Here is a 144,179-nt window from a genome sequence, read left to right on the forward strand (position 1 = left end):
CTAGGAAGGGTTTGGAGGGGCCCACATATGGAATCTCCATCGAGGAGAGGCCAGCAGGTCGCCCAAGTCGATCGGATGGCTCCGGCCACCGTCGAGAGATGGGTCATCTTTAAGTGACACCCGACCCTAGCAATGGCAAAGGGTCGGGCCTCACTCAGGGTTTGGCAAGAGTGTCTATTTGGTAGACATTCTCTATGCCTGATCCCTTTCTGACACAAAAACCTAAAGGCAAGGTGTAAGGAAACAAACGCTAAGTAAAATTGGTTGAACTACAAGAAATCTGTGCCCTAGCGGCTATGACATTTTTGCTCACCAACGTGATTAGAGTTTTTATCCCCACACCCTAAGCTTTAGCCTCCACCTTCCTAGGAAGGGTTTAGAGGGGCCCACATGTGGAATCTCCATTAAGGAGTGGCCAGCAGGTCGCCCACGTCGATCGGACGGCTCAGGCCGCTGTCGAGAGACGGGTAGAGAGCAGCAGGATGTCCACATGGGTTAAGCCAACTCCATCATGAACGATGGACCCAGACTTCACCTGAACATATCCGGTAAGAGCTCTCCAAACCTATCACTTGAGCCATCGAGGTAACTTTATCAACCGCCACTTTACTTTTCCAGTGCATGAGCATTCATTCATCCATTCTCATGCATGTATTCATACATTCATCCATACATTCATCTCATACATCCAAGAATTGCATATGCAATTGTTGCATCACAATGCTTCCCGTCGCATCATGAAGCGATAGTTGTCTCATTCGATATGAGCGGTGATCGACCGAGGTTCGAAGGCCAGCCCACGAAGGGCTTGAGGCTACCTCGCATCAAATAGAGTCAGGGGAGAAAACGCAGATGAGCCCTAGTGGTCGTTGCCTGACCCCACTCAGAAGTGGATAGGGACATCTTGACCTTCTCGTTCGATCCTAACCTCGAGCCAAGCCCATAGAATCCCCATCGAGCGGAGGCCAATGGGCCACCAAAGTCAGTCTCCAAAACAACTCGAGCATCTACCAAGAGGTGGGTTAAGGAGCAGTGGAATGTCACATGAGGGCTATGCCGACCTCATCATGAATGATGGACCCGGATTCCACTCGGATATGCCTATTAGCGAGCTCGCTGAGCATGACACTCGAGCCATCGAGGCAAGTGTCGTTAGCTCAATCCCTCTGGTTGTGGCTACCGCAGATGGGGTGACACATAAAACTTGGCCGACCCCTACCGAGCCTAATGGGGCTTGAGGGCTCAAGCCACCTAACCCTAACTTAGAAATCCAACTGACTGGGGTTCGAAGGTTGGCCCACGAAGGGCTCGAGGCCACCTCACGTCGAATAGAGCCAGGGGAGAAAATGTAGATGAACCCTAGTGGACTTTGCCCAACCCGCTTAGAAGCAGATAGGGTCATCTCAACCTTCTCGTTCGATCCTAACCTCGAGCCGATTCCACAGAATCTCCATCAAGGGGAGGCCAGCGGGCCACCTGAGTCGCTCTCTAGAACAACTTGGGCATCTACCGAGAGGCGGGTTAAGGAGCAGTGGAATGCCACATGAGGGCTATGCCGACCCCATCATGAATGATGGACCTAGATTCCACTCGGACATGCCCATTAGCGAGCTCACCGAGCGTGTCACTCGAGCCATTGAGGCAAGTGACATTAGCTCAATCCCTCCAGTTGTGGAAACCACGGAGGAGATGACGATCACAATGATGAGCCAGCCCTTGATCGTACCCCCACTATGTGCGGGGGCTCAAGGAAAGTTGGACTCACAAGGAGACCGACTGCGTAGTCGTAGAATGATGGCTCAGATCCTAGGGAGGGGGTATGTGCAAAAACTAAGCATAACGTTTCTAAAACAAGAGATGCTTTCTCCTACTAGTTTTGCTATCCTCTCCTCGATCTCTAGTGACACCCGACCCTAGCAATGGCAGGGGCTTAGGCCTCACTCAGGGGCTGATAAGGGTATATATATACCCTTTCTAAGACAATCGCCATGCCCGAGCCCTTCCTCATGTTAAAAACCTAGTGGCAAGGTTCGCAGAAATGAACGACTGAGTAAGGCTGGTCAAACTACAAAAAACCTTTGCCCTAGTGGCTACGGCCTTCTTGCTCACCAGCGTGATCAGAATTTCCCACCTACACCTTGAACACTACGGTCTTAACAAATAGAAGGGTCAGAATGCATTAGCCCCTTTTCACACATAAAAGGGAGAAAAACAAATTTGTTCACACCAAAATAAAAGAACAGACTTGTTTGAACAAAACACAAGGGTCAGAACTTGTCCGATTATTACAAAAATGATCGCCCAATCTATTTAGCTAACTAGCCCCTTCGGGGGAGAACTATGCCTTCTATCCTATCCACCCGGTCCTATGAAAGGGGAGCCACCATCGTTTCCATCTCCTCTAGCTCATGGACTTCATAGCTGAGCTTGTAGCCATGGCTCATTGCCTTCAGATCGATGCTATCCCCATAATGAGAATGAGCAATCATGAAGGGCTGATTGACCCCAGCACGAAGGGCATTCCTCTTGAGCTGGTGCACCCGAGCCATGATCTCGACGGCATGAGCCGCGAGTGAGCTAGTCCCCTCTAACCGCAACACCTTGAGGTAGTCGTAAACCACTCTAAGGGTGGCGCTCAGGATACCAAGCTCGTCACTCTTCTCCTAAAGATTTCACCTCACCTCGGTGAGATCCATGGCTAGCCTAGCAGAAATGCTCTTGGCCTCCAGCTTCTGGGTCATCGCGCTTTTGAGCTTAGCCTGGAGGGAGCGGACCTTCTGCTGTGCATCATCGCGCTCTTGGTAGGCCTGGTCATGCTCTTAGAAAGCCTAGTCATGCTCCTCGTGAGCCATGCCATGTTCAGAGCGGAGCCTCTCTATGGTTTGGATCAGTTCATCCTGCTCCTTGCGTAGTTGAGCGACCGTCGCAGCATCTAGGCTCGCCCTCTTCTCTAGGGCTACGAGCTTCTCCTCAGCCCCTAGCTTCAAATCCCTTTCCTTCTCAACCTCACCTAGAAGGTCAAGGATCCGCTAGCAGGTCTTGGTGTCCTTCTGGAGCAACTCATCTTGTTCCTTCCTGACCCTAGTGGCTTCTTTGCCATCCTTCCACTACCTCACCAATAGGGCCTCGAATGCTTTCTCGGCCTCGTCAGCATCCCTACGGGCCATGGCCACCCATGACTAAAGATTAGCCGCCTCCTCAGCAAGGGGGGTCAGCTCAGCCACCCTCCACTAGGCAGCAACAAGCTAAGCTATCACATCCCCATGTAGTCACGCCTCCTCGATGAGGCAGTCCTAGGCTTCCTTCTGTTGACGAAGGAACCAAGATTTCCCCCGACTGCGAGCTATGAGGGATTGTAGGAAGACGATGGTCAGGATACAAAAACTAGAAAAAGGAAGATAAGGGCAAGAAGCAGGATCAAGCAATACCAGGCTGAAGGGAACAATGATGTCATGCAATGCACCCACGGCATGGTCCAAGGCCTCGAGCACGGACGTGATCCCTACATTGAGGCTCTCCCGCTCCATGCTCTCTGCAGCAACATCTAGGGTAAAAAGCACCGATGCCAGATCTCACAGATCTGCCCACTGGAGTAGGGGCTCGCCCCGCACCGGTGAGCCACTGCCCACTGATGTCAGGGCCAGGGATGACTTCCCACTGGCTCCAAGCGCTGTTGACCCCTCTTGTCGTGATGTCCCCACCGGGACACTCCCTCCAGCGATGGAATGGGTTAGCGGTGCGGACGTCAGCCTCTCTCCCAGCACCATGACTCCTGGGGACCCCTCGGTGGCATCCCCCTCCATCTGGCCCATGCCAGGCACCGTCACTTGGGCCACCGATGGCATGGGTCACACTGGTTCCTCAGGCACCACTGCGGTTGTGCCCGGCTATGACCCATCTGTCACGGCCACCGCCACCTCCACCTGTTTCTATGGGGCCATGACCAGCTGCATCACACCCACCATGGTTAGTGCCATGAGTGCGGTCAGCAGTCTAGTCCACCTCACCATCAATAGTGGTATCGCGGTCATCACCGGCTGCTGTGCGACCTTTGAAGGTGCCCCTTGAACGCCCATGTTCGCCCGTCCCGCTGAGGGCACAGGCACCACCGGCCAGCAATGCGGTCACACTGGCACCGCTCCCACCCAAAACAGGCGTGACACCAGCCAATGGCTGCTGCCTCGATTGGAGGGTGATGCCCTTCTTTGGCGCCAGCGCCAAAGGATCCCGCTGCTTACCGATGCTGCAAGAGACGAAAAACATAAGTCACCATGAAATCCGACTAAAATAGGAAAAATAGAGGAAGTGATAACTCACCTCACTGCTAGGGGTGGTAGATGTGTTTGGGGGGCGAACCCTGTGACCCTCGCTCCACCTCGTCGGAACGAGGCTATTTCGAGCCCGCCCCCTGCTCCAAGGCAGAGGGGCTCGCTCCCCTAGGCTCTTAGGGCATGGCAGCGGAGCCACCCGCCTCCGCTGGCACCTTGGGCATGATGGTAGAGCCACCCACCTCTTATGACTCCTAGGGTAGGCTGACGATATGGCCCCCCTTCGTCGGCTCCCTAGACATACCCTCCCCTCCGTGGAATGGGAAGGGTCCCAACGCCTGCAAGGACGAACTGATACCAGTTAGCGCATTCTCGTTCTCCAGGTTGTTCCACTTGATATCATCGGATACCTTGGTGTCATCACCATCGTCATCATCATCATCGCTTTCGGTGTCCTCCCCTCGTTCCCATGCCTGCAGCTTTCGCTACTTCTTCCTCTTCTTGTACTCCTTTGCCTTCCTCAGCTGCTCTCCCTCGACGTGATTCATGACCCTCATGGCTGAATCCCTTGGCAATAGTACCGAGTGATCAGTGAGGATGAGGTCCCTTGGCTGGTCCCACCCCTCTCAAAGTTAATATCAAGGGGTCAGGAAATCAATTGAAGAGAAGGCAAGAGAAAGGGAAACTTACAAAGACGACGTAACCAGGCTCTGGCCGCATCGGAGGATGCCCTAGCACCGGGTAAATGAAATCAAAGGTGGCACCCGTGTTGTCCCGCAAAGGCTCCATCGCCTCCTCGATGCGTTGTGCAATCTTGGAGTTGGGGAGCATCCCCTTGGCGAGCGCCATTTCATCGAACGACACCTTAGGCGCCATCGCATATAGCGGGAGTGCGCGCATCATCAATGGCGCCACCCTCCTTGCGTGGAAAGCCCCGATGACGCCCGACCCCTTCAGGATGTTCTCCTTCAAGATGTGGATGGTGGCGATGTGGTCTCGGATCTTCTTCTTGTCCTTCTTCGGGACACCCCACTTCCTCCACTACTCTTGGGCCTCTTCGATCAGGCACCCGGTGAACTCCGGCAGGGGGGCGGCAGCGTCATTCTTGAGGTAGAACCACTGTGAGTGCCACCCCTTGTTGGATGTCAAGAGCCGCATTGACAAGTACTCACCGACCTATTGTTCCAAAGTTGGATGCCGGCGCACCCCATTGGTATGTGCAGCTCCTGCCTGCCGCTTTTCTCCCTCTTCTTCTGGAGGTTGATGGCAAAGAAATGCCTCCACAAGTTGAAGTGGGGGCTGATCCCTAGGAATCCCTCGCACAGCGTGACGAACGCCACCATGTGCTGGATCCCGTTGGGATTGAGATGCTGTAGCTCAATCTTGTAGTAGTGCAGCAGCCCCTGAAGAAATTTGTGGGCGGAGGTCGTGAGCCCACGCTCGTGGAAGTGGGCGAACGACACCACATAGCCGTCGGGCGGTGATGGCCAATCCTTGTCACCAGGTAGTAACCACTCCTCGGCCGAGGTCCACGCATGGAGAAGACCGCGACGAACGAGGCCCTCTTTGCTGAAAGGTCCTAATATGGCTAGAGGGGGTGAATAGCCTATTTAAAAATCTACAAACCAACTAGAGCAATTTGATTAGTATGACAATAGCAAAAAGCAAACTTGCTCTAGCTCTACAAGGGTTGCAAGCCACCTATCCCACAATTCTAGTTACTATGATCACTAGTCACACAATTTACTAAGTCACTACTCACTAAGAGCTCTCACACTTGCTACAATAAAAAGCTCCATGAGATGAACTTAAGATACAATGCAAGCTCTCAATTCTAGCTACACTAAAGAGCTTACTACAACTAGTTTGCGGGTATGTAAATGAGTAAGTAAGGTGATTATACCGTCACGTAGAGGAGTGAACCAATCACAAGATGAATAATAACTCAATCACTGGGAGAATACCAAGGGGCAAGAGACAACCAATTTTCTCACAAGGTTCACGTGCTTGCCAACACGCTACATCCCCGTTGTGTCGACCAACACTAGGTGGTTCAGCAGCTAAGAGGTGTTTCACGAACCTCGTCCACACAATTGGACACCGCAAGAACCTACCCACAAGTGAGGTAACTCAATGACACGAGTAATCCACTAGGGTTACCTTTCGACGCTCCACCGGGGAAGGCACAAGTCCCCTCATAATCACCAGAGATGGCCACAAACAATCACCAACTCATGTCAATCCTCCTCTGCTGCACCAAACCGTCTAGGTGGTGGCAACCACCAAGAGCAACAAGTGAATTCCACAGCAAAACACGTCCGGACACGCTGCTTCGAAGTGACCGGATATAGGACCCCAACGTCTGGTCGTTTCTAGTAAGGTTCCAGTCGCGACCGGACGCGTCCGGTCACCATCGATCGGACTCACCCAGCGTCCGGTCAATCACTGTCTCTTCTGTGCGCCGCCACATCAGCAGGACCAGACGTTGAATAGTGTTTCACCTGCGTCCGGTCAAGAGACCAAGGGCGGCCTTCACTGCGCGCCACAGACCGAACGTAGGGCCCCAGCGTTCGGTCACTGCGTGACCAGCGTCCGGTGCACTCTGTGAAACCCTATCTTTCCTGTACAGGGCGCCGGTAAAGTTTCGAACCCTTGCTCCCAAGTGCTAAACACAATGTGTATCACCTTTGTGCATATGTGTTAGCATATTTTCACAAATATTTTTAAGAGTGTTAGCACTCCACTAGATCCTAAATGCATATGCAATGAGTTAGAGCATCTAGTGGCACTTTGATAACTGCATTTCGATACGAATTTCATTCCTCTTAATAGTACGGCTATCGATCCTAAATGTGATCACACTCTCTAAGTGTCTCGATCACAAAACCAAAAAGGTCCTATCAATTTCACATTTGCCTTGAGCTTTTTGATTTTCTCTTTCTCAAAAGATCATGCCTGATGAAATTTTCTTATAAGCACGAAACATGCATGGGGTTTATTATGTACTACAAAAAAAGTTTTGTCCATGGATAAAATAAAGGCACAGACGCCGCGCCGTAAGAGCAACATTACACTCTCCTGGGAAAAAATTAAACTTCTAAAGTTGACCATTGAATCTCAATTAGGCATCTATTGATGTTACAGTTTTACTACTTAGGAAATCACATGATCAGGATAATGTCATTTCCTATATATTTTCCTTCCAACAGTGGTCTTCTGTTATTCAGTTGATCAATATATCTAGAGCACGTGTCTCTGCTAGTCTCATTCAGTTAAGCATCAATAATTAAAAATCATTTGTTGGCCCCCTTGCAACCGCACAAGATGTTTGTTTTCATGCATGTGTTGATGTAACAATATCTTGAAGTTGACAACACACTTCTTGAATCTGTGGCTTCCGAAGTTCGGGCCAGCATTATATTTGCTAAAGACTGAAGATTGTAGCTATCACCCTTTCCACATAGATCCTAGCTAGTGCATCACTTTTGCATACTGTTATATATTTCTGCTCGTGTTGACTTTTTTTTGTCTTTATTTAAGTGTATATGACCATTTGTAAATTATCCATGCACAGAAAATGGAGGTTCAGGATCACATTGACCACACTAACAAACACATATAGGCCTTGTTTAGTTGGGTGAAAGTTGTGAATTTGGCTACTGTAACACTTTCGTTTTTATTTGGCAATTAGTATTCAATCATGGACTAATTAGGCTCAAAACGTTCGTCTCGCGATTTTCAACCAAACTGTGCAATTAGTTTTTTTTCGTCTACATCTAATGCTCTATGCACGTATCGCAAGATTCGATGTGATGGTTACTGTAGCACTTTTTGGGAAAACTTTTTGGAACTAAACAAGGCCATATATAGCCTGAGAGTCTTTTTAGGGCATTGTCTATAGCTTTGTATAGGGATTAGGGAACAAGTCCTCCAGGGCTCTGGCCTTTTGGTGGTGGCAGATTAGGGAGTACTGCAGGCCTTACAATCAAGTAGTGCTATCTGATCGGTAAGCACAACACATATAATTTATTTGTGATGTTTACCTAGAAAAGGACTATCTGATGTTTACCTAGAAAAGGACTATCTCATCGCAGGAACCGTGATCGGTGGCGGAGCCAGGAATTATCCTTAGGGGGGCCGGCCGTCAGGAATTATACTTAGGGGGGTGGCCAAAAGAGCCAACATGTAAAAACTAAGTGTAACTCAACTCGTTAGGTTCCTTGTGATGACTGTCGGAATTAATTCACTGACTTGAACGGGTGCTCGCAATTTCTTATATGTATTCTAGGATCTAAGACGCTATTTTTTCAGTGGTAAGTGACATGCCCGTTAACAGCAAGACATATAGGATGACTTTGTAAATCTTGAGTACCGACTCGGTCTTTTTCATTTCGATAATTTTATTATCTAGTTGTGTTTTGTATGATTATATTATCTAGAAGATATTAATAAGTATATATGATAAGAATTTTATATAATCTCTCTTAATATAAATAAAAAATATTAAATCATACTACTAATTTTTGTTGTTGTGAAAATATTGGTGGGGGGGGGGGGGGGGCATGGCCCCTGCCAGCCCCCCCTGGCTCCGCCACTGACCGTGATCATTGAATAAGATGGATGTCGAGATCAGAAGGTGAACTGTGATGCTCTACCCTAGCTAGCAAAGAGGGATGTGGCTACGCGTACCTAATGTGGAGCATTGGAGTTGCATGAATGCTCAATTAGTCAGGTTGATTCATTCGAGTGGTAAGAAACTAACCCAGATACAGTTGCTTCGTTCTCATCTTCTGAATTTTATGTAATTAAGTCTGAAGCCCGTACAGCAAAGTGATGCATGATGTACGAAGTAGGTCAGATTAGCAAGAGCGTACGGCCTACGACGGATGTGGTCAGGAATTCAGGATCACCCATGGAAGAAAGCCCATCGTTCAATTCAACAGCAAAATAAGCTCATGATCCCAGTCAGGGGCTGAGCAACCTAAAGACCTTGATATGCGCCATCAAACTTAAACTACATATACATGCATCAAGGCCTTCAGGGGGGCGAGAAATCTAGCAATGGACCACTTGGTTACATATATATACAAGTGATGTGACGCCAGACCAAAGTATACAGTAATCTGACAAAAACATTGAGGCTCTAGCATACTAGTGGATTAGTGGTACATGGGTTTGCTAGCTAGCTTTAGCCCACTGCAGTTTAAACTGTGATCTTTCTCCAATGAAATTGGCCAGTGGAGATCGATGGGGTATGCTGTCTAGCTCTCATGGTTAGATCGATCGAGTGCTATATATATGTTGCTTCATGCGGCGGCCAAGGTCCAGGACAAGTAGCTCTGTCCAACGAGCACACAGCCGCCCACGCACTAATCTCATCTGCCCTACTACTAGCTAACCGGCAAGGACGACGGCGCACGTGCGTCCGTCCGTCCCAAAAATGGGCGAGCCAGCGCCCTGGCTGCGCATCACAAACAAGGCATGCACGCAGTAGCAGCACTGTCCTGCACATGTGTCGCGCGCGCTCTGCCGTTTGGCGTGGCGTGGCGTCCAGCATGCATGGTGGCCGGCCGCCCGCCGGCCGGCTCCACGCATGGCCTCTCCCGGTGCCGTATCGGCAGGCCGCCGACAAAAGCGGCAGCAGCAGGCCGGGCGCGCGCGGGGACCGGCGGGGACGTGCGTGCGCAGGGGCTGGCCGGCCGGCCGGCCCGCCGGGGCCTACAATGAATGACTGAATGATGCATCGCTCGGTGGAGTGGAGCTGTGGAGAGAACAGTGAGCCCAACAGCGGCCTCGGCCTCGCTCGGCGGCCCGGAGCCCCGGACCCCTACCGCCGGCCGGCCAGGCCACTGCGTCGTTGTCTGCGTGCATGCATGCCAAGTGACGACTACAGGCTCCATCCATCCATCTATCACTGCATGAGTCACGCACGCACGCACGCACGCAGTCTCAGCTTTGGAGCAGGGAGAGGCCGGCCGGGCAGCGGCGCAGCGCCAGCGCGTAAGTGAAACGCATGCATGCGATGCATTACTCATGCCTTGCACTTGCACACACCCACAGATCGGTCGGTCTCTCGCTATGCGCCTGTACTGCAGTTACAAGGTGTGCCTGCAGGATGCATGCGTGCGTGGTGCATGGAAGAAGGTACGGTAGGCGGTAGCCACTGGCCAGGCGCAGGCCGACCGTAGGGCTTTCCTTCCGTCGTCCGTCGTCCGTCGTCCTTGGACTGTGACGCAGTAGTCGCATGCAGACAGCAGACGTCGTCGTCGACGTCGCGTCTTGTCGTCCCGAGTGACCGCCATCGCACGGAACTGACTGGCACGTACGGGGCTAGCGGCCGAGCGTGAGATGGAGCTCTTGGGATCGGCCGGACAGGCTAGAGATCGCAGAGCATGCTAGCTTGTGCCTTGTGGCCGGCGCCTGGATGCCTGAAGCCCTGAACCCTGCAGCCTGCAGGCTACGTAGCTAGTAGCTCTGACCATCGGATCGTGCATGATATGTAACTTCAGTTCAGAAGATGGGTGCATATTTGTCTGGACGCACGCACGTACGACGGCCGGCCTGGACGCCTGGTCAGGACTACCTAGCTAGCGATAGAGCTATAGCCTATAGGCTCATAGCCTCCTCCGATCCTCTACGGCTCTTCTACTTCTACTGTTGCGTGCAGGTAGAGTGGACCAAGAGACGGTCTTGATCATCCATTGGTGCAGCGTCCAGCGTTTCACGTCGCTTTCCATCAGAGCAGACCAAGGAACGAAGCGCACCGCCGCGCCGCTGCTGGGTTTTGTCGCTACCTGCTCTGGGCCGGCGCGAGCGTGGAAACAGTGGTGGCCACGCCATATCATGCATCGTGGCAGTGATCGATACAGGTGGCCGGCCGAGAGCCAGCCTGCCGGATCGGATACACAGGCGCGGCGGCGGTCGTCGTCGCACACAAGCATGCGCGCGGTTGCCCGCTCGCCATGCTTCAGCCTGCAGGTTTCAACCATTGGCCCGCCGGCGGCCAGCGCACCCGCACCCCACGTCGTCGTCCGATCGATCGACGACCCAGCGCGTGGGCGATCGATCCAGATCACGGTCGATCTCGGTTAGGTCGTCGGGCGCCGCGCACGCGTGTATTAGTTTATATGAGGGGCCGGCGGGCCGGCGGGGCGACGATCGCGGATTCGCGGGCTGCTGTGCTGACGGAAGCCGAAGCCGCGTGCGAGGATTACGGGGCGAGGACGGTGTGGGCCGTCATGCATGGCCTCTCTCTCATGGGACATGGGCAGGTGATCGATCGACCTGATGAACCCCAGCCGCCGGCGCGACGACGTGACGTGACGTACGTCTCCACCGCCCGCGCGGCCCTCGTCAGGTTACTGGTTGACGCGGCGCGCTCACCCACCAGTCCACCACCACGAATGTAAACGCGGACGCAGCCACGCCTACGAGAGCGTGCGAGGCCCGGGAACACCGGGCGGGCTTGGATCGCAGCCCTGGCGTGTCATCCGGGGCGGGGGTGGGGCTTGGCTTGGCGTGCCGCGGGACGTGCCGACAACGCCCGGGGGCGCGGTGGACGGGTGGTGAGCCAGCTCAGCCTCAGGGTCGTGGTCGTGTCTCTTGGGTGGGCGCTGGAGCCGATCCGCGTGCGCCCAACGGGGGCGGCGGTCGCGGTTCGCGACCGAATCTTTGACGCGATCAGGCCAGGTGTTGCGGACTTGCGGGTCGCGCCGCGCGGCAACACCTGTAGTCGCCCGCCTGCCGGCGCCGAGAGTGCGAGAGCACTCCCTGGAGGTCCTTGATTGACACACGAAAGCAAATACTACTCCGTAAGAGTTTGTTCAGACTAACACACCTTGGGATTGCCAGCTTACAGAGTATTTTTTTTATTAATTAGCACCAAATACAACAGCAGCCTAATAAACGCAGGCCTAGCTAGCTAACTACCTAAAACCCGATCGAGGAGTTCGACCACGACAGACAGAGAGCTAGCTCCAAACACTAGCACCAACCGGAGAAAGACAAGGAAAACGGATTCCTTGAACGACCAACAGGGCAACATACATGAACCCATCAAGCCTTCAACGGCTTCCTGCTCGATCTCTTGCTTTTTCTTCCATAAGTCCTCTATAATCCACTCCTACATGTTTGGCATGATAACCATCACCGTGTTGACGATCAGCAGCTAGCACATTATGCAAGCAGCCGGGAGGGAATTTTTTCTTTTGAAACTTTCGGCGGGGGTTTGTTCCCACCTGAATTTATTTCTGTATGAGAATTTTGGCCAAGATGGCCTACATGTTTGTTACAATGGGGAGAGCAATAGCCAATAGAGTTACAGGGTTAAGAGTCTGAATGTTTTGAGTTGGAGTCTCGAACAACAACTTGCCATTCATCGGCAATGGGTTTTTCCATTCTGGGAGGTTGTCTCGTTGCGAAAGATCGTGTAGTATTCCGTCTTCTTCCAAATTTGCCAACAACAAAGGGCAATGAGCATGCTGTGCTGTTTTGCTAGCATGTTGTTTTATCTTCAGAGTGTTGTGTATGTCCTGTGCTCAAGTTCCTGGTTGCGCCAAAGCGACTTGAATAGCTTCCCAGAATTCTCGATGGCCTTGGGGCAGTTGAAGAAGATGTGTTCAGGTGTTTCTTCTGGCGCACTGCAGGACCGGCAACCAGGGTTCTCTACCACGTGCTTCTTGAAGCTTTGTTTGGATGCACGTGTATCCGCCTCAATCCACGTGTGTTGGAAGGAAATGAAATAAAATTTAGTTCAATTCCACTCCAATCCACTTCAACACATGCGGATTGAGATGAACACATGTGCATCCAAACAAGGCCTGAAGAGATTAGCCCTGCATTGGATTTTTCCATTAGTAAGTAGCCGCATAAACAGTTGCACCCTCGGTGGAGCAGCGTTTTTCCAAACAAATTCTGCTGCTGGGTCTGAAGCGCTCTCGCCTTCAGAAGCTGCTTGTAGATTGCTGATGAATCCAGTTTGCCTGGCCCACAGCTGAAAGGAGACGGCTGTCGTCTATCATCGTCATCAGTAAGCACCGTCTGAAAGGGAACTTTGAACCATGTACGCTTCTGTGGAGATGTTCTAGCCTAGGAAACTTTTCTTTTTCAATCAGCATTTTGGTTTCTACTAGTGGTCGTCCAAACAACCCCACCGAACATGAACAATTTGAAATTATATATACTCTTTGCAACCCAAAGGAATCCAGCATTATATTCAAGCAGTTGATGCAAGTTTACTGCAATTTTGTCCCAGACCAACGCTTCCCTTAAAATAAAATCACTCTGTCAAGTGCATGTTGACTCCGGCAGGGGTCAGCCGCTCACGCGTGCAGCGAACGCGTCCTGTGGCGTGCCACTCGTCCTCCTCTCCATCACTGCTGGGCCTGGGCCACGGTGAAGCTGCCGCTGCAACTGCAACAAGGTAGCAGGGACCCGCGTCCACTCCAGCTGCAAGCCCATGTGAGAGCTGATGCAGCAGCCCACGTTTCGCTGCTACCTTTTTGTGGGTTCGAGCGGCAGCCCATATAATGCGGCAACCAAACCAATAGAGCACGTTTTGCTGGAATATGCTCGTGTACGCTGGCCACCAGAGAGACACCAGGACACAAATGCTTGCAAATTCACTCACGTAGTCACTTTGTACTAAAAACTTGCACTATCTCACTTACTTTAGCAAAATCCTAAAAAGACCAGGAAAAAATCTATGTACGAATCCACTGACACAAAAGTATTTTTGCAATGTACACCCCTGCAACAATTGGCATTTCTCATTAAGATAAATTCAGAACAGCATCCAACGACAATACATTGGTTAAATCAGTGATTCAACACACGGCTTAAACAAACTGCATATGTTTCCGAAATATGTACATCCCAAATGTTCATCCCAAATGTTCCGATGAGTGGCATCTCAACTAAATTTAAACACCTATGTTCTCAACTAAGTACTAATGAATTGATGTTCACGTCTGCTTAAGACTATTTTCGGTTCTGTTCCAGGACATTAAAATGTTCTGTTTACTTAATGGAACACTGATCTATTAAGCTTAGTATATTTGTTTTGGATATCTTAATTCCATAAAACATTTCCTTAACGAAAATTCATCACATCTCGCTACTCACTAAGTGTAGGATCTCTGGTTAACCTAGGGGGTGAATAGGCCATGTTCAAATCAAACTCGAACAAACGTCAAATACAACATGCGACACTACCGCACCGCGGCACTGCTGTACACACCAGTAGCACTACCGCACCTGCAGACAACTTCGAACCACAGTTCAAAATCTATCAATGAAAATTTAGATCGGGTAAATTACTGAGCTTTCTGAAGCAATGTAGAACCTAGATCAACGGCCGAAGATAGTCGAAGAAGCTTATACACGTAGATCGAAATTAAACCCTAGAAATCACCACACAAACATATATTGCAAGTAATAGAGCAAGAACACAAGTGACATAAGATTTATCCCGTGGTTTAACTCGCCACTAAGGCTTGTCTACCTCCACGTTGTTAAGGCTTGCCACTAAGGCTTGGGCTTTGCAACCCTACCTCGTTCTCAAGTCAAGGAAGCAAATCTTTGAGATGAGGGGTTTCTTACTAGATGCTTGGGTGATTACAAACTTCCTGGAGCAGCCACACATGAGTTGGAAGCTTCCGGGCGACGTCTAGCCGGCTAGGAGCAAGCTCCAAGAGTAACAAATGCAATCCACCGGCTACGACGTGATCAAGTGCTCTAGGAATTAGAAATAAGTTCGAACCACTCTCTAATCACTTCTGAAAGCTTAATCTCACATGGATTTGAGAGAAAATCAAGAGAGAAAGCTTAGGGGAGCTTGGGGTTCTCCAATGGAGGTGAGAGAGAGAGAGAGAGCTGGCGGCGCACTGGTCTGTTTGAATGAGAGCTAAGGCGAGAGAGCCATTGGGAGGAAGGGGATGAAGTATATATACCTCTATCCCAACAGTCACAGATAAGTTGCGGCAGTGTCGTGGCTTACCTGCGGCATTGCCTCTGCCACACGCGGTAGTGCCGTGCCTACCAGGCAGCACAGGATAAAACAGTGGAGAACTTGCTGCTTGCCTGAATGTATGAGGATTTATTTGATGGAAATGTGAGCACTTGGTTTCACATTTAAGCTTGTGCATTGCATCTCCTTTGTAGTATGGCTTTTCCTATACTCAAATTTAAAACATAAAAAGAATTAGATGCCTTTGAGTTCATCGTTGTGATCAATTGTAATTTGGGGCACCACCATTTCATACAACATCCTCTTTTGTGTATTACCTGCTTGTCAAACTCGACAAATCTCATTAGTTCTCTAATTGTGTGGTCATTATCACCAAAACCCATAATTAGGGCTTGATTGCACTTACACTAAGTTAATTTTGGCGAAGGGCTTCGCAATTGATTCCTGCGTATCGACAATGCTTTCACGAATGTTTCGGCAAGGGGTTTCACCACCAACTTTGGCATCATCGACTATGCCTTCGCCAATGTTTTGGCAAGGAGCTTTGCCACCTAATTCAGTGTCATTGATGCCTTCATCAAAATTTTAGCGAGGGGCTTCACCACAAACTTCAGTGTTATCACTATGCCTTCACCAACATTTTGGCAAGGGGCTTCTCCACCTACTTCGGCATCATTGACGCCTTCATCAAAATTTCAACCATGGGCTTCAACACTGACTTTGGTGTCATTGACTATGGGCCTGTTTGACAGAGATTCACCAGCTCCAGATTCACCATTTTCAGCTCCACTCCACCAAAAATTTCCCAAACACTCCAGATCCACCAAAATGGTGGATCTAGAGGCCAGATTCACCAAATTGGTGGAGCTCCTCAGGGGGTGCTCCACTAACTCAAGTTTGGTGGAGTTGGGGAAAATTACCCACCAATGCCATTGGTTACACAAATAACCCTTTGTTGTGTTTCCTTTCTTTCCTTTCTTCTTCGCGTGGCCACACCTGGTGCTAGCACCACTGGAGCCGTGCCCCATCCCCACAGGGGCTCACGCCGAACTAGAGCCCCAATCGTGCCCTCATCGACCGGGTGTCCTCATCAACTGCGCTTGCCGGCACCACGCGCGCCCTCGCTATTGTCCTCGGCCGACCGCGCTCGCCGGCCTCATGCCCGCACCACTAGAGCCCCAACCGTGCCCCACCGGAGCCCCAACCGGCAACCGTGCCCTCACCCTCACCCTCCGCCATCCCCGCGCCTCAGCCGTGGTCACGCCCCTTCACCCCACACCGCTGGAGCACCGTCCACCCCGCACCGTCGATCCGCATCGCCTAGTTCATCGCCCAGCTCCGATGAGGCCACAGGGTCGCCGACCTCGTGCCTATCCGCCATGGCCGCGCCCGACGAGGCCGCCCGCGCCCACCCACCTTGCGCCTGCCCATCGTGCGATGTGCTATGCTAGATAGGAGGATAAAGAAGAGCTAATGCGTGGTCCCAGGTTGGTAGTGAGACAGAGAGAACACCAGAGTCCAAGGATAAGCAATCTACCCGAAGACACAAGACTTGCCTGGCGCCCATGAGCGAACGCTTGAAGGCGTGTCATGATCGCCATCTACATTGCCTACATCAACTACATCAATTGCTTCGGTGAAGGTTTAGTTACAAAGAGAAGCCATCAAGGACTCAAGGCTAGGCAAAGGAGCAAACTACCAAAGGCAAAGTCGAGCAAAGTTTAGCTAAAGACAAAAGCATTTGTAGATGATCTCTATATAGAAAAGTGTCATGTGCGTGTGCTCTTTTCTCCATCCCCTTTTTCCCACCAGGTTTTTGGGATGGAGTTTTTAGAGTGAGGCACACATGTACGGGTTGTGAAGGATGATCCTCGCAACTAGGTATGAGCTGTAATTGGGTCACACTTTGTTGTATTCAGCTATTGGATCTTGTACTTCTGATCAAAACTAAATAGATAAGGGGCTACTATTGGGGGGTGTACCATATGTTAGTGACCCCATTAGTATGTTTAGGGTCAAATTACATAGCCTATGGGCTTGTGAGATAATGTTTAGGGCGTAATTGTCACCCCTAGAGATTCTTTTGTAAATACAAGCCCTATCTGGTGAAATAATGAAAATATCCCCTCCCACCTCCCCTATAAAATGGGGAGAGTTGGAAGGTGGAGGGGGAGTTGGGCCTTTGGCACTCTCTCACTTGCTCTCTACCCTCACCTCTCTATGTCCGGTCATAGATAAACAATAGTTATGCATCTTCATCAACATAATGTTGTGAAATATAAAGAAAACAATATAAATTTATTGTCTTTGTGATACTTTTAAACAATTGAAGATACATTTTTTGACTAACCCTTTCCTAAGATAAACCCTAGACATGTTAGGATGAAGTTTAAGGGTTGTGTTCCGCTCTTCTATAGCATATGCATGGTAATGAAAAGATGAAATCAGTAATAATTATTGACAAACTTTAGAAATTTTGAGATACTCACAAAAACATCACGAGTCTCATCAACACAACCTAAGATTTCCCAAGAGGGTCCGGACATCTACGCCATGTTGTTTTGTTATATCGGTCGAATCTAGTCAGAATTGTTGATTGATTAATTTCATGCAGCGGTCTAGATTAATGTGTGGTGTGCAGTGTGCTTATGTAAATTGTTGATTTCCACATGTCCTGATGTACGTAAGTCCTCAAGTTGCATAAATATGCACGGCAACCATCGGGCGAATGGGAAACACATACCAATGAACAAGTTGAATCTTGCTAACGCCAAAGCGGTCGATGTGGAGCTCTATTGCGGCAGGACCAGCGTCGATGGCGTCTTGGTATAGATCCACGGCCAGCTTGAAATCCCCACAAGCAGCCCACAAGCTGAAATCCCCTGCTAGCTCCTGCTTATGCCACGGCACCACAACGGATTGAAAACTAGAGAGCGAACTGGCGGAGGCAGTGAGGGAGGGAAAATTTTTGGGTCGAAAATTAGATTAGGTGGCCCGAGCCGAGCCAAGCCGATTCAATCCGAGCCTAAGTTGGGACTCGAGCTATCTTCTCCATATATATATATGGAATTCCTGAGCCAAGGTTCAGGGCTTCAGGCGCACATCAGGTCATGTGGCCAGTAGTAGTAGGTTAGTAGCAGCTATGCTGCCCAAGCTCTGAATACTACTATTTTTTGAGTGTGAAGCCCTCTTTTGCCTGCAAGATGCAGCTAGTTTTTAATAGTTGATGGCTACTTCTATTAAAATTGAGCTAATTTAGGGCTTGTTTACATACACATGTTAGTTATTAGTTGGGGCAAAAAAATTAGTCTAAATTAGCTATTGTTGGCTAGCTAGTTTTTGGATACACTAAAGCTAATTTTTAGCTAGCTAACAGCAGAGAGTGCACATTGCATACAACTACAAAGAGAAGTAGCGCTGGTCCACCGTCACTTTGTCGGAGTGCTACCGGTCCGCCATCTCTATCTTGGATCTAGAGCTTCGATTTTGGAACGAGAACCAAGAGGAGAAAGCGACAAAACGCCAAATGGACGGGAGTCACGCTTCAGGCGGACTGGAGTCACACAAGAAGCGATAGAGAATTGGATGAAATTAGTCCACTAGGCCTTGTTGGGCCAATGGGAATGGAAGTTATTTTGGGCTCAATTCATGAATACTGTATTATTTTACCTTTATTTTTTTTTTCTAATGCATATGCATGTATACACTATATGTATAATTTTCTTTGACCAAAATAACAAGTATTCAGAAACTGTAAACAGTTTCTTCTGCGTGGTGTGCCCCACCTTGCTATAGGACAAGGGTGACAGGTATCAAGAAGGGTAAAGACCATTGATATATAGTTTTTGTTAGTTATGATGGTTTCCTAATTGATTCTGGATTAATTATTGATACTCCTTGGATTAGTATTATTGGGGTGTTGCATAGGATCCCTATTGTTTCTACAACCATAGCAGTGATCACCTTCATAAGAGAAAAAATGCATTTGTCAAATAACTGCTAAATCATCAACCAAGCACAAGATGTTCATAACAATCAAGTAGATGAAGGTAAAGAAAAATGTACATGCAATCAATACATAGGCCTGTGCATAATAAAGCGGCTTTTGATAATAGTGTACAGCATGAACACTAAAATGTAACCATGGGAAAAACAACTCGCTGTTTGGGAATTCTGGATAGTTTGTACATTTAGCAGATTTTTTTTTACATCTAACAGAAGAGTTAGCACCAAATCAGCAACCATGCACGGATAGAGGAAAATTGTATGAACAAAGTACCTGAACTGTTGAACATAATATAAATTGATCTCATTTTGATTAATAACTAGACATCACATCCTACATTTAGCAAAGAAAACTACAAATGCTGTTGCAACATACATTCCATGGGTGTAATGACTTGAGATGCAAAAGTGTGTGACCATGTAATATTGTATGAGCATAAACACAACAGCAAAGGCCATGCGTAACATATGACTTCCATATAGGATATAGATAAATTAATATTCCTCCATATTTGATGTAAAACTGTAATTGCACCATTAACCACTATGTTAAGCATGCAGAACATAATGTATAAACAGAAGTACGAATACCATCATCTTCAGTTTTAATAATGCAGCAACAGTTGATCTGAAAGGCCTTTTCTCCTAGAAGATGTGACACTTCAGCAAAGAATAGTTTGTTGCCAGTGCTATCATCAGCCTGTTGCTTCGTTGTGAAATTGAAATGATAATACCACCAAGGATTCTCATCAATCCAGTGCATCTTCACAAGATCTTTAAGTTCATGTGCAAGATCCTGAAACAAGAAGATCAGTAAACCATTGTATTAGTGTGTGTGTGCCAAGGGCGTGCAGAGGGAGGGAGGGAAGGAGGGATCAGACCCCAATAAGATCGTTGTCACCATTGTACTGGTCCAGTAAAGCTTGAACCAAATATTGTTTTTCATCATAAGTAGTCTTACTACTTTGCAAATTGGGATCTCTCTTCGGTGGGCCATTAAGAAAGTAAGAGTAATTCCTATCCCCATGAGAAAATTCATATTGCTCCTTGCACCTAATTCAGATCAGAGAACTGCACATAATTAGTACATGAAGGGTAATATATATCCATCACATGAAACCCATGAATAGTAACAAGGCATGACATACAAGAAAGCCTGTGCCTATCTAGTCCTTTGGGTGCATTATAACCAATAATGGCTGCTTGCAGTTTAGAAAGGAACGAGCTAGAACAAAGTGAAAAGAAACTTTACCTTGCTCCATGCCGCAGTTCATCAATAAAGTAGATGATAGCAAAGTCAGCTTCGTGTATGCTGGGAAATGGTCCACCTACGTCAGGGTAAGTCCAGAAAGATCCCATTCGGTCCATCCTAATGTGAAATGCCTGATAGCAATTCCTAGGACGTCGGATCAAAATTTTAGAGCCAATAGATGAAGCAGGTTGCTGACAGCCATTAGTGGCATTATGGAGCACTGTCCGTGGACTAGCAGTGGTCGACTCTTCCGATGAACTGTCAACAAGCTCGTCGATAAGCTCGTCGATAGCCCTATTTAAAAATGAAACATATCGGTCTCTCTGCAGAACCGGACACAGGCTGCCCACAACTGGACTGTAGAGTGCTAGGTGAGCCGTCCATAGTGTTATGTGACACTGTCTTTAGAACGGCAGTGATCGTCTCTGATGAACTGAAGAAAATCTCATCGAGAACCTTATCTAAACTAGTAGTGTGCCCGTGCTAACGCTACGGTAACATTTCAGTGATGCACATTAAAACAACCAAATAACGATATTTCTTTCAATAGTTACCACAATACAGGAGATAATACCATTATAACCAGTAGTAGTGCCCTCATCCATATGAATGATGACAGACTTCTCATTGGCACGTATCGTGTGTTTAAAACCATTCTCTATTGAAATCATTTGATGAACTATATATGATGAATATGAATGATGGTATAATGTTCCAGCTCCTCTGTTGTCCCTGCCGTTTTCTTCCCTGCCTCCCCCATTCCCCTCCAATTCCTGAGACGCCAGCGAAACGAGCTCCTCCATCTCCGTCGATCTACCGGCGGTGGGCAACGAGCTCCTCCATCTCTGTCGATCTTCCAGCGGCAGGCGTCGATCCGGTGGTAGCTCCTCCTCCATATCTATCTGAGCTCCGCCCAGCTCCAACAGTGCACATGACGGCTTTCTTTCTTCTATAGATGGATACTCAATAAACTAAACCTGAAAGAATGAACATCATACCAATAGTGCTTCCACGTAGTTCCATTCCCCAAACAATAGTCCCTGCACATAAATTTGCAAATGTTCAGTAATCATGTAACTAAACATCCCCGCAAATGTTTAGTACGATTCAGGTGAATTTTCCAATTCTATGTTTCTTCTACGAGAAATGGCGTACCCAGTGCAGCGAGCTCCCGCTCTGTGCGGGGTCTGGGGAAGAGTGTCAGTGGCAAGCCTTACCCTCGCCTGTGCAATGCGAGGAGACCGCGACTCGAACCCGGGACCTTCCGGTCACAGGCGGTAAGACTCTACCGCTTGCCCCAGGCCCGCCCTTCTTCTACAAGGATAAGCTAAAATATACCAAATTGAATTGTTACCCTAAAAGTATTTAGAGCCACCGGCTAAGAATTTTTTTCCCAAAATCATTGAAAAGAACATTGTCCAACTAATAGATAAGAGGAAATTACAATGGCTCAAAATAAGCTTATTACCAAATAAATGTCTGCTCCTTCTAGGGAAAAAGCCAACTGTGTCCTTGCTTTCCTAGATCAACTGCAAAAAACAAAAACACATACACACTTGATTTAGACTAACTGTTATACTCCCTGAACAGACCACTGCAAATACAGTGTCTATCAGCGGCAAATTTGTTCACATCCCACAGAATTGAACATGATAATGACAGGTACTGTTTGTTCCCGGCAAAAGACTCTGAATCATGAATCAGACAATTCTATCATATAGTGTATTAAACAAAAATAGATGGAATTCAATAGTGGATTAAACATAAATAGATGGAATTCAGCAATTAGGTAGGGACACCGTTAAAAAATCCCATTAACTTTGCCACCTGCAGTGCTCAAACATTCCAGATGAATGCTCACCTTTGTTCTACAGGTACTCAACCAACCAAGGCTGATAAATGAACACCTTAATTTCTCGGCATGCACTCTCCTGGATGTTCTTGCCTCCCTAGCCAGAACCTTCTAATTCATCGCCTGATCACAGTTCGGTGTGGCGTAACATAGTATTTATACTTATACTGCCCCGCCTAGCCCAATGTCTAAGAACATAAGTAAAACATATGCAAATTCGATCACTGCCAAGTCATCCAGAAAAGCCAAAAGGGAACAAGAAACATTACTTGATCAGATCTCTCCCAGGTTTCTAGAGAATTGCCCATGAATGTACTCCTTGGTGTTGGCAAGCTGCATGCAGTAGAAAAAAAAAGGCAGCAACGAATTTTGTATGTCTTTCAGTACCCAATAGATGATTAGCTATTCATTTAAAGTACCCAATAGATGCAAATTGACAGCTTCTCTAATTGTGTTGAAAACTCCTTGATCCTCCATTCTTGTTTCTAACCAGCCCCACTATAGCCTATTTTAGTAAAAGTTAATTAACAGAATAAATCAGGAGATACTTATGTGTGCAGTAGATTATTCAACACTAATTTACTGCTAGCACAGTGTATTATGTTCTTTTAAAATATTAGACACAAAAGTCAAATTATTGAAACAGCAACTGCTAAAAAAGCAGTCCATGGCTATAAATTCCATGTCCAACTCATAACGTCTTATGAACTGATGCAATTGGTCACCTCACCAAAAGTAGGTTCATACTCATGAGTCATGACTGATAAAAAAAAACAATGAAAGAAAATGAATCAATATATAGTGAAGGGGAAATTCAGCAGTAGATTTTTGGCAAACACAATTGAAAGAGATAACAATATCCATCCAGCAACCAAATTACCCCGTCAGGGCCCCATAAAAATAATTCTCACTTGCTCCCGGTAGCAAAAATTGGTGAGCACCATGGCCTGCTACATATCCCAAATTCTCAGCCACAACAAAGAAAAAAAATATCACAGGTGCTGCAATTTTCTCAATCATGAATTAGCAGCATATACCTCTGCGACAAGCCAACCCTCACCTCCGTTGCCGCAGCAACAGCGGCTCGTCACCGCCCATCCCCACAGGAGCAGCTCGGGTTAGCACCGTGACGGCTGCAACGGCGGTGGCCCCGCCCGGCTTCGCGCCCCGCCGCATCCTCGCATCGCCCGGCAGCGGCCCCGCGCGGCCTTGCCCGTCAGCGACGGTGGCACGGCGCGCGGGAGGAGAAGGGTCGGAGATGGATCTGTAAGAGAGAGGAGGGCGACGGGAAAAAGAGAGGAACCTCCGCGCTGTGCTCGCTCGGGTGAGGTCGCCGGTAGCACTCCTGTCCTTCGTGGCGGAGGCTGTGCTCGCTCGGGTGAGGTCGTCGGCAGCGCTCCTGTCCGTCGTGGCAGAGGCGGAGGATGTCGCGCGCCGGCGTAGGCCGTAGGGCCTGACAACGATTTGTTTTTTCATTTTTCTCTGTTTTCCGGTGCTAGCAGGGTTCGCGAGGCACGGCGGCATGGGATTCGATCACTAGCCGCTGAGGGAGCTCGGAGGGCTGAGCTCGTGCGGCGTGCGAGGAGGGCGCGGGGTGAGAAGCCTAGTATCCCATATCTAATCGTGGTCATCAGAATTGGTTTAGGTGTTTTATTAGTTCTTGATTTTAATGCAGATAAATTACTATGTGCATTTTTCTGGATATATAATAGTTGGAGGCTCTCAGCGGGGGACTTTTTCCTGGGGGGACCTAGTACAATTTTGATTGATCCATTATAGTAGAGATATGAAACATCTCGGTCTTGTAGTGCAGGTATTGTAACACCCCCAAGTGTTAAGCTTGCATAGTTGCACTTGCATTGCATGAGCATAAGCATCATCCATTCATTTGCACTTATGAGCATGAAATGATACATTTTCTATTTGTGATCACTTTCATAAAATGCTTAAATTTCCTTATGAATGCTTAGTGATCATGCTTGTTAATGCAAGTGGTTGTTGTTTGGTCACCAAAACAACTTATACACACTTAGGATGAAAAATGGAACCATGTTTGTATTCATGACTTGGTCCGAATTTGCTTCTAAGTGTCGGTATGACTTGAATGACCTTTATCATGTCGATTGTTTGACCTATCTTGACTAACTACTTAGAGAGCTTGCATGGCAGTGGAACCTAAATAAAAGTTGTAGTTTAGCTCCTGTAGAACAAACTTTGTTTAAAGGTCAAGAGCTGAATCAGTGCCTAAGTGAAAGGTCCTAATATGGCTAGAGGGGGGATGAATAGCCTATTTAAAAAATCTACAAATCAACTAGAGCAATTTGATTAGTATGACAAATAGCGTAATGCAAACTTGCTCTAGCTCTACAAGGGTTGCAAGCCACCTATCCAACAATTCTAGTTGCAATAATTACTTAGGCACACAAACTTGCTATGTAATTACTCACTAAGGGCTCTCAAACTTGCTACTCTAAAGAACTCAACTAGATGAATGTAAATAATAAAGCAAACTTTCAATTCTAATTACACTAAAGAGATTGTATCAACTAGTTTGCAAGAATGTAAATAAGTGAGTAGGGTGATTATACCGACGTGTAGGGGATGAACCAATCACAAGATGAATATATAGCCAATCACCGGGAGAATGCCAAAGACAAGAGACAATCGATTTTCTCCTGAGGTTCACGTGCTTGCCAACACGCTACGTCCTGTTGTGTCGACCAACACTTGGTGGTTCAGCGGCTAAGAGGTGTTTCACAAACCTCGTCCACACGATTGGACACCGCAAGAACCGACCCACAAGTAAGGTAACTCAATGACACAAGCAATTTACTAGAGTTACCTTTCGGCGCTCCGCCGGAGAAGGTACAACTCCCCTCACAATCACCGGAGATGGCCACGAACAATCACCAACTCGTGCCGATCCTCCACCGCTGCACCGAGCCGTCTAGGTGGTGGCAACCACCAAGAGTAACAAGCGAAATCCACAGCGCAACACAAATACCAAGTGCCTCTAGATGCAATCACTCAAGCAATGCACTTGGATTCTCTCCCAATCTCACAAAGGTGATGAATCAATGATGGAGATGAGTGAGAGGACTTTGGCTAAGCTCACAAGGTTGCTATGTCAATGAAAATGTGCAAGAGAGGTGAGCTTGAGCCAGCCATGGGGCTTAAATAGAAGCCCCCACGAAATAGAGCCGTTGTACCCCTTCACTGGGCACACTGCGGGCTGACCGGACGCTCCGGTCAGACTTGACCGGACGCTGGCCCTCAGCTTCCAGTCGCCCGATGGATGCCATGCGTCACTAGCTTCAAACGTTGTTTATCAGATTTCAACGGCTACGAAGCTGATCGGACGCTCCAGCAAAACTGACCGGACGTTGAAGCCCCAGCGTCCGGTCGTTGACAGTAAGCTCCCCGAGGCGTATTTTTTCGACCGGACGTGTCCGGTCCACCTTGACCGGACACAGACCAGCGTCCGGTGCAATACCCTAGGAACTATGCAGACCCGTTAGTTTGACCAGATGCAGCCTATCAGCGTCCGGTCGTAGAGTGACCCAGCGTCCGGTCAATAGACCAACGCACACACCCTCTGCTGTCACTGACCGGACGCATCGGTCCAGCCGAGGCCAGCGTTCGGTCACTTGCAGTGACCTCCAACTTTTCTGTCTAGGGCGCCGGTGGCACCGTCGGACTGTCCGCACTCTACGGGCGAACACTCCGCCGGTGGAGTTTCTTACCCTTGCACCTAAACTTCACCACCCTTGATCAAATATGCTAACCACCAAGTGTATCATCTTGTGCACATGTGTTAGCGTATTTTCACAAATATTTTCAAGGGTGTTAGGACTCCATAAGATCCTAAATGCATATGCAATGAGTTAGAGCATCTAGTGGCACTTTGATAACCGCATTCCGATATGAGTTTCACCCCTATTAATAGTATGGCTATCAATCCTAAATGTGATCACACTCGCTAAGTGTCTTGATCACCAAAACAAAATGGCTCCTACATTTTATATCTTTTCCTTGAGCCTTTTGTTTTTCTCTTTCTTCTTTTCCAAGTTTAAGCATTTGACCATCACCATTGTCATAATCTTCGCCATTGCTTCATCACTTGGAGTAGTGCTACCTATCTCATAATCATCTTGATAAACTAGGTTAGCACTTAGGGTTTCATCAATTTACCAAAACCAAACTAGAGCTTTCAATCTCTCCCTTTTTGGTAATTGATGACAACCCTTATACAAAGATATGAATTAAAGTTCATTTGAATCCATGTTGCTTGCCCAAGCATATTTACCATGTGTAAAGGATATGGGCAAGTTTCATGAACTCCTTATGATAACAATTGCTCCTCCTACATATGTGCTAAGAGTTTGGATTGAAGCTTTACACATATGATTAGATAGGAAATATAGGAGTCAATTTCTACCAAATGATGCTAAGGTATAAGAGATGGATCTTTGAAGCGTGATACCAATCGGAGTGCACCAATATACCATCCTTAGCACCATTAGTAACTAGACATATACAAGAACTATAATACCCCGTGAGATCAACATTACATGCAAGGGTCTAGTTTCCATAGAATGAACATAAGTCTAGTTACTTTAGCCCATGCATGCTAGTTTTTCATTTTAACATTCAAACCTACAACTAGCATACACCACACAAGCATGGATATTAAAATTTAAAAATTTATGTCATTCAAGCAAACATATGTAATGCATATTCAAATACACCATACAGGTTTATGAGCTTGCTCCCCCTATTTATATGCTCAAAATCTTAATTAATCCCCTTCTTTTGTCATATATTATCTATATTATCTCTCCCCCTTTGTTTCACTATCTTTGTACACTATTTCTCCCCCTTTGTCATTAATGACCACAAAGGCTTAAAGTATAGATAGGGTAGGATTAATAGTGTCAACAATTTGCACAAAAGGTGGCCTCAAATTATAGATATGTTGGGGTGAGACCATGTGAGATGAGGATCATTTTCCAATTTGGTTCAATCTAGATTACTTGCAAAAGATATTTAACTCGGTTTGATCCAAGGACAAGCTTCTTCACACCTCCAAATAAGGGTTATCTTGTACCATGTTGAGTTAAACACTTATAGCTCATTTTCTAAATCAAACACTAGGTTTACAAGCCCACAAACATGTCATATGCTACCACTAGATCATTTTAAACATATAAGCAATAGTGATACAAGCATCAAATTCATTTGATTTTTATGAATGAGCCTATTCAAGTGTAAAATGTGTCTAGATGCACTAATCATGTCCTTAGCAAGGATGTATGACATGCCAATCAACTTTTACCTTGGATTGCTCGAAGGAGAGGTATGTCATATAAGTTGAAGGGGTGCATCAACACATATTGGAGAAGTCAAGTATGTTCAATTCATTCCTTAGCTTGCAAAACCTCTTCTCATCAAGTGGCTTGGTGAATATGTCGGCAAGTTGATCTTCGGTGCCCACACTCTCTATGCAAATGTCCCCTTTTTGTTGGTGATCTCTTATGAAGTGATGACGGACATCTATATGCTTTGTTCTTGAGTGTTGAACCGGGTTGTTGGTGAGCTTTACGGCACTTTCATTGTCACATAGCAATGGCACTTGCTTGAACTTGATTCCAAAGTCACTCAAGGTAGCCTTCATCCAAAGTAATTGAGCACAATAACTACCGGTCAAAATGTACTCTGCTTCGGCGGTTGAAAGTGCTACACTATTTTGCTTCTTTGATGACCAAGATACAAGTGATCTTCCCAATAGTTGACATGTGCCCGATGTGCTCTTTCTCTCAACTTTGCATCCCGCATAATCGGAATCCGAATATCCAATCAACTTAAATCTTGCTCCTTTGGGATACCATAATCCAACATGTTGTGTATGCTTCAAGTACCTCAATATTCTCTTAGTTACCTTCAAATGACTTTCTCTTGGTGAGGCTTGAAATCTAGCACACATGCATACACTAAACATCATATCCGGCCTTGATGCGGTCACATAGAGTAGGCTTCCAATCATGCAACTGGGGCATATGTTTCTCCAAAGTCAAGACCTTCAACTTGAGTGCAACCTTGAGCCACTAATCTTGCTTTGTTCCTTATTACTATCCCATCTTGATCTTGCTTGTTCCGAAAGACCCACTTAGTTCCAATCACATTATGATCCTTAGGCCTCTCAACTAAATCCCATACTTGGTTTCTTGTGAAGTTGTTTAGCTCTTCATGCATAGCATTGATCCAATCAATATCCCTCAAAGCTTCATCTATCTTCTTAGGTTCAATGGATGACACAAATGAGAAATATTCACAAAATGAAGCCAATCTTGATCTTGTTTGCACACCTCTTGAAATATCACCAATGATAGTGTCTAATGGATGATCTCTTGCAACATTGGTAGGTTGAAGCACTTGCACTTGATTGCTTGCATTAGATTGATCACTTGGTTGAGATGATGAACTAGCCATTTGTTGATCTTGCCTATTGCCATTACTAGTGCTTGCTTGGATTTGATCATGAGAACCACTAGATTGCATATTTGAGTTAGAGAGCACTTAATTCTTGTCATCTTCAACTTCAATCACCTCTCTAGGCCTTAACTCACTAATGTCCATGTTCTTCATTGCATTGACCAATTAAGTGCCTCTTACATCATCTAGATTCTTATCTTCCTCTTGGGAACCATTTGTTTCATCAAACTCCACATCATGAACCTCCTCAAGAATACCACTAGCCAAATTCCAAACTCTATAAGCCTTGCTAGTAGTGGAGTAACCAAGCAAGAAACATTCATCACATTTCTTTTCAAACTTGCTTAATCTAGTGCCTTTCTTCAATATATAGCATTTACAACCAAAGACTCGGAAGTATGCTATGTTGGGCTTTCTTCCATTCAATAGCTCATAAGGTGTCTTTTCCATCATGGGGTGACAATAGAGTCGGTTGCTATAGTAGCAAGCTGTGTTGATTGCTTCGGCCCAAAATGAATGACTCATATTGTACTCACTCAACATTGATCTTGCCATATCAATCAAGGTTCTATTCTTTCTTTCAACTAGCCCATTTGATTGAGGAGTATACTTGGCCGAGAATTGATGTCTAATTCCAAATTCATCACACAACTCATCAATTCTAGTGTTCTTGAATTCACTACCATTGTCACTTCTAACTTTCTTGATTGTTGCTTCAAACTCATTGTGAATGCCTTTGACAAATGATTTGAATGTTACAAACACATCACTCTTGTCAACAAGAAAGAATACCCATGTGTATCTAGTGAAATCATCCATAATCACAAATCCATATTTGTTTCCACCAATGCTAGTGTATGTGGTTGGTCCAAACAAGTCCATATGCATCAACTTAAATGCCTTAGATGTGCTCATCATGCTCTTCTTAGGATGTGTGTTACCAACTTGTTTTCTGGCTTGACACGCACTACATAGCTTATCCTTCTTAAATGTGACATCTTTCAAGCCTCTAACTAAGTCATGCTTAATCAACTTATTCAATTGTTTCATTCCAACATGACCAAGCCTTCTATGCCATAACCAACCCATGCTTGACTTAGTGATCAAACATGTTGACAATTGAGCTTCTCTAGCATTGAAATCAACTAAGTATAGATTCTCATATCTAAATCCTTTGAATATCAAGTTAGAGCCATCTACACTTATGATCTGTACATCATCCACACCAAATATGCACTTGAAACCAAGATCACACAATTGAGCTACCGACAATAGGTTGAAGTTCAAGCTCTCTACTAGTAGCACATTGGAAATACTCAAATCATTGAATATTGCAATCTTACCAAGCCCTTTGACCTTGCCTTTGCCATTGTCACCAAATGTTATACTATCAATCCCATTGCTCTTGCTTTCATTGATTGAATTGAACATTCTTGGATCATCGGTCATATGTTGTGTGCACCCACTATCAAGCACCCAATGCCTTCCCCTGGCTTTATAATTTACCTACAAAAGAAGATTAATTCCTTTTATGTACCCAAACTTGCTTGGGTCCTTGTAGGTTAGTCATCAAGGTCTTTAGTACCCAAATGGCCTTCTTCTTTGGGCCCACAATTGGTGTACCAATGAACTTAGCCTTTACACCATTAGCACCCTTATAAAGCATGTAACAAGAATCAAATTTGATCGAGGATACATTAGGTAGCTTGTTCTTGTTAGTCTTGCAATTTTGCTCTATATGCCCAACTTGCTTGCATCTATTACAAAACTGGCAATTGCCCTTCACAAAGCTAGCTTTGGGAGTGACAAAGGTTGCCTTACCTTTCTTGGGGGTATATCCTAATCCCTCTTTGTTGAGAGAAAATCTTTGGCTACCCAAGCACTTTAGCAAGTGGGCTTCTCCACCATAGGCATTGCCTAAGGCACGGGTGAGCTCATTCACCTCCTTCTTGAGGTTCTCATTTTCCACCATTAGTGATGTATCATTCATAGGTGGAGTAGTAATGATTGTGCTACAAGAAGTGTTAGTAGGAGCAACAATAATGGGTTCATGAAAAGATTCATCAATAATATCACATGTTAGTCCCACATCACATGTAATGATCACTTGCTCCTTCTTGGCTTCCTCCACTTTGACTTGCTCAATGAGAGAGGAGTGAGCCTTTTCAAGCTTAGAGTGAGTTTTGCCAAGCTTCTCATAGGCTTCCATTAGCCTCTCATGAGTGGCATTGAGCTCATCAAAGGATTGCTCAAGAGATTTTAGCTTCTTACGCAATTCTTTGCACTCCTTTCTCTTCATCTCATTGCAAGCGTGCACTTGCTCACACATGTCCAAGAGCTCCTTCTTGGTGTACTCATCATCATCATCATCATCCCTACAAGAATCACTTTCACATTCATCATCACTCTCATCATATTTTACCTTGGTAGGCTTTGCTATGAGGCATGTCGATGGAGTGTCGAAGATGGATAGCTTCTTGTTGATGGCGATGCTTGCTAATGCTCTCTTGAGATGTTTCTTGTCATCATCACTAGAGCTATCACTATCCGAAGAGCCATCACTATCCCATGTGACCACATAGCCTCCACCCTTCTTCTTTTGGAAGGTCATTCTCTTCTCCTTCTTCTCCTTCTTTTCTTTCTTATCCTCCTTGTGCTTCTTCTTCTCATCCTCATTATTGTCACTATTGTATGGATAATTTGCTACTACATGATCGAGGCTTTTGCAATTGTAGCATCTTCTCACATACTCTTTCTTCTTGGTGTGATCTCTTCTCTTTCTTGCACCATAGCCCTTCTTCTTCATGAACTTGCCCATCTTGCGCACAAAGAGAGCCATAGCTTCATCATCAATATCACTAAGATCATCATCACTTGATTCTTTCTTGGACTTGCCCTTGTTCTTTGATGATGATGAGCTAGCCTTGAATGCTATGCTTTTCTTCTTCTTGTCTTCTTCTTCCTTCTTGTCATCCCCCTCCCTTTCCACACGGTATGTCTCTCGTGTCATAACATCACCTAGTACTTGGTTGGGGGTAATATCCTTCAATCCTCCTCTTATTATTAGCAATCTTAACATCTCAAATCTTGGAGGTAGGCACATCAAGAACCGATGAGAGATATCATCATCCTTGATCTTCTCTCCCAAAGCCTTCAAGTCATTGACAATTACTTGTAATCGATGGAACATCTCCGGAATGCTCTCATCTTCCTTCATCTTAAAGCTTGTCAATTTGTCCTTGAGGATATACAACTTGGCACTCTTCACCACTGGTGTGCCCTCATATGTTTCTTCCAATCTTTTCCACACCTCATTTGCTCTTTCACAATCCTTGATTTGCTCAAACACCTTGGAATCAATGGCATTGTATATAGTGTTGAGAGCCATTGTATTACATTGCTTGTTGATCTTATCTTAGTTGGTGGGATCATCGGGATCAATGATAGCATAGTCATTCTCGGTCATTTCCCATACTTGATCATTGATTGAACCAAGATACATCCTCATCTTTCTCTTCCAATAATCATAGCATGTGCCATCAAAGAACGGTGGTTTGCCCCCCACATGGTTGAACACAACTTGAGCCATAATTTGACACCGAGGTTGTTAAGCCTTCAATCAAATGGTGTCCATGGCTCCGATACCACTTGAAAGGTCCTAATATGGCTAGAGGGGGATGAATAGCCTATTTAAAAAATCTACAAATCAACTAGAGTAATTTGATTAGTATGATAAATAGCGCAATGCAAACTTGCTCTAGCTCTACAAGGGTTGCAAGTCACGTATCCAACAATTCTAGTTGCAATGATTACTTAGGCACACAACTTGCTATATAATTATTCACTAAGGGCTCTCAAACTTGCTACTCTAAAGAGCTCAACTAGATGAATGTAAATAATAAAGCAAGCTCTCAATTCTAATTACACTAAAGAGCTTGTATCAACTAGTTTGCAAGAATGTAAATAAGTGAGTAGGGTGATTATACCGACATATAGGGGATGAACCAATCACAAGATGAATATATAGCTAATCACCGAGAGAATGCCAAAGACAAGAGACAATCGATTTTCTCCTGAGGTTCACGTGCTTGCCAATATGCTACATCCCGTTGTGTCGACCAACACTTGGTGGTTCGGCGGCTAAGAGGTGTTTCACAAACCTCGTCCACATGATTGGACACCGCAAGAACTAACCCACAAGTGAGGTAACTCAATGACATGAGCAATTTACTAGAGTTACCTTTCGGCGCTCCACTAGGGAAGGTACAACTCCCCTCACAATCACTGGAGACAACCATGAACAATCACCAACTCGTGCCGATCCTCCACCGCTGCACTGAGCCATCTAGGTGGTGGCAACCACCAAGAGTAACAAGTGAAATCCATAGCGCAACACGAATACCAAGTGCCTCTAGATGCAATCACTCAAGCAATGCACTTGGATTCTCTCCCAATCTCACAAAGGTGATGAATCAATGATGGAGATGAGTGAGAGGACTTTGGCTAAGCTCACAAGGTTGCTATGTTAATGAAAATGTGCAAGAGAGGTGAGCTTGAGCCAGCCATGGGGCTTAAATAGAAGCCCCCACGAAATAGAGTCGTTGTACCCCTTCACTGGGCACACTACGGGCTGACCGGACGCTCCGGTTAGACTTGACCGGACGCTGGCCCTTAGCGTCTGGTCGCCCGATGGATGCCATGCGTCACTATCTTCAAACGTTGTTTGTCAGATTTCAACGGCTACGAAGCTGACCGGACGCTCTGGCAAAACTGACCGGACGCTGAAGCCCCAGTGTCTGGTCATTGACAGTAAGCTCCCCGAGGCGTATTTTTCGACCGGACACATCCGGTCCACCTTGACCGGACATAGACCAGCGTCTGGTGCAATACCCTAGGTACTATGTAGACCCGTCAGTTTGACCGGACGTAGCCTATCAGCGTCCGGTCGCAGAGTGACCCAGCGTCCGGTCAATAGACCGACACACACACCCTCTGCTATCACTGACTGGATGCACCAGTCCAGCCGAGGCCAGCGTTCAGTCACTTGCAATGACCTCCAACTTTTCTATCTAGGGCGTCGGTGGAGTTTCTTACCCTTGCACCTAAACTTCACCACCCTTGATCAAATGTGCCAACCACCAAGTGTATCACCTTGTACACATGTGTTAGCATATTTTCACAAATATTTTCAAGGGTGTTAGCACTCCACAAGATCCTAAATGCATATGCAATGAGTTAGAGCATCTAGTGGCACTTTGATAACCGCATTCCGATATGAGTTTCACCCCTCTTAATAGTACGGCTATCAATTCTAAATGTGATCACACTCGCTAAGTGTCTTGATCACCAAAACAAAATGGCTCCTACATTTTATACCTTTGCCTTGAGCCTTTTGTTTTTCTCTTTCTTCTTTTCCAAGTTTAAGCATTTGACCATCACCATTGTCATGATCTTTGCCATTGCTTCATCACTTGGAGTAGTGCTACCTATCTCATAATCATATTGATAAACTAGGTTAGCACTTAGGGTTTCATCAATTTACCAAAACCAAACTAGAGCTTTCACTAAGTTAGTCAAATAGGGCTTCCAAAATTCAACTTAAATCCTATTTTGAAACTCAAAAATTCTTCCAAGTCTGAAACTGCTTTACAATTTCAAGGTACCCACATTTGGTGATTTTTAGTTTGCAAACCAGTTTGAATTAGACAAAACTTCCTTAAGCAAACTTGGAGTAGCCCTGTAGCTCTACAAAGTGGTAAAAATGGTTTGCCAAAATTCATCATGGATTGGGAGAACTGGTGGCGCAAAGATTGGGTTTTAGTCAGTGTTGGCCAGCCTGAATCGGCCTTGCCGATTCAAATCGGCCGCGGCAGTGGACGACCGCATTAGGCCACGCGTGCCGCGTGGCGGCCGTACGTTGACGCCGGCCCCGCGCTATCATGCCAAAGGAGCCAAAGGCTGGGCACTCGCTCCCTCATGCGCTCACTTCCACTCTCCCTCGCTCTCGCTTTCTCTCGCGCAGCGCCAAAGCAGAGGCGATCGTGCCACGTCGCCGTCGACCTTTTGTCAGCCAAGCTCGCCACCCACGTCACACCACTGCTTAATTGGCCATGCCCACAGCTCTATTGTGACCCACTCCACCTTCCTGAGCCACCAACACCAACGTTCGAACCCAGGTAAAGCCCTAGGGCCAATGCGCCGTCGCCGCGACCACCATTGCTGCCGCTGAGCTTGAGCTTACCGTGGCCGAGCCACCTCGCACCTACACTGCTCTCTCTCTCCCCTGCTTCGTAGTCACTAGGGTTAGTGCTAGCCGTTACCGTTGGCCTTTGGCCAATGTCGGCCTCGCCAGAGGCTGAAAGTCATGCCGCACCGCCGTGAACCGACCGCGCCGCCACTATGCACGTGGCCGTGCCTCACCGGCTCCACTATGAGCCCAAATCCTAACCCTAGACCTTCGCTAGGTAACCCTAAAGCCACAGCTAAGCTCGCTCGAGCTTGCTATGGATGGAGATTGCCGGAGCGCCCTTGAGCCACCATGAGCGCCGCCACCCCAGCTAGAGGTCGTAATTGGTCCAACCGCCTACACCGCTGGATGCGGGATGATGAGGCGAAGCGAGTGGTAGTGACCGTGTCGCTAGAAACCTCGCCGCCGATGAGCTTTCGTCGATCAAACGCCACCTCTGTTTTGTGTGTATGACGCGTGGGGTCACGCAAACCGAGGGACCCAGCTATCAGTGTCGTGGTGTGCAGTACGCCGGGTGCGCTTAGCCTTAAACGGGTTTTTTCTATTTTTCTTTATATGTTTTTATAGAAATTGATGTAAACTTGTAAAATTCATATCTAGAGCTAGGAGTGTCCAAATTGAGTGAACCAAATTTTGTTAGCTTCATCTTGATAAGTACTATCTGATAAAAATATGAAACTTGATGTGTGCTACAGTTTATATATTGTTTGGATTTATCTTGTTTAATGCCTATTAATGTTGTAAAATCTATAACTTGAGTTTGGGAGGTGCTAAAAATGTGATTCCAATTTTATTGGTCATGTTTTGACATGCTGTAGCTAGGAAAAATATGAAACCTACAGTTAGCCTACTTGGAATATGACTTCTTATTTTGGCTCAATTAAACGCTAGTTTCTTGTGAAATTTATTGTGGTAGATCCATGTAAAATATGGACTTGAAATTATTTGTACAATATTCTGGTGTCATGAGGACCGTAGGAAAAATAGTAAATCTGTTGCTTGACACTTTTTACCATGCTAAACATATTTAAATTGCTACAAACCATGTAACTTGTCATTTTTGTGGAGGTTGTTGTACTTGTCCAAATGGCATGAAATTTTAACAATAGTCTCTCGAGAGCATGTATGAGCTGCAGTAAATTTTCTAGAATTAATTGAGCACCGGAAGTAGCAGTTCCAAATTTCACCTTGCTATGCTTATTAAATTAATAAGTGTTTTTAATAAATTGTTTGGGCTTAACCTATACTTTCTAGCATTTTTGTGATGTATATAATCTGATGGTACAGTTGGTTGTGTCCAGATTTGATTGGTTGTATGCAGCTAGCTAATTATTGCTCTATAATTCACTTATATCTAGTTCTATTGACTTGGTTGCTTTGTATGAACTTGATGCTTATTAATTAGATGATTAGGCTAATTAAGATAAGTTATTAGTTGTAGGTTTTAGGCCTCTTACTGATGATGAACAACTTTATCTTAGGTTGCTAGAACATGGTGAGTGTATGTTTGTTGTTGACAGTAGTTAACAACCATTATAAACCGTCAATTAAACATGGATAAGGGCATAAATGTAATCACCAATGAAGGTTTAGGGGTTTAAACTAATAAATTCCATGAGTTTCTGTGAATCTGTGTTTTTAGTAGGGTGTATCTATAAAACCACCAAGGAGGACCTAATCGTCGAAGGAAATTATGGAATTCCACCACGGTACCTACGTGGGAAGACTCTAGAAGGGTCCAGAAGGCAAATCACCGAAGCGGGGCTTGACCCACTGCCATGTGGGGCCGGCCGGCCTGTAGGTGGGGCCGCCTAGCCCCTATGGGCACCACCTGTTAGCCTGCTTTATATGTTGGTTCCCCACCACCTTTGCGGATGCATCTAAGCCGTTGCTTAAGTCGAATTGATCCAAGGGCTCACGTTGGACCCTCAGGGCTATATATACTAGCCCCTACCCCCTCCCTCAGTTGAGATCCTAAAACCCTAATTCATATTATCCTCATGAGGATCAAAGCAGCTATCAAGAGAAGATTAGACCTCCATAGGATCTAGTCTTTAAAAATAGAGAGATGGAGAGTAAGGGAAGAGTTTGGAGGAGATGTCGACCTGTCGGTGCTCTCTCTACGGCTTGTACCTTGGCAGAAGTGAACCTTGCATCTGAGATTTCCCTGGTAATCCACTTCTGATTTAAGTAAGTGACATGTTTATATTGTTCTTTTGGTTTGCGAGTCTCTTTTGAGTGCTTTAATCTATTGGCCTTAGGTTAAAGGATTATTCGTAGTGTAAGTGTGGTGCTTAGACTTGGGTAACTCGTCGATGTACCCTACATTCCAGATCAATGGTAGCTCATGAGGGTGACTCTTATAGCCTCGTTGAACCCTCTGTAGTCCACCTTTGGAAAGATGTTCTAAATTTTAGACAACTAGAAGAAGAATCTCTTGGTACATCGTGGGATCGTTTTAATGAACTCATCTTCACTAGCCCAGACCTTACCATTCAAGACCCTATACTTCAACATTTTTACATGGGTCTTAGCAAGGATTCTAGGGAATCTCTTGATGCAGCCTCTAGAGGAGCTTTTCTCTCATTTGTCTGCTAGTGAAGCAAGGTCTATGCTTAATATAATTAGTGGAATCACTCTCTGCACTAGCATTCATAATGAACTCCTTGAGAAAGAGAATGAATCACCTCCCGAACAAGAAGAGGAAGTTTTGATAGCCAAATCACAACCACTCCAATCCTAGGATTTAGCTATCAATCCTAAACTATCAATACCCTAAAATCCCCTGAGAGAAGAAGGAATTCCACCTTTAGAAATCCCTATTGAAATTAAGGATGACCTTCTTGGTGCTGATTTTGGGAGAACAATAAATTCTCATCTTCATAAGTGACCTTCGAGCGAATATAATTCAAATCCTCTCAAGAAGGGATCTCTTAAGAAGCGTCCTTATTCCCATATGGGACATTGGGAAGAATTCCAGGATGGCATGTCTAGTGATTCCATAGAAGGATAGCCAAGCTATTTAGAAGCCAATCCTATCTTCTCCCCTTCTATGCCCACATTAGATGTCTCATCTGAACCCATCTTTTAACCCATCCTTGACCCTGATGATCCCTCTTATGCTCTTTCTCCTCAGTCTCATGATGACCCTAGAAATCCACTAAGACAACCAAAGCATAGGAATCATGAAGGCCACAAGGAAGACCAAGAAGAGCAACAACAATGACTGGAGGATATTAAGAATTTATGTGCCATTGCCATTGAACAGATGGATGAGATTTTAGACAAGATCAACCTGAGAGTTACCAATCCAAGGGAAATCCTAGACAATAAAATGTCCAATGAATGTCATAGGCATGGAATGATGGAGACAATGTTTTTGCCTATAGACATTCATAAAGAAACACCCTTAGAGATTGAAAAGGAAGATTTCATCAACGAACATGGAAGTTATTTCATGAACACCTCATCAAATCCATGCTCTCATGAGAAATCTCCTAAATCAATTGGTCTTTCCAACATTGCCACACATGAGATCCTCAACCCCCTTATACTTTTTGTTCATAAAGACTTTGAAGGAGTGGTTATAGATGCATATGTTTATCATAAATATTGCAAATCTTGTAGGCATGAATCTTGAGATAGGTACCCAAAGGTTGGTGTTGGAGGGGAAACCACTTCACCAATTAGAAACGCAATTCGAAGGTTTCCCAAGGACAAGCTTATATCCTAAAACAAGCACTTTCAGGAGATAACATGAGCTTTTACCCTTTTTGCTATGATGCCCTTGTGAAATAAGCATAGAAATGTACTCATACATATAGGATCAGTGGAGGGAGTGACATTGCTAGAGTTCGAGCTCAAAGGAGAGGAGGCTCCACAGGAGATCCCATAGCAGGAGGTTCCTGAAGGAGAAGGACAGGTTGAGGAGGAGCTGCCCGAGTGTCCTGATCATAGACCCTTGGCCTATCTAAAAGGCAAGCCCCAGAGCATTCTAAGTCTCCTATGTTTTATAAATGCCAACTTGAGTTCTTTATGTTTGATGTATTAGGTTGTAGGAATTGATTGGAAACACTTGATGCATATGATCTCCTTGTCTAGAAATATATCTTGAAAGCCTATGTAGGTCCAGGATTGAATAAATGCTTAGTCATGCTTAGTTCGGTAGAAGTCGAGTGATTTCCTGTCACCTGTGAGCTATAGGTGGATACCTGGTCACGATTGGCCATATTTGGTATCATGGAAAAGAACCATATGATGATGTAAATGGAGGCTGGGCGGAGTCTAGGTTGTAGGATGACACTTGTGATTCCGTCTAAGCCACTTAAGGACCGCATTGTTGTTGGTCCTTAGTCATTTTGAACATAGCCTCTCACTTAGCTGGCCAGATAACTCGTTCCAAATGTGAAGCCGAGTAGCTCAACTCAGGCCGGGCCTCATTCTATATAAGTGCGCACACTAGAGGTAGTAAGGATGTGCGAGGAGCCAGATGTAAGTCCAAGGGCAGGCCAGGCCTGATCGCCCTAGCAGGCGGTCAGTCCCTGAGTGTGCAGCGCTGATCGAACCCATGAAATAAGTCTTGAGTTGTACCAAAGGTGACCCAATGTGACCCCGTCAGGGGAAGTGTGGGTTTGTGTTAGGATTTCTGCCCAGCTGGTTGCAATCAATTGGAATCGACGTCTCTCCCGGATAGTGAGAAACTTGACTGAGCTTCCTTCTATCTTAGTAAGTTGATGAAAGTGAAATGGTTATGATTATGATACAATAAATGGCTATGGTTAATAATGTGATGCTACATATTTGTATAAACATGTTTGGCATAGGTTAGTTGCTAATCTAGAGTGAATACCTATAATTAACTTGATGACCAAATTATAAAATGTGTAGCTCAACTAGTGGCTTTTTATGCAAAATGTTGTCAAGCTAGCTCCACTTATAAAGCCTTGCATGATCCTTGGTTTTGCTTTATTCTTGGTTTATGACGGGTAAGTCTAGCTGAGTGCCTTCTCATACTTAGGGTTTATTTCTCACTTGTTGCAGATGGTACTGTGTATCATGGTTATTGCAAGAACTGCTTCTCTCCAGCGGTGGATGAGTGAGACCATGGGCATGGTCCTTCTATATTAGTTTGTTTAGGTTGCTTTTGTTGGACTTGATCATGGAACTGGCATGCATCTAAACTGTGTGTGTGAGATTTTTTTTAAAACTATGTTGCTTCCGCTACTAAATTTGAACTCGTGTTGTAATAATTATATTTGAACTATGATGTATGTTGAACTACTTATGAACTTTATGTAACATGTGACATGTATGTTCAATCATGTATGATCTTGGTTTGTATGTTGGTTATGAATCGAGGTTCTTTGTGACACTCGATGGACTACCGGGTTTATATGGGCCGAAGTATGACAGTGTGACCGCCCCGGTGGTTGCTATTGTACTTGTGCTCTTATAAATTGGTCGGTTCTGCTATAGGTATGGTCTCTATAGCACCGGACACAAATTTCTCATAACTAGATTAGAGAGTACTAGGTGAGCCATCAATAGTTTCATGTGGCATTATCTGTGGAACGACAGTAATTGATTCTTCCAATGATGTAGTGTCGGGCAACTCCTCTGATGATGCAAAATGTGGATCTTGCAATGCCTTTCCAGATGCAAACTCAGCAGCACCTACGACAAACTTCTCACAACTAAAGATGGAAAAGCTAGACAATCCGGAGTTATGTGACACTGTTCCTAAAGTGATAGTCATCAACTCTTTTGAACTTTTAGTAATCATCTCTTCAGATGACCCAATAGATGAAGCTGATTGCCGAAAGCCATTGCAGGGAGTGTGACTCAGGGGCGACATGCCTATGCTGCCACAAACCCACCACCATAGGCCACCTCCGACCACCGCTGCCGCTGCTTCGCTAGTGGTGGCGGCAGCCCACTATGGCACCCAAAAAGGCTTCCCCACAGCAGCTGCCTCCTCCCTCTTCCACTCCTCACCTTCTCTTTCTCCTCTGAGCTATGAACTTTCTGGCAGCAAGGACGGCCACCGGCAAGCATGGAGCAGTAGATCCGAGCTCCCTAGACATGGATCCGGTGCCCTAGCCCCAGATCTAGCATGCGGCGACCGGTGGGCGCGCTGGGGCACGTGTCCAGTGGTCTCTACCCTAGATCTGGCGTGTGGTGGCCAACTCGTGGCATGGCAGCACTAGGCGGATGAAGGCACCCAAGGGCGCTCGCCTATGTAGTGCTAGGACGGCTGACTCTAGCTACCTATCCCTATGTGCATGGTAACACTGGTGCAGCACGTGGAGTAGGGTCACGCTCGTGGCCGGCACTATCTACGGGCGGGTGGTTTGACCCACGATTCCAAGGCGTGCTGCTCTGCCATGGTGTGTTCCTAGTGGTGGAGGCTGAGCTCAGGGGCCATTCATCGTTGATGCCTGCACGGCCATGGTGTTGGCGCTGGTGTGCTTCAATAAGGACGTGTTCGTTGGGCCAGTTCTCATGGACCCCACTGTCACCATGATGGTGGCGTCCATATCCTCGTCGAGCTCTAGATCCTAAGAGGCACCGCCACACGTGCTCAATGCCCTAGTGGACGCCATGCAGAGACCACTGGTCAACGAGCACTACTACACTCGCACCTTTCACAACCACATCGTTACCCACATCGCAGTACAATTTTGGTCTTGATAGTAAGCTGTCGACAATGATTGTCATAGCCTTTATCATTGTCATCTAGGACCGACTGTGGTGTAAACAAACACCGCTGATTGTCTTATGATCCATCCGTGATTAGGTCCTTACTTCCATCGCATTGGAGCATGACCCGGCTATGAATGTACACTAACACCGCCGCATTGGCCAATGATCCGCCTGTGTTGAGGCTATCAAAACCATCGTGTGATCACATCAACCGTCTATGTAGTGGAGTGGTCACCAGCACCGTCGCCTTATACTTTGACTCGACTATCAGCGGTGTGGGTTCACTGTCGGTTCGACGGTTGAGATGCCTATGTAGAGGTTAACACCATCATCGCTTCAGCATATGATCTATAACACCCTTGGTGTTACGCCCTAAACAAATTACCAAACCATGTCATGAGCATCATGTTTATGTGATAATGCATGTGATGGAATGTGTAGATAACAATTTTGTAACTTTAGATGATCAATAAAAATGTTAAATGGTAAGCTATTCCATAACTCATATGTATCAAGTAGGGTTTAAAACTAATTTTTATTGAACAAAAATGCTATAGAACATATATGTGGCGCTTAAATAAAGTTTGGAATATGAACTTTGTAGATGACAATGAAATACTTGCCGTGGAAAAAATAACATTGCTAGCCAACATTTATAATAGCCTAGAAATGCAACTTGAAATAAAATTCAACTCAAGGATATATGCAGCAAGACAATGCAATGTTTGGCGATTTATTTTGTGAAATCAAGTTAGGAGGTGGTGTCATGTTTTAGCTCAGGTTGGTAGCCTCATATGCCATCTTGAGCGTGGTGAAGATGGTTAAGGTCCAGAAGCAATCATTTAGTTGTTATAGGTGCTTTAATACATGTGCATGGCACGTTCTCGGGCTGGCTTGCTGGGTGGACGCGGTCACCAAGCTCGGGCGCTTGACGTTACCATGCTGGTCGTGCGTGGTTGGCCATGGTTGCCTCTAGCCTGGCTGTGGCCCGGCCGCCACTGGCCCGGCCACATGGAGCCACCGCTGATGTTGCCTGCCCCACCTCACACCGTGATGAAGCTACTGCCGGTGCCATCACCTCATCGTCACGTCCGTGCACTACTACCCTACCTTGCATTGTCGCTACCAACGCCACTATGATGCCATGCTACGCTGCTGTAGCTCGCTCTGCCACCGCGTGCACGTGGGCGGTCCCAGCTGCGCTCGCGCTGTCGCCTTACCTTAATGGTGTTGTGGCCGCGCAGGCCACACCCCCACTTGCCTCCTCATGCGTGCATGTGGTCTGGTCATGTGTCGCGTAGCGAGTGCATAGACACGGTCGCTAGTCTAGCCGACCACTAGCTGCCAAGGTGAGGATGGCCAAAGCTCAAACCCATCTCTCTCTCCCTCTACTACCATCGTCGGAGCTGTGCTAGCACATTAGACAGCAAGAAGTCATCTCCAATCAATTCCACCCATCTACAGCCCCTCTAGTGAGTTCTCTAGCTACCCAACCCCACCCAACCATGAAGGAGGCACTATCAAGCTCCAATTTGGCACTTTTCCTACCGTCATGCCAATAAGGCCACGTCTAGTCATGGACGAGGGTAGTCCCCCTACCGTTCGCCCCAAGCCAATTCACCTGCACTACTAGCTTTGCCTTGCCTCGCTCACCATCTTGCGCATGCCAGAGGATCCGCTACCGCCTCCCTGTCACCGCTAACATGATCGTGGCACCGTGGTGCGCTGCCACACGGCTCGGCCACATGTGGCCACCTTTCCTCCGACATCCTCCACCCCAACCATCACCTCGTCCTGGTCCACGGTAGTCTCCTAATGCTCACGCGCTAGCCAATTAGGTCCGTAGCATCCCCATCTCACCGGAGCGGGTGTACCACCGCCGTGGATGGCGATGCATTGCTGCAGCTCACCCCAGCACGTCCCACCACCCTATGGTGCTGCTTGGTGTAGGAGGTTCGACCGTAGTTGAAGGTCGGCCCGACTGACGGGCCAGCGTGAGCCTTTGGTGGCCGGCGCGGTCGTGCCGTGTCACCGCCCGCCGCGCCACCGTGCGCTAAGTCGCTGGGGGTGTGCACGGGTGAATTAGGGAAAGGTCAGGGGGTTAAGTGAGAAGGCCTGTGAGAGGAGGAAATAGTATTAGTACCTTGTTGTGATTTGGAAGAAGTTTGAGGCCTCGTTTGCATAAATGCTAGCGCGCGCGAGATTCCCCCGCCGCGGGCCGTCTCGCACTGCAAGCTGGCCTCGCATGGGCCACATCCGTGGGCCTCTGTGCGCTCATGTGTGCGCACACTGTGTTGCGTGGGCCGCGCTTGTCGGTCGCACAGGAGATTTAGTTTTCTTTTTCATAAGGAATTAGTAAATAGTTTTCTAATTTAACTTCTGAGCTGATCTTTGGTAATTAATATAAATTCGTGTAGGTGTCCAAAAACTGCGAAACAAATTTTGTTAGGTTCCTAAAATTATGATCTATCTGTTGGTGTATTTAGTTCATACTTATATGTGTTGATATTAGGAGTTATTAAATCATTTGAGAATGCTTAATATTATTAAGTTGATTATTGTAGGAATTTCTGTGGTGAGTTGGTGATAGTTTTGATCCTAAAATTTTTACAGCGGTTTCATTGTATTATTATGTGTTCATTGTAATTTTTGTAGCCTTAGAATAGACTAAGCATTAGGGTAGTTAGATGCTCTATGTTTCAATATACATTAAATCATTAGTAGAAATAAAGATATATCCTTGGTTTGCTAAGCTAAATGTTTGTTAGTTGAACCCAACACCTTGCTTGATGAAAATGATAGTTAGCTTAGTATCTTAGTCATTAGAGCTAGCTTAGTATGCGTATTCTTATTTTAAGAGTTGTTGTTGCCTAAATGCTAAGTGTTGCATCATCATCGCATGCATGTAGAGAATGAGTTGGTGGAGATAGTGACCACAGACGATCGTGAGTTAGAGGAGATCATCAAGGAATACGAGGAGGAGATCCTCATGAGGGAGGAAGTCCTAGAGCCACCACCGACTGACTTGGCTGACACCGCGCCTGCCCAAGGCAAGCCTCAGTGCATAACCCCTTATTTTTTATAATCACTATATATATGTTATGTGCATTTACATTACACGAATCTTATGAAAACCACCTACATAGATATAACTGTCCTATGAGTCCTACTAGTATAGGTTCGAGTAGCTGTTATGCTTAGGCTTTTGGTAGCGTGAGTAGTCTGCCGTTACTCACAATAGGTGATTATTATAATTACTCGCATGATAAAAATGATGAAAGCAAAATGGAGACCGGGCAGGGATGTGGTATGGGTATTGGTGGGTGTAATAGGTTACGTCCTGTGGCCAATGGGGCTTAACTTGGTTACACTGTTTTCCCTGTCCGTGTCGATTGAGGACCGTCCATTGCTGTGGATGGTAGTCAGGTCACAAAGTTATTATGCTGAGCACATACTTCCTTATGGGAGCGGGAAGGCTCATTATGCTCTTGTCATGGGTTCTGGCTCTTTCTAAACCGATTGATTGGAGGCGGGGAAAGGTGGAGGTCTAAGCACCATATTGAGACCAAGTCTCAAGTGTGGGGGCTTGGAGTCCAAGTTTGGATGGGGACCTAGACCCCGTAACAGGAGTGGAATGGGTTGGTCTTATTTGTGCCTGGGGTACAAATGGGGCATGTGTTTCGAGGTACCTAGCTAGGATACATTGGTTCACGAATCGTTGTTTCTGTGAGACGGTATGACTTGACTATGGTCTAGCACCGTAGTAAGAACTTGAATATGAAAGATGGTAAATTGGTTCTGATTGCTCAACCCTTGCTTGAAAGTAGAATAGGTGCTTACCTAGAATGGTTAGCTAATGAAGTAATCATGACTGCTAATTAAACTTGATCTTAAGGATGTACTTCTAGTAATGCTTTTCACAAACAAAAAGAAAATAGCAAACCCATATTGCCTATCATACCCCTTGGAGTCAGGAAACTATTCCCACTAGTCGAGTAAGTCTTGCGAGTACATTGTGTACTCAGTGTTTATTTTACACAGTTGTAGGTGCAGCTTGAGGAGTAGCTCTTATGTAGAGGATTCTTCTGGTGGGCACAGATGGATCCTTCTATCATTTCCGCTAGATGTTTATTTTCATTCTGCTATTTCATTATCACACTCTGAACCCTGGTATTGTAATAAATAATTTCCAAGAACTCTTGTTATACAAAATGGACTAAGTATTATAAGCACATACTCATTATTAGATTCTAAAGGTAAAACATGGATTGATTTGAGTTCTCCTGTGGGGTGTGCTCGATGGAACTGTCCGATGTAGCTAACTTTTGGGGTGCTTAGTGTCTAGTGGAAGACGAGCTCCTCCGAAAGCGTGTTATTTCGGGTGGTTCTACCACATGATCCGCCAGTACAAAGGTCATTGTCATGTCGCCTTACACCATGATCCACCTTTGATGATCATTTAGTCGGTGTCGGGTTACTAAAGGATTCGGCGGTAATATACTTTTGATTCCTGCTGAATCATACTTATAGTGACGGTGATAGAATTTCATCCTATTTCACAATAGTTACTAATTTAGCCGGGCCCTTAATAGCTTCATGAACGCAAAGCATATTGATATATAATCATTACATCCATAAATCATGTTCACAAACAAGAGTACTTTTTACAATAACAATGGACGCTACCATAATATCTTTCTCAACTAATGTCCTAACACAAGTGGTACATAGAGCATACTAAAGGTACTGATCTATACAAACTTACATAACAAAATGACGTAGCTATGCTCCTTCTATGTGGCACTCCTGCTTGCAAGGCAAAATGAATATAATTAGTGCATCCTTTGGATTGGTAGCCATTGCACCATGGAACCCCTCTTATTCATCTCTGATCCACAACCTGAATAAAGTAGCAGAATTAATAATATTGAACATACCATTCCTTTAGTTAACAAGCCAAAATTGGCCTATATATAGATAGAATGAAAACAACTCCCTACCTAAACAAAGATTGTTGTGACGATGAAATGCAGGAAATGCACCTTTACTGCTCTGCTAAAGACTCCATGAACAAGGGAACAAAATGAAGATAGTAAGACCTGTTCATATGGAAACACCCTCTTGATCTAAAAAAGCAGATGACATGGGCATGGATGACATGAACCTTTCTGCGGTCCATGTCATATGCAATCAATGCTCTATCTTTCCCAACAAGGAAAATGAAATTCTATTCTAGGTGAACTGTAATCACTCTGTACTCCTCATCACAAAGCTCAGAACCAACTTTAATATTCATGTGTCCAAACAGTTCCTCTGTGTCCACAACATGCTTCAAACTCCAGTTATTAGTACCATAGTTTTCAAGTATCCACACTAAAAGCCAAGACCTATTGTGAAAATCAGCAGAGCACACACACAGGTGACCTAATCTTGATGGATGGACATTTCATCACCACCTGGTTTACGAATTGTCCTCCATGTATTTCCCTCCATATCCACAGCAACTATCACAGAGTACTCAAGAATGTGCATAAAACTATTAAGAAAAACACTTCTTGATTTTGAATGTAGAACAATACTACCCTTATCCCATTCAGATTCCTTAAAGATCCATGTTGTAGTTTTAGATGAGTAGATCTCCACACCTATGCATGCACCCTCCACCTCAACAAATTCAATCACATGGAAGTGCAAGGACATTGGGTCAAAACCTAAGCGAGCCTAACCAACAGAACGGATGCTATGCGGTAGTACATGCCATTTGTGGGTCGCCGGATTGCAAACAACATAGCGACGTAAATCCATCAGGTCTAGCACACCAGCAAAGGATGAGGCCGCTGCAATAATTTGAGACTAGAACTTTTTTAAGGAGGAAGGGCAAGAAGGACAAGGAGGGTTGTTCACCGATGATGCTGGTGAAGTGGCGATTGCCCTTCCACCAGCTGCCATAGAAGAAGCCGATGATAGTCTATGAAAGCTTCTTACGTTGATAGGAGTCAGAGATGACGGGCCTCTAGGAGCGACAGACACACTTACAGTAGCACAAGGACCAAGCAGGGAGGTAGCTGAAGATGTCGGCAAGCACATCGTCTAAGAGGTTGTCCACTGCGTTCCTCATGTTGTGGACCTCCTTCATCAAGGACACCACCAGCCAAAGAGATGAGGCCACCCTGCCATGGAATTGCATCAATAAACATTAGTAAGGAGATGAGTTTTGAGAAGGGACGACGATGCAAGTAAGGCATTGTTACACATGCCTTTGGATTTGGCAGTGATGAGCACGAGTGGCAACACCAGTGACAGCAGCAGCTCATGCGTTGGTGGTTCTGTGCGGGCAAGCCAGTTATGTGTACCGACACGGAGCAAGAGCTGAGAAGTGGTGATAAGCAGGAGTGGCGATGACAAACAGAAGCAATGAGGACAAGAAAAGCTATGTGTGTGGGGGAGAGGGAGGGGGTGGCAGCGGGGGGAAGGGGTTAGGGGGTGTTGGGGCAGGGATTGCTTGCTCTCTGCGTAACTTTTACGCCACGGGCGAATCGAACTTTCATCAGTTCCGCACAGGAGGGTTCAAACGCGGGATTGGAAATTTGGCAACTAAGCGGTGGTGAATGCACAGTACCATCACCGGCGGCTAAGTCCTATTACCACCCGGAGACCACCGTATGATATGGTGATGAACACTAAGACACACAATCTTAACGTTTGGCATTGAAACAAAGCGAAACTGCGCACTTAGAAAACTAACAAAAGCACAATTCCAGTACTCAGATTGAAAGGAAGCCAACTTGAGTTCGATGCTGAATAATAAAGCACACAGATTTGGGTCTGTTTGGTTGGTGACCAAAAAAGTTGCCATGTCTAACCTTTGGCAAACTATGACCGCTAGAGAAAGTTTGGTGAGCAAAATTGAAGCCACACTTATGGCAAAGTTTGGCAAGAAAATGAGTCTATGACGTATGGGACATGGTGCTAAGAAAGTGTGGCACGCCATAGTTGTGGCAGCAAACCAAACAACTGCCAGAAAAACTATGACATGACTAACTTGTGGCATGGCACGTTTTGGTCACGAACCAAACAGATTATATTGAAACAAAGCCAAACTACGCACTTAGAAAACATAAGGAAAGCACAATGCTAGTACTCTTGGATTGAATGGAACCCAACTTGAGTTCCATACATTCATACCAAATAAGTAGGTGGACATTACCAAGCGAACAAGCATGCCGAAAGCTAAAATGTAGATACTAATTAGGCCGACACTATGTAAAAGTTAAAAGGCCTTCATATGTACATCATTGGTTGCATAATTAATCATTCTCAATGCAGATCCTAGTCAACCTCCATGGGATCATTGTGAATCTCCATAATATCCTACAGATCGTTGTCGACCTCCATGGAATCGTTGTCAATCTCCATGTCATCCCGAGCCTTGACCACTACAACCCTATCCACATCCATTAGTACACTTTCATTTAGCTCATCGACTTTGTTCACAAAGCACTGATTCGGTGAACCAATACTGAGGACAATAAGGCTCACAAGCTGCACTCTAGGGATATACAAGGCCACAAACTCTAGAATGAGAAGATGCATTTTCATCTACAGATCCAACAAAATTACTGTAGCTAGGTTGGAGGTGAAGGAGCAGAGAGCACAAGAGAGCAATACAAAGGAATATAAAATCCGGTGAAGGAGCAGATCTAGTGTAGTTACCTTAGATCCAGATGGAGTAGAGAAGCAGGGATGATGCGCTGAAGATTTATGCACCAACGAGGTTAGAGGTGAAGGAGTAGTGAGCACGCGAGAGGCTGCCTTTCGTCTGATGCTAGCAGGGTGAAGCAGAGTGGGGAATGGATGTGAGGAAGGTGTGGTAGGACCGTAGGAGTGTATATATAGTTCAATAAATTGGTTGCCCCTGTACCAGGGCCTAGTGTCCAAGTAAGTAGGATGCCTCCAACACATCAATTGATACTTGGATCTACTATCATTTACAGTTCAATAAATTGAACACCTAGTTAATCACCTTGCATTTAGTTCACAATAGTTGTATAATAGTGATAGATTTCAGTCTGACTCATCAACTGATACTTGGATGTACTAGCATTTACATTTCAATAAATTGAACACCTAGATAATCACCTTGCATTTAGTTTAACAATAGTTGTACAAAAGTGACAGATTTTAGTCTGATACATCATAAATTGATACTTGAATCTACTATGGTGAACTAAGCAACTTGCCATTGAACATACCAAGAACTAAGGTAAGTACAAAATAGGTGAAAGAAGAACAGGAAGCACATTTCTTTCTCAAAGGTACAAAATCTTCCATCATCTTTGTAGGAACCCTGGCCATTTCTTCAATCTATGGCATAATCTCTTCCTCCACCTGCAGATGTTCTTCATTTGTTGTAACATTGGCCTCTGCCTTCTGCTCCTAAATCTTGTTACATAAATCCAAAATCAAAGTCCTCAGAAATTTTCCACATGGGGGATCGTGCCACTTAAAGAACCTGCAATCTAAGTCGGGCTACGAAAAACCAAATTACCATAAGTACAGCGGGATTTTAGCATTTGCATTGAGAAAATAGAATGAACAAGAAAGAAATTAAGTTACATTATTTGCCCTCTAGTGTCTGTGGTACCGACGTCCTAGGTTTCCATCACTCCACGAAATCCACCGAGGCGTCTTCAAGCCACAGTGACACAAAAGTGGTGGCTGGTAAGAGTAGGGGTAGTTCTCGACATGGCATGGGATGGGTGCCCCCTCCTATTGTAGCCTCCTCTGCTAGAAGCCAGTGTTCTTCTCATGACGGTGCCCTAGGATGGTGCCGACCATTGGGAGGAGTTGGAGCTAGATGTAGCCATGGAGCAATAAGGGTTCAAAGTGTTGCACACTCTGAGTGAAGAGGTCGGCACAGGTCTTTTGTCTATGCTTTTGCCTCCCACCAAGGCGCCAAAACATCCTTCAAAACCCTCGTAGTCCTACCAAGATGAAATGTTGTGTCACCGCCGGTTTAGGGTACTATCTGCCTGTAGAAGAAGGCCTATTTTGGATCCTCTGTGCTTACATAGAGGTGTACACGTGGACCACAATCAAGACCAACTGAGTCAATTAATAGTTCAACCGAAGTAATAGTTCAACGATTATGCAGTACTCATACATACTAATCTAGAGGTTTCATCAGTACATATAAACTTCATTAACACAAAAGTTTCACAAATTCTAAAACTTAATATCGGATGGATTGGCAGTTGCTAAGGTACTCACTTGGTTGATGCGATCCCAAAAGCCAAAGGTAGTGAACCATAGCAAAGATGATAGCATCTCCATCCATGGACACATTGTATCTATAAAGTATGTCTACTTCCTGTTCAGTCCTGCAAAACACAAAAATCTCTCCACAAACAGAGTCTTGAACGATTCTTGTCAAATTTTGTGGTCCGAGGAGGTGACGAACAGTGGCTTCAACAATCAACAATCAGTCCGGGTGAATGCTCCATCCCCAAGTAGCAAACAACATCATCTGGGGGCCTGGTGCCACCCCTAGCCACCAAAAGGCAAGGTTGCTCGCATTGTAATGGCTTCTTCCAAAGTAAGACATCTGTTGCAATGAAAAAATTCCTAATATGAACAAAATTGATACCAAACCCAAAACCAATTGGAACCAAATGCAAATAGTGGGGGTGACCAAATCCATCTAACCTTCATGGGGCGTTGTCCACGACGATAATGCAAAGTGCTTGAGGCAGGGCAAGTAAAGGCGGGTGGGAAGAATGAAGATGAAGCAACTAGTGGGGAGAATGAAGATGAAGCAATGGGTAGAGAGAACTAATGGCTTCATATTGGAGATTTTTAGTGGTTCCAATAGCCGCCAATGCGCCAACAGGGCTGAGGGGAGTTGGGGAATAGATCGGTCCAGATTGATTGGCAGCGAGAACGGACGGTACGGGATAAGGTAAATAGTATTCGTATTAAGCCGACCATTGCCACGCTAATCCAACACTATAATATGGTGATTGTCAGCAGTTGAACTGCTATTAGATTCTCTTAGAAACAACCGGAACCGTACATAATAGTTTTTACTTTTCATTCATATATATACAGAAAAAGAAAAAAACATTCATTGCATAGCAATATCTCCTGGAATATAGCAAGGTTCAAAGATAGGTAGCAAGAATAGCAGTAGGAAACATAATATTTCAAAGAACTTTTTTCATTACATATATAGATAAATACAATTTGGATGACTAAATGATTGTACTCGTCCAAAAACATCATAACTAACATAAACTATTAAAACTACTTATACTAACTATAAACTATTTAATCTAAATATGATCCTCTAGATCATGCTCGCCTTGCTCGCTTGGGAGGAGGCAAGTCGAAGTCAGAGTTAGCGTCATCGTCGTTAGAGTCAAAGTCGTCGTTGGAGTCATTGTTGTTGTCATTGGCGTCAGCGGTGTCCTCCTCCTCTAGGTCCTCCTTCTTGGAGCTCCACAGAGGACTATAATAAGAAGGCATCCAGTCATTGAAGGAGACGTCCTCCTCAGAGGACTAGTGGGCTAGCAAGTCATCCTCGCTAGATGACGAGCTGCTTGGAAACTTGATGGGGCTGTCCAACATTTTGTTTGCAGACTGGAAGAGAAGGGGATGATGAATGAAGAAGTGGGGTGGTTTCAGAGGGCACCAGCTTGAAGAATATGTAGAGAAGTGGGTATGGCTCTTTGGCTTCAGGCGGCGAAAGTAATGGTGATTTGACAGCCATGGAAGTTGAGGGCATTCAACACTCACACTAAATTTTTACCGCCGGTTGACCAAACACTAGTTTTGGACCGCCAGCCAAAACACGTATCCTAGTCGTCCTGGCTTTTCATGCGATGGAGGGAATGCAACCCCAATACCACTGCCGCATCTACCATTAACCCGTCGGTGGCAATAGTTTCAACTATCGGTTTCCTTCCTTAGGAGGCCTCTCTATCGGTCAACCGATGGTGGATGTATCACACCATTGCTTCTATCGCTACGACAGTAAAAGTGGCAACTGTGATAAATCAATCTATAGTAGTGGAGATCCACGCACGGGGTGAGCTCCACGCGCTGTGCGCACCCGGCCCGTGCCTCCTCGTGCCCACGCTCGGATCCATGCTTTGCGCTGGGCACTACGACCACAAGGAGGTGGTGGATGCGCTCCTTGCTGAGGGCCTCATCAAGCACCTCCTTTGCCTAAGACGATGGGCTATAGTTCATGGGTTTTGGGAGCTTAGGCAAAAGCCATGCATGACCCTGTCTGTGTGACCGATGGTGATGCCCTCTAGCGCCGTTTATTCCTTGGAGGCGTCGATGTGTAGGCTGCCCAACCCATGACTATAGTATTGTCCCTCTCCTCCTGGTGAAAACCTAGCTCTAGTTATCTGGAGCCAGTGGTGGTGGTGTCAACAACGTTGTGTCCCTCTTGAGGGTGCCACTATGGAGGGATAGATTCTAGCTCTCGCTATCGCGATGGCCAATTCGTGCTTTTTGCATCTGCTAAGCAAGTTCTGGGATGCAAGCCCTTATGGGCTTGGTGCTCTATTCATCGATGGCGGTGTCCGTGGACATCACTCTCCTTGAAGGCATCAATGCAAGCATACCCACTTCAGTGAGTGCCCCCATGCGTCCTTGTGCTCTCCTCAGTTGCTCTCCTCCCCATCTTGTTGTTGGTATGGCTACCCTCCTACCCCTTGGCCTCTACAAACACTACTTGCTATCAGGTGCTCGCCACCAATGGCTTGCTCTGTCATTCTCTACATCACTTGAGTGCTTCGCCTCATCATATGCTGGGTGGTGGGGACCTTGATCTCCTCTCTAGATCTCCTCGTCCTCCTACTGACGACCCTCCCCCTTTGAGACTTCCTTCCCCCAAACGGCGTTGGCGGGCGTTGGTTGGAGCTCAAGTGCATTCTTAGGCAATGCTACTCATGACTGCCTCCTATTGGCTCTGACTCAATGCCTTGTAGCTTCCTAGCTGCCATCTGTTGGATCCCACTCAATACCTTATAGCTGCATGTGATGTGGAGCTCTTTGAAGTATGTCTTTGGTGGTGGCATAGGTTAGAAAGTTGTGCTTGTAGTCGCTTCGGCCAGTAGGCGGACTTGGTAGCTAAATCATGTTGTGTTTGTGGTTGTTCTGTTAAGTGTTGTATTCCCTCTCTCCTTATCATGTACCTCTTAGAATTTTATATTGGGATTGGCACCATGCCCTTCCACCTCCTGGCTAGACCAGCATCTATGGAATGAAAATTCAGGTGGGGAGGCCTTTCTTGCCCCCGATGTTGACCTCAAAAAAAAAGAAAGCCATTGCAGGTGGTAAACTTGTCCAAGGATGAAACATCTAGGTCTTGCAGTGCAGGTAGGGATTCCATAGTACTGAAAGGTCCTAATATAGCTAGAGGGGGGTGAATAGCTTATTCAAAAATCTACAAACTAACTAGAGCAATTCGATTAGTATAACAAATAGCAAAATGCAAACTTACTCTAGCTCTACAAGGGTTGCAAGCCACCTATCCAACAATTCTAGTTGCTATGATCACTAGACACACAATTTGCTATGTTATTACTCACTAAGAGCTCTCACACTTGCTACACTAAAGAGCTCCACTAGATGAACTTAAAACAACAAAGCAAGCTCTCAATTCTAATTACACTAAAGAGCTTGCTACAACTAGTTTGCAAGAATATAAATGAGTGAGTAGGTTGATTATACTACCATGTAGAGGAGTGAATCAATCACAAGATGAATACTAAATCAATCACCGAGAGAATTCCAAAGGGTAAGAGAACCAATTTTTCTCCCGAGGTTCACATGCTTGCCGGCACGCTAGTCCCCATTGTGTCGACCAACACTTGGTGGTTCGGCGGCTAAGAGGTGTTGCACAAACCTCGTCCACACAATTGGACACCACAAGAACCTACCCATAAGTGAGGTAACTCAATGACACAAGCAATCCACTAGAGTTACCTTTCAGCGCTCTACCGGGGAAGGCACAAGACCCCTCACAATCACCATAATCAGAGCCGGAGACAATCACCAACCTCCGCTCAACGATCCTCGCTGCTCTAAGCCATCTAGGTGGCAGCAACCACCAAGAGAAACAAGTGAATCCCGCAGCAAAACATAAATACCAAGTGCCTCTAGATGCAATCACTCAAGCAATGCACTTGGATTCTCTCCCAATCTCACAATGATGATGGATCAATGATGGAGATGAGTGGTTGGGCTTTGGCTAAGCTCACAAGGTTGCTATGTCAATGCAAATGGCCAAGAGAATGAGCTAGAGCTAGCCATTGGGCTTAAATAGAAGCCCCCCGAAATAGAGTCATTGTACCCCTTCATTGGGCATAACTCGGGGTGACCGGACACAGGACCCCAGCATCCGGTCGCCCGATGCTTGCCACGTGTCATCAGCTTCAAACGATTATCACCCAATCTCAACGGTCAAGTGATGACTGGATGCGTCAGTTAGAAAGTGATTGGACGTAGGACCCTGGTGTCCGGTCGTTTCCAGTAAGGTTTCAAACGTGAGAAATCACGACCGGACACGTCTGGTCAAGCTCGACCGGACTCACCCAGCGTCTGGTCACAAGACCGAGACCGCGTGCTCACTACTTTCACTGACCAGATGTGCCGGTATAGTAGAGGCCAGCGTCCGATCACTCTAGTGAAACGCTGTCTTTTCTATATAGGGCGCTAGTGGCACCGTTGGACTGTCTGCACTCTACGAGCGAACACTCCGCCGGTGAAGTTTCTAACCCTTGCTCAAATGTGCCAACCACCAAGTGTATCACCTTGTGCACATATGTTAGCATATTTTCACAAACATTTTCAAGGGTGTTAGCACTCCACTAGATCCTAAATGCATATGCAATGAGTTAGAACATCTAGTGGCACTTTGATAACCGCATTTCGATACAAGTTTCACCCCTCTTAATAGTATGGCTAATGAACCTAAATGTGATCACACTCGTTAAGTGTCTTGATCACCTAAACAAAAAGGCTCCTACCATTTATACCTTTGCCTTGAGCCTTTTGTTTTTCTCTTTCTTCTTTTCAAGTCCAAGTACTTGATCATCACCATGGCATCACCGTCATCATGTTATGATCTTCATTTGTTTCACCACTTGGAATGTGCTACCTATCTCATGAACACTTTAATAAACTAGGTTAGCACTTAGGGTTTCATCAATTCACCGAAACCAAACTAGAGCTTTCAATCTCTCCCTTTTTGGTAATTGATGACAACCCTTTCATAGAGATACGAATTGAAATTCAATTGAATCCATGTTGCTTGTCCAAGCATATTTACTATGTGTAAAAGGATATGGACAAGTTTCATGAATCTCATATGGTAGCAATCGCTCCCCCTACATATGTGCTAAGAGTTTGAATTATAGCTTGCATATATGCTTAGATAGGAAATAAAGGAGACAATATCTACCAAATGATGCTAAGGTATAAGAGATGGACCTTTAAAGCGTGATACCAATCGGAGTGCACCAATATACCATCCTTAGCACCATTAGTAACTAGACATACATAAAAACTAGAATACCCTATGAGATCAACATTAAAAGCAAGGGTCTAGTTTCCATAGAATAAACATAAGTCTAGTTACATAACCTATGCATGCTAGTATTTCATTTCATCATTCAAACCTATAACTATCATACACCACACAAGCATGGATATTGAAATTTAAAACTTGTGCTTATGCAAGCAAATATAAGAATATGCACATTCAAATGCAACATACAAGTTTATGAGCTTGCTCCTCCTACTTGTGTGTAATTTTGATGATTGATCCCCTTACAATGTCATTTCATTTGTTTGCTCCCCCTATCTTACTATCTTTGTGGATTTCTCTCCCTCTTTGTCAACAATTAGCACAAAAGGTGAGCTCAAATTTTAGATAGGTTGGGATAAAACCATATGAAGTGAGGATCATTTTCTCAATTTGGTTCAATCTAGATTACTTACAAAAGACATTTAACTCGGTTTGATCCAAGGACAAGCTTCTTCACACCTCCAAATAAGGGTTATCTTGTACCATATTGAGTTAAACACTTAGAGCTCATTTTCTAGATCAAACACTAGGTTTACAAGCCCACAAACATGTCATATGCTACCACTAGATCATTTTAAGCATACAAGCAATAGTGGCACCACACAAGCATCAAATTCATTTGAATTTTATGAATGAGCCTATTCAAATGTGAAATATGTCTAGATGCACTAAACATGTCCTTAGCAAGGATGTATGCCATGCCAATCAACTTTTACCTTGGATTGCTCGAAGGAGAGGCATGTCATATAGGTGGGGGGTGCATCAACACATATTGGAGAAGTCAAGTATGTTCAATTCATTCCTTAGCTTGCAAAACCTTTTTTCATCAAGTGGCTTGGTGAAGATATCGGCAAGTTGATCATCGGTGCCAACACTCTCAATGCAAATGTCCCTTTTTTGTTGGTGATCTCTTATGAAGTGATGACGGACATCTATGTGCTTTGTTCTTGAATGTTGAACTAGGTTGTTGGTGAGCTTTACGGCACTCTCAATGTCACATAGCAATGGCATTTGCTTGAATTTGATCCCAAAGTCACTCAAAGTAGCCTTCATCCAAAGTAATTGAGCACAACAATTACCGGCCAAAATGTACTCCGCTTCGGCGGTTGAAAGTGCCACACTATTTTGCTTCTTTGATGACCAAGACACAAGTGATCTTCCCAATAGTTGACATATGCCTAATGTGCTCTTTCTCTCAACTTTGCATCCCACATAAATCGGAGTCTGAATATCCAATCAACTTAAATCTTGCTCCTTTGGGATACCACAATCTAATATTTTGTGTATGCTTCAAGTACCTCAATATTCTCTTTGTTGCATTCAAATGACTTTCTCTTGGTGAGGCTTGAAATCCAGCACACATGTATACACTAAACATCACATCTGGCCTTGATGCGGTCACATAGAGTAGGCTTCCAATCATAGACCGATACATCTTTTGATCCACCATGTTGCCACTAGCATCACTATCTAAGCTTCCACTTGTCCCCATTGGTGTACTAATAGCTTTAGCATCATCCATTCCAAACTTCTTGAATATGTCCTTGATATACTTGCCTTGACTCATAAATGTGACATTCTTTATTTGCTTGATTTGAAGATCAAAGAAGTAACTAAGCTCTCTAATCATGGATATCTCAAACTCACTTGCCATCATATTGCCAAACTTCTCACAAAAATCTTGATTTGTTGACCCAAATATGATATCATCAACATAGATTTGCAATACAAATAAGTCATTTCCACGCTTCTTGGTGAAGAGAGTGGTGTCAACCTTTCCCATCTGGAATCCCTTAGAGAGTAGGAAATCCCTCAATCTCTCATACCATGCTCTAGGTGCTTGTTTCAATCCATACAAAGCCTTTCTCAACTTATAAACATGGTTGGGTTTCTTTTCATCTTCAAAACCGGGAGGTTGCTCCACATACACAAGCTCATTGATGTACCCATTTAGAAATGCACTCTTCACATCCATTTGGTACAACTTGATGTTGTGGGCACAAGTATAGGCTAACAAAATCCTAATTGCTTCTAATCTTGCAACCAGGGCATATGTTTCTCTAAAGTCAAGACCTTCAACTTGAGTGTAACCTTGAGCCACTAATCTTGCTTTGTTCCTTATTACTATCCCATCTTGATCTTACTTGTTCCGAAAGACCCACTTGGTTCCAATTACATTATGATCCATAGGCCTCTCAACTAACTCCCATACTTGGTTTCTTGTGAAGTTGTTTAGCTCTTCATGCATAGCATTGACCCAATCAACATCCTTCAAAGCTTCATCTATCTTCTTAGGTTCAATGGATGGCACAAATGAGAAATGCTCACAAAATGAAGCCAATCTTGATCTAGTTTGCACACGTCTTGAAATATCACCAATGATAGTGTCCAATGGATGATCTCTTGCAACATTGGTTGGTTGAAGCACTTACATTTGATTGCTTGTATTTGATTGATAACTTGGTTGAGATGATGAACTAGCCACTTGTTGTTGATCTTGCACTTTGTCATCACTAGTCCTTGCTTAAACTTGATCATGAGAACCACTAGCTTGCACATTTGAGTTAGAGATCACTTGATTCTTGTCATCTTCAACATCAATCACCTCTCTAGGCCTTATATCACCAATGTCCATGTTCTTCATTGCATTGACCAATTGAGTGCCTTTTACATCATCTAGATTCTCATCTTCTTCTTGGGAACTATTTGTTTCATCAAATTCCACATCATGAACCTCCTCAAGAGTACCACTAGCCAAATTCCAAACTCTATAAGCCTTTCTAGTAGTGGAGTAACCAAGCAAGAAACCTTTATCACATTTTTTTAAATTTGCTCAATCTAGTGCCTTTCTTCAATATGTAGCATTTGCAACTAAATACCCAAAAGTATGTTATTTTGGGCTTTCTTCCATTCAATAGCTCACAAGGTGTCTTCTCCATCATGGGGAGACAATAAAGTCAGTTGCTATAATAGCATGCCATGTTGATTGCTTCGGCCCAAAATGAGTGACTCACATTGTACTCACTTAACATTGATTTTGCCATATCAATCAAAGTTCTATTCTTTCTTTCAACTAGGCCATTTGATTGTGGAGTGTACTTGGCCGAGAATTGATGTCTAATTCCAAATCCATCACACAACTCATCAATTCTTGTGTTCTTGAACTCACTTCCATTGTCACTTCTCACTTTCTTGATGATTGTTTCAAACTCATTGTGAATGCCCTTGACAAATGATTTGAATGTTGCAAACACATCACTCTTGTCAACAAGAAAGAACACCCATGTGTATCTAGTGAAATCATCCACAATCACAAATCCGTATTTGTTTCCACCAATGCTAGTGTATGAGGTTGGTCCAAACAAGTCCATGTGCATCAACTCAAATGCCTTAGATGTGCTCATCATGCTCTTCTTAGGATGTGTATTACCAACTTGCTTTCTGGCTTGACATGCACTACATAGCTTATCCTTCTCAAAAGTGACATCTTTCAAGCCTCTAACTAAGTCATGCTTGATCAACTTGTTTAATTGTTTCATTCCAACATGATCAAGCCTTCTATACCATAACCAACTCATGCTAGACTTAGTGATCAAACATGTTGACAATTGAGCTTCTCTAGCATTGAAATCAACCAAATATAGATTCTCATATCAAAATCCTTTAAATATCAAGTTAGAGCCATCTATACTTATGATCTCTACATCATCCACACCAAATATACACTTGAAATCAAGATCACACAATTGAGCTACCGACAATAGGTTGAAGTTCAAGCTCTCTACTAGTAGCACATTGGAAATGCTTAAGTCATTGGATATTGCAATCTTACCAAGACCTTTGACCATGCCTTTGCCATCGTCACCAAATGTGATACTATCAATCCCATTGCTCTTGTTTTCATTGATTGAATTGAACATTCTTGGATCACCGATCATATGTTGGGTGCACCCACTATCAAGCACCCAATGCCTTCCTCTAGCTTTATAATTAACCTATAAAAGATCAATTCTTTTTAGGTACGCAAACTTGCTTGGGTCCTTAAAGGTTAGTTACCAAGGTCTTTGGTACCCAAATGGCCTTCTTCTTTGGGCCCACAATTGGTGTACCAATGAACTTAGCCATTATACCATTGGCACCCTTAACAAGCATGTAACAAGAATCAAATTTGATTCAGGATACATTAGGTTGTTTGTTCTTGTTAGTCTTGTAATATTGCTCTATATGCCCAACTTGCTTGCATCTATTGCAAAACCGACCATTGCCCTTCACAAAGCTAGCTTTGGGAGTGACAAAGGCCGCCTTGCCTTTCTTAGGGATATAGCCTAATCTCTCTTTGTTGAGAGAAAATCTTTGGCTACCCAAGCACTTTAGCAAGCGGGTATCTCCACCATAGGCATTGCCTAAGGCACGAGTGAGCTCATTTACCTCCTTCTTGAGGGTCTTATTTTCCACCATTAGTGAGGCATCACAAGTGAGACCATCACTCAAAGGTGAAGTAGAAGTAGTAGTGCTAGAAGAAGTGTTAGTGGGAGCAACTACAATGGGCTTATAAAAAGATTCATTAAGAAGATCACATGTTAGTCCCGCATCACAAGACATGATCACTTGCTCCTTCTTGGCCTCCTCCTTCTTGACTTGCTCGATGAGAGAGGAGTGAGCTTTTTTAAGCTTAGAGTGAGCTTTGCCAAGCTTTTCATGGGCTTCCATTAGCCTCTCATAAGTGGCATTGAGCTCATCAAGAGATTGCTCAAGAAATTTGACTTTCTTGTTCAATTCTTTGCACTTATTTTTCTTCATCTCAAAGCAAGTGTGCACTTGCTCACACATATCCATGAGCTCCTCCTTAGAGTACTCTTCATTGTCATCATCACTCCTACAAGCATCACTTTCATATTCATCATCATCACTCACATCATATTTTACCTTGGTAGGCTTTTCCATGAGGCATGTCGATGGAGTGTCGAAGATGGAGTGCTTGTTGTTGATGGTGATACTTGCTAGTGCTTTCTTGATAGATTTCTTGCCATCATCACTAGAGTCATCACTATCTGAAGAGCCATTACTATTCCAAGTGACCACATAGCCTCCACCATTCTTCTTCTTTTGGAAGGTCATCCTCTTCTCCTTCTTTTCCTTCTTGTCCTTCTTGTGCTTCTTCTTCTCATCCTCATCATTATCACTATTGTAGGGACAATCCACTACAATGTGATCGGGGCTCTTGCAATTGTAGCATCTTCTCACATATTCTTTGCTTTTGGCGTGATCTCTTCTCTTTCTTGCACCATAGCCCTTCTTCTTCATGAACTTGCCCATCTTGCACACAAATAGAGCCATAGCCTCATCATCAATATCACTAAGATCCTCATCATCACTTGATTCTTTCTTGGACTTGCCCTTGTTCTTAGATGATGAGCTAGCCTTAAATGCTACACTCTTCTTCTTCTTATCTTCGTCTTCCTTCTTATCATCCTTGTCAACCCCCTCCCTTTCCACACGGTATGTCTCTTGTGTCATGACATCACCTAGTACTTAGTTAGGGGTAATTTCCTTCAATCCTCCTCTTATGATAAGCAATCTCAACATCTCAAATCTTGGAGGTAGACACATTAAGAACCGATGAGAGACATCATCATCCTTGATCTTCTCCCCCAATGCCTTCAAATCATTGACAATCACTTGCAATCGATGGAACATCTCTGGAATGCTCTCATCATCCTTCATCTTGAAGCTTGTCAACTTATCCTTGAGGATGTACAACTTGGCACTCTTCACCGCCGGTGTGCCCTCATATGTTTCCTCCAATCTCCTCCATACCTCATTAGCTTTTTCACAATCATTGATTTGCTCAAATACCTTAGAATCAATGGCATTATATATGGTGTGGAGAGCCATTGTATTGCATTGCTTGTTGGTCTTGTCTTGGTTGGTGGGATTGTCGGGATCAATGATAGCATAGTCATTCTCAGTCACCTCCCATACTTGATCATTGATTGAACCAAGATACATCCTCATCTTTCTCTTCTAATAATCATAGCATGTGCCATCAAAGAATAGTGGTTTGCCCCCCATATGGTTGAACACAACTTGAGCCATAATTTGACACCAAGGTTGTTAAGCCTTTAATCAAACGGTGACCATGGCTCTGATACCACTTGAAATGCCCTAATATGGCTAGAGGGGGTGAATAGCCTATTCAAAAATCTACAAACTGACTAGAGCAATTCGATTAGTATAACAAATAGCGAAATGCAAACTTGCTCTAGCTCTACAAGGGTTGCAAGTCACCTATCCAACAATTCTAGTTGCTATGATCACTAGACACACAATTTGCTATGTTACTACTCACTAAGAGCTCTCACACTTGCTATACTAAAGAGCTCCACTAGATGAACTTAAAACAACAAAGCAAGCTCTCAATTCTAATTACACTAAAGAGCTTGCTACAACTAGTTTGCAAGAATATAAATGAGTGAGTAGGTTGATTATACCGCCGTGTAGAGGAGTGAACCAATCACAAGATGAATACTAAATCAATCACCAGGAGAATTCCAAAGGGCAAGAGACAACCAATTTTTCTCTCGAGGTTCACATGCTTGCCGGCACACTAGTCCTCGTTGTGTCAACCAACACTTGGTGGTTCGGCGGCTAAGAGGTGTTACACGAACCTCATCCACACAATTGGACACCGCAAGAACCTACCCACAAGTGAGGTAACTCAATGACACGAGCAATCCACTAGAGTTACCTTTCAGCGCTCTGTCGGGGAAGGCACAAGACCCCTCACAATCACCACGATCGGAGCCAAAGACAATCACCAACCTCCGCTCAATGATCCTCGCTGCTCCAAGCCATCTAGGTAGTGGCAACCACCAAGAGAAACAAGTGAATCCCGCAGCGAAACACGAATACCAAGTGCCTCTAGATGCAATCACTCAAGCAATGCACTTGGATTCTCTCCCAATCTCACAATGATGATGGATCAATGATGGAGATGAGTAGGAGGGCTTTGGCTAAGCTCACAAGGTTGCTATGTGAATGCAAATGGCCAAGAGAGTGAGCTAGAGCATGAGGGTGAGTCCGGTCGAGCATGACCGGACGTGTCCTTGACATAGCAACCTTGTGAGCTTAGCCAAAGCCCTCCCACTCATCTGCATCATTGATTCATCGTCTTTGTGAGATTGGGAGAGAATTCAAGTGCATTGCGTGAGTGTTTGCATCTAGAGGCACTTGATGTTCGTGTTTCGCTGTGGGTTTGACTTGTTACTCTTGGTGATTGCCACCACCTAGATGGCTTGGAGCAGCAAGGATCATTGAGCGGGTTGGTGATTGTCTCTGGCTTCAATTGTGGTGATTGTGAGGGGTTCTTGACCTTTCTCCGGTGGAGAGCTAAAAGGTACTCTAGTAAATTGCTCATAGCTTGTGTGATCCTCATCTTATGTTGGTTGTGTGGCACCCTATTGAGGGTTTAGCGTGTGAACCTCCATGTGAGTGAATCGCCACAACGGGGACTAGCTTGCCGGCAAGCAAGTGACCCTCAGAGGAAAAATCATTGTGCCTTGATTGTCTCCTTGGTATTCAATGATAGATCACTTGCCACAGCGGTATACCTCTCTACCACTCTCTTGTATTTCATTGTACATTCATTTATATAGAGCTTGTGGTAGTCAAGACTAGATAGTGTAGTACTTAATTGTATCACTCTTGCTAGATCATAGAAAATTATAATTGGGTAGGTGGCTTGCAACCCCAAGTATAGTGCTAGCGCAAAATTCGCTTCGCCATCTTATTGACTAATCATTTGTCTTAGTGTTGTAAAAAATTTTAATAGGCTATTCAACCCCCCTAGCCATTAGGACCTTTCAGTAGTATCGGCCTTCCTCGTCGTGAAAGACCTTCACCATTGCCGCCGAAGGGAAGCCTAATCCGCTCAGAATATAGATGAGTGCCGGTGACCTGACGGTGGGGGCCAGCCATCGTCGGCGGTTAACGGGGAAGATGGCAGATGGGGGCTAGGGTTTGGCAAGAGATCGGGCTCGCAAAACGCAAACTCAAACATGAGACAGCTCGCTCGTTCAGGTACTCGCACAACCTCTCTCCGTGCCGCCGCGCCCGAGAAGAAGGATCCCTGGTGTGTGTATAGGCTGTGTCGTGTGTCATGGGCCGGAAGGCAGGTATCGGGCCTGAGGTGTAGGGATAAGCCATGGAAAAAGTCAGATATACCTACCTCAATTATTGCACGATTCCAATTTATCTTTCCCAACAGAAAAAACAGATTTTGAACCGCCCAATTTATCTCCGTAAGCGATTTTGCAAACAGTTTTAGATGACCTATCCACAACAGTCGTTTCTTATGTGGTGCCATGTCACCCACAAGAGAGGTACATCATACTTTCGTGATAGTTCGGAGAGGTCAATTAAACTTTACAAAAAATTAGAGAAATATTTTTTTAAGAAATATTCAAATATTTTTCTAGAAAAATATGTATTCAAAATACTAAAATCATATTTAACATTAGAAAAGTCATAGAAAAATTGTTTTAACTCAGAACAATATGAAACTAGTTTTATATTTTTTAAAAAAAATCATGCTCTAAGAAGCTGCGACGTTTGAGGGATATAGGCCATGAGCAGTCAGAAAAAAGCTTCTCTAAGAAGTTGCACAAATGAATGAAAAGGTTGGCCAAAATAAATTGGTCTAACTCAGCTTCTACGTTTTAGAATAAATGAGGGGCGTGGGAAGAAACATGGCCAGAAAAAACTATAAAAAAAGCGTAGCATTTGGCCAGAAAAAGCTAAAAAACATAGCGTTTGGGTTCTAGTTCTAGCTTATATTGTCCATAAACAGCTTATAAGTTTTATTGTTGCACACCATCCATTGTTTTTACTACTCTCTCCGTTCTAAATTATAAGTCGTTCTGACTTTTTTAAATACATTGCAAAAATTATGCATCTAGATATATATGTCTAGATGTACAACAAAAACTATATATCTAGAAAAGCCAAAATGACTTTCGGTGGTAACAGGAGGTGTATATATCTAGGAGAATCTCTACCACTTATAATGCATCAGTAGTAAACTTTCCTGTAGCTACCTCAGAAATTGTCCCCCGGAATCATGAACTCTTCCAAATGGACTAAAAAATTGCACCCAGACCCAATCAACCTCTAAAACGAAGAGACGAGATCCACTCTAGGCTCTACTTTCTCTCACTCACTCAGATCCAACGGACCCCGTTGCTTGGACCAAACCTCATCGCTCTCATCCCATCCCGCGCGCGACTCCCCATCTCCCCGGGGCGGGGCCCCGACGCCCCCCTCTTCCGCTTCCGCACGAACGGACGCGCGACTCCTCCCCTCTCCCCCACGGACGAAACCCCAGACGGAGGCGGTGGCGGCTCGCGACTCCTCTCCTCTCCCCCACGGACGAACCCCAGACGCGAAGGTGGCGCCGACGGCTCAGGCTCCAGACGTGGAGGCGCCGCCCTCGACGGCGCCTCAGCGTCGTTGCCCACGGCTCCTGCCACGCCCGCCCTGGCACCAGTACAGGCGCGAGGCAGCCAGGCAGGATCCTCGCGTGATGCGGCTGGGGTCTGCTGGCCACCGTGCTCAACCCCAGCCGAGGTAAGCACCCCCTCACTCTCCTCTCCCTGTCCCTCTCCCTCACTGTTTCTCCCTCTCCCAGATCTGCAGCGTCCTCCATGATGCAGCGTCCCAAGCCGGGTTGGAGGCGAGGAAGCGAGAGTCCTCTCCTGCAGCACTTCCTGCACGAGCCGTGCCAGGCTCCGCCCATAGCCTACGCTTCCAGAGCTCTGAAAGCCGAGGAGGAAAGGGTCATATGCAACATCCTGCCCTACCTGCTACCGTTTGCTTGCTGTTGCCGGTGTCCATTGAGGCCAATGCAACTATGCAACCGTCAATGGACGCTTCTACAGATGATGCAGTCAATATGTTCGATGGAATGGACACAAGGTATTTTCTTCCACGTTACTTCTCTCTCGTGTAACAAACAAGGTCGCGTCATGTTTCAGAGAAGCAAAACAACTTATTTGCTTCTGCTGCTGCTTGACTGAACGTCTTCTATTCTTTACTGAATGTAGTAATAATTGTGTTCAATTGAATCTTTGCACTACTGAACAAGCGAGTGAAATCATGCAGCGGCTATAAGTACAAAGCATCCAATAGTCAGCATTTGTCAGTATCTAGACAGTATGTTGTGGCTGCGTGCACATTAATCAGGAATCAGCTAAAACTAGCTACTGACATTTAACTCAAGTTGTAGAACGTCACTTTTTTAATTACAAAAAGACATGTGCCTACTATTGGTAGGAAGATGCTTGATTACATATGCTGCTACTCAAGTTGTATAACGTCACTTTTTTAATTACAAAAAGACATGTGTCTACTGTTGGTAGGAAGATGCTTGACTACATATGCTGCTGTAGCCTATATTTCAGCAATAACGTTTGTATTTTCCCCAAACTTACAATTTTAAAAAGACTAACACTACTATAATTTGCAGAGGATATTTGGAGATGCTGATGAGCAATCTAAAGAGACACCATCATTGATGAACAATGTCATGGGCATGTTTCGTTCTGTGATTCGGTTTTCAGGGGTCCTCCAAGTGAAAATTGGAACAAACATTCAGCCTGTTCGGCAGGCCGTAAACGACCGTATACGATCGTGGATTATAAGTTGGAACAGTATTTTTCTCTCACACCAAACCAGCCAGCAGTAAATAATCCAAATAATCCAAGATCCAGCCCAGCCAGCCGAACAGGCTCATTGTCCACACTTGAAACAGTCGGTATTTTATATACGCTCCTTACTGTTGTGTCAGGTCTTATTATCTCCTTGTGGTTTAGGTGTCATCCTTTGTGGCAAAGCAGATAAACATAGAGAATATATGCTACTGTTGGTGATTTGTTACTGTTTCATACATATATGCATGGATATAAATTTTAAGCTGGAGGAAAACTGTGGTTTGCCACGTGCTGCTTATTTGGGTACTCCACAGGTGGAGCTATTGTTTTGAAGGTAAAGCAAAGCTGCACTCACTTTAATGATTTGAATGAAATGAAATAACATGTCTTTGGTTAATTGTTATTTTCTTGAATTTTCAGATAGTCAAGGAATGTTTGAAGCAATTAACTATGATTAGTTCAACCTCATGGTCTTGGATGTGGTGCTAACGCTCACGCCTCGCCTCGCTGAGCAGCAGCTGCCTCGGGCGACGCCGTTTGCAAGCAGCCAGCCAATGAACAGGTTCGGATGCAATGTGCGCTGACATTTCCTGCTGAACTAAGACAATGCAATGCATCTGCGCTGTTAATTATTAATGAGATTATGAGGTGTGAAGGATTTTAGTTTTTGAATAAGATATTGATCCCTTTGTTATTTTTTGTTTTTTGACATGGTCCGTTTATTTTTTTATGTTTGGGGTGCTTAATGTGAAGGATTCTAGTTTTTTTGACATTTTTGTTTTTTGACATGGTCTGTTTATTTTTTTATGTTTGCTCCCATAATGCTTAATGTGAAGGATTCTAGTTTTTGCACTTGATGAATATTAGTCTTTTTTTATTTTAAGCTCCAGTGTATGTTTGATCCATGTTCTTCACTGAGCTTACTCTGTCACTTCTAAACTTCTGATTTAGGTGTGTACAATGTTAAAAAAGGCGCTCCTAGGCGCTTGCCTGGGCGCGCTTATGCACTAGGGGCATGTTTGGATTGAACCCTGGGAGAAAAACGCCTCGCCTGTAACTTGCCTGGAAGTTGACTACACCTTGTTTGGTTGCAGACCTGGTGGGTTGCCTGCCCCAGGCATCTCCAGGCGTAGAAAAACGGTCGCCTGGCACCTGCTGCTTCTTTGCCTGGATCAGTACTACTCCAATGACTGATTTAATTGCTTTAGCTATTTAACTACCATGCATTAGCTACTTATAATTAAGGCAAAAGTATATTAGCTATTTTATTAAGGCAAACGTGTACCATTATGGATTAATTTAATATGAATACATATTTATTTCTATTTTATTAGCTTAATAATCTAAAATAAATCTAATTAAAATAACGTTTTTAGATTTATAAATAATTCTATATTTATTTAACTAATTAAAATATTTATACAAATATATTTTTTAGTAAAACTGCAAAAGCTATATGCTAATTATATATCACAGACATCAATTAACACACTGATATTATGAATATCTCCTCTTATTAATATTCTCAGGCACAGGTCTCCAATCAAACAGACCTTCTTCAGACTTGCCTGGCCAGGCAAAAATCATCAACTTTCCAGGCAACTCTCAGGCAACACTTTTTGTCAGGCAAGTCCTCCAGGTCTCCAACCAAACAGGCCCTAGGCGCAGGGGTGCCGCCTCGCCTAACAGGAGACCAAGGATGTGCGTGAACTAGAGGAGCTACAAGTTGTTGAAGCATTTAGACAAGCACTACCCTTGGATGAGCTGTTGCCTGCAAGACATGATGACTATAGGGCCGTTCGGCTGGTGCACAAAAAGCACTGTGCATGACTGATTTCTACTGTTCATGACTTATTTCCTCTCACAAATTTCTCCGGATTCATTCAGATTCCTCTAAATTTCTCAAAGCCCTATCATATAATGCTGAGCTATGTATATCTAGCTAAATCTGATCTGTAGATTTCTGAAAGCAAGGAAATTTGATATCGACAAAGCAAATCAAATGTGGATTGATATGCTTTAGTGGGGGAGGGAGTATGGCACTGATGCGATTGTGGAGATTAGTGGCTGAGTAATTTGTTGGGTTAATTTGTTGCATCTCCAGACTACCAAATGTTTGTCGTCAATGCTTGTAAAAATGCTCAGTGAATTGCCGGAATTCCTTGGTGGCACTTGTACCTGTCCTGAATACAGAGGCTGCCTTAAGGCTGAAAAGGTTACATGGCGTTAGTTTTATGATTTTTTAGTTTTATGATTTATTTTAATTTTATGATTTATTTTTTTCTAGACGCCACTGTAGTTTTAGCACGGGGAGAACTCCAAGACCTACTTAAGCAAATCATAAGTTAGATGGTTGAGGTGAGACATGACTTATTATGCCTTGTTATGCTTATTAGATTATATGCAATGTCATATATAATTATGTGTATGAAAAAATATCGTTGTTTGGATATTTTCATGTGTATCTCTAAAATAAAGCCGTGGCGTTAGCACGAACACTATACTAGTATCTCTAAATGCAGTATGCCCATATAAACCTAACGTTGCATAAGCTGTTGACAGCCCACAAGGACGCCATGTAGGCGTTGTGCGGTAGATGCTGCCGCCACGGCACCCTCTGTCGTGCCATTACATATAGCGTGATAGTGTTATCCTATTGTGCAAGGTGAGGGTTAGATCAAGTTTAAAATAAAACATATTAATTAAAAAGGCTTAAATATGTATATAAAAAAATCTAGTGTCACTTAGGATTCCAAAAGTTGTGCCTCACAAAGATGATCTGAGAGCAGATATGGTAAAAGAAATGGCAGTGTCAACGCTTAAGAAAGAAATAAAATCACAGTTAGCAAATATGATTCATCTGCAGTATATAAATAAAGTTAAACCTTCTAGGTATACTTCAAACTGTGAAAACACTCCTTTTGGCCTTGATATTTTTACAGCAAAAACTTTACAAACGCTGCATTGGGTAGGTAACATCTGCTATGCTAGGATTATTACAAATAAATGAATTGCTAGTGCTGTCCAGATTTTCAACTGCCCCCTCAAAACAAAGAAAAACGAACTCACGAGGAGAAAGTTGGTGCAAAGGCCATTGCCTCTTCTGATTAGTCAGTGCGGTGCCTGCCCGTGTATGCCTGCCAAAATCAGGTAAACCAAGGGAAGATGTGATTGATTACCAGCACTCAGAGCAATGGGCACCTCTATATATGCACGAGAAATGAAACGTCTGAGCCCCAGCTGCACTTTGTTCTGTTATCACATTTTTATTCCCAATCTCCTTATCTCTGCTTGAAGAGTGGGGCTGGATGTCACTGTCCGATATGCCAATTTCCTTATATCTTCTCGAGAACAGTCCCTTGAAATCCGAACAAGTTCCCATAGGGCACCTTCGTTGATAATGTCTTTTGAATTTACTTCTGCGAAAAAGAACAAATTCAAACTTACGCATATAGTATTGTGTGTGTGCACGCTCAATAAAAGGAAGGATGATGGGAAGGATACCATGTTGTGCCAAATGACACAGTGCAAGCTCAATGTGCCGCCTAATTGGGGCAGCTTCATTATTAGCATTTTTTACAATCCAAGGAAGTGATCCATCATCGATTAATAGTGATTTTCCCACCTTATTTCCTGAAAAAAGGAGCAAAAGGCCACTTACAACACCACAAATGCATTGGACTGCTTTAAGGATCCATCTACCATTCTTCTCAATAGCACACAAGTATATTTCTCCAAATTATATCAAACATGAAAAGGCATGCCATTCTTAAAATTTCACATCAAGCATTCTAATACTGAGAATAGCACAACAGGAAATTCAGAGTATCGCCTCAAAGCATTGAGTTTTCAAATTTCATTTTACTTGTGCTTTTTTTCAAGCCAGTTTAGTTGTGCATTGATAAGTTCATGTTATAAAACACTTCTCATGAGTTATTAATACTGGAAAATCTGTCACAAATGCTAAGATTTGTATTTTCCAGTATGCTCCCTGTTCAAACCAAACTGCATGCAATCACCCTAATAAAGAAAACAACCACATTGTACAAGCATAAATACATTACCTTGAGTAGCTGCTCTAGATTCACATTTTGCAAAATTTGCAATGCCACGTGCAACTTGAGCAAGGACATCAGGGTGCCCACACCTAACCATCCCAAGCAATGCTTTAATTCCACCTTCCCCCCGCAACCGTGTTTGCAGTTTGTCTGCTTATAAACAAAAGGTTAGTTTTTGGATATATAACAACAACAACACAGCCTTTCAGTCCTGAGCTTAGTATTTAGATATAAGCACGTGGATAGAAGATGATCATCTAATTCATCTTATGTTCATATATATACTCTAGGGTTGGCTAAAATAATGTTGGGGCCTACATTTTGGCCAATGACCTGTAAGATTGACACAAGTTCTGTCGATCTAACTGAACTTTAAGAATCAAGACTCGTATATATATTTTCTGTTAACATGAAAAGAAGGAATCTAAATGTTTATATGGGCAGCGGCCACAACCTATAATTGGCTCATCCAAAGTATTAGATTTCTGATGTATACCATTCAGTGCATTACTATCTTGCAGTAGACCAAACCCTTGCACAACAAGCAAAAATTCAGAGTTACCATTGCCACAAAGGTTAGCTATTGCTCCAGCCACCATTCTAAGAGTTTGTGGATCCTCTGCATCAGATGCTGTCATAGACAACAAGGTTACACCTCCTTGATCCATGATAAGATCTTGATTTGTTTCTGCACGTATAAATTATTATAAAAAAGATAATGAGACCAATTTCTACCACTGAGAGAAGCTCACTATCAAAGGATCTCTGTCATGAATTACAAAACAGTACTAGCCCACTGACCATTCATTGCAAGATTAGCAATTGCTCCTGCTGCTACCCTACGAATTGTCTCATCCTCAGAGCTCCTAAGTAGCATAAGGAGGGAAGTGAGGCCACCTGCTTCTACAATCTTTTCCTGATTTGCCTCTGAAGTACACAAGGTTGAGGGTAGTTAATTGATGATATGAAATACCTTTAAAGACACAATGCTGTCAGACCATCAAGTAAAATCAAGTACCCCAGATATAGCTAAGAATCTTTATGGGGCATTTGTGCATAACTATTACAGGAGTATGCTTCAACGTAAAACTTTAAAAATCCAGGAGTGAGGAGTCCATTGCATGCATATAGAGAAATGTTGTTTTACTACAAAATATGTTGGGAATAATAATGCTTCATTGGTATGCATCCAATAGAAGGGCAGGCCTGGTGCAGTGGTGAGAGCTGTCTCACTGAGTCACTAAGTCGCGGGTTCGAAGCAGCCTCTCCGCAGATTTTGCGGGGGGAAGGCTTGCCTCGGTTTTTCCCTTCCCCAGACCCCACTCATGTGGGAGCCTCCGGCACTGGGTCTGCCCATTGGTATGCATCCAATCCAAAATAGTTATATACTTATATGCTCGCATAGGATATAAAACACAAACTTTACACATAGAATGAACTCAATGAAGCGGCTCGGTGCTGCTTAAAAGTTATGCCTGTGGCCGGAAAACATGCTCAGGTAGCAAACTCCATGGACAAACAAAACAATTATGAACAAGTAGCACTCACCTTCAGCTGCCAGATTTGCAACAACTTTCACTGCATGAACGCGGACATCAGGTTCTTCAGATTCAAGCAATGACAATATCTTTTTTAACCCAACTGAAATAGAGTGAGAAATTTTAAGCACCATATATTTTGATATCAATAGTTGGGATGGTAAGGCTGCAAACAAGGGATAGGGTGCTTCACAAAATTCTATCTTAAGTCTATCATCTGACATTTTCACGATGTCATCTTAAACCCAGTGATCTTACCATTCCTCGTATTTCATATTTTTATCAATAGCATGTCTACACAAGTATATTTGCATCCAAATACGTTACAAAAAAAGGTAGCACAGTGGGACAGGTAGTATTTTAACTTGTGAGAAAATTGGTTCATCATATTTCATATTGTTATAAACAGTGCATCTTCACAAGTATCTTTGCATTCAAATACGCTACAAGAAGTAGCACAGATGGACAGGTATTATTTTAGTTTGTGAGAAAATTGAAATTGCTAGCACAATAAATCCTTTTGCACACCATTTATTGTATCTAAGGAGTTCGGCAATCACTAAAATTAACTCTTAAGCCTAACAATTAGTTTACTTTTACTTTTGGAGATTGCTTACAGAGTTACAGGAAATAGGCAGATCAAGTAGAAACTGTGAGAGAAACATAAGGAACAAATACCTTGTTCAAAGAGTTTGGCAATTGGTTGCTTTGGTCCATTGCTCTGCTCTCTGGGTTGCGAACCTCGAGTCTGAGACACCAATGAATCTAAACCAGGAAATATTTTTCCTGGCCCATCTCCTTTATCAAGACTCCTTGTCTGATGTGACCAAATCGGAATGAAGAGAAAACAGACCGATTATGTTAGGGTAGCATCACAGTTCAAGTCAGAAATAGAAATAAGTTACAAATAGATAAAGCAGCTCCCCCCAGGAAAAAAATCCTTGACAATGATAGTAACAACTACCTCATCAGCTTCCATACTCATCTGCAATAACTGACTTCTCAAAACATCTATTTCTTCTTCAAGTTTCTCTTTCTGACTAGCTTCAGCATCTAGCATTTTCCGGAGTTTTACTACCTCAGCTGTAGCTGTAGCCTACAAGATGAGCGAGGGAAGCCACTTAGCTATCAGGACACTGAGGCAATAATTTGACACAAAAAGAAAAGGTTTTAAGCTAACAACACCTCCAGCTTTTTCCAGTGTGATACTTGATTCTTGAGGTCACTGGCCTCATCTTCAGCCGATTGACGTAGCATTTTCTCATTCTGCAGTAAGTTATGCACTTCTCCGGTATTATTGGATGTAGACTCAGCCTCTTTATTCTACAATGTGGAAGGAGAAAGAAATCACATTTAGAATTTCCCAAATAGCATGAGATTCACTAATTTGTAAAGCTCAATTAGGTGTGTACTTGTTTCTTGGGTGATTGTTGATGTACTTTCCACTTCTCCTCCATTATTCTTATTGAGTCTAAGTATTCTTGGTGATACTTCATTTTCTCGTTCTGCATGAAAAGGAAAACTGAAAACTGATCAACATAGCATAAATCAAGCATGATAGAGAGATAGCAATTAATTTAGGAAGCTCTAAAGTCTAAACTGAAGAGATACACTTCCTATCCTATTAGGATTAGGATATAAGCGTATGCAAGCAATGTGTGAGATTAACACAGAAACATCTGAACCTTTACATATTAACATAGTTCACTTCAAAACAACAAATGGCAAGCAAAGGAACCAATATTGCAGCTGAATAATCAACAAAAGGATATAAAAACATACTGACACTTTTCCTATTCTTTTTCTTTTGACTTGTTTTTTTGGAGGAAACAGTAGGTTCCCCATAGACGCATAGACCCATATTGATCATAAACATACAGATTTGCCGATCTAAATAAATTCAGTTTGGATCACAACTTATATTAGCTTGTGGACAGCAAATTATAAAGAAAAGTGGCGTCAATATCCAAGGATAAAGTGACAGGGCTAATTAGTCTACACAAAATATCAAGGTATAGTAGAATATGACAACGGTAAACAAACCTCTAATGTGATTTTGCATTCCCTTTCAGCCTCAGCAATGCGGCATTGAGCTTCAGCTCTTATTCTCTCAACTTCATCATCAAAATATTTCCTTTGCCTTTCATTTTCCGCAATCAATTTATCTAATTCAATATCAAGTCTCCTACATAAGCTCTTGTAATCGAACTCTTCCTTCAATTTCACCATGTTCTCAACTTTCATTGCCTAGACATGACACAAATAAAATATTAATCACCCAATTAATGAAAAGACTTGCAACTATTCACCTATTCTGCAAAACTAGAAATTGTCACTACTTCACAACTTGAAGATGAAAGATTATAAAACCATCAAAATGTACGCAGAGGATGTACCCTTTGGCCAAACATTATTGTACTGGTAGTTTCCCCCCGATGTCTTGGTGATGGACCAATTGTCACAACCAATGATGTTCTTGCAGTACCTACGAGATTTAACACCAGGCTGACCTTGATTAGAGCAAATAAAAGTGACGGGCAACATTTTGTGGAAATGTCAATGCCATAATGTCATTTTTACTGTACAAAATTCCACAACACCTCATGCCATTGTCAAATTTCAGGAGAATATCAATCAAAAGTTTTGTACATGTTCTTTCCAAATGTTATTGCAAGATTCTTTTTAGTACAGAATAGTAGGATGAGTACTTTTCTGAAAAGAAACAATGAAGTACTTTCACTGTTTCACAGTAGTCCTCTTCTGCATCACACCCATTCACTGCTTACTAGTGTATGATAATCTACAAACCATGATGTACTGCATTAATATATGGTTGAAAAGGTCAAATAATTAACACATACCTCCTTTCTAGTTTCTACCCTTCTTCTTTTGGGAAAACTAGAAATTAATTTTTGGGGTACTGTGACAAGAACTCACGCCTACATTTCAGTATGCTGATACTAAAGTGAACCTGCATTATTGTGTGGCTATTCATATGCAACAATAACACTTGTTCCAATGAGGTAAACAAGTGGCATCACCATTCAACTGGGTGTTAGCATGGAACACATTGAAGCTAAATTTAGGGCGCACAAATTTTCTTTTTTTAACTTACTTTGCAGGTTTAATTGCTCTTCTAGAATAAGCATGAAGAAAAATGGAACAGTGCCCTTTAGAATTGACCATTAAGTATAGCACATTTATTCTTTCTGGAGCCAGACGTGCAATAATCATCTTATTATTATTGTAAAAGAAGTATAAAGAGCATAACACATCTTACCTCCAAATGAATCTTTAAGCAATCTTGTAAGCTTAGAATCACGAACAGGTACATGAGGACTGCTTTCAGCAAGTGCATTGATGCATTTTCCCAGAGCACTTAAGGACAAGTTGATAGACTTTGCCTCTTCTAACGTATGACCCTCACTTCCTACAAAAATTAAGTCACAATATTATACGGTTGCAAATTACAAGAGACCATTACATGGACACACACATGAAAGGTCAGGTCAAGTGTATACCATTGAGAAAAGAAGACTCACCTGACTTGTCTATGCGCTCTGATCCAGCCAAGTCGACAACTACAAGCTTACTTTTCCTAACAATAGGCGGTCTCAAAGACCCCATCATGGACGATGAATGTCCATTTTCACCAGAAATGCTGACATCCATTTCAGTTCTACCTTTTACAGACCTCCTGACATTCACCTTCACAAGGGATTTCATTTCACGATATCATTTACTAGAAATACTATAGTTGTAAAGGCGTACAGATAGGTAAACAAACTCAAGAAACATAAGCATACCATGAGGATCGCATGACTTCGAGATGATTCGGTGTTTAACTTTGTATTTGCAGCAACACGATGAGCCTCACCCACCCTTAGAAGGTCCACAAAGCTTTTTTGATCTCTAACTTCAACTACTGTGGCTCCAGGCAATGAAACATCCCCAGTCCTTGGGTCTTCTACAATGGCTATATTATCATTTACAGGATCAAGGAGATCTTGTATCATCTCCATGTACAACTGTAACAACCATCCAGTATACATTGTTACAACATCCCAAAGGCACTAGATTAATAGATACAGACACAGCCACAGCCACAGCCACAAAAGGCCCACCATCACAAACCTGAATATATGATACTGAGACAGAATCAGTCCCATGTGTTACGTCTGCTAGAATGTCCTCCATTGCACGAACCATGATTCCCCTAGCAGCAGTGTCTTCTTCACCAAGTCTTCCCAGTGTAAAAGTTTTCCCAGTACCAGTCTGGCCATATGCCATAACTGTACCATTATATCCCTCCATAACACTCTGCAAAACACATAGAATTCTACAATGGTATAGACATTGCTAAGGAAGTGACACATAAAAGTAATCAACTATCAGTAATGGCCAGAACAAAATATTAAAGGGGCTGAACAGTTGCTTTTGTCCTTTCTTGTCAACTACTCCATCCATGTATTAGGATTTTAAAAGGTCAAACTTCATAAAATGTTGACCAACAGCCAGTGAAATCATATGCATGCTTAGTGTATAAAAGTTATATGAATAGATTTGTATTTCAAAGATCTTTTAATATGGCATTGATTTTGTAGCAACCGATGATATATTATAAGAGAAACTGATGGTCAAAGTGTAAAAAAAAGGGCGTACCCAGTGCAGAGAGCTCCCGCTCTGTGCGGGGTCTAGGGAAGGGTGTCAGTGGCAAGCCTTACCCTCGCCTATGCAATGCGAGGAGACCGTGACTCGAACCCGGGACCTTCCGGTCACAGGCGGTAAGACTCTACCGCTTGCACTAGAGTGTACCTCTAAAGAAAATCCTAATACGCCTACTAAAAATGAACAGATCAAGTATAAGCTATAAAAGATGCTGTACTTTCAAAACAAAATCTAGGCAATTAACCTTATCACCACAAAAAGGAAAAAAGGGACATTAAAAAGATCAGCAGCATTCAATACGCAAAGTTGTGCCGCTACATCATATGTAATACTCAGTAAATGAATCATATAACCTATAATGACGACCTTGAAATGAGAAAAAAAAAACAGAAAGGTCAAAATAATTAACTCCAAAAGTTGCGATAAAAGCTCGAGATTCATATACCTCCACAACTGGTTTCGCAACAACTTCATACACTCGCTTTTGTGAAGAAAACTCTGTGAGAACTTCATCGAATTCGTATGTTTCTGACTCCCAATTATTTTTACGAAGCTTTAACCTTTTGAGCTTCATAACAAATTTCCATCAGGTTAGACAACAACAAAAAAATTGTCAAAGCATGCTAAAGAGAAACCAAGCTACACCTCTGGCTGAAGTTCAACACAATCACCGAAATCTGCATCTGCCGCCAACTCTTCTGCATTCCTAGGCCTAAGCCTTACAGCAACCCTTACTCTACTAGAAACTGCAAGGACCAGGGAGGAATAGATTCTTCAGTTGAGCAAAAATATAGATACTCGATCAAATCAAAATTGCCAGAAAGCAAAACAAGAACAGAGAGTTCTTTATAATTTCAACATTACACATAATGCCAACCAACAATTCAATCCTCAAATATTTGGAACCATCATATTAGGAAGTAGTTGCGCACAGCATGGAGCTAAAAATATTGCAATATACAATTTAACCGTCTATGCACTAGCAGAGTAGTTATCAACATTGCAAGATGCAATTTAAATATTTAATAGCTTATGCACTAGCAGAGTTGCCACGGACCAACAATGGGAGACAATTTGTACACTTGGCGGTTGGCGTGCAGTAAAAAAAATCTAAGAAATGAGACAATTTAATCAACCCAATAGAAGAGTTACTAGGAATTCGATCTTTTTTGTAATAATTTTTCTATTGGGTAGATTAAAGAAGACTCAGATAGGAATGATCATATCACAGCATATAGTAAAGCAAAGTAGGCATAAAAAAGACAGTGTAAACTACTACTCAATATCATTACTGACGAGTAGTTCTTCTGAGACATCGACTACCATAAAGCAACTTTCCACAGGGTACTTTTCCAGGCATGGTAGTAGAGTTAAGTACTTAAACAGCCGTGCACAATCTCGCAGGCATAACAAAGTGACAGAACACAAGAGAACGACCAAACACAGTAGAACAGGAACTTTCAAAACGCCACATAGAATTATCCAAAGCAAACTCAGGAGAAATTTTAAACGATATCCAAAAAAGCGAGTCAGTTTCCACATGTACTTCACCTTTAGCTGATAAGAAATTCACTGGGACTGGAAATCCACATCCGGTATATTAAGAGAGTGTTACAGCTACTGGTTTCATATGAATTTAGGGGTCTCTCTTACATGGAAGAGGACTGAGCTGTCTTAATACAAATTGTAGCTCACTAATTCTACACATAGTAACATTTACCTGGGTGTCATCCTCTCCAAGGTAAACTAACCACGAAATGCGTACTGAGCCAGCAAGAAGACACATTTACCAACTGTGGCTCTTCATTATTCTCAACAGCTGTATCAGTTTTGCAGCTTAAAGTGAGATGGTTGGTTGTGGTGGGGTGCAGGGAGCTCGTGGTCATCACGACATGGATGCAACAACAAAGATATGAAACACACGATCGTGCCGTGACCAAAACAATACACCAACGCCCTGCCGAGTCAACCAAATCGCCATTCGTATCTAGAAAAAAAGAAATCAAGCGGTAGCTGAGTAACGACGTTTATACCTAATAATGAAACGCACAACGTCAGTTCCGAAATGTGCGCTTGCTCTGCACATACGTTACACACTTGCACCAACACAAGCAAATCGCACAACTAGCAAGCCCAGAATCTGGATGAACTCGACAGGCCGATCGCGCTATAGCAAAACATTAGCAATCAAAATGGTACTAGCGAACCGCAGCTAAATTTACGTACGTGAATGAAAAGAGTAAAAATCCGCACAAAACCGCGTGAGTTCAAGCAGCAGATTGAGCACAGCAGCGACTCGGAAACAGCGAAGCAGGCCAAGTTATCGAAATGCAGATCAGAGCAGCTCCGAATCCATCCACAAACCCACCCAAACCCCGCAGGACCAAAATCCAAATCCGGATCCCACTCCGCACGACCGGAGGCAGAGCAAGAGCGAGCCACACGAACCCACCTCCATCCGACGCCGCGCGGCTGGGGAGCGGGCCCGAGCTGGTGCGCCGGTACGCGCCGCCCGCCGAGGAGAGGCGTTGCTTCCCCGCGGCCGTCTTGGGCGTGGCGCTGAAGCCCTGCCGGTCCGGCTTCGCGCTCATCCTGGGCCCCACCCCGTTCCTCACCCCACCACTGCTCGCCATTTAGCACCCCCCACTCCCACTCCCACTCCCACCACCACCACACGGGGCTCGTGCGGTGCGACAGAGAGGGAGGGAGACGGCGAGATCACGATTCACGGGCGGGGCGTGAGCGCGGAGAGGGGGAGAGCACGGACGCCGAGGATTAAATGCGGGGAGGGCTGGAAAGCGGGCGCCGCGGGGCCCACCGACAGCGAGAGAGGGGCTGCGAAGGGTCGCTTGGCCGGCGAGCGAGTTGGTGTGGGGAAGAGCCGAAGAGGCTAGGACGGGGAGGACGAAGGCGGAGCTGGGGAGCGGAGGGGAGAGCGTGCTCGTGTCGTGTGCTCGTGTCGCGGGGTGTGTGTCCCGGGGCTCGCCGTGTCGGCTCAGCCCCCAGTCACTTCAAGGTGGGTCCCACCGGTCAGTGATGTGGGTGGGTGGTATCCGCCGACGTGCGACTCTGTTCCGTGCAGCCGAGGCATGCGTGTAGCGGGGTGCGTATGCATGTGGGCCCGGGAAGTGGGGCCTGGTTAGCAGGCTGCATTTGAATTTGGCTGGCAAACGCTTTTCTGGAGGGTTGGGAGTGGGGTGGGGAAAGAGAGGTCTAGAAAAGCTGCGACGACTGTTGCTTTGTTTACGTGTTTGGGCCCTTTTCATCCTGTGGGATTTGATCAACCTTGGAGGGGGAATGGTTCGAAAATTGGAGCAACTTTTTTTTTGTTTTTGAGATTCCTTTTGCAGGTGTTGTATTAAACTCTTTTTTGGAAAACGCACGTCACTACTCCTAATTGATGGAGTAAATACATTCTTTACTTACTTTATTATTAAGTTGTCAATCAAAGATTTATGGAATGTCACCTGTCATGGCAGCATGTGTTTTGTTGGACTAATAACAGAGCAAAGCATGGGATTTGCAGTTCTCAGCTACTATCGTTGCAGCCATATCAGTATCATCCACTCGATCATTTCTATGCTGGCCTTGTGGAAAAGAAATAGCGACCGTGTCTGTTTCAATCCAGTTGGTGCCATGTTTCAATCGGTCTACTGGTTTCTCGAGGGAGTTCACAACCCGTTCGCTGGTCTGAAACTTGGCTGAAACTGGTTGGTTTTGTGAGAGAGGAATACTGTAGCAGCTGGTTGATGAACAGTGCTTTGTGAGGAGGAGCAGCCGGCTGGTCTGGAAAAACCAGACCAGCTAACGCAGCCATAAATCATTCTCCTTTCCTTTTTGAGGTTCGGTTCGGTTCGTCAGAACAAACCCTGAATTTGATCCTATTGTCCGTCCTTCATGAATCCCCGTTGTGTCGTCAAAACCACGGAGGAATTTGGTAGCCGAGATAGGGCAGGTAGACAGCCTTGAGCTAGAGCCTGTAACCGCCCTTTCTTGGCTTGCAATGTACTGTACTAGTATAGACCTGAGACACCTATCACACTGATGAAAGACTTACTACGTACAGTTGTTCAGTCGGTAGCACATACGGTGCTGCACATCATCAAGGACTCAAGTGTCTCCCATGAAAGAGAGAGGAGGAGCTTCAGACGTTGAAGGGTGAACGCAACATGACATCCCTTTCGCCTTTGAGTTCGTCGGTCCCTGTAACGATTATATGCTTACCGTGCAAGGTCATTTTTTTTCATGCTCACGTCAAGGTCACGTGTGCTTCTTTAAGCACGTACTACTGATTACACCATAAAACCTAGGGTAGTCCCTAATGGCCTGATTCCCTGTAGTTTTATACATCTAGGGACTAGACTACTTTGTGGTTAGGTTCAAGTTAACCTCTCTTGAAGGTAAAAACAAAACCGGTTCCCTTTTCTGAAGAATCATGATTCAATTCGCCGGGAGCTGAAAAGGACTTAGCTTTTGAAGCAAGGGCGTGTTTAGTTCCGAAAATTTTTTGGCTTTTGGCTACTGTAGCACTTTTGTTTGTATTTGGCAAAAATTATCCAATTATGGACTATTTAGGCTTAAAAGATTCGTCTCACGATTTCTCGACTAACTGTGTAATTAGTTTTTTTTCGTCTATATTTAGTACTCCATGCATGTGCCGCAAGATTCGATATGACGGTTACTATGCAAAATTTTTTGGCTTTTGGGTGAAACTAAACGGGGCCTTACTTGCTTAGTGGATCGGAGTTGGGCTAGCTTCTCTGTACGTCCGGTGGTTGGGGCGACCAGAGACCAGCGTAGGGTCAGACGAGCTTGAGATAGAAGAATGATCGCCTACTTTATTCGCCTGCTTTTTTTCATGACATGAATGAATGAATGAATTATTCCATGATTTTCTGCAAGCTAATGCGCGATGATCGATCTTCCGTAAAAGGCGTAGACAGATGTTCTTAGAGGGTGTTTGGTTGGCTGAATTTTGGATTTTGGGCTACTGTAGCACTTTCGTTTTTATTTAGTAATTAGTGTTCAATCATGGTCTAATTAGGCTCAAAACGTTCGTCTCACGATTTCCAACCAAACTGTGCAATTAGTTTTTTCGTCTACATTTAATGCTCCATGCACGTATCGCAAGATTCGATGTGACGGGTACTGTAGCACTTTTTTGGAATTTGGCCTGACAACTAAACACGGGCTTACAAAATGATGGAATTGATTATTCCTCCTAAAACTACATGCATGCAAGATGACTGCATTGGCCCTGTTCGCTTGAACTTATCAGTCACTCACAACAAATCAGCGAATAATACTTTTCAGCCTGGCTTTTCAGCGAAACGAATAGGACCAATATCAGTATTTATTTGTTGACAGCTTCCAAATTGAAGTTCCATCTGGTTTTCTTCTTACAAGAATCCAGAGCTGAAGTGCCCTGCATGAAACAACAAGAAAATGCTCTCTGGCTACCTCACTTAAAATCAGAAGGAAAAAAAAAGATTAAGCTAGCATCTTCTGACTTCAGTGCATAATGCGTATATATATCGTGCTTGTACTTTCTCGGACGGACGTGAAGGCCGGAGCCCGGAGCATCCGCATCTAGCGCTGCTGCTAGGTTGTGTCTCTACGTGCAGCGCAGATTGTTGTTCTCTCCTTGGATTCTTCCTGGCTCATTGCTCGATGCTCGCAGGTAGCAAGCGCGCCGTTCACTAGCGCTGTTTAGCTAGCTACAGGGCAGAGACCGGCAGAGCAAGATTGAGGCCAAAAGCAAAGGCTGCCTTGGATCCATCCCTGTCCGTGTGCCTCCGCTGAAAATTGGCAGCACCCGGATTGGCGGATTGCTGAAGTGAGACCGTCTTGGCTTGGACAAATTCTAGCTGCATGCAGGCGGGCCTGTCTGTCTGTATACACTAAGACAAAGATGGCAGGATTAGCAGATGAGGTGCAGTATCAGCTGCCTCCTGATGTACATAATTGATCATGATTCATGAAGAAACGGTTTTGGCGATGGCGAGATCTCCTGGAATCCAAGAACAATGATCGTGCGGCGAGGCAGAAGCGGGAGAGCACACTCCACCGTGCATGCACACGTGCACGGTCGGGTCTGGAAAAGGCAGGCATGAAAAGGTCAAGGAGGAAGAAGGATGAACACGCCATGAATACATCCATCCATGGCCGAGTACCGAGCTTTTCAACACAGAATTGCACATGTGCGTGTACTCGAGCTGATCACATGGCGAGGCAGGCAGGCGAGCGGATCGGATGGGCAGCCGCCACAGCGCGGCATAAAAACGTCTCTTTTACCGTTGCCCCGATCCCTCTGCATTGCAAGAACTGGAGATACATGCCCTCTTCCGCTTGGCTGATAAGTAAAAGTACCGTTAACTGATTTGCTATGAGAAAAAAATATTATTTATTAGTTGAAAAAGTACAGTTTATAAGGCAAAATAACCGGACAACAGGCATCGGAGAGATGTGGTCACGTCGAACTCGTGAAAGAAAGATACTGCCACTTGCCCAGCGGCAGGTGCATGGCCTTTGGCACATGAAGAGCAGGGATCGTGTGGGCCTCGGTGCAGTGCAGATGGGACAGTAAAGAGAAACCTACAGCCAGCAACCCAGCGTGAGCATGGCATTCCCTGGCTGCTTGCCTCTGCTGATATGATATCCCAACCTGTAGAGAGTGCAGCCGTAATCAGACTCATCAGAGAGACCCATAACCTGATAGTGTAACCATAACCATCTCTAGCCCACTTCGGCATCGCATCCCAGATCTCATGATAGCTATTGGCTGCTGGCGTTTGGCAGGTCAGATCAGCACCCCTAAACCAGCCAATCAATAGTATTTTCCTCTCACATAAAATCAGCACCAGCCAGCCTAAACCAGCCCAGAAACCAACCAACAAACATGCCGCAGATCAGATCTACGCTCTGGTCCATGGTCAACACCTCAGAAGCCCTGGTGTGGTGGACTGGTGGCCCCCTGGCAACGACGCTGTCGCATTACTCGCATGTCCGAAGCCCTGGTGTCTGGAAAATGTATGAACAGAGGGGAATCGTATGTCCGAAAGCCTTTCAGATTTCAGTTGAGATTTGCAGTACAGGTATAAAAAGACTGTATCTGAATTTCAAGCTAGTTCCATTAATTAAGTGTCATCAGGCGCAGTCTCCAATTCAGCTGCTGAAGCGACGACCCCCTGGGTGGTCTGGCCCGCGGGTTGGGCGCACGTTGCTTGGTGCGTGGCATGTCGGGGGCTCGGGGCGGCGGGCGCGGCGCAGGCAGCCACGACGACGACGGTTCGTGGCCGACGGGGACGGATCGGTCCTGCTCCCGGTCCAGTCCCTTTCCGGGCGGCCGGCGGATCAGATGGATGGGCCATGCGGATGCGGCTGCAGGCTTTGCAGCCAGCAAGGGTACGGACGTAAGTAGGGTGAGTTACTTCACTGTTGGTTGGTTACTTGAGTGGCGTGCACTGCTGGAGAGCTACTTCACTGTTCCATTATCGGATAATAAGGCCAAGTAGTTGGTTGGTAAATCAAAGCAAAGGCATTTGGTGGTGAACAGAAACGAGTCCGTTGCCTGTGTGTGAGTTGTCATGTCCGTCCATGGCCTGCCAAGTGCCAAGGGAAAACCACAGTTCTCCCTCTATTGTTTTACGTTGCCTTCCATTTTCTTCCTTTCGTGCTGATTGAACGAGAAAATAGCCACAGGAGTAGTAACTTTTTTTTGTTTTTTAGAAACAGTAACTTTTTTGTTTTTTTAGAAAATAACTTTTCTTTTGTTGGGATTGGGAAATAGGCTGTCGTGAGTTCATGACAGAGCAACCCAAACCCAGCCCAAATTTGTGGTGGACAAATTAATGGCCCTGTTAGGACCAACAAGAGCCCACCTCCTGCTTTCTGGGCTAGGCCCGCTTGAGCCCCACTCCAGTTGCCACCATAACTTTACAGCCCGACAGCTCCCAGCCGCCCAAGGCATTTCTTTGTCCATGTGAAAATGATGTAGGTAGGGTGTCCGTTTCGTTCGGACGCGCGTTGGTGGGCCTTCGATGTCCGTCCAAACGGCCCAACACCACCGTCTACACGGAAACACCCATCTCGCGTTGCTCAAAATAAAAAGTTTCTGCTCTCACTTTCCTCTCGAATCGCCATTGCGCCCGCATCCATTCTCGAACCCACTCTCGAATCGCCGCCGTGGCGTGCTCCACCACACTCGAGCGCTGCCGCCTGCCTTCCTATCTCCCCACCGCCACTCACCACTCGCCGCCGAGTTCCCCGAGCCGACGCGACGTGGTCCACGGCGACTGCACTGGCACGACGTTCTTCACCATGCCCGGCCGCTTGCCGCCACCATCCTCCCTCTCCACTGCACCCAAGCGCCGCTTGCTTGCTACTACAGATCTCTACCATGTAGGCTGTGGACGCCGGTGACGCCGTGTTTTAGGTGTTTCAGAAGTATGTTTTCTAGTGTTTTATCAGGATGTTGCGTATGTTGCAATAGCTATATACGCACGTTGCAAGTATACGTTTCAAAGTGTTTTAGTTGTTTCAGACGTATATTTCAAGTATTTCATATGGATGTTGCATAACATGCATGTTGCAAGCGTCTGTTTTAAGTGTTTCAGGAGTTTCATAAGTATGTTACAAGTGTTTTATCTGGATGTTGCATGGGTTGCAATGTCTTTCAAGTGTGTTTTGCAAGTGTTTCAGACGTATGTTGCAAGTGTTTCAACTGTTTTCGAGCTATGTTGCAAGTGTTTCATCTGGATATTGCAAAAGTAGATATGGTGTTGCACATATTGCAATGGGATAACCTGTCGCAATCGTTTGTTGTAGCTACTGGGCGTCGCCGAGCGAGCCAGACTATCCCCGCCTGCATGCGTGTGGAAAACGTACGAGGCACGAGCGGTCTCCGCGTGTTGTCGGTCGGGCGAGTGGTGCATGGGGTCCAGGTGTCGCGGCCCCCGCGTGGGCGTGCCGGGTGCAGGCGTGGGAAACAGGTGCGAGCACCGGCGTCCGGACGCTAGTAGTCCCGTTGTCCATGCATTGCCTCTCTGGCTCTCTCATTCACTTGGGATTTCTTCACTTGTCTCTACCGCTCTCAGTTTTTACCAGTCCAAGACCAACCATTCAACCCGGTTACCTATCCCCATTATGTTGCGTATGATTGAGAATTTTGCGACCACTTCTTTCTGCCTTGGTACTGAAAAATATACTTCTGTTATGTTATTCTCACAGATTAATGCTTTATCGATTTAAAAATGCAAGATATATTAGTAAGCTCACGATTGGTGAGCTTTGTCGATTTTGAAAATCAAACTCGATGTAGCACAGCGGTGGCCGTGGATCCTAGGCTGTGTACAGAAGATTTGCTGGTCGTCCACATGCATGCATTATTGTGTTCTGTCGTTGATAGTACCTCCAGGCTCTGGTCGAAGCGTGGAAGCCCAGACTGACTTACTAGGTAGATCAGGAGAACCACAGGGGCTCCACGTCACCCTGACTGTGTATCCCTGCTATTGCCGGGTTGAGCTCAATCGGAGCCCGCGTCGCCTGCGCTCAACTTCAGCTCGCTGCCTGTCCGAAGCTAAATTTCTCACCGAACGCTTTAAAGCGTGCCCTGCCCATGCACATGCAGGCCGCCCATGGGCTCTCTCTCTCTATATATCAGCGTGCATGCTCTTGGGCGCGCGCGAAGCCAGTGCGAGCATGAACGCAACACCCGCGGTACTATAAATATCAGCCAGTCGTCGTTTCCCTGCCCCTCGGAAGTTTAGGGCCTGCAAGAACTTTGCACAGCTCCCTTTTCTCCACAGGCTTTCAATTGCCCTTCTCTTCGTAGGTCCTACTTTCCTTTCTATGCTGGTTTTAGGAGTGTTAGCAGCATATGCTGTGCACATCTGTCTATCACCTAAAAAGAAGAGGGGTTAAGAATGAGGAAGTAGCTAATTTAGAGGAACAGGTGAGTGATCTGAACCAGCAGCTTGCTTCCTCACATGCCACCGTGGCTTTGAGGGAGAATCAGTGTGCTGGGCACGGTGGAGGAGACCAGCCGGAGGGCGAGGGAGCAACTATTGGCAAGCAGGGAGAGGGTGTTCTCGAGAGGGAGCTGAGTGCAGCTAGAGAGAGAGTCTCAATGTTGGAGACAACAACCATCACCACATCCACAAATCTATCTAGCAACATAAAGGAGAAAGCCGACAATGCCCTCCAACACGAACACAGTTTTTTTTGCCCTTGAGGGCATGTGCCCTCGCATTGCGAAGCGTTGGATTCGCACTAGGATGCGTGCACAGGGGCGAGACAATAGTGCGAATCCAACTGTTCGCAATGCGAGGGCACATGCCCCTAAGGGCAAATTTTACTTTCCCCCTCTAGCACCTTCATCGCCTTGCCGGAGGCTGCCATCTCTGCCACCACCATGCTCTTCCACCCATACAAGCGGTCACGTCAGCTGGTGGTCCCGGTGCCCTATCTACCAGTCAGAGCTGACTCCGGTGCTTGAAGAGCCGGAGGACGCCGTAGTGTCGACGGTGAGCGCGGCTGCTGCAGGCCGACCATGCTCACAGATATGTGGAGCTTGGCGAGTCATCACGCGGTGCAGCATTACGCTGTATGATGACTCTTATCTTAATTTTCTCAGTTGTCAGTCCTGTGTGTTAATTTTAGTAGTGTTCATCGTGTTGCAGTAGTCTCTGTTCTCCTATATGTTGGGACGTCTTTCGTGTGTTTACTAGCGTAACCAGGGGGCCGTGCCCCCCCCCCCAAGCACAGTGAATTATTTAATACCTATAAAAAAATCAATTGCATAGCCAAGAAAAATATTTCACTCTTTTTTTATGATAAATATTGTGTTTTTTTTTAGTTATGAGTACTAAACATATATATATATAAACATTGAAAAGCTATTGAGATATACATTTGTTGTAAATATTTATCATGTTTATGAGATGTCATCGTATTGTCCGGTCCCCCTTGATCAAAAGTTCTGGTTCCGCCACTACGTGTGTTCTCTGTTGTCCTGTGTTGGACGAGGTCTTTCGTCTTGTTGTATAATTTATCTAGTTGGTTAATTAGATCTGCTTTGGTCCATTAAGCATTGCAGTAAAATGCACTCGTTTCCACAGTCATAGAGCAGCGGAGTCCGACGGAAATGCACACGTACATTACTTAGTGAAACAGCAGCTGAGTTTGATAGGAGGCGATGCCAAGCATATATAAACACCAAATCCAATCCTTTCCCAACATTATTCACTGAAAAATTAGTCGAAATACTGTTCCGGCCGATTTGTTATGAATAAAAAACACCGTTTCAACTAAAAAACAAGCTGAAAAGTACGGATTATAAAAGAAATGAACAAAGCCTATATTGACACCAACCAACAAACCAAAGCTAATATAATTATTCACTGCATGCATATATAATCCAATACGCCAAGTACATGCACAAGCCCGCAGATTACAGAACCAAATGAGGTGCAAAAACTCAAGTGCTAAATGTTAGAAATTTAGACATTTTTATTATCAGTTTAATCTAGAAATATAACATCAGCAGGTTTGTGACAGCATATATGTGCATGTGTATATTTTTTTATGAACGCTACAACATGCTGTAACACCTTGGTGGTAAGCATGCATTAACATTTTGCAAATCATGAGCATAATCATTATTATGCATTCATAAGCATGACATGAAATATATAATTGAAACATACTAATGAAACATGTATGTTGCATAGTTTTGTTTTAATAGATTGGATGCTATGTTTGTTTTGCCACGTGTGTACCTTGGTTGATCACTTAGACCAATTAGAAGTAATTAGAATGCAATTTGGAGCAAAATGTATATTCAAAGTTTTCTCAAATTTTGCTTTTAAAAATAATTTTCTAAAATAGGGTTTTTGATTTAAATTAACTTTAAATCTATAGTTCAAAATCTAATTGGATTTTGGCCTTACTCTTTTGGGCAAAGTTGTAGAGTACATTTTTCTGAGCAACTTTTATTTTGGGTCCAACTTTTGAAATTACTTTGAAAAGGTTTAAAATTCATTTGAATAAATTTGGGGAAGAAAATAAAAAGGAAAAATCACATTTTCACTTAATAGGCCGCCGCCTCCCTTTTGGCCCAGCAGCACAGGCCGGCCCAGCCTGCCTCCGCGCCCGCCGCTCGCGCGCGCCCGCACACAGAGGACGGCCGTCACGTGGCCGCCGCTCGCCGGCGACGGCGTACGGGTGGCACCCCGGCGGGCCCCGCCACTCCACGCGCTCGCCTTCACCTGCCCGACCGCGCCGCGCTCCCCACTCGCCTCTCCATTCTCTTCTCCACGTCTCGCCCCGCTCTCGCGCTCACGGCGGAGCCACAACAAGCAGCAGCGCCGCCGCGCCATTCGCCGGCGACGTGCTCCCCCATCCGTGCACCATTCTTTGATTTTTCCCGCACATTGCTCCGCCTTGCCTTCCTCTTCATCGTTGACCCACCTGCGCCCGCTGGCGTCGAGGGTATGGGTCGATTCGACCGCTTCTTCCACCGCCCGCCGTGGCCGAGCTCGCCGACGCTCGCGCTCGCGCAGGCGACTTGCTCTGCTCCCCCTTCTTCTCCTCCTTTCCCTCGCGCTAGCGCCGCCTCGTCTTGGCATAGCTATTGCGCTCCTTCTCGCATCTCGCCGTGGCCGGAGCCGGTGTTCCTGCCGCCTTGCCTCGTCGCCGAGCCACCATGGGCGACGACAAGCTCGATTTCGAGCTCCTCCGGCCCTGCCGCTTGCAATGCCGTATCTGCCTTGGCACGGTGGTCACGATGGTGGTGACCTCGTCGCCGGCCACCTCGCCGACGGTGAGTTCACGCCGGTCAGCGCCGCCTCCCCTACAGCGGGTGGCTAGCAGTTGGGGCCGGCTGACCCGCGGGGGCCCACTGTCAGCACCTCGGCGTGAACCTGGGTGTACTGCACCGGGTGCACCCAGCGTTTTCAACGGCTGGATTTTCGTTTTAAAAGAAAAAGATTTCTGGAAAATACTTTTAAAGGATTCTAAAATACATAGTTGCTGTTGTGGTGCCCCAATTTTGGTGAAACAAATTTCTACATGCTTCTTATTCTTAGATCTATAGTAGAAAAATATTGCATGTGGTTTTTGTGATACTTTTGTATAGGGTTCTATTTAATTCTTGTATTTGCTGTTATCTTAGAAAATGTCTAGTAAATAGAATAATTATCAGAAAAATATGGTTCCAGCTTTGTTAATCTCCTTTAGTGATGTACTTTGTAGGAAAAATATATGTCATGCATGTTCTGTAGAGAAATATTGATGTGTAGTTCAAGTGCCTTTAATTAATGATTTTTTTGTTATTTTGATAGAGAGCAAAAATTGTATAAAACATGTGTATGATAATTTTTGTGCGGTGATTGTTTACTGTGTAGAACATAGGAAAAATATTAAATCTGTTGTTGGATACTTTTCATAATACAAAGTATTTTCATGCTCATATTTATGCCATAGCTTGTCATTTTTGTGTAGGCTATTTTACTTATCCAAATGCCATGAAAATTTAATGGTAGTCTACTTAGAGTAGTACTATGCTACTGTAATTTTCTCAGATTTTTATGAGCAACAAAAATATATGTTGCTGTTGTAGCCCTAGTTTAAAATGAAATAAAATAATCTTCTTTAATGCATGTTTAGTTAATAATGTTTGCTTTGGTGTATCTTTGAAGCATCTTAGCTTGCTGTGGTGACTTGGCATGTTAGTACAGTGGTTGTAGTAGTAGTATAGTAGTACATGTTCTTATATGATGTTGGCTACCTTGTAGAAGAGCTTTACTTCTACTATGTCCAATAAAGTTGAACATGTTCATCTACATTCCAAGCATCATGATCATTACATGTCATCTCTTCGATGCACCTATGCATGAGCACTTATACATCTGCATCATACAGGATCACAGGAGGAGTTGCTAGTAGCAGTTCAGGAAGAGCAGACCGGGACAGATCCACAAGAAATCCAGGCACAGGAGGTGCCAGAGGAAGAGGAGCAAGGAGAGGACTTGCCCGAGTGCGTGGATCATCAACCTAGTTCGTTTGAACGAGGCAAGCCTCGGAGCATTCTAAGTCTCCTACTTTATAAAAGCAATTCTTTCTATATATGAGTTTATATATTGTTGCATTAAGTTATAGGAGTTGATTGAAACCGTTGATGCATTTATTACTACCCTTGCCTACCTTATTACCTTTTTACCCTATTAGGTCAGGATCGACTAACTGCTTAGCCTTCCTTAGACCGGTAGCGATCGATGATTTCCGGTCACCTACATTTATAGGTGGTTACTAGAAGAATTTAGCTATGGAAAGAATAATATCCTAGAATTAACCATGTGTGATGGATAATTGGAGACCGGACGGAAAAGTTGGAGGCAACCAGACAGGGTTCTGGGGTGCTGTTAGTTTTCCGTCTATGTCGATTAAGGACCGATCGTTGCTCGTCCCTCTTGTCATGTTGAACGTATGCCTCACATTTAGCTGGCCGAATAAAGTACCTTTCAACCGCGAAGCTAGTGACACTATTTGAGCCGGGATAAACTTGGATTGATAGACTGGTGCTGAAGGGAGTATGACGGGGACACGAAGAGTGAGCCCAAGGTGCGTCCTGGCTGTCGAGTGGTCCCTGGGTAGTGCGGTCCATGACTGTTATCCCGCGGCTACTTGGAAAGTGTCATTAGTGATCTATAGCTTACTTGATCGGTGAGTGTAGTTTGTGTGAGGAATAAATCACCAGCTGGTTAGGAATCGATTCGAATCGCTATCGCTCCTAGATAGTGAGCACTTGACTCGAGCTACAACATCGTAGTAATTATGATGGAACACTGATGGTTATCTGGATGGTATAGGATATGCTAAATCTAAGTTGGTAACTGGATGTTATTAGTTAATCAAGTGATTGCTATAGTATAGGTGCTTACCTAGATGGATAGGTCATAATAAAAATGATGCAAAGTACTTAAAATGGTTTCTTCATGATAGCTTATGCTTTTCGCAAATGAGTCAGCTAGCCCACTAAAGAAAGCCTTGCATAATCCTTGGTGTCGCTTTATTTTGGTTTAAGACGGGTAAGTCTAGCTGAGTACATTCTCGTACTTAGGGCGTTGTTCCCATTATTGTTGCAGATGGTCAAATGTACTACGGCTATTGCATTAACTGCCTGTACCCGGCGATGGGCGACAACTAGGACCAAGGGCAATGGTCACTCCGTATCTCTCATCTGATGCTTTTGTTGGAGATGACTACCTACTGGCACTGTATCTGAACCAAAAGTGTGTGCATTGCTTTAAAACTATTTGCTTCCGCTATTTCAGTTTGAACTTGGGTTGTAATAACTTTATGTTCTAAACTCCGATGTATCCAACTGTCATTGCGAACTTTATGTAACATGTGATGGTAATTGCTAAACTTGTACGATCTTGGTTTGCATGTCGATTGGTTTGAAATCCTTCGTGGTTTCATGGACTACCGGGTTATATGGGCTTAAGTTTGCTAAATTATCTACTTTGGCGAAAGATTTCCTTACTTAATCTCGTATAATTGGTCGGTTCTTTTACAGCTGGCATCAGAGCAAGGTTTAGCAGGTTACTATTCCCATGAGTATTTAAAACCAAAATTGTGTTTAAAACTAAGTTTTAAAACTTAATAGTGTGCCAGTGGTCATATCCTATATGCCCAGTTAAGGACTCTAGGTGGCTTATTTAAGTACTGACTTAGGGGTCTTTGCATCATATTTCTATTTCGTTGCTGATACGTCGTGCTATTGTATGAGTGCCATTCACTTGAGTGGTAATGTATGGATCCATTGCCTCTACGCCTCGGTAAGTGAGAGTTGTGAGAGCATGATCGGATACACTGCCGATCTAGGGAAGTGCTTATATGATGCCGGATTATTTACATGCCATATGCATGTTTGTATGAAGGTATCCAATGTGTGGGGAATTCCATCCTATGGTGACGATGCCATCGATAGGACGATGGTTCGGGTAGTTGCTACCGTTATACGTGTATCTGGGGATGCGTGTAGAGTGAGTAGATTACTTTACTACTTTCGTGCATATTTTTCATACTATCAGGGTTTGGGCTGAAGTGGATCTTTTGCAGGTATATAACAGCGCTATCGTGTAGTACGTATTAGCTACATTTATGAGAGACCGTTGCATGCCACCGTCTATGCCGCTAGTAATTGTTATTTTTCCTAAGTTTGTGAGAACGTACAAAACGTGCATGCATCATGTTGTTACCTATCATTCATGGCATTGTTCCTCCCCTTATAAGTTGATTATCTCATTTTGATAAAAATGACAACTTAACCTTGTTCTCATGTGAGTAATAAAATAAAAAATTGCTACAAATAACACGCACAAAGCAGACCACTCGCAAGTCCACCGGAGGCAGAGCTCCCCACCATCAGCTTGCTCCATGTACCCGTCAGCACCACATGTTTCTTGAAGAGTTTGGGATACCTACACTCTTGTGGAGAGTGCTCAGCTATGTAGGCTATCCTACTGAAATGGAGCCCTGCTATTTCTGGACAAATGAGCAGTTGGGGGAAGGTCTCTTGGTTATTGTGGAGGCCGTTGTTCGTCCCCGAGGTGACGGTTCTGAGTGGACTGGTTGGCGTTATGAGTCAATTGGCAGGACCACTGAAGAAGCAGCTGATAGGGCAGCCTTTGGGATACTGAGGGATATCATGGATCGTTTTCCTCTGGAGTTGGCAGCCACTATAGTTGGAGTCTTTCCAAGGGGCAACCCCTCCACTGACTCTTGGCAGCAAGCAAGAGGAAGATCTCTAGAGATTGGTGCAGCAGAAGGATAGAACAGTGATAACCCTGCTATGAGCGCCATGTTCACAGTGATAAAGGCTTTCGATGGAGTAGAAGGTAGCCTGAGACGTGTGTCTGGTGCTCTTGGTTAGGCCCGCGATGACCGATGCCAGCTTTAGAGGGATCACGATGTCGAGAATGAGAGGCTCAATGCAGAGATGGCTCAGTTGACTCGTCAGAGGGATCAGGCGACCTAGAGGACTGGAGTCTATGAGGGAGACATACGTGCACTGAGAGAGCAGGTTGAGCATCTGACCACTACCAACAGGAACGCTGAGCGCATGTTGATCCATGTGCTCCACCAGAGGAATGAAGCCTGGTCTGCAGAAGATGTTCTGAGAGCTCGACAGGTTGAGCTAGAGCAGCAGCTGGCTAATGCAGAAGAGTACAACAACAAGCTACATGAGGAGGTTCATCAGCTGAATAACCAGCTCCACCCTTACTTTCCTCCTAGAGCAGCAGAGATGGATCTAGATGAGGACGAGGATCCCGTAGAGCCTGAGGCACCAGCTGATGATGACAATGATGATGTGGATAGCGACAATGTCGACATCTCCGACTTAGACAGCGACCACGATGAGTAGGCTAGTAGTTGTTGCGCTAGCTACTAGGGTTTTGTCTGCGATGACCTTTTGCATGGTTGGCATGTCTGGCATATAATAATGAGTAGAAAGACAAAGACCTTGACGTAATGTTGGAAAACTTAGATGTGTTTGTGGTGATATCTGAACGTCAAAAGTCCAGTGTATGTATGCTGGCAATTTGGTTGTAATGGATGTGATGTGTGCGCTTAAGTAATCTAATTAGTGATGTTGTGTTAATTGGAATGACTTATTATGCCCCTATTTTATTGTATGAATTTATTCTCTCCAGTGAATTCAGTACGACATAATTTTTCATTCACCTACAATTTCTACAACATCGCTTAATAATTACTGTTGCTAAAATATGCAGATGCCGAACACTTGCCGTACCATGTATGACGCTACTGAGGCAGGTTGCAGTGCCACTGGGAATGAGAACCATGATCCACCACCACCTCCTCCTCCTCCACCATACACCACGGAACAGTTCTTCTCACAGTTCCTTGGAAGTCAACGCAACATGGAGGGCATGTAGTAGAACATGGAAGCTGCATTGCGCCACATTGCTGACAACACCCATCGTGGGTTAAACCTAGGTGGACATGAAGCGAATCAGTATAGCAGTTTCAAGGACTTTATGGACACTAGACCACCAATTTTTAAAGAAGCGGCAGAGCCATTGGATGCAGAAGAGTGGATAAACACCATGGAAGAAGCATTTCTCTCAAGGAACCTGTTGGAGAAGGTACATTTCAAGTAACCTTACCTCGGAGAATAGATCTGACCAGTACAACTTGTGCAGTCCAAACTACTCTTCTAGCCAAGATTCCAGTAGTGTGCGAGTTTCTGGATGTGTTTCCAGATGAGTTACCTGGCCTTCCACCGGACAAAGATGTTGAGTTTGCCATTGAGTTAATCCCTGGAACACCACCGATCTGAAGAAGGCCTTATCGGATGCCTCCAAATGAATTAGCCAAGTTGAAGAAACAACTCCAAGATCTGTTGACTAAGGGTTTAATTTGTCCAAGTTCATCGGAATGGGGATGTCCCGCACTGTTTGTGAAGAAGAAGAAGGATAACTCCTTATGGATGTGCGTGGACTACCAACCACTGAATGCGGTGACAATTAAAAACAAGTATCCTCTATCTCGGATTGATATCTTATTTGATCAATTGTCAAAAGCCAAGGTGTTCTCCAAGATAGATTTGAGATCAGGGTACCATCATATCAAGATTAGACCACAAGATATACCCAAGACCGCATTCTCCACCAGATATGGTTTGTACGAGTATCTTGTCATGTCCTTTGGTTTGACCAATGCTCCTGCATACTTTATGTATCTGATGAATTCAATCTTTATGCTAGAGTTGGATAAGTTCGTAATTGTGTTCATTGATGACATTCTAGTATACTCAGAGAACGAACAGGATCATGCAGAGCATCTAAGAATTGTCTTGACTAGACTCAGAGATCACCAGCTATATGCTAAGTTTAGTAAATGTGAGTTCTGGCTAAAGACAGTTCCTTTTCTCGGTCATGTGTTATTTGAGAATGGAATCTCAGTGGATCCTAGTAAGGTACAAGAGGCTATGGATTGGAAGGCACCAAGCACAGTTCATGAGGTTTGGAGTTTTCTTGGATTAGCCGGTTACTATCGTCGTTTTATATCGGACTTCTCAAAGATTGCCAAGCCAATGACAAGTTTGCTACAGAAGGATCATAAGTTTGTTTGGACAAAGGAGTGTGAGGCAGCTTTCTGCACCTTGCGGAATTTGCTAACCATTGCTCCTGTTCTGGTGCAACCGAATATAGAGAAGCCATTTGATGTGTTTTGCGATGCATCAAAGAATGGTTTAGGATGTGTTCTGATGCAAGATGGAAGGGTCATTGCTTATGTCTCATGTTAGTTGAGGAAGCATGAGGTTAACTATCCTACGCATGATTTAGAGCTTGCGGCTGTTGTGCATGCTCTAAAGATTTGGAGACACTACTTGCTTGTGAACGTGTGCAATATCTTTACAGACATAAGAGTCTCAAGTACATATTTACTTAGTCTGAGTTGAATATGCGATAGAGAAGATGGTTAGAGCTGATAAAGGATTATAATCTGAATGTGCACTATCATCTGGGAAAGGCAAATGTAGTAGCAGATGCCTTAAGTAGGAAGTCGCATTATCTTACTGTGCAACCATTGTTTGAAGATGGGTTCAATTTGTTGCATCCTGCTGTGTTGCATAATATCCAGGTTAGTTGTACCTTGGAGAGCAAGATCATTGAGGGTCAGAAAATAGATAAGGGAATATTCCATATCAATGAGAAAATGAAGAAAGAACCGACCAAGCACTTTAGAGTGGATGAACAAGGAGTGTTATGGTTTAAGGACTGTCTGGTTGTACCTAAAGATTGAGAGCTCAAGAACAAATTGATGGATGAAGCTCATCACTCTAAGTTATCTATCCATCCTGGAAGTAGCAAAATGTACCAAGAATTGAGATCTCATTATTGGTGGATGAAGATGAAGAAGGAGATTGCAGCGTATATTGCTCGTTGCGACATGTGTTGTAGAGTGAAAGCTCTTCACATGAGACCCGCAGGAATGTTGCAACCTTTGTCAGTACCAGATTGGAAATGGGATGATATAAGTATGGATTTTATCACCAATCTTCCCACCACACCAAAGGGGAATGATTTGATTTGGGTGATTGTAGATCGCCTTACCAAATTAGCTCACTTTTTACCAGTTAAGAACATTTTTTGACCCCCTCAGTATGCTGAGAAGTACATTGCAGAGATTGTCCGATTATATGGTATATCAAAGACTATCATGTCTGACCGTGGGTCACAGTTTACCGCTCATTTTTGGGAGCATCTTCATAAAGGTTTGGGTACTAGCTTGGTTCATAGTACAGCTTACCACCCATAGACAGATGGGTAGATAGAGCGAGTTAATGCTGTTCTTGAAGATATGCTTAGAGCTTGTGTGTTATTGTCTAGGGGTTCATGGGAATCATTGTTACCTTTGGCAGAGTTCGCTTACAACAACAGTTACCAAGAGAGTATCAAGATGGCTCCATTTGAAGCATTGTATGGTAGGAAATGTAGGACATCGTTGAATTGGGTTGAGCCTGGAGAGAGAAAGTTTTACGGAATCGATTTTGTTGACGAGGCTGAGAAAAAGGTCCGTAGTATCCAACAAAACATGAAAGCGGCACAATCATGTCAGAAGGGTTATGCCGATAAGAGAAGGAGACCGCTTGAGTTTGAGGTAGGTGACTACGTTTATCTGAAGGTTACTCCAATGAATAAGAAACGGTTTGGAATCAAGAAGAAACTTGCTGCTAGGTTTGTAGGACCATACAAGGTCATAGAGAAGAAGGGTCCCGTGGCTTATAAGCACTATTCACCTAAACAGTTGTTTAGCCTGTTTACACATCGTGTAAACGCTACACAGTGGTGTGCCGTTTCCGTTTAATCACCTATTTACCCCGTTTAATTGACCATTTAGCCCGTTTAATGGGACGTTTTGCCCGAATAATGGCTAAACGGTAGGTGACCGACTATTTACCGTTTAGCATTTAGGAAAACACTGCTTATAAGTTACAGTTACCAGAAGCGATGGGTTCGATCTTTTTAGTCTTCCATGTATCACAGTTGAAGAAGTGCTTGCGTGTTCCGGAAGAGAGAATAGAACCTCAGGGAATTTGGATCAAATCAGACTTGGAATACCGTGAGCAATCGGTTCGAGTTTTGGACACTAAGGACCGAGTCACTCGGAATAAAGTGGTGAGAACATATAAGATACAGTGGAGTCATCACGATGATGGTGATGCGACGTGGGAAACAGGAGAATATCTGCAAAACGCTTATAAGGATTTTTATAACAAATGGTTCATAACTCAAAATCTCGGGATAAGATTCTTATAAGGGGGGAGGGCTGTAACACATCAGTGTTAAGCATGCATTAACATTTTGCAAATCATGAGCATAATTATTATTATGCATTCATAAGCATGACATGAAATATATAATTGAAACATACTAATGAAACATGTATGTTGCATAGTTTTGTTTTAATAGATTGGATGCTATGTTTGTTTTGCCACGTGTGTACCTTGGTTGATCACTTAGACCAATTAGAAGTAATTAGAATGCAATTTGGAGCAAAATGTATATTCAAAGTTTTCTCAAATTTTGCTTTTAAAAATAATTTTCTAAAATAGAGTTTTTTATTTAAATTAACTTTAAATCTATAGTTCAAAATCTAATTGGATTTTGGCCTTACTCTTTTTGGTAAAGTTGTAGAGTACATTTTTCTGAGCAACTTTTATTTTGGGTCCAACTTTTGAAATTACTTTGAAAAAGTTTAAAAATTCATTTCAATGAATTTGGGGAAGAAAATAAAAAGGAAAAATCACATTTTCACTTAATAGGCCGTAGCCTCCCTTTCGGCCCAGCAGCACAGGCCGGCCCGGCCTACCTCCGTGCCCGCCGCACGTGCGCACCCACGCCGACCGCGCACAGAGGACGGCCGTCGCGTGGCTGCCGCTCACCGGCGACGACGTACAGGTGGCACCCCAGCGGGCCCCGCCACTCCACGCGCTCGCCTTCACCTGCCCGACCGCGTCGTGCTCCCCACTCGCCTCTCCATTCTCTTCTCCATGCCTCGCCCCGCTCTCGTGCTCATGGCGGAACTGCAACAAGCAGCAGTGCCGCCGCGCCATTCATCGGCGACGTGCTCCCCCATCCGTGCACCATTCTTCGATTCTTCCTGCACATTGCTTCGCCTTGCCTTCCTCTTCATCATCGACCCACCTACGCCCGCTGGCGTCAAGGGTATGGGTCAATTCGACCACTTCTTCCACCGCTCGCCGTGGTCGAGCTCACCGACGCTCGCGCTCGCGCAGGCGACTTGCTCTGCTCCCCCTTCTTCTCCTCCTTTCCCTCGCGCTAGCGCCGCCTCGTCTTGGCGTAGCTATTGCGCTCCTTCTCGCATCTCGCCGTGGCTGGATTCGGCGTTCCTGCCGCCTTGCCTCGTCGCCGAGCCACCATGGGCGACGACAAGCTCAATTTCGAGCTCCTCTGGCCCTGCCGCTGCACTGCCGTGTCCGCCTTGGCACGGTTGTCACGATGGTGGTGACCTCATCGCCGGCCACCTCGCCGACGGTGAGTTCGCGCCAGTCAGCGCCGCCTCCCCTACAGCGGGTGGCTGGTAGTTGGGGTCGGCTGACCCACGGGGGCCCGCTGTCAGCACCTCGGTGTGAACCTGGGTGTACTGCACCGGGTGCACCTAGCGTTTTCAACGGCTGGATTTTCGTTTTAAAAGAAAAAGATTTCTAGAAAATGCTTTTAAAGGATTCTAAAATACATAGTTGCTGCTGTGGTGCCCCAATTTTGATGAAACAAATTTCTTCATGCTTCTTATTCTTAGATCTACAGTAGAAAAATATTACATGTGGTTTTTGTGATACTTTTGTATAGGGTTTTATTTAATTCTTGTATTTGCTGTTATCTTAGAAAATGTCTAGTAAATAGAATAATTATCAAAAAAATATGGTTCTAGTTTTGTTAATCTCCTTTAGTGATGTAGTTTGTAGGAAAAATATATGTCATGTATGTTCTGTAGAGAAATATTGATGTGTAGTTCAAGTGCCTTTAATTGATGATTTTTTTGTTATTTTGATAGAGAGCAAAAATTGTATAAAACATGTGTATGATAATTTTTATACAGTGATTGTTTACTGTGTAGAATATAGGAAAAATATTAAATCTGTTGTTGGATACTTTTCATAATACAAAGTATTTTCATGCTCATATTTATGCCATAACTTGTCATTTTTGTGTAGGCTATTTTACTTATCCAAATGTCATGAAAATTTTATAGTAGTCTACTTAGAGTAGTACTATGCTACTGTAATTTTCTTAGATTTTTATGAGCACCAGAAATATATGTTGCTGCTGTAGCTCTAGTTTAAAATAAAATAAAATAATCTTCTTTAATGCATGTTTAGTTAATAATGTTTGCTTTGGTGTATCTTTGAAGCATCTTAGCTTGTTGTGGTGACTTGGCATGTTAGTACAGTGGTTGTAGTAGTAGTATAGTAGTACATGTTCTTAGATGATGTAACACCCCGGTGTTACGATCCTATTTAGCGCCGCGATTTATGCCTAAGTCAAATTTTTAGAGTCAAGTTTCTCAGATTTTTTATTTAAAACGTATTCGACGCGATACGCGAATCCTATGTGACTTAGTTTCACGGACTCAAGTAAACGCTCAAGTTAAGTCACGCCGGACGTAGAAATATTTAGGAATGTCGAACGATAATTCTGGCCAATCGATAGCAAATGGTTCGTTCTATTAGATTAAGCATGAAAAGCAATGTTTATAAATAAAATAAAATCCATTAATAAATAGAACGATATACATATATACATAGCTTTTGAATCAAATCTAAATTCGAGCTTACTGAAATTTTCCTGTGCCTAGACGTTGCAGATTGACTAAAGTAGTAAACCGTTATATATATATATATAGACACACACACACACACACACATATTACGACAATAACTCTAAATCAAAGAACGTGTAACAGTGGCGCTAGTGCAGTGGTAAACGTTCCTATCTGTGTCTGTCCTCTCTATACAACACTGTACAATTGATCGACTGCTCGCTTGCTCTTTCTTTTCTCCGCTCGTCTGCCTCTACCAGCTATTGCTGCTGTCATGGACGAGCGTAGTAGGCCAGGTGCGTTGTTTCCTGCTCTGCTCTGCCTCCATTGTCTCGTCGAGCCTTGTCGTGCTGCCTTCATTATCTCTACGCTGCTTTCTCTCTTTTCTATTGATGCTGTCATGTATGACTTCATTGCCAATCAACTATGTACATACATAGGTACTAGTACAGAGGAGAAACGTTGGGCGCGAATGCTGCTGCTTGTCCGTTCTCTCTCTCTCTCACGAGTCTACTCCCTTGCTTTACCTCTGTCTACCCTGTCTTGTCTCTGTCCAGCGCCTCCAAGTGGCTCCTACAAATTAAGTCAGATGGATGGAGCACGCAACGCAAGGGATCAGATCAGCAGGGGTAGGAGCATCCACGTCCACGGCCAATGTCAGAAAGTCCTCGGTAGCCCGTGCCCTGTCCTCGTGCGCCTATCTGCCTCTGTCTCCTTATTTTCTCATGCATGTCTTTGTCTGTCTCCTGCTCGCGTTGCTTCCCTCTCTCTCTCCCTTTCTTTTTCTTCAGCCATGAGGAGACGCTCTAGCTCCAGTCCGACGTCGTCTGGACATAGAGCACAAGCGCACCAAGCCCCGTGGCGCTGCTCCTTTCATGCCCGCCGCACTGCCTTCCCTTTTCTCCATGGTAGCCACACCCATTGTCAGGGCACACCGCGAGCGCGCGCAAGTCTTGCTGCCGTAACCAGCCGAGCAGCAGCGCCCATCGCCATGGCCGTTCCCTCCTCGACTTGCCTCGCACAGGCGCCCGCGAGAGCGCGTTGCTCATTCATGCTCGAGCCGCTTGGACTCGTGAGCGCTGCCCCTCCATTCCTGTGCCGCAGTGCCGTCGCCCTCCCGTGCGCCATGCCGCCGGTGTCCCACGCCGTCCCGAAGCCAACTGTGGCTCCTCCATGCCTGCGCGCCCGAGCCGTCGCGGCCGCGCTACCGCCCTGGAGTTCGTGCTGCACCACCGCGGCGCCGCCCTCCTCTGCTTGCCTCACGCAGCTCTGCCTGCTAGGCCACTGTGTCATGCTTTGCCGTGGTCCATGCCATGGTCAGGCCGCGCACGGTCGTGTCCGCGTGCCTCTTCCCTGCCCGCATGCCGGTGCTCTTGCTGCTCCTCCGTGCCTCTCAACCATAGCAGCGCCGCCGCTTTGTTCCTCTATGCTGATGCTCTGCTCTAGAGATTGAAGGAGGGTATGAATCCAAGCTGAATTTTTGTACAGGGTTCTTATCGCAAAATACGTGACACGAGTAAATAGTGCTTGTGTCCTACGGGTTAGTTTCGAGAAAACGCATGGACGTTTTTGTGAAAGTCGCCTGACTGGTTTGGGGCAGGCCGTGCTGGGCCGGTTTGCCGCTGATGCGCATTGGGCCATTCGCGCCCGTGTGCTTGGGCCAGCCTTGTGCCTCCGCGCATGGGCCACGCATTGTGCGTCTGTGTGGGCCGCCGGCTCGCACTGGGCCATGCGCGCCTGTCTCTGTCTGCTGGGCCGCTGCGCCATGATGGGCCGGCCGGTTGCCTGCTCTTAGGCTGGCCTGGTGCCTTCTGGGCCGCGCGTCCGTGCTTGGTTTATGGGGCCGCTCGCGCGCCGCGCCCTGCTGGGCCGTTTTGTCGCCGCCGGCCCAAGTGTCCTGTTCTTTTCTAGTTTTGTTTAAAATGGCTGAAACTTGTAAAATCAAGATAAGATTGTGTAGTTGTCCTAAAATCGTGAAACCAATTTTGGTAGTCTCCTAAAATCGTGATTTACCTAGTAGTGTATTTTGTTCACATAGACTCAGTTTGTTCTTAGGGTTTCTCTTATTATTGTAAATTGCTTAATATTGTTAAAAGGAGAACTTGTAGGAGTTTTTGTGGTAAAATGGTAATAGTGTTGGGTCTGAAATTTCTACAGTAGGTTCCTAGCAATATTAGGTACTCACTGTAAATTTTGTAGCTCCAGAATAATTAGTTGCTAAATAGATAATGACACCTTATTTCGAATAATGATTAAATCGATAGACTAGAATAAAGAAACATCTTAGGTTTATATAACTAAAACAATTGTTGGAAAGTAACGCCTTATTCGCCAACATGGGTATGTAGCCTAAGTACGGTCATCGTTATAACTAGCCCGTTAACTCGAGAGGCGTACATCGTATTTTACGAGTCACGATTGCAGTTGATTAATTACATCTTTGCATTTGCATCGCATGCATATCATATAGGTACGATGACGAATCAATGGATCGATTGAAGGATGATTGGGAATCCGAAGATGTTGTAATGGTATTCTCTCCAGGAGGTGATGCAATGGGCTTGTTATCCAGCTGATGGTGGATGATCTAAAGATGTAGATACTAACTTTAAATATATCTTACCCAGGCAAGCCCCAGTGCATAACCCCTACTTTCTACAGTTTAAATTATATTTATGCATTAAGTTTTAAGGAGTTGAATGAAACCCACTTGCATATATATCTTTATCCTATGAGTCTTACTAGTATGACAGGATTGTGTAGATTGCTATGCTACAAGACTCCGGTAGAAGCCGAGTGATTGCCTGTCACTCGCGAGATATAGGAAATATGTTACTATATGATTATCACCTAGAATATATAAAATGGTGGAAAGGAAAATGGTGACCGATCTGGGATATGGTTTGGGTATTGGTGGGTGTAAGAAGTTGTGTCGCCGCAGAGGCGGATCATAGCTTGGTTACACCGTTTTTCCTTGTCTGGTCGGTTAAGGACCATTCGTTGCATATGACTCTAGGCAGGTCACAGACTTATTATCTTGAGCACATACTTCTGTATGGGCACTTGGAAGACTTGTTGCTCTCTTGTCGCGGATCTGGCTCTTTCTGGACCGACTGTCAGGGTTTCTTTTTGGTGGAGGAGGTCCTTGCACTGCACTGAGTTTGGGACTCAGGGGTGGGGACTTGGAGTCCCAGTTTGGATGGGGACCTAGACACCCGGGATAGAAGAGTGATGGGTTGGTCCTACTTGTGCTCGGGGTATAAGCGGGGCATGTGTTTTCGGGGTACCCAGCTGGGGGCATTGATTCGTGAATCGCCGGGCTATCCGGCACGGCTTGTCTGTGATTTAGCATCGTAGTAAGAACTAAAGATAAAAGATGGACAAAGGAAATCTGATTGCTTACCACCTGCTTGAAAGTAGCACATGTGCTTATATAGAATGGTTAGTTAATGAACCAATGCGGCTATTAATAAAAATCGAACATAAGGACACGCTTAGTAACGCTTCCCTCAAATGCAATAAACCCACAAGCCAAATAACCTTGCATATCCTTAGAGTCTTTTCTTTTCTCCTGTCGGGTAAGTCTTGCTGAGTACAATTGAGTACTCAGGGTTTTATTCCCCTGTTGTAGATAACAGGTGGAGGCTTGAGCTGACCTTTGTGTGTGGATTCCTCGTGGTGGGCTCAGAGAGGATTTCCTTTACGCTGCGATCGTAGTTGTTATTTATAACTCTCACCAAATGCTTTTATAAATGAAAGTTCCATAATCTATTGTGGTAGTGTATATATCAATACTTCATCATGTCATTAATAGATGTTTATTTCCGTTGTAACTCTGTTCACATGTTTCTATTCCGCTGTACATTAAATTATTCATAACTCTGATAATATGATTACATTCCGCTATTATAAAAATAAATGTTATACTCTGATGTTGTATTAAAAGTGATGTAAGAAATGGTTATGAATGATGTAAGCTTTATTCTCTCATTTGTGATCCTAATGGCAAAAATATGGATTTTCAGGCTCTCCCCTGGGGTGTGCCCGACGGAATCGAGTAATTTAGTGTTCTCCCTCGAGTGCTTAGTGTCTAATAGAAGACAAGCACTCCTATGAGGCATTAAATTAGGCGGTTCTGCCACAGATGATGTTGGCTACCTTGTAGAAGAGCTTTACTTCTACTATGTCCAATAAAGTTGAACATGTTCATCTACATTCCATGCATCATGATCATTATATATCATCTCTCCGATGCACCAATGCATGAGCACTTATACATCTGCATCATATAGGATTATAGGAGGAGTTGCTAGTAGCAGTTCAGGAAGAGCAGACCGAGACAGATCTACAAGAAATCCAGGCACATGAGGTGCCTGAGGAAGAGGAGCAAGGAGAGGGCTTGCCCGAGTGCGTGGATCATCAACCTAGTTCGTTCGAATGAGGCAAGCCCCGGAGCATTCTAAGTCTCCTACTTTATAAAAGCAATTCTTTCTATATATGAGTTTATATATTGTTGCATTAAGTTGTAGGAGTTGATTGAAACCGTTGATGCATTTATTACTACCCTTGCCTACCTTATTACCTTTTTACCCTGTTAGGTCAGGATCGAATAACTGCTTAGCCTTGCTTAGACCGGTAGCGATCAATGATTTACGGTCACCTACATTTATAGGTGGTTACTGGAAGAATTTAGCTATGGAAAGAATGATATCCTAGAATTAACCATGTGTGATGGATAATTGGAGACCGGACGGAAAAGTTAGAGGCAACCAGACAGGGTTCTGTGGTGCTGTTAGTTTTCCGTCTATGTCGATTAAGGACCGATCGTTGCTCGTCCCTCTTGTCATGTTGAATGTATGCCTCACATTTAGCTGGCCGAATAAAGTACCTTTCGACCGCGAAGCTAGTGACACTATTCGAGCTGGGATAAACTCGGATTGGCAGACTGGTGCTAAAGGAGGTATGACGGGGACACGAAGAGTGAGCCCAAGGTGCGTCCTGGCTGTCTGGCGGTCCCTGGGTAGTGCGATCCATGACTGTTATCCCACGGCTACTTGAAAAGTGTCATTAGTGATCTATAGCTTACTTGATCGGTGAGTGTGGTTTGTGTGAGGAATAAATCACCAGCTGGTTAGGAATCGATTCGAATCGCCATCGCTCCTGGATAGTGAGCACTTGACTCGAGCTACAACATCGTAGTAATTATGATGGAACACTGATGATTATCTGGATGGTATGGGATATGCTAAATCTAAGTTGGTAACTGGATGTTATTAGTTAATCAAGTGATTGCTATAGTATAGGTGCTTACCTAGAGGGATAGGTCATAATAAAAATGATGCAAAGTACTTAAAATGGTTTCTTCATGATAGCTTATGCTTTTCGCAAATGAGTCAGCTAGCCCACTAAAGAAAGCCTTGCATAATCCTTGGTGTCGCTTTATTTTGGTTTAAGACGGGTAAGTCTAGCTGAGTAACTTCTCGTACTCAGGGCGTTGTTCCCATTGTTGTTGCAGATGGTCAAATGTACTATGACTATTGCATTAACTGCCTGTACCCGGCGATGGGCGACAACTAGGACCAAGGGCAATGGTCACTCCGTATCTCTCATCTGATGCTTTTGTTGGAGATGACTACCTACTGGCACTGTATCTGAACCAAAAGTGTGTGTGTGGCTTTAAAACTATTTGCTTCCGCTATTTCAGTTTGAACTTGAGTTGTAATAACTTTATGTTCTAAACTCCGATGTATCCAACTATCATTGCGAACTTTATGTAACATGTGACGGTAATTGCTAAACTTGTACGATCTTAGTTTGTATGTCGATCTTCGGGATTAAATTTAGATTTGCAAGCCGCGTGAGACAACTAAAATTAATGTGACAAAGTCGTGAATGCCATATATTCGACTCATCCGAAACAATAATATTGTTCACTACTTTATTACACACATCATCAAGCAAAGATAAGCAGAACAAGCCTCCGCAATCATAACCTTTTCCAACAAAATTTCCATGTCTCGACACAACACATTTATTGGACTCAAGTACAATTTTAAAGTCATCGCGACACATCTGAGAAGCGCTAACAAGATTCTTCTTGATGGAGGGGACATGCTGCACGTTCTTTAATATCACCGTTTTTCCCAAAGTAAACTTTAGAACGACCGTACCAGCACCAAGAACACGCGCATACGAACCGTTTCCCATCAGCAAGGCTCCACTCCTGCCGGCCTGATAGGAAATAAATAAAGAAACATCAGCACACACATGAATATTAGCACCACTGTCCATCCACCACTCAAGTGAAAGACAAATTGAAAGAACAAAGGGTAAAGAATTACCATACCTAGATGTTCCTCCTCCAGTCTCACTAATGACCACATTTGCTGATTTCTTTTCTTGCTTATATTTACGGTCTAGGCACGCACTTGCCCAATGCTCATCACTCCCTCAAGCAAAGCGTCCTTCATCTTTCTTATTGTTTTTCTTCTTAAACTGTGCAGTCTGCTTAGGCTTTGCATTATTGTTCTCTTGCATATTTTTCTTCTATTTATTACGAGATGCAAATGAGTTTTTCTTCTGCACCATATTGGCAGCGGAAGACTCAACTCCTTTTTACGGTTGTCTTTTGCTATCGCCCTCTCCTCAATATCAAGAGATCCAAAAAGCTCAGCCACGCTAAACTCTTGTCTAATGTGTTTTAGAGAAGTAGCAAAATCCCTCCAAGAAGATGGCAGCTTAGCAATTATACTGTCGGCCACAAACTTGTCGGGCAACAGATATGGAAAATATTCTAGTTCCTTCGCTAGCGCCTGTATCTCATGAGCCTGTTCGACCACAGAACGGTTTTCAACCATTTTGTAGTCATACAACTGCTCCATAAGGTACAACTCACTGCCAGCATCAGAAACCTCAAACTTTGCCTCAAGAGCATCCCATAACTCTTTGCCTGATGTGCAAGATATGTAGTTTTTTCTCATACTTGAGATGAAGTGCACTAATCACGGCGCCTCGAAACAGGTTATCGGCAGCCAAGAACTTTCTCTTCTCCTCAGGAGTAAACTGTTTAGGCTTCCCCTGTATGGCGTGATAGCAGTTCATCATAGTCAACCACAATACCATCTTTGCACACCATATCATAAAATTCTTGCCATTAAAATTATTCGGCTTCAAAGCGGCAGTAAATCCACTGATAGAAAATTGCCTATTATTAGGTTTTTGGATTGTTAGAAATTTAGGCATTTTCATTATCAATTTAATCCAGAAATATAACATCAGTAGGTTTGTGACAGCATATATGTGCATGTATATATTTCTTATGAACGCTACAGCATGCATAGATGACATACTGATTGTTATAGTAAGAATACAAAATATAGTAATCACAGTGATCAGGTAATATCGCCTAGCCTCTCCGCCACCATGTTGCATTGCACTGGAGACATTGGCTCATCATTTAGCAGATACAAGTTGTCATGGACGTGCTGGTCATATTTTTCAATCTTTTCACTCAAAATTAAATCTCTTCACAAGACAAAACAAGATAGAACCCTTGTGTTGGTTAGCCTGTTGGCTCCAATATCGCCAGCACACCTGATACTTCGCCCCCCCCCCCCCCCCCCAAAAAAAAAACTAAGATAGGTCAATATGGGTTTCAATTATCACCATGTTTTTTTCTATATATATATTACACAGTTTTGTCTAATTTTGTTTCACATTATTAGGGGTGGCAAGCCGTCAACTCAATGCCGAACTAAGGCCGCAAAGTTACTATACAACAGAGTTTTCAGTACGTGTTTGCAGTTGGTCAGGTGTTTTCAAAGACTCATAAGTAAACTCACAATTTTTTTTGGGGGTGCAAGCTCCTCATCATCTCCTCCCCTGCGGGCTGCGGCTAACTGTCCTCCAATTCATCTTTCGTGCCCCATTATTCCCTCGGTCACCCACCGTGGCCTTGATGTGTGCTGGCATAGGGAGCTGCTGATAGGAAGGAGCCCGCCCTTCCCACCAGTTATGGTGCTCACCATGCATGCTGCTGCTCCTTGCCGAGCATATGGTGGTGCAGCTGGCAAGGACCTGTGGGTAGCTGAACGTCGGCAACCCTTCCTCGTTTACGCATGGTGTTTGTCAAGGTTGCGGGCCTCCCTCATCCTCATTTGTGATGACCGCGGCGCCGGTGGAGAGTGGTGTGCTACTAAGGCCCTCTTCGGCGCAGCTCCTGGGGGCTCCGGCTCCTCATCGCGAGCACTGTAGCGACACTGCAGCTACACTGTAGCAGGAGCCATTTCAGAAATCAAGGCAGAAAATGAACTGGCGAGATGAGGAGCCGGAGAAGCCACGATATCGAGCATCTCCGGCTCTGTGCTACAGTGGTGCTACAGTGGTGGAGCCAGAGCCGGCGAGAGCCATGCCAAACGGACCCTAAATGAAAGCCGAGTATGCTCTTGTGTAAAGTATTAGACCATGTACCGCGTCTACCGATTGAGTTGATGGTGGTGGTGATTGTGAGAATGTCAAAGACCTTTTTCGACTTTACTGAGCATGCATCTTGTGTGGAGTTACTATAAATATCACTACGCCAGATCTTAACATCACTGTCGATTCAAAAAACCCTTTCACTACCGGCAGTGATGTGGAATTGACATCACTGCCGGTTCTTATGAACTGACAGTGATGTGAATCGACAGTGATGTAGTTTCTAGGAGAACCGACAGTGATGTGAACCGACAGTGATGTAGTTTCTAGGAAAGACAAAAAATTCATTGTAAAAATAGAGAAATTTTTTTAATACCGGGAGAGGCCCCACTAGACAGCCACACGGTCGCGCGACGCAAGTCACAAGTCAAGCGATTTTTTGCTCGAAAAACGCATGTTTCGCGGCCACCGACACTCAAACCCCTGTCGTCCTGCTTCACGTCTTCAGCCCCTAACCACTCCACCTGCAAGCTGTTTGTGTCCAAATGAGATTTTTGTCCTAGGCATTTTATGTCCATCTAATTTTGAAATGAGTATTTGGGACCCTAAACGAATTCAAATGAAAATGTTGCCAACTACAAAGCTTTATAACTTTTTGAGATCTACAACTTTCATTTTGATAGTTTCTCCATTTGAGGTCGTTTACAAAATTTAAATTTCAAATTTGAGAAATTCAAACGTAGTTTTCCATGACAAGATGATTTCAAATCAAAAGGTTATCAACTACAAAGTTTCATAACTTTTTGAGATCTACAAATTTCATTTTTGCTGTTTGTCCATCCCACATCATTTGCTGGCAGACACCCAAAGTGGAGTTGTATGCTAGAAGACACTCTGATTTATTGTAATTATGCCAGAGGACACCGTGGGCCGGTTTCACCGGTTGAGGAGAGAGAAAAATTCAGTTTGGACATCCGGTGCCCCTGAGCCACGTTTGGATCTGGTTGGACCAGCTAATAACCGACCCGCGGGTCTGCTGGACTACTTCTACGGCGCCGCCGACAGTAGCGCACCACCGCCCTGCCCGACCTTCCTCACATTCACCGCCCGGGCGCCGCGCTTGAGCCTCGCCTCCATCGGGGCACTCCTCGGCGCCGACCCCGCCAGCGTCTTGGTGCACAACGACAATGAGCAGGCCACCGGAGCCAAGGCGGATGCGCCGCTCCCGGCGGGCACCCGGGTGCTAGTCCCGACAACCTGCGCCTACACGGCCACACCGGGGGGGGGGGCGGTTCTACCAGCGGAACGCCACGTACGTCGCCGTGGCCGGCGACACGCTGTTCATCATCACCAACAACACGTTCCAGGGGCCTCATGTTGTGCCAGGCGCTCGAGGCGTAGGGGCTCCGTGGCGCGCCGCCGCAGAGCCTCGACACCGGCCAGTCCCTCCCCGTGCTGCACCGCTGCGCGTGCCCGACCGCGACGTAGGCCGCGGCCGGGGCTAGGTTCCTCGTCAGCTACCTCGTCGACATGTCCGACGAACTCGCCGCCATGGCCACGTGGTTCGGGGTCGACGCCCAGACCGTCGTAGAGGCCAACCAGCTGTAGCCGCTATTCACCATATTCCCCTACACCACCCTGCTCATCCCCGTCAGCGCGTAGCCTAACGTGTCGCGCATCCAGACGCCACCGACGCCTCCGCCGGTGGTAGCACCGGCGCAAGGTAAGAAGAGCAGTAGACATGTCGGGGTCTACATTGGTGTTGCTGTGGCGGTGGTTGTCGTCGCCGCGATTGTCTCTGTCGGAGCTTTCCTCGCTCTGAGGACGAGGAGGAGGCGAGCACGCGCCGTTCTAGCCGCCGACGAAGTGGCCGAGAAGGAAGGTAAAACAGGCAACGACAGGGTGAGAACATCGTTGGGTTTCACCCTCACCGGCGATGAGTTCTCGCTCTCCACCAGTGAGGCGTTCTCGAGCATTTCTGTGACGGACACCAAGTCCTCGCTGAAGGTGTAAACCTACGCGGAGCTCAAGGCGGCCACCAACGACTTCAGCCCCGACCGGCACATCGGCGGGTCGGTGTACCACGCGGCGTTCAACGGCGACACCGTGGCGGTCGAGGTGGTCAACCGAAACGTGTCGACGGAGGTGGAGATGATGCAGAAGATCAACCACCTCAACCTGATCTGCCTCATCGGCCTGTGCCACCACCGTGGCCGGTGGTACCTCATCACCGAGTACGCCGAGCACGGCGCGCTGCGGGACCACCTCCTTGCGGCCACCAAGGGCGCGACGGCGCTTCTGACGTGGGCGTAGCGGGTGCAGGTCACGCTGAACGTGGCCGAGCAGCTGGAGGAGCTCGTGGACCTGGCGCTGCCGGCGGAGAGCTGCCCGCAGGACGCCGTGGTCAGGCTCATCGAGGGGTGTGTCAGGCAAGACCCTGCGCGCCGTCCCACGACCGAGGAGGTGGCGCAGCGCCTCCTCAAGCTGTCGGGGGTCTCGGTGCTCAGCTGGCGGAACTCGCCGGAGTCGCCTCGCAGCTCCGGCAGCTCCAAGAGCCTCCGGATGGTGCCTCATGTCTAGCTCGAACAGGCCCAACCAGACGTGGTCGCACCTCATGTCCTCACACCCCGCTCTAGGATGCCCCGACGTGCGCCCCGCTCCCCTCTCCTCGACGTGCTCCTCACCGCCGCCATCTCCGCGCTCAGGGACCTCGCCCTCGCCCTCGCGCTCCTCTCTTGGTACGGCCGCACATCCAACGCCGCCAGCTGCGGCGAGCTTCCGCTCCTGCACGACGACATTAGCCCCATGGTCTAGGCCTTCGCCGCCAACAGCCTCGATGTCAAGGACCTCGCCGTGCTCTACGGCGCGCACACGCTCGGGAAGGCGCACTACCCGTCATACGTAGCCAGATCTAGCGGGGGAAACACCGCCGCCGTTTGGCTCACGCCCGCCATGAATGACGGGCTCGAAGCCGAGATCCGTCGTCCCCATTCCCATCTCTGGAGGCCGTCTCCACCCGAGCCCTATTCACAGATGGCTTCGCCTCGGCTTCCTCTGTCCCCTGCGCACGCTCGCCGGGACCTTCGAAGCCAGGAGCTCCGTCAAGCGACGCCGTCGGATTGCCTTTGCTCCGACGTAGGGAACCAGACCAAGCTCGGGTCGGTTATTAGCTGGTCCAACCAGACCCAAACGTGGCTCAGGGGCATCGGATGTCCAAACTAAATTTTTCTCTCTCCTCAACCGGTAGAAACCGGCCCGCGGTGTCCTCTGGCATAATTACAACAAACCAGAGTGTCTTCTAGCATACAACTTCACTTTAGGTGTCTGCCAGCAAATGACCACAACTGTGGGTGTCCGCCAGCCAATTTCCCTGATAAAATAATAGCGGTAAGAGCACAATAAATTGATAGAGAATGATTTTAGAATTTTTTTTAAAAAAAATCATCAAATTTGAAGTTAGTACGAGGGAGAAAGACTATTTACAAGTTTTAGCCTGAGATTAAAAAGAAAAATCAGAGTTCTTTAATAATTTCAAATTTTAATTTTAAATAGTATTTTCAAGTAGTAAATGATCTCAAATGAAAAAAAAATTCAACAACAAAGTTGCATAATTTTTCGAGATCTATAACTTTTGGTTTGGGCGTTTCTCTATCTGAGACCGTTTGAAAAATTCAAATTTTAAAATTTAGAAATCAAACGTAATTTTCATTAGATAGATTATTTCAAATAAAAATATTTGGATATCCAAACGATTCCAAATTAAAAAAGTTTGAACTATAAAGTTATAGATCTCGTTGAGTACTATAACTTTGATATAAAGTTCGCCTTCATCGGACATCATACGAGAAACTTATGAAGTTTTCTGGTAGCATATCACTGCCGGTTCAAGCCACGAACCGACAGTGATAGTATCAGTGTCGGTTTTTGGTTAAAACCGACAGTGATGACCCAATATCACTGTCAGTTCTTGGCTAAAATCTACAGTGATATGAACCGACAGTGAATACCCAAATATCAGTATCGGTTGATCCTGTCACTATCGGTTTTAGCCAAAAATCGACAGTGATGATCTATCATTGTTGGTTTTTTAAAATTCGGCAGTGATGAGACCGACAGTAATATCCAATTATGTACTAGTGTATATTATACTCCGTACGTACTAAAATGTCACTTCGTTGGATGACGAGCGTTGACTGAGAGAACTTGAGGTAATGTGCTGGTGCTTACTTTGTTAAGAATGCTATTGTATCAGCAATACTATTTGTGCTAAATACTACCATGGATGAGGTGACCAACGATCGTCGAGAGATAGAACGTACTACAGTCTATTCGTTTGGCCATAGGCTTATCATAAATGATCGTGAATTTCTAGTCAGAACAGTATTTTTCTCTCACACAAACTAGCCAGTAGTATTTTTTCACGAACCAACAACGATACGAACTAGCCAACCGAACATGCTGCTAAGAGGCTGCTTGGTTACCGACCAGCGCCTGACACCTAGGGACGAACCCATAGGATATGCAAGGTGGGTCACCGCATATCCTGAGGTCCGCCAGTCATAGAGATAGTAGAATTTTTCAATATATAAAAAAGAAAATTTTTATTGAATTGCATAATTTTTTTTTCTACGCATACTCAGAGATAAAAACCTAGACCACGGAAGCTGCGCCACAGTTTGTGACAAAGAAAATCTCCGCCACACTCGCCACGGAAAAGCGCGTAGAAAAAAGTGGGTCGGCGGCGTGAACCAAACACTGTCTATGTGCTGTGGCTGCCATGTTGTGGCGTGGCGAAGGACGGCTGGCAACCCAACAGCCTCTGAAGCTTGCCTTCTGATGATTAATTAGGGCGCGTTTAGATTCAAAAATTTTTAGGTTTTGGCTACTGTAGTATTTTCGTTTGTATTTGACAATTAATGTCTAATTATGGATTAATTAGGTTTAAAAGTTTCGTCTCGCGATTTCTCACCTAATTGTGTAATTAGTTTTTTTTCCGTCTACTTTTAGTATTCTATGCATGTGCCGTAAAATTCGATGTGACGGATACTGCGGAAATTTTTTTAAACTAAACAGGACATTAACAAAAATTCGACCGACTGAGGATTCATTGCACGTGCGCGTCACAGCGACCACCAGTCCACCACGCGCGACCCCGCACACCGCCAACAAAGAGAAATGCAGGCGTATGCCCCTGCACACCGAGGGGCACCAATCGATCAAATCGGCACCTGAGCACGACGGAAGGGACCAGCAGCAGCTAGCGCCAGGCACGATGAGAATCAGGCGGTACCTCGCCGGAGTTTTTTTTAAAGGAAAATTAGCTCGCCGGAGTTGTGGAGAGGACCGGGTTGTGTGAGATGCACAGGATGATCGATTTGGAGGCGGAACTGCTGGCGGCCGGAGGTCCAATCGGTTATTCATACATCGAACGGTACAATGGACCAGGCCGATTTGTTTTCCCGACGCGCACCTATACTCTGCGCCCCCACCTGTGCCTACTTTTCACGCGCCCACCCGAGGACCCGCACCCGTGGGGACCGCTGGCGACCTGCGCCCGCCGCTCCTTGTGTCCGGATAGACAGCCACGTAGCCCGCCCCCATCCGCCTCGCCCCCGCCTCACACGGTCACCCTGCCCAGTCACTGCGCCACACTCCTTCCATCGGACTCCTGTGTGGGCGGGACTTGGGAGCTGGCCCCTAGCTCGCTGCACCCCCGCCTGCCGGTCCCCAGCTTTGTCGCGCCCCATCCCCCGACGCCTGGGCAGTGTGCCATCACTCACCGTGCCCCCCGTGTAAACACTTGCAACACGAAACACTTGGATGCAACATGCGTCAGACACAGATGAAACATTTGAAATATACTGTTGCAACATATATGTGTGAAACATATACAACATCTAGATAAAACACTTGCAACATGTGTTGAAACATATACATTCATATAAAACACTTGCAACATATGTGTAAAACATATATAACATCCAGATAAAACACTTGTTGCAACATACGTTTGAAAACATTTTTCAAAACGCTTGCAATATAACACTGAAAACACTTGCAAAAATATGCAACATGTGCAACATCCCGATCTACTTTTGTAATAACCATATGTAATAATTGCAATATATCTCTCAAACATTTGAAATACTTGAAACATACATTTACAACGTAGAGGAAGCCTAGGGTCGGTCGATTCCGGTCATCAGGGTGGGATCCGGCGGCAAGTGGCGGCGCGCGAGCACCACCACCATCCAGCGCTAGCAGCATCGGCCTTGGCTTAGCCTAGCAGGCGACGCGCGCTACGAGAGGGAGCGGGCGACGCGGCGCACGACCGAAGGAAGGAGCGAGGTGCTGGTGGGACGCGTGACGGGCGGGGACGAGGAGCGAGGAGCGAGCGGCGTAGGTGGAGCGCGCGATGGCGTGGGAGCGAGCGAGCGAGCGGCGCAGGGTCGAGGTGCGGTGGGAGAACGCCGCAGCAGCGAGCGGAGTGAGGCGCGCCGTCCGAACGAGAATAAGAGACATCTAAATGAGCAGGAATAAAAAAAAAAAGGCAAAAGTTGCGGTACATATCATGCTACGCGTCAGTTTGGAGGTAGTAGCTGCGTCAGACGTTCTGTTTGTAGCGTTACCCATGCGGAGGCCCTTCTCGCCTTCGCGTCCGCCTCCGATCATCCGATGCACCAGCGTGAGGACGAGGCGATTGCAGGCCTGGCTGGGCTGCTATGCCAATCAGGTCTTGTAGGCCTTGTAAGGGCCCAGTATGGTCATCCGTTTTCTTTTTTCCCCGCGTACTTTTTCTCTTTGTTCTCCCAACTCCAGTTCCGGCGTTCCCCCCCCTGCGCTCTCTCTCTCTCTCTCTCTCTCTCTCTCTCTCTCTCCCGTGGCGACGACTGGGCGACCGCCGCCGCCGCCCTACGCCAGGTGCCCAGGCCATTGTCGGGTCGTCTTCCTCGGGCCCTTCGCCGGCGATGAGCACCCAAGTACGCCTACCACCTTCTCTTCCCTCCCTGTTATGCGAAACCGAGCTCCCAAACCCTAAGTTAAGCTATTTGTATTCGGATCTAATCTAATTACAAGCGTATGTAGTGTACGTGTAGTGTTATGCCTACTAAGTACTAACTTCGATTGTTTGTTTATTTTTGCCAAAAATTATCGGGTGTGAACACCCATGTCCACTGGATTCACCCCTGTCGTGTGTACTGTTCGTGCTTATCAGTTGGTAGACCTTATTGATTATTAGTATAAGCTCTGATAGTTCATACGTACTGGAATTATTCCAACAGAATAAAAGGCTCAAGGATGTGGAGATCAGTTTCCCTATCGTTTATGGAACCATTTCTTTCTGGCTCGGTAAAAAGGCCAGCGAGTAAGTTTCTGATTCACAAAATACGGAAATTCGTCGTGCTCTTGATACGGATTTAGCCTGTGGATTCTTACTACAGTGAATTCAACGTAATGGCCAATTGTTTCCCCCTGCCTTTGTATGTAGGTACAACTCCCACAAGTGGACTGTATATGTCCGTTCTGCAAACAATGAGGATCTGAGTGTCATAGTTAAGCGTGTGGTGTTTCAGCTTCACCCAAGTTTCCAAAACCCAACAAGAGTCGTGGAGCAACCGCCGTTTGAGCTGTCTGAATCGGGATGGGGAGAGTTTGAGATAGCAATAACCCTTTATTTCCACAGTGATGTGTGCGACAAGCGCTTGGATCTGTAAGTCCTGCTGGTCTTATTTTTCACATTTGTTTATTTTGGGGGGCAAGAGGGTAGTTAATCGTGCACGTGATGTAGGTTTCATCAGCTTAAGCTGTATCCAGAAGAAGAAGCTGGACCTCAATCAACCAAAAAGCCTGTTGTCGTGGAAACATACGATGAGATTGTCTTCCCCGAGCCTACAGAGGCCTTTTTCCAACGTGTGCAGAATCATCCAGCAGCTAATGTGCCCAGGCTTCCTCCTGGTATAACCCTGCCTCCCCCGGGTATGTTTCTTTACAACCTGTGTGCATTATATTTCACAATAGGAAATGCCGAAGTAGCACTATGTAACTTCCAATCATCTAGGCACTATGGAAATTGTCCCATATGAAAAGAAGTGTGGTGACACTAAGGATCATCCTTTGAGTCAGTGGTTCTCGAATTTCTCTGAAGCTGATGAGCTGTTGAAACTAGCTGCAGCTCGGCAACAGGTGAGACTTGGCTAGCAGCAACTGTCCTTATTTTTCTGATGTGCTTGAACGCTAACACTTTTATATGAAATCTGTAAAATCTAGTGAAATTATTCTATTGGTTCATGGAGAGTTTTTCAGTTTATTTCTGTTTGGCAACTATATCCATGATAGAGTTGAGGGATGCAAGTTGAAATTTTCCTCTCATAAATGGCAGAAAACTCCCAGTGCCTAGTTTTCTACTGTTTGTTCCTTCTAATATGCATGTTGCACTATTGTGAGCAAACAAGACTGGAGAATTTCACATCGGGTCGGTGCTAGTGTTGATGTAGCTTTCATTTCATCTATTTGATTAGTTTTCCAATCTTGCTCAAAAAAGTTTGTATACTGCTCTCCTTGGGTATGAATGAACATAAATAATGGAATGGGGAAAACCAAGGTTCAAAAAGGTGCTAAGCCACCGATTAGCACCTAGGTAGTCTAAACATAGATTAAGCGCGATTAAGTGTTTACACACTAGCTACATATCAAGAGATTTAGTTGCATAAATGTGACAATAAATAGGAAAGGAAGAGCAATGCCATAACAGCCCACTGAGCCCACTAGAGGAGGAAGCCCACTAGCCCATCTAGACACCATAACACCCAAAAATGCCCTACCAGTAGACAATCCTGGTTCTCACGCAGCTGCGCCGCCTCTCCTCCGCCTGTGCGCCCCCATCTGTCGCTCCGCCTCTCCGCCTGTGCGCCCCCACCACTACTCCATCCGCACGCACCCCGTCCTCTCCCCTTTCCATGGCACCCCTGCTTCTGCTGCACACGTGAGGGTGAGCGAAATTGAGCAAAAGGGGCTAAATCGAGCAGAGGGTGAGCAAATCGAGCAACTTAGACACCACGAGGTAGGCATAGATGGAATCATAATACAACAAACCATTTTGCCATCCTAACCTTGTAATCCTCTTCCTTTCTTCACCATCTATGGGTCCTGACAGTTCATGCCACGTTTAATTGGACACCTAGGGCCTAGGCGGTGCTAGGTCTCCACCTAGTGCTTAAGCACACCTAAGCGAGCGTTTAATGATGTTTTCTTTAACACTTGGGAAAACAACGTCCAGTTATTTGACATTGGATTATTTTCGTCCTCTAGGTGCAGGCTCACATAGCCAAGCTGAGAAGGCAGTTAACCATGATAGAAGGAATGCCTCAGCAATCGAAAGCCTTTTCTGGTCAGTAAAACTTCTTGTTTTTCGATGATTATGCTGGTGGGTAACTGGTGATGAACTTTTACTTATCTTCTATGTTCAGTGCCTGGACAGCAGTTTAGGCACATCTAATTTAGCAATGTTAGCGCACCTGATTGTAAGGAAGATGTTGGAATGGAATCTTTCAACAACTGCTTGACAAATTGGATGTGTAACTCTGTATTCACATTGAGGTGGCTGCCTTAGGCTTGCAAATGATGTACTAATATGCAGTTCACTGTGTATATTCTATGAATTGTAGTACCATTAGGCTCATAAGAGAACATTACTAATGTGACCTGTTCTCTATCTGTTCCTATATCGCCATTGCCGTTCTTTTCTATGTATGAAAATGGTATGTCTTTATTGTTAGCCTTATGGTTCTTCAATTTCTTTTTTTTTCTATATGATGATGGATCTGCCACAGTGAAAGGGAGTAAGGACAAACTAGGCTCACTTCTGCTAACGCTCTTGACGCTACAAATAGTCATGAACATTAGCATTGTTGACTAGGAATTATGCTATGCTCGTCGACTCTGACAGGGAGCATGGGTTAACAGTAAGTAACTGTGCTGGACTGCTGATTATTGTGACCTGCTGTGATCCTTTTGTTTTGCACAAGCCTTATGTAATCTACATGATGTCATCTTCCTGTCAATATATTTTTGATCTTTGTGCCATTTTCCATAGTTTTTAAGGCGGTAAGGCGAGGCGTGGCGACCCACCCCCTTCCAGACGTCTAGGCGAGTAAGGCGCGCGGCGAGGCGATGCCATACACATACTATAACCTACTATGGAGTAGCACAAACATACCTTGTTGCTGTCAATCCTAGAGCCCATGTACCAGCAATCCTAAAGGCGCTCTATATCCAAGGAGAAGAGCAGAGGCCTACAATGGAGAGCGGGAGCGGAAGAGTTACCTGTGTGCCGCGAGCCTACGATGACGGGCCAGACGGGGACACAAATCGATGGAGCGGAGGGAGGAAGAATCAATTGAAGGCACGAATCGACAGAGAACCGTACGGAAGCACCAATTGGAGCCGCAAATTGATGGAGAATCGGAAGGAGGAACGAATCGGTGGGGTGAATCGGCGGCGGCGGCGGAGGAAGCGCAAATCAATGGAGTAGGAGCAGCTGGACAGAGGCAGCGCGCCACCACCGTGTATTCCAGGTGCTGCGCCGGCCACCCTCTTCCCTTTTCCCTCTTTCCCTACCACCCTCGCCCTTTCCCCTCTCAATTGACGTGCTGGCCTGGGGTCATGGCATGGGTGTAGGCTTGTGATTTCCCTGCGCGCGGAACTCCCCTCGACTTCCCGCGCGCTGAAACCCTACTCCTTTTCCCGCCTGCGCATTGCTCCTGTGCCGCGCCATCCAAGATTCCGCGCCTACGACACCCGCCCAGCGCACGACTGCGGACACCATATCCCTCAAGGTCATGGCGACCCCGACGCCCAGGTTTGAAAATCGCCTTGGACGCCAAAGCGACGCCTTAAAAATATGCCATTTTCTATGGTCGAAATGAACGGCATAATATTCTGCTGGGACCATTTTGTGAACTGAAACTTGGCATGTCAGCATGCATGTTCCATATTTTCTAATCACAAGCTACAGAGTCCAGGAAAGGAATCTGAAGCCATAGGTGTGGCAGTACAATTGCTACAGTTCACTGTTCTCTAGTGTCCTGGACTGTCCTCTAGGCGTCTTCATGAGTGGTTGTGAACTGTGCAAGATTATGCCTTGTCTGGGCATTGCAACTGGCCATATGACTTATGACTATCAATGGTGACTCGTGACTCTAAAGTTTTGGGCTGCCGACATATTTTTTTAGGTTTACTCGACATAATCTACCGTTTACTCCCTACTTTTGAAATTAAGAGGCATTTTTGTCTTGCACATATACTAAGAAATCATTCAACATGAGTACACATCTTTTATTACTATCCCAAAAAACTGCAGGTGAACGGTAGTTTTCTGATACCGTAGTTTTCTAAACCATGGGTTTGTATGTCTTCGGCTTATATATATAAAACCATAATTGCTTGATACAGTAGTTTTCTAAAACTACACCATTCCAACAGGCAAATACTATTAGGGCATATGGGACATAACATACATGAAATTGTCCTCTGATGAACAAAATTTAACCCATTTCCTGGCCCTCAATATTTACATTTCCTTGCATCTGGGTAAATTTGATTGGAATCTGAATAAAGAGGACTAATCCCTTGCTGGCGGCGAACGACGAATACCTTGTTATAAGAAAGTGTAACAAAAACCTGGGAATTGCCCACTAGTTTTCGCTGGAATTTCTATGACGACACGGTTCTGCTCTCGCAAGAATGGGAAACCAAACCCCTGCATTACTAATTTACAGAGCTTTACCGTTTGACATGGAGAGAGGACACTGCAAATCTACAACTCCGCAAAGGAAAACAAGTGGATTAATGGTGTCTCCCTGGAGATGCCAACCACCGGCCTAGCCTAGGAGCCTAGGATGGATCGTAGTACACGTCCGCGGGACCCTGTCGAGTTCGCTCGCTCTCGCCATGGACGGATGGATCAATCCAGGCATGGTCCTGTTCTTCCAGCCTGGTCGCCTGCAAGGACAAGAGGAACCTTCACAAGATCGCCCTGCCGCCTGCCCGCCTCCAAACTCCAATCAATCATGTGACCTGCGAGTCACGTCTCGATGCATGCTTGCTTCCGCCGTCCATGGCGAGCAGACGACGCATGATTAGTCACGCGATTAGTTGGGGATGGCTTCATTCATTTGTTTAATCATGATCAGTTCGTGCATTGGTGGATAATGATGGCCTAGTCGTCCTAGCTGCAGGTAGATCAGAGGATACGCCATGCATCTATGCGTGTACTTGCGAGGTGGCGACCGTCGCGGCGTGCGGCGCGCACACGAGCGCGATGTGATGCGACTTGCTGTCTCACTCTCTCACTCACCTGCAATGATTCGCGTCAACGTCGTCGGCGACGAGCCACCGGCCGAGGGTGAGTGAGTGAGTGAGTTCGGCCATGTGGAAGCTCAGACGTCGCCGTCGACGTGGGCATGCATGCGTCGCCGATCGGTCGAGGAGGCCACACGTACCAGTAGCATTGTAGCACACCCTACTGCGTGCGTGCGTGCCCTGGAGGTTCCAACTCCGAACAGCCGGTGGTGGTCGGTAAGCTCAGGCGTCAGGCTGCGTGCCTGTGCTCTGTATTCAGTTCGGTTCAGAAGCTATTCAGAATGCACGCGCGCCTCTTCAGAGTTCAGTCGCCAGTTCACCAGCTGGTGCGTTCTCTGACGTCTGAATTGCTGCAAAGCAAAGCAAAGCGTGCAATACGGCCGGTGGATTATTGGACCGACCGTCGAGGCCTCTTCATCAGAGTTCAGTAGGCAGGAGCTCTGCAGGAATTTTACAGGAAACCTTCCTCTGCTCCGAACGACAGCAGGCTGCAGCTAGCTAAGCTTCTTGGTACTCTTACCCGTCAGCTAGAATGGACGATGCTCCAATTCTCCAAACGCGTCCATTGAAGAAGCCTCTTACCCGTCAAGCATCTGCATGCACGCGGTGTCACTGTCGCCTCGGCCGCAAGTGCCGCCTTTCCCGGCGACGGCGACGGCGCACTCGCTGTCGACACCAGACACCACTACACCAGTGTTTCCAGTTGTCTACCGTTCGATCAGTCCATGGATCCCAATTCCCAAGGATCCACCCTGATTTGTACGTCCCAACCAGCCGCATGCACCTCGATCCTACCCGTGCGCCTTGCATCCGTCAATGAATCTGAAAACGATCTAGTGCATTGGTCTAACCGCCGGAGATTCACATTCACCTAGCTAGCTAGCTTGCCCGTCAATGATCTGCAGGAGCAGGGCACTGAACTGCAACTCTGAAGAACGCACGCATGGTTAGCTGGCAAGATTGGAGGGACGACGACGACGCAGCTTCTGTTGGGCAGCTTCATCATCAGTTCACTTAGGTGTGCTGCGTCCATGCCTGTCTGTTTGCTTGTCGCCGCCTGTCTATTACTACCGCCTGCTGGTGTACTGTGCAGTACTGAAGGACAGTGGTAGCACCGTAGCCGTGCAGGCAGGCATGCGATCTTTCTGAGAATCTCGCAGGCACTGTTGGTCCTGATTTGGGCATGGACGGGACCCTTACGACTGTGCCGTGCATGTACCTGCTGTGTCCCTCTGCACGCTCGCTTCTGTTTGCTTGGTAACGATGCAGGCCTGCTGCCACTTGCTAGTTTGGTGAACCAAGTCCAGGCCCATTTCTTCATGCATGCAAGGGTTAGTTGTTGTAATGATGTATCCATCTCAGGCTGACAGGCTCAGCTAGGTGGTTTTACCAGTAACATCAGCATCATGCAAAAGGAGCTGATTTTTTTTCCCAAGCTTGATTTGACGGTCATCATCAGGGGATTAAAGAAAAGTACAATGGGGGGAGATTTGTTGAAGTGTCTATCAGGATTCAGGAATGGTGAGTGAGTGAGTGGGCAGGGCAGCCAGCAATTAGTCAAAAAAAAAATCTTTTTAGTACTATTATTCTAGTATGGCCTGCCATTTTGTGAGGAGTGCATGCCAACATTGTGTTGGGTGTGCCCATACAGGCTTGCTGAACGACTGAACGACAGACCAGCAACGCTTGTGAGTGCTGATTTGCTGTACCTTCACTGAACCACAGACCTTAGTCATAAAAAAAAGCCTTTATTAGATATCTGAGAAATATATAAATAATCACCTGGGATTAATTGAGAGAGAGTGGGCTAGCTGCTCTGATATTTGTTGAGCATATGTATGGTCGTTGTTGGAACATCCATCCATGACCATGATCCATGCCTTGGTTTCCAGCTGAGCTTGATGAGCAGCAGTTCTACCGCTACATACTCATGATGTTTTTTTACATGGATTTTTGGCAGCGCGCAGTTTCCCTGACTTTGATATAGTCCGTGAATTCTAGAAGGGATTTGGATCCTAGTCCTTTTTTCTCGAATATGCAAAAGGTTTGCGCATCTTTGTATTAAGATCGAGAAAGTTTGAATGTTACAACGACTAGCCGCATCCCCGGCGCACTAGAGAGGACATGATTTGCTACAAGGTTCCCGTTCCTCCCTAGCATACATAGGCCCAAAAAAAAGACATTTGAAGGCGATTGGTTATTAGTCTGATCATCAAGTGATAATGCAGGACATGATCAACTAACTGATTGGAAAAAAAAACAGAAGAAGATGCACACAAACAAGAGTTAGTGTGGTGCATAATGCAAGTAGGAGTATTAATAAAATACCAAAAGCAACGGATAGCATCACCCCCCAAATGCTGCGTTTTGTTTGGCTCTGTCTCTCTGATGCCATGCAAATATCAACGGATGGTAGCGAAAGCTGGATGGATACCTTTGGAATTTGGACACGAAACGAGCACCGGTTGTGGCGTTCGTCTTCATCCCCTGCAAGTCAAGCAGGTGATTTTCTTATTTTTCCTTCGTCACATAGTGCTAGCAAGAAGTGGCACATCCATGTTTGATGGTCCAACGCCGAGCTCAAAAGAGAGCCACCCATATGTAGTCTAGTGTAGCGTAGCATCCTCCGATCCATCGCTTATCATAAGATAGATGCAACACCTGGTGACGACTGCCATAGGTTGCCATTTGCCACAGCAAGTGCGGCTCTTTAATCTATTCTGACCTCACAAAAAAAATTCTGACCTGACAAAAGATTGTACATCTGTTGAGAGTTTGTGCAAAAATCAAGGATCAGGAGGAAACAAAGCAGATGCCGTGGTATATTCGTGGCTGAATAACATTCAGAGAATCGGAACAGAGCACTTCTCTGCACTAACTGCTTTCCTTCTCATTCTGAGAACATTTTTTTTAAAAGAAGTTTTTATTACATACAGGATCAACATCACAATAGAATGGCAACCAGTTTAGGCATCCTTTGGAACGAAGGAAAGTAACATAGAGGAGTTTTAAATGATCAGTCCTTTTTAGAAAAATATTACCCGGCCCAGCCCTTTGGAACAAAGGATTGGCTTCTAGAACTGCTATGAAATGAAATTCCTATCATAAGGTGGGACAACAACTGGAGCTAGCAAATAGTGATGGCTGTCATGGGTTGCCACTGCAAGTGCGGCTCTTTATTTATCTATTAAGGACTGACAGTTCTTGCGAGCTTGTGCTTCTTCTTTTTTTGTCTTTTTTTTCTGCCAAAATCAAAGTTCCTTGCCGAATAACATTCAGAAAATCAGAACAGAATACTTCTCTGCACCGGCTGGTTAAGATTTGGCTCTCTGTTCCTGCATCTGCTTTCTTTTTCATTCTCAACTAAGATTATCTTTAGCTGTCGCACCTATATCATTTCTATAAGATTTTGGTCAAAGAAGTTTATACTAGTACATACAGAATCAGCATCTCATCCCAATAGTACGGTGACCATTTTAGGTGTCCTTTGGAATGAAGGAAGTGACAATGAAAATAGTTTAAAATGATCAGAGCTTTTTTAAGAAGAACGAGCTTCCTATCCAGTCCTTTGGGACAAAAGATTGTACCCTCTACAATTGATGTGAAACTCCTATGGAATGGCTTCCGGCCGTTCAATAAAAAAGATTATAAACAGAAGGAACATTTTGCGCCTATCGCTTAACAGTCGCTTCTTCGTCTCTACTCTGCAGAAACAAAGGTGGGGCATGACGACGACCCCGAAAACAAAATATATATCCCATTTGCAACAAGAAAATTGCATTGAAGCAACGTGTTTGTACTGTTGTTCCATATCTCATCCCGGCGGAGAAGAAGAAAAAACAAGAGGAAAAACATCACACGAAACGTTACGCAGACGACAAACTAAATCCTAGTTGTATGTAAGTTGTATAACCCGACAAGTTTCATAAAAGATGAATAGACAATCCAATTAATGCAAGTTTGAAGATTTCGGAAAAGGGAATTATATATATATTCTCACGTTTCGAAAGGCCTTGGATTTGAGACAGGACGACGTATCTGCGTATGGGCCGCTGCTGCCAACTGCATGCATCCATCTCATCTGATCTGACTGAACCTGGCCGAAGATACTGAAGTGCAGTGCCACGGCCACATTAGGTGCCCTGCTAGCCATTGCCAATCTACCATGTCCTCCTCTATATCAGTTGGCAGATCGAGAAATATTGCAATGAACCAGGTGTTCAATGCTCGACCGCCGTGCATGCCTTGGACGCCTACCATCGACCGTGAAGGACGCAGCTCTGCTCTGGAAACACAAACACCGTAGTATGCCATGTGAAGAAGAAGCTAGCCGTGTGGTCTGCTCTAGCCTTTTCTGTTTCCGAATATGAATGTAAATGTAATCCTGATCGCAAAAGAAAAAAAAAGGAATATGCATGTAATTCTCAATTTCTGTTCTTTCGGATTCCTTCGTCATCCCCCAAGTTGTAATCTGCCTATACAATAATTGATCCCCAAGTGCAATGAACCAGGTGAGAAAGTCCATCTTTTCCCCTGCATTATCATCCAATAAATAAGTGTAATGTAGAGAGAGCACTTTCAAGGATGGACAAACGGTCTGCTTGTCGTCAAACTCCCATTTGCTAAAAAAAATAATGTCAACGCGCTGCTTGTTGTTGTCTCTCCAACTAGTGACATACTAGCATTGTGATGCATGGGTTGACCTAGTCACCTACGGGTCTGTCTTCATATGAAGTGCATTGTATTATTGCAAAAAAAAAAAGCGATCGACCATGTATATATGATGATGAACCAAATAAAAGAGTGTGTGCCTTTTCTTTCTGCTTTTGCCAGTCTTACATTATTGGCGTAAAGTGAGAGATTGGTTGACTTCTAAAATTTGCCAAACCAAAGATTTGGTAAGCCATGATTTTAACTATTATTTGGTTGGCTACCAAAACTTGTCAATCTCTCACATTTAGCTTGCCAAATCCATGTCAACTTTTTTTTACCTAACTTTAGCTTGCAAAATCTTTGGCACAACAAATTTTGGTCGCAAACCAATCAGGCCCTATATTGCGATCGAAGAGAACAGAGAAGATAATTGTACAGTGAGGAATGGTGGTGCTCGGCTGGGGCGACTCTAGAAATTTATGTTACCTGAAAAGGAAAACTCCGGGCCTCCATAACCGCACCACACACATCTAAGTCTTATAATGTTGTCAGCTTACCCGTTGATAAAATAAAGGAGAAAGAACGCACATAAATTGAAAAAAAAATCATATGGAAAATCTATTATTACTTCGTCATTCATTCTTAGCAAAGACATCAAAACCGACAACACCCAACACTTCACGTGCCAAACGAAACTTCTCCCTTATGTCCTTATGTTAGTATAGTGTAGCGTGCACAACCGAAGCCAATATACATGATGCCCCAACAATAGCCTATATAAAATAAATATTATATGTTTTCTTAAAATTAATATGATTACAAGCACACCAAATTATCCAGATAATACCAGCAACCTCTAAAAAGTCAGAGTTTAATCCTTCCTCTCAATGCCCGTGAACCAGCCTCTAAACATGTGAGTAGTAGTAGGCTTAACCCATTATCTACATATAAACAGTGTTCCAAGAAGCCTTAGTGCGTGGTGACAATAAAAAAAATATTTATTCATGATTTTGCAAAAGAAAAAAAAAATCCCACGTTTCGGTGCAAGGACCTACTCTTGGATTATTATCAGATCTCCGACAAGACGATGGATCTCCGCGTATGGGCTTGGATTTCTCAGGGCGGCGGCCGGTCTGCTGCCAACCTCCGCGAATCTCTCTGCGTATCGACGGCCGGAGAGGAGACGTGTGGTGGAGGCGGTGGAAACGGACGGCACGCGCGCGCGCACAGTGGCCGACGGATAATAATTGTACTGTAAAGACAAAAAAGAGAGAGCACTTTGAGCGATGGGCGAACGTGTACTGAGAGATTGTTCCGGCTGTCAACTCCCATTTGCTCAAAATGTCAACGTGCACTATAGCATTGCTCAAAATGCTTGTATAAAGACCAAAGCTAAGAGAGCACTTTTCAATTAGAGGAAAATTTACCAGCGGTCCACGAAGTTGGCACAAGATGTCACTTAGGTCCTCGAACTTTCAAAGTGATATCTGTAGGTCTCTAAAGTTGGCAGGGGGTGTCATCTAGGTCCCAAACTTTCAAAGTGATCATCGGAGGTCCCTAAACTTGGCAGAGGGTGTCATCCAGGTCCCAAACTTTCAAAGTGATCACCGCAGGTCCCTAAACATGGCAAAGGGTGTCATCCAGGTCCCAAATACTGTAGCGATTCGGCACAGAATTTTAAAAAAAGAAATCTAAATTTTGGTAATGTAGCTACATTCTGCAGAAAATTCTAAAAATTGTATCTTTTTAATACGATCTCGCACGAAGATGATTTTTATATAAAAGTTGTAGCTCTCGATGGGATCTACAACTTTCTAGTTTTGAGTTTTTTAATTTGAGGTCGCTAATACACTCAAAAAAATTAAATAAATTTTCAGCAGTATATTAATCGCGTACGAACGCTTGTCGCCTTGAAAAAAAACAAATATTCTTTATATGTCATCTGATAGAGATAATTTCTATATAAAAATTGTAGCGCTCGATGAAACCTACAACTTTCTAATTATGAGTTTTTAATTTAAGGTCGGTAAGATGCTAAAAAAGTTAAAATGCTGATTTCAGTTCATGTATAGTGGTTTTGCAGTTTAAATTTTTTTGAACATCTTAAAGACTTCAAATTGAAAAACTCAAAATTAGAACGTTGTAGATCTCATCGAGCGCTACATCTTTCATATAAAAAGTATCTCCATTTGATAGCATATAAGAAAGATATGTTTTTTTTCAAGGCGACAAGCATTCGTACGCGATTAATATACTGCTGAAAATTTATTTAATTTTTTTTGAGTGTATTAGCAACCTCAAATTAAAAAACTCAAAACTAGAAAGTTGTAGATCCCGTCGAGAGCTACAACTTTTATATAAAAATCATCTTCGTGCGAGATCGTATTAAAAAGATACAATTTTTAGAATTTTCTGCAGAATGTAGCTACATTACCAAAATTTAGATTTCTTTTTTTAAAATTCTGTGCCGAATTGCTACAGTATTTTGGGACCTGGATGACACCCTCTGCCAAGTTTAGGGACCTGCGGTGATCACTTTGAAAGTTTGGGACCTGGATGACACCCTCTGCCAAGTTTAGGGACATCCGGTGATCACTTTGAAAGTTTGGGACCTAGATGACACCCTCTGCTAACTTTAGAGACCTACAGATATCACTTTGAAAGTTCGGGGACCTAAGTGACACCTTGTGCCAACTTCGTGGACCGCTGGTGAATTTTCCTCATTAGAGGAAAATTTACCAGCGGTGCCACTAGCATGCATTGCGCTACACCTTGGATCTCTTTCTCGAGTTGCATTGCGTGGCAACTTGCGACCATATATGATGGGACGTGTATAGAGCGAGGAACAGAGGTGCTCGGTTACATCAGATGCGTCCCCGTCCGATGAGGAAGGAAGAACAACCTTGCGTTCCAAAGGAGACATGAATATAACTGATGTTTTTATTGGGTGTAAAGAGGAATAGTGACCTCAACTTCATTAGAGACCAACTTGCAAAGGAAAAAAAAAACAGAGAGAAAAAAGTTGATAAAATCTCTAATACAAGAAGATGGAGTGATAAATATGTATTTTAAAAGGGAGATTTACTATTTTCATCAAGATTTACTTTATGGCGTCGCCGTAGAGGATTGTCTCAGACTTAACCACAACTCTTGTGCAGGGTCCTTTTGCTCTTACCTCCTATTGGGGGGCACAAGCTAGTTGCTGATGGTATGTACTGCTAGTGTTCTTGCTCTGACGTCCTCCAAATTTCTTTATTGCATCTTCTCACCATATGTCAGGTTAGCAAGACCATGACCCCTCTCTTGGATCTTCTCGTTCTCCAATTGTCAGTCCTTCAATCCTTGAGGCTTCCTCCGCCCCTCTATGGGCATCGGTGAAAGGCGGGTGGATCTCGGATGAACTCCATAGAAGATGTAAATCACGGTTGTCGTTTGTCATCTTGACTCAATGCCTTTATAGTCGCATGTGGAATGGAGTTCATCAGAGTTGTGCCTGTTGGTGATGCAATGTTCAGTGATCATCAACATGGCTCTGTCAGTGTGTCGTGGGAGTTGTAGCTTTGTTTGTCCCTATGACTGTTGGTGATGGTTGTTTTCCTTTGTATATGGTGTTGTTGGTGCTCTCTTTCTCGCCTTTTGCTTCTATAACTCTAGGTTCATGATCCGTAACTAATGTTATCGGCTTTTGTTGAAAACTGTGGTAACAAAACTCAGGTGAGGATAGTTCTGGTCCCAAGGTGACCTTTTAAAAAAATATCGAGAATGACATTCTGCGTTCCAAATAATGAAGGCGGCCTGAATTTGAATTGTTGGTTGGTATTGACACGTTCGAAAAGGAACCGTGACCTGAACTTAATTGGAGTCTGGAGACCACTTTGCAAAAGGAGAAAAAAAAAAGAAAAAAGTTGATGAAAACTCATCTCATCTTCAGATCTCAGATATAAGGGCAGTCCCAATGGTGTATTAATGATGGTTTCTATCCTCATTAAATGACTTGCCACGTAGACAAAATGCTGATATGGCAACGTAATTAATGAAGAAAGAGAGCAAAAATCATAGAAATTGTTTCTTCATGAAGAAATCAGGTCTACTCTTGACCCAATGCACCAAAAAACCATGAAATCGCCATGGGGAGAAACCACCAGTTTCTAGGGAGCTCGTGTCGCACTCTTATTGGAGGAAGAAGATAGAGTTGGAAGAGAGAAAGAGAAAATAATTTACTCATAAAAACCATGAGTTGAAAAATAATACTTTTTTGATGCAGTATTATATGTTATAAAAACTACTAGTTTTTTTTATTGTCACTGCCCTCAAGAAGATGGAGGAGAAATGGTTCGGAGGTCCCCTGGCTGGGGTAGGCGGTACGTACGATCAGGTACCCACCATGAGATTTAAGATCCGGCCGGTACTACAGCCAGCCACTACTAGATTCACCACGCCAATCAATACCATCTTGACCTTTCGTGCATTGCAGCTAGTACACGTACGGTCGGTGAAAAGCATGGAGACTGCAGACAGGTGGTGCTTGGCCCACGACGTGCATGCCCCGGCAAGCCCACGGGTGCCCGGCCCCACCATGCCCTGCCCCCGCTCCCTCGTCGCCGTACGTCTCCGCCCCACCACGCACCAGGCACCACCAGTTCACCACCAACCATGGGCGCCGATCCAGGCGCCACCTAGCTGTAATTCTCTCTTCTCCTCCTCCCATCCGTCGTCGATCCACCACCCATCACCTCCTCCTCTCCTGCCCGCCACTATATATACCACACGCCCTCTCCCTCGCCGTTGCCCACCACCACATCGATCCCGCTCCACCATCACCAGCTCCGGCCTCCAGCTCACTTTAATTTCGAGTTCGTCCAAGTCCCGGCCGCCAGTGGTCGTCGTCGTGCTTAATACAATACACACATGGCGATCAAGAAGGGCGGCGCGGCGGCGTCGGGGCTGAAGCAGATCCTGAGGCGGTGCTCGAGCCTGGGGCGGCGCCAGCAGCAGCAGCAGCACAGCGGAGAGGAGGACTACAACGAGGACGAAGAGGCGACCGGGCTGCCGTCCGACGTGCCGCGGGGCCACTTCGCGGTGTACGTGGGCGAGCGGCGGCGCCGGTTCGTGGTGCCCATCGCGCTGCTGGACCGCCCCGAGTTCCGGTCCCTGCTGCGGCGCGCCGAGGAGGAGTTCGGGTTCGCGGGCGCCGGCGCCGGCGGCATCCTCGTCCTCCCCTGCGAGGAGGTCGCCTTCCGCTCCCTCACCTCCGCGCTCGCCTGCGCCGGCGGCGCCCGGTGAACGCGCCGCCCGTCCTGCCGCGTGCTTGCATTTGCATGCATGCATGTCCCGCCGCCGCCTATTCGTTCGATTCATTGGTTTGGCCCAGCTAGACTAGCAGGCTACCAGCTACACCTACTAGTTTTAGCTAGCTACTAGCTTGGTGAGAGACCTCTACAATGAAGGTTACGTTAATGGCGTGTGTGTAAATATAGATTATTAGAGAAGAAGAAGAAGAAGAAGCGGTGGTGCATGCGCGGAGGATTGTATTAGCGCGCGCCCGGCCGGCCCGGCATTGGAGACAGCTAGCCGATCGAAAAAGAAGGAGGAGATCGATGGAGAGAGAGGACGGATCATCGGAGTCGGAGAAGACGGATGGATGGAGCTTGTATGAAGTCCAGAGCTTCACTGGCTATTGTTTGCTGTTGGCCGCTGTTCTGCTGCACTGCATGTACGTTGTTTGTGATGCGTTCTACATACTTCCTGGCCGGCCTCCTCTGCAAGTAGATATGGTTAGGCCAGTGCAAGAAGTGAACCATCATTAATTTTTTTTTCTGTACATGCAAAGATACTGGCATGGCCGGCTAGCTGTAGGTAGCCAGAGCTAGCTAGCTGATATGGGCGACCGTACGTACCGACATCAAGCATGCATTCAGATGTGCATACATATAAACATGTGTGTTCCTTCCTTCGTCTTTATCCTGATATGATGATTCATCGATCACTAAATTTTTTTTTCCCACAGTGTTTTTCTCAGCTCGGTTTATCAGTTATGATATAATATTTTTTTCTTACAATAAATCAACATTAGCCGACTTATTAGCCACACAAACCATCAGCCGAACGGCTCGAGACATGCATGGTTCATGATAATGACGATGTGTTCCTGTATGCTTTGGTTGCTCTTGTTTAGCTTTGCTCCTGCTGTAGGTACTACTCGTACTCATCAGTACTACAGTACGTGCATGTGTGTGTGATCAATCGATCGATTGTGAAATAAATGAGGAGATCAGTGGCGTGCAGCTTTCAGCAGCCGGTGTACGAATATCGGAGGAACGTGGGGGGTATTAATTCCAAGAAAGGATATATCTGCAGATCGTCACTCTCCGGGTGCGCTGTTTGCCTGGCCGTCTAGACCATTGTCGTGTGCTCCTACTGTCCACGACCACGAGCTCGCGTACGTCGTTGCATTGCATGCATGGAGCTGGAGCTGGTTACGTTGACGATTCATCGATCACCGGCCTTTCGGTACCTTGGTTTATCTATGCACGCTAGAGAATTGAGTAATAAAGATGGGTAGTTAATAGAGAACAGAATTGAAAACAAGTTTAGCGGATGGAAAGGTAAGATGCTTTCTTTAGGAGGTCGTTTGGTCTTAATAAACTCGGTACTCTCTAGCTTACCGATGTTTATGATGTCTTTCTTTGAACTCCCAAAAGAAGTATTAGAAAAGATCGACTGCTTTAGATCAAGATTCTACTGGCAAAGCGACCATCACAAGCGAAAATATAGACAGGACAAATGGAAAATTATGTGCCAACAAAAAATACAAGGTGGTTTAGGCATACATAATTTGGATTTACAAAACAAATGCCTGATGAGTAAATGGCTCTTCAAGCTGTTAAATGAGGATGGCATGTGACAGGAATTATTGAGAAATAAATATATAAAAGATAAAATTATAGGAAGTTGTACCAAAAGGCCCACTGAAAGGACCGATGAATGTAAAAGATAGTTTCATGACTTTTGGTTCATTCAAAGTAAAAGACAGGTCACAAACTCGTTTTTGGATGGACACCTGGTTGGGAAACCAACCATTAAAAGATAAATTTCCCTCGTTGTTCAATATTGTGAGAAGAAAGCAGAATTCTGTGGCAACTGTACTTGCATCAATCCCGTTGAACATTTCCTTTCGCCGGAATTTAGGGGGTAGAAATCTAAGGGATTGGCATAGAATTGTTGCCTCGTTACAAGATGTGAACTTACAGGGGGAAAGAGATGTGTTTGTTTGGGCATTACATTCATCTGGTACATTTTCTGTTAAATCTATGTATGCTGCACTAATTAACAATAGGGTCGTCGGTGCTTTGGAACCGGGGGTCTCTCAACCAACGAGTGAGTTTGTGCTGCGTGCCCCTAATCCCGGATGGTGATGCAAAGAGACACAAGGTTTATACTGGTTCAGGCAATCGAGGCCCTACGTCCAGTCTGAGAGATTGATCTTGTATTCCTTGCACCGGAGTGCTCGTAGTAGGGGATTACAAGCTAGGTGAGAGAGGGGGCTAGCCCTGAGGGGCTTTTTCCGCAGCATCGTCAAGGCCCTGCGATCCGAACTCACACCCATGGGCCCGGCAAACACCCCTCACTCGAAGGAGAAAAAAGCCCCTGAAGAAGTGAAATCACTCCTCCAGGGCCTCGGGGGCTACACCCGGCGGGTGCGCTCGCGCGCACCCACCAAAGCCTCGAGTACAAACACCATCCCAACAGGAACTGTCGAGAGCCAATCCTCGTCAGAACCTCAGGGGGAGTACCTTCACTCCCCCCAAGGCTCGGGGGCTACTGTTGGATGCCGTGAGAAGGGGTACCCTGAGCAAGACCCAAAAAACGACTGCGTAGACTTCGTAAAGATCGAAACCAGCTAAACACCGCTGGCCTCAGCCGGTTCTCCGACTCGCCCGAGGCCCCCTCACCGCTGGCCTCGGCCGATTCTCCGACTCGCCCGAGGCCCCCTCACCACTGACCTCGAGCGACTCCCCGCCGAAGGCCTCGGTCGGGCCACAGACCCTCCGTCTCGCGCGAGGCGGGCTCGGCAGCACTCCGCTGCCTCTTCCTTCTCCCGTCCCTCTGACAAAACGTCGTGTCGCATTAACTCAGCCAACTGCTGCCCCTGACATCGGCCGCACGCTCGGCACAGTACAGCAGAGTGGCCGACGGGACAGGAAGCAAGACGGGGCAGGGGTTACCCGTCACTGTGCTAACCACTATGCACATGGCTGACGCCCATGCCTCACTGAGCTGCCAACTCCTGCTCCAAGGACAACGCAGCATGGGGAGCCACGTCTGGGCTACTGTGGCCTCGGAATCAGTACCCAGGACCAATAATTCCCTCCAAGGCCTCGGCAGTTTGCTTCAGGGGCTCGGCAGCCTGAGGACCCACGTCCGCCGGGGCCCCCCGCGATGGCTTGGCCTCGGCACCTGCAGAGCCACAGCTCCCCACGACGTCATCACACGATGACCCGCACGTCGCCCGGACTGGGCAGGGATTACCCGCCACTGTACTGACCACCATGCACATGGCGGACGCTCATGCCTCACTGTGCTGCCAACTCCTGATCCAAGGACAATGCAGCATGGGGAGCCACGTCTGGGCTACTGTGGCCTCGGAATCAGTACCCAGGTCCAACAACTCCCCCAAGGCCTCGGCAGTTTGCTTCAGGGGCTCGGCAGCCTGAGGATCCGTGTCCGCCGAGCCCCCCACGATGGCTCGGCCTCGGCGTCTGCAGGGCCGCTGCTCCCTACGACGTCATTGCACGGTGACCAACACGTCGCCCGCCATGTCCTGCATCAAGCTATACTGGAGCCCCACGACGCACAAGATCGAGTATGACCGGCGCGTCACTTCTGCACGACAAGGACAGGGCCACTCCATCGACCATACCACGACAGTGGCCGGCTACAGGGCTCGGACACGCCACCCCATTTACAGAAGCGCTATGTAGCAATCTATGTACGGTCCCAGGTCTCCCTTAGAGTATAAAAGGGAGGCACCGGGGCCATTTCTAGGGGCGACGGGAAGAAGACGAACACACCGATAGAACTTGACACTTCCACTACGCTGCTTGAGAACAACGCCTCAAGCAGCCCGCACCACCCTCACCGAGACCTGGGGCTAGCCCCCTCTCTCACCTAGCTTGTAATCCCCTACTACGAGCACTCCGGTGCAAGGAATACAAGATCAATCTCTCAGACTGGACGTAGGGCCTCGATTGCCTGAACCAGTATAAACCTTGTGTCTCTTTGCATCACCATCCGGGATTAGGGGCACGCAGCACAAACTCACTCGTTGGTTGAGGGACCCCCGGTTCCAAAGCACCGACAGGGTCAGAGTGTCACTGGATTTATGGCAGATCAAATTCCTTCAAGAATAAAAATGTTCTTGTGGTATTTAAAAAGAGATGTGATCTTAACCAAGGACAATCTTGCACGACGAAGCTGGAATGGTGATACGAAATGTTGCTTCTGTCACCATTCAGAAACTATTCAACACATTTTTTTTCTAATGTTATTATGCTAAGTTCTTGTGGCGTGCTATACACTTGATGTTTGGGTTATCACCCCCTCAGTATACATTATTTATTTGTTAATTGGTCTAAGGCGGGTGGTAACATACATAATTCATTGTTATTAACTGCAGCGTCAGCTTTATGTTGGACAATCTGGTTAACAAGAAACAAAGTAGTTTTTGACAAATGCAGACCGAAAACTTTTTTGCAGGTGCTATTCAGGGGAACCCATTGGCTAGGGCAAATGGGCAAGACTGCAGCGGCGTAATGATCTACGGGATCGGCTGATTCTTATTAAGCAGCATCTGGAGACATCAACATTGTACTTCTTTAATTCCAATGGATAGTTATCGACTAGGTTTATTGGTCTTCATTAGTCAGAACTTTACTTCCCACTTTATTGTCCTAGTGTCTACTTGTAAGCTTGTGATCCCTGTGGGTTGTGTGCTGATCGCTGTACCGAACTTTGTAATAATTAGCCTGATTTTACCCCGAGGTAGATGAAGCCGGATATAAACCATCTTTGTGTTAAAAAAAAGCTAGCTGCTACCAGCACGCACGTACGTCGCGTCGACCCTGTTTATATACGATGACATTGTTTGCCTTTTGGTTTCCATTTTTGGATAACATTGTTTTGCTTTAGACATTTAGTTAGGTTTGGATATGCGTGCATTGTGTTGTACTCCGACTGATCCAGTTGTTGGTTAACATAACGTTGCACACTAAGGGCGCGTTTAGTTGGCAAATTTTTTTTGTTTCGGCTACTGTAGCACTTTCGTTTGTATTTGACAATTAGTGTCTAATTATGGACTAATTAGGTTCGAAAGTTTCGTCTTGCGATTTCTCACCAACTGTGCAATTAGTTTTGTTTTTCGTCTATATTTAGTACTCCATACATGTGCCGCAAAATTCGATGTGACACTTTGGGATAAAATTTTTTAAATCTAAACAGGTCCTAACTGGATATACATACTGACATACACCTATATAGACATTACGCCTCTTTGGTACCGCTCCCGCGGACACTGGGCACGGACACTGTAGCAACGTTGTACATTGGAGCTGGTTTTCTCTTTCTACCTTTTTTTGCTCTCACTGTAGCGCGCACCGTTCATGGAGCCGATGAAGCTCGAATTTCTGGTTCCTCCGGCTTCGGTTCTGACACACTACAGTGCATAAACAGTGTGGGAGCCGAAGCCTCTCGGAGCCGTACCAAAGAGGCCCGAGGCTTGTAGCAGGAGCAGCAGTACACGTGTCATGGCAGAGACGGCAGAGCAGGCACTGCTATGCGCAGAACAGAGCAACAGCACCTGGGATTGATTATGCAGATGATAAGGAGACGGAAGTTGAAAACTCTGTTACGAATAGATAGACACGGGAATTAAACAAACTCGGGATTTCCGGAGACAGAACAACCGCAGCGTTTAAGGATGACCCAGAAATGGGTACCCCAGGGTCACATGGATCCACTGCATGTCCATGTGGAGTCGCTTTTTCACCAGCGAGAACGAACGAACGACCTCTTCAGGGTCGTCGTCGTACGTCGCCGGCAGATGCAGATTGGGACCCGATCACCCGCCCCAGCGCGCACGGCCACGAGTAGCGTTTGTTTCGTACTCGGCCCCGGCTCGCGCGCGCGGCCACCAGCACGCAGCCTACGGATCCACCAACCGATCGATTCCGACACCCCACCCGTGCCGTGCATGGTCGCTCGTGCGCGCGGCCCCCGGGGGCGGGGGCGGGGGCGGGGGCGGGGCGCTTGAGGCGATCAGATCCGACCAGCTGCCTCGGCATTCATCCGGCCGAGGCACAGCTAGCGGACGACCGGGGCACCCGACACGGACCAGATGTATCCACACGCACCGGTCACGGGCGTTGCCGTTGGCTCGCTAGCTAGCTCTCCGCATGCAACTTGCCAACCCGGCGGCGCGGCGGCCGGACTACACTGCATGCGCGGGCATCATCTCGCGCGATGTCGCTCTCAGTCTCTCAGAAACGTCACGGAGCAGACCACACTCTGGCAGACTGGCACTCTGCACTGGATGAACATGGCTGCACTGCATCATGGTAAAGAATATATAATCGCCCACAGGCCACAGGTTTACTGCTACTTGATGCGATGAGGTAGCCGGATGGACCGGAGCTCCGACACGTCTGGTGGGAGAGCGAGAGTCGCCTGCCAGTGCCATTGCCCCGGCGGGCCTCATGCATGCAGTATGCACGCGTGCCAATCTGGACGACGAAGATGCGTCCTCTCCTCTGTATGCGACGCGAGATCTTCTAGCCAGCCAGAGCCAGTACGCGCTTACTTTACCATATAAAGGAAGGAAATGTCACGGTACCGGCCGTACCTGCTGACGAGGCTCTCAACATGCATGGTGGTGCGGCGAGACTGCCACCGTGGCAGCGACCCGGACGCTGACCGGTGACGTGGCCTAGCTCTACCGCGCCACAGATCACGGCGCGGCAGGCCCCAGCAAAGGTCCGCGACGCGGCTCTCGCTTACCTTTCTCTCTCTCGCTCGGGCCGTTTGAAGCAGAGGCACGCCCACCGCCATGCATAGGTAGTAAAATATAGTTAGTATAGTTAGTTAGTTTAGTCAGTATAGGTAGTACAGTAAGTTAGTGTACTTAGTAAAGTTAATTAGTTTAATCAGTACAGTTAGTGAGTCTAGTTAGTTATTTTATTTAGTATAATTAGTTGTTGTAGTTAGTCTTGTATAGGTGTTAATATTAGATTAGTTAATATAATTATAGTTAGAATATGTATTAATATTACTATGGACAGTACGTACGACGATTTCGATGACCTGATGAAGTTTCTGAAATGCTTTTGTAGATGGATTATTGTATTAGAGTTTTCTATGGAGGAAGTGTTAGGAGAGAAGATGGTATGTTTGAGGATATGGAAGAAGAATTAGAATGGTTTGATGAACCTCCTGGCTTCAACGACCTTTGTATCCGTTTGAATACAAAGTTTGGCGGTGATTTCACACTGAAGGGGAGGTTTGATACTGGCAAGACTAGGGTACACTATATCCCGATGCCCTTGCGCGACCCTGCTTACTGGTCCCACTACAATAGGGTGCTCCAAGGTTCCAATGTGCCCATGGCTGAAGTGGTGGTAGAGAATGGATACAGGATGCAGGGTGTCCTGGACGGGCCGTCCATTGACGGTGTTGGAGGCAATGAGCAAGAATTGAGGGTCGAAGGGGAAGCAACTCAGGGTAACATGAATTTGAACGGTCAGTTGACGTAGGAGCAGTTTCATTCAAGTCAAGTAGGTTGTATAAGCAATGACTTCGATGTGAACGAGTTCGAACTGGAAGAGGAGGAGGAGGACAGGATTAGTGATGTAGTTAGCAGTGATTCGGACGATTCAGATGATGACCAGGGAGGTAGACATGTTATGCCCACACCGGTTGATGTCATGCCAGTACCTGTTCATGGTATGCCATTACAAGTACCAACTGAGGTTTTGCATGCTATCCAGGCTCAGGGTAGACTAGTCAAAGATTTGCCAGCAGATAATACCCCCTATGATTCATGGGGCAGAATTAGCGAAGCGCAGCAGTATGTTTCACCATCACCTAACACAACGACTGAGCTTGAGCAACTAAGGTCGATGAACGTACCTTTCAGGGTCGTTCCGAACTATAGGGATCTCAGCACGATAGATATGATAGTTTGTGACACCAGTCTCTAGATGTGTATGAAATCATTGTATGACCATGAAAAAGAAATCCTTAGTAAGGGGATGATATTCAATACAATGTTAGAGATGAAGCTCTTCCTTCAGGACTATGTTGTGCATCACCATAGACCGTACAACGTCACTCATTCGGACCAAGAGTTGAGATACCACGTGATATGCAAAAACGGTTGTATGTAGAGGTTAAATGCACGAAAGAGACAGAGTGATGGTAAGTGGAGGATAAGTAAAGTGGTCGAACCCCACACTTGTCTAACAAATAGAGGGAAGGAAAAATCATTAGCAGCTCATTGCATGTTACCTTGCCCGTCGTATATTGGGGCTCGTTGATGACAATAATGACATTTCGGTGTCTTCATTACAACAGTCCATATCTGAATTCGTTAAGTATGATGCGAAGTACGGAAAGGCTTGGCATGCTAAGCAAATTGCCCTAGCGATTCATTAGGGTAGTTGGAAGGAAGCGTACAACAGGGTGCCCGCATCTTATGTGCAATGCATTACTACAACCCTAGCTTGAAATGGTTTGTGGACACCGGGGGATATTGAAAGGATCAAGATGCCCAAGAGGGGGGGTGAATTGGGCTAATTCGAAATTCTCTTGCAATAAACAAATCCTACGGATGGCCCAATTAACCCCTTGTGCCTAGAAAAGTGTTTCTATCAAACTAATGCACAACGAACTCACAACCTATATTTCAACCTTACTCTAGCAAGCAATTCTATGGATGAAAAGCAAGTATTGAATTGCTCAAAGTAAATACTCAAAGTAAGTGCTCAAAGTAAATAGGGAGAGAAAGGAACGCGGCGATGTTTTGCCGAGGTATTGAAGAGTCGCCACTCTCCACTAGTCCTCGTTGGAGCACCCACGCAAGGGTGTAGCTCCCCCTTGATCCGCGCAAGGATCAAGTGCTCTTTACGGGTTGATTCTTCGACACTCCGTCGCGGCGAATCACCCAATGCCGCTCACAACTTTGAGTTGGGTCACCCACAAGCTCCGCCGGGTGAACACCAAACTCCCAATCACCACCAAGCCGTCTAGGTGATGGCGATCACCAAGAGTAACAAGCACGAACTCTCACTTGACCACGCGAAGCCTAATGAGACGATGGATGCACACTTTGCTACTCTTGATTTGCTAGTGAGGCTACTCTCTTGGATTCTCAAATCACAAACACCTCACTAGGACCTTGCTCTTCTTGGCACTCACAAACGTGTTTCTCAGCTGTTGGAATGAGCAAAAGTAACTCCACTCACGAGAGGAGCTTCTATTTATAAGGCAGCCTGAAAAACTATCCGTTATGAGCTTCTGCGGGGTGACCGGACGCTCCGGTCGTGATGACCGGACGCTCCGGTCAGTTCTACCCGCGAACCAGTATTTAAAGAGTCGACCGGACGCTGGCAGGGTCCGGTCAGCACTGACCGGACGCGTCCGGTCGCATAAAACCCTTACTGGAACCTTACTGGACTCGACCGGACGCTGAACCCTCAGGGTCCGGTCGCACTGACCGGACGCGTCCGGTCACACTTTTCCAAGTCTGGACCCTTACTGGAGTCGACCGGACGCTAGCTCTCAGCGTCCGGTCACACGACTCTCCAGCGTCCGGTCACAACAGACTTAACCACCTCAGTCAAACGAACTGACCGGACCCTGCGGCCAGCGTCCGGTCGCACCGGAGCCAGCGTCCGGTCAGTGTTTGACCCTCCATTCACTTTCAACTTTCGAACATATGTGAATGAAGTTTGCTCCAAAGGATCTTAGGCATTCATAGGAGCTACCTAGAGCTAGTTTTAACAAGTGTGCACCACACCTAACTCACTAGACTCAACTAGGTCAAGCTACCCGTTCATACCCCCCTTCATAGTACGGCCAAAGGAAAAAACAAAGTCCTAAACTACTCTAAGTGTCTCTCCAACTCCAATCGACACTTAGAACTAGTTATCCTTAACCTTGTCGTCCATCCTCTGAAAACCGAAACGATTTCCATCGTAGGGGCATGACAACCTCGATTGCCCAATCGATCTCCATTACCATGACCTAACTTAATTGCCTCTGCAAAACACACGTTAGTCATAGTAATCTTGTATTGACATTAATCACCGAAATCCAACAAGGGGCCTAGATGCTTTCAATCTCCCCCTTTTTGGTGATTGATGACAATACTACCTCGAGTATGTTATGGAGTGAGGTTTTTGACGGGCTTGGTTCATATAAGCTTTTGTCAATAAGAACAAAGAGTTAGTCAAGCTTATATGACCCAAGCCAACACAATGTACTCAAAGGATATGAATTAAGTATGAGTACAAATAACAAAGCTCATTTGCTTCGAAGTATAAACGCGGAAGCAAACGCAAATGAGCATAATCACAAGTGATATGACATATAGAAAAGCGAAGTAGAAATCACACATGTCAAATATCACAACCACGTAGATAGCACTATCACATATATATAATAGTATGCATGAAAGTAAACACACGAATGCATAAGTAATAGTGTATCACACAAATAAAACTCCAAATGTATATAAAAAGCTAATACTAGATAACTAGCTCCCCCTAAAACTCGCTCCCCCTAAGTCTACATACTCAAACCCTCTCCCCCTTTGGCGTCAAACACCAAAACCTAAGGGTCGGACGGCGGGGCTGCAGCGGACGAGTCGGGCGCTGAAGTACGTGGAGCAAGATGGAACTGGGCGCCATCATCATCAGATCCTGAGCTCTGAACTGACTGACCCTCTGAAGCAGGAAGTGTCGCTGAAGCGGTCTGGGTCTGAGCTGGGGCTGGTGCTGCCTGTGACGCTGCAAGTAAGTCTGTCGTAGGATCTGACGAGGCGACAGACGAGGGGAGCCTCTGAGTGGTCATGATAGCTGGAGCTGCTGTAGACGGACCGGCAGTATGCATGTGAGGTGGAGTAGGCATGCCGGTCAACTCGCTGAATGATGCTCCAAGACTCCTGGAGACTGACGACTCAGGCACGAACAGCGAGGAAGACTGCTCTGGTGTAAAGCCCGTCTGAAAGGGCGTGAACTGCGGGGCAACACCCGGTGAGGCTAACCACTGGGACACCTGTACTGGAGGTGACGTGAACTGAACTGGAGGCTGTCCCTGACTCTGAAGCCCGATGGGCTGTACTGCTGGAGTCGTCGAAGTGGTAGGAGGCTGTGCAAGCTGGGGCGAAGGCTGTGGCATTGGGACCCCAATAGCTGTCACTACATGCTGCATGAATCCCATGAGCTGCTGCTGCATTAGTAGCTGCTGGTGCTGAAGGAGCTGCTGCTGCCGCTGGAACTCGTCCTGACGAGCCTGAAACTGTGCGAAGTTGGCAGCTGTCTCCTGTGCCTGTCGTGTCTGATCCTGCTGCATCCGCTCAAGGATAGCAATGAGAGCGGGGTCTGTCTGTGGAGCAGGTGGAGCAGAACTGGAGCTACCGGCCTCTGCATCGTGTCTGCGTGGAGGCATCTGAGGTATAGGCTGGTAGTCGTCGTCGGAGCTATCACTGTACTCGCTCACCTCCTGCTGTGCCTCTAGCTCCGCCTCCTCAGTAGCTGCAATCCCTCTGATGATCTCATCCTGCTGAGCTGCAGACTCTGGCACGTCGGGGCGACGGCTAGGCTGACTGGGTGCCTGAGGAGTGGCGTGTCTGATCCGCTGTGACAGGTTGTACGCTGGGAACTCTGTGGTGGCACCTGTATACTCATCCATCATGCCAGGGGGCTTATCCATCACAACTCTGCGAATAAGGAAGGTGATCCAGTGAGCATAGGGAAGCTGCCTGCGACCCTTGAATCCCTCAGCTATAGTATCCTCCATCTCAGAAAGAAGGAGGTCCCAGATGTCAAACACTGTCATCTGCATGATGGCATTGAGAAGCCAGAGCTGTAAGCGAGTCAGGCCCTCCCTGTATCCCAACCTGGGAAGCAGTGTCCTCCTGATGATGGCCTCTAGTATCCTCGCTGTAGGAGTCAAGTCACTGGGGTTCCTGCTCGACCCCTCACCAAACGGCTCCTTGAAGCAATGCCGCACTAAGTCTGTAGGGGGCACCAACCCTCCATGGGGACGCCTGGGAGGTCCCTGCTGTCCATAGCAAACCTCATGCATCTTTATGGGTTGCTCCTGTAGTCTCAGTATCTCCCTGGCTCTGCCACTAGTCACTCTATGGTCTTTGCCGTTGAAGGCAAAGTGAATGAATCTGTGATGAGGATCAACATAGAGCGAGGCATAAAACTGACGGACCCAAGATGGTACATATATCCCCGTC

General features: G+C 45.5%; 3 protein-coding genes, 2 long non-coding RNA genes and 2 pseudogenes across 11 annotated transcripts; 4 read left to right on the plus strand and 3 right to left on the minus strand.

The window, feature by feature from the left end:
• Positions 1-19,114: 19,114 nt before the first annotated feature.
• Positions 19,115-64,363, minus strand: LOC136523369 (uncharacterized; annotated as a pseudogene).
• LOC136520807 (uncharacterized) lies at positions 21,016-24,095 on the minus strand. 3 transcript variants are annotated; one of them, XR_010775388.1, is made up of 3 exons: positions 22,763-24,095; positions 21,960-22,676; positions 21,016-21,531 (listed from the first exon to the last, which is right to left on the minus strand). It is a non-coding gene; the product is annotated as an uncharacterized lncRNA (long non-coding RNA). The 3 variants fall into 3 exon arrangements; XR_010775389.1 differs by having other exon boundaries at positions 21,960-22,519; positions 22,613-24,095; XR_010775387.1 differs by having other exon boundaries at positions 21,960-22,020; positions 22,353-24,093.
• A 1,334-nt stretch (positions 64,364-65,697) lies between the features above and the next one.
• On the plus strand, positions 65,698-69,269 carry LOC136520849 (uncharacterized). 4 transcript variants are annotated; one of them, XR_010775404.1, is made up of 6 exons: positions 65,698-66,010; positions 66,072-66,358; positions 66,909-67,426; positions 67,513-67,654; positions 68,044-68,267; positions 68,622-69,269. It is a non-coding gene; the product is annotated as an uncharacterized lncRNA (long non-coding RNA). The 4 variants fall into 4 exon arrangements; XR_010775401.1 differs by having other exon boundaries at positions 65,698-66,358; XR_010775403.1 differs by having other exon boundaries at positions 65,698-66,358; positions 68,187-68,267.
• A 665-nt stretch (positions 69,270-69,934) lies between these two features.
• On the minus strand, positions 69,935-80,297 carry LOC136521488 (kinesin-like protein KIN-UB). 2 transcript variants are annotated; one of them, XM_066515236.1, is made up of 19 exons: positions 79,809-80,297; positions 78,002-78,102; positions 77,802-77,924; positions 76,823-77,008; positions 76,495-76,716; positions 76,231-76,396; positions 75,969-76,118; positions 75,085-75,173; positions 74,732-74,935; positions 74,101-74,193; positions 73,874-74,011; positions 73,653-73,784; positions 73,367-73,505; positions 72,699-72,791; positions 71,952-72,077; positions 71,713-71,838; positions 71,157-71,300; positions 70,597-70,725; positions 69,935-70,511 (listed from the first exon to the last, which is right to left on the minus strand). In XM_066515236.1, the coding sequence occupies exons 1-19, from the start codon at positions 79,987-79,989 to the stop codon at positions 70,351-70,353; spliced, it is 2,703 nt and encodes a 900-aa protein (XP_066371333.1). In that variant the 5' UTR covers positions 79,990-80,297; the 3' UTR covers positions 69,935-70,350. The 2 variants fall into 2 exon arrangements, with proteins under 2 accessions (XP_066371333.1, XP_066371335.1); XM_066515238.1 differs by having other exon boundaries at positions 77,802-77,916; positions 79,809-79,946.
• A 30,261-nt stretch (positions 80,298-110,558) lies between these two features.
• Positions 110,559-112,228, plus strand: LOC136523370 (protein LYK5-like; annotated as a pseudogene).
• A 4,266-nt stretch (positions 112,229-116,494) lies between these two features.
• Positions 116,495-119,350, plus strand: LOC136522773 (transcription initiation factor TFIID subunit 14b-like). Its single transcript, XM_066516577.1, has 7 exons — positions 116,495-116,628; positions 116,932-117,014; positions 117,138-117,359; positions 117,438-117,625; positions 117,708-117,832; positions 118,958-119,036; positions 119,116-119,350. The coding sequence occupies exons 1-7, from the start codon at positions 116,617-116,619 to the stop codon at positions 119,142-119,144; spliced, it is 738 nt and encodes a 245-aa protein (XP_066372674.1). The 5' UTR covers positions 116,495-116,616; the 3' UTR covers positions 119,145-119,350.
• Positions 119,351-131,454: 12,104 nt separating this feature from the next.
• Positions 131,455-132,630, plus strand: LOC136522774 (protein SMALL AUXIN UP-REGULATED RNA 51-like). The gene has a single exon (XM_066516578.1). It carries the CDS (start codon positions 131,570-131,572, stop codon positions 131,942-131,944), a length of 375 nt encoding a protein of 124 aa, XP_066372675.1. The 5' UTR covers positions 131,455-131,569; the 3' UTR covers positions 131,945-132,630.
• The last annotated feature ends 11,549 nt before the right edge of the window (positions 132,631-144,179 follow it).

This window comes from Miscanthus floridulus, chromosome 18 (assembly GCF_019320115.1).
Source record: "Miscanthus floridulus cultivar M001 chromosome 18, ASM1932011v1, whole genome shotgun sequence".
NCBI lineage: Eukaryota > Viridiplantae > Streptophyta > Magnoliopsida > Poales > Poaceae > Miscanthus > Miscanthus floridulus.

Coding starts and splice junctions, on each gene's coding strand:
- LOC136521488 (XM_066515236.1), bottom strand. CDS start 79,989: ATGGCGAGCAGTGGTGGGGTGAGGAACGGGGTGGGGCCCAGGATGAGC. Junction 77,925..78,001: donor GTGTTGAACTTCAGCCAGAG/GTGTAGCTTGGT, acceptor TTTGTTATGAAG/CTCAAAAGGTTAAAGCTTCG. Junction 73,506..73,652: donor TGAGTATGGAAGCTGATGAG/GTAGTTGTTACT, acceptor TGGTCACATCAG/ACAAGGAGTCTTGATAAAGG.
- LOC136522773 (XM_066516577.1), top strand. Junction 117,833..118,957: donor TAGCTGCAGCTCGGCAACAG/GTGAGACTTGGC, acceptor TTCGTCCTCTAG/GTGCAGGCTCACATAGCCAA. Junction 119,037..119,115: donor GCAATCGAAAGCCTTTTCTG/GTCAGTAAAACT, acceptor TTCTATGTTCAG/TGCCTGGACAGCAGTTTAGG.
- LOC136522774 (XM_066516578.1), top strand. CDS start 131,570: ATGGCGATCAAGAAGGGCGGCGCGGCGGCGTCGGGGCTGAAGCAGATC.